The sequence below is a fragment of the Elaeis guineensis genome, chromosome 2 (assembly GCF_000442705.2).
Source record: "Elaeis guineensis isolate ETL-2024a chromosome 2, EG11, whole genome shotgun sequence".
NCBI lineage: Eukaryota > Viridiplantae > Streptophyta > Magnoliopsida > Arecales > Arecaceae > Elaeis > Elaeis guineensis.
The window spans coordinates 126,434,776-126,558,376 of NC_025994.2; the positions used below are offsets into that span (position 1 = coordinate 126,434,776).

Below are 123,601 nucleotides of genomic sequence, written 5' to 3' on the forward strand. Positions count from 1 at the left end.
GAAGCCCGAGCAGATTCGCCGACCGCCCCAATCTCCGCCCGATGGAAGAGGTCGATTCCGAGGGCTAGTCGGTCTTTCACTTTTCTTTACTTCTGTTTACCATACTTGTATTCGGACTTCTGTCCAGTTTTGTAAACTTGACCCGAACTTCAATGAAATCAAAGTCAAAGTCTTTTGGACTTGAACTTTTCTCCTTTGTATGTCTCTCTTCTTTCATGTGTCGTGGAATGCTTTTGAATGCATAAGTCGCTAGCCCAATAGATTAGTTAGGATGTTCGGTAATGCATGCCGCCACGAAGGCAGAGCAAATCCCGACTTTGGATCAGCCCCCCGATGATCGAGGGCTTAAGTCGGACATCCGTCGTCCGGTTGTGAGTCGGGCGTGTTCGTCGAGTCGAAAGCCGACCGACCGCCGGGCAAGACTCGATGGTCGGATCATTTCATAGGGTCCGACAGTCGAATATCTTTCGACGCGTTCAGTCGAATGGCGTCCGGCGCATTTAGTCGGGGAAGCGATGATAGGTCAGACTCCGATACCCTTACGTCGGGTACTCACGTCGCGCCGCGTGATAGACGGTGGTCAGCCGAATATCCTTCGATCGTCGTAGCTCGATCGGTGAGTCATGAACGCGACAGTGGTCGCATCGTGTGATAGATGGTGGTAAACCGAATATCCTTCGACCGATCGTAGCCTGGTCGGTAAGTCACGAACGTGACAGCGGTCGCACCGGCATTTTGCCTTTCTTGGTTGGGGCTGAGTCGGCGAGTTAGCCGATCGTTTGGCCTGAAAGTTCGATCGTAGAAGGAGTGTAACTCCTGTTGTCATGGATATTTCGGCCCTTGTAAGCGTCCGATGCATCATCAGCGATCGGGCCGTCGTTTCTGAGTGGGACGTTAAGTCCGAGTCGGGACGTCGGGACTCGTACTTCTCGACGAGCGCCGATCATTAGTCGAAGAGTTGAGACTCCGAAATTTAGAAACTGAATTTGTATTCCGAATGAACAGGTACAAAGTTCATTGGTGATACAACTTTAGGTTGTCGGCATTCTAGGTCCGAAGAATGGGGTTCCCTTCTAGAGTTTTCAGCCGGTAAGCTCTTGGCCCGTAGGTGTCTGCTACCATGTAGGGCCCTTCCCAATTCGGAGCTAGCTTCCCTTGGTCTAGAGGCTTCGAGACTTCTGCCTTTCTTAGGACTAGGTCCCCAGGCCTAAAAAGCTTTGGCTTGACCTTGGCATTGTAATAGCGGGCTACTTTCTGTCGGTAAGAAGCCATGCGAAGTTGAGCCTCGCTCCGAAGCTCGGGAGGAGGTCTAGGTCGGCTCTCCGACACTCAGAGTTGTTCGGCTCTTGATACTGCTCGACCCTAGTTGATGGTAGCCCGATCTCGAGCGGTATCATTGCCTCCGTCTCATAGGCCAAACTGAAAGGTGACTCCCCGATCGGAACACGGGGGGTTGTCCGGTAAGCCCACAGGACGGAGTTCAACTCCTCGACCCAGAGGCCTTTGGCTTCATTTAGTCGGGTTTTGAGCCCGTGTAGTATGATCCGATTGGTCACCTCGACTTCACCGTTGGACTGTGGGTGCCCGACCGAAGTCAGTCGGTGCGTGATGTGAAACCTCGCGCAGAAGTCTCTGAAGTCCTGGTTGTCGAACTGTCGCCCATTATCGGTGATAATGGTATGCGGCAATCCGAACCTGAAGATGATGGACTTCTGGATGAAGTCCTCCATCTTTCACTCGGTGATCTGTGTCAGGGGCTCGGCCTCCACCCACTTGATGAAGTAGTCGATGGTGACGACTATAAACTTTCTTTGGCCAGATGCCGGAGGGAAGGGACCGAGAATGTCACCCCCACTGGGCGAAGGGCCATGGGGCGACAATAGGAGTGATTTGGCTGGCTAGTTGGTGTTGTACGTTGGCATACTTTGGCATGGTTCACACTTCGGATAAGCTCAGCCGCATCCTTCCTCATGGTGGGCCAGTAGTAACCCTGTCGCAGGACCTTGTAGGCCAAGGATTTGCACCCCAAGTGACTCCCGCAGATCCCTTCGTGCACTTCTCTGAGTGCGTAGTCTGCGTCGATCAGTCCCAAGCACCTGAGCAAGGGAAGGGAGAACGATCTTTTATAGAGTCGGCCATCCATTATCACATATTAGGAGGCCACCATCGGAGCTGCCTGGCCTCCGCGGATCTTCAGGGCTAATCCCGTCAGTCAGGTACCGAACAATCGGATCCATCCAGCTTGGTTTGGCCGTCAATTGTAGCACCTCCTCGACCTTGTCAATGCTCGGTTGCTCGAGATTCTCCACGAACGTTCAGCCCAAAGCGTCGTAGGCTGAAGTCGCCAGCCTGGAGAGTGCGTCGGCCGGGGTTCTCCGACCTGGGGATATGAGAGATCTCGAAATATCCGAGGTGCGCCACAAGATCCTTCACTTTCTGAAGATATTTTGCCATAGCTGGATCTCGCACCTCGAATTCGCCTTGACTGCCCCATGATCAGCTGAGAATCGGAGAATATCCGGAGGCTGTCGATCCCAAGTTCCTTCGCCATCCTCAAGCCGATGAGGAGCGCTTCATACTCGGTTGATTATTGGAGGCTTTGAAGTCGAATCGGAGGGCGTACTCAGTGACTACCCCCTCTGAATTGGTGAGCAGGAACCTGGCCCCGCTCCCCTGAGCGTTTGAAGCTCCGTCGATGTGCAGTACCCAAGTGGACACCGGGTCAGGCTCGGAGACCGCAGCTCCTCCGGGGTTCTCGCCTTCCGATCCTTGGTCGGTCGTCGGGCATTCTGCGATGAAGTCGGCCAGGACTTGGGCCTTTAAGGCAGGTCACAGTCGGTACTGTATGTCGAACTCGCTGAGCTTCATCGCCCACTTCGCCCAGTCGGCGCTCCTCAGGGGCTGGTTGGTGAGGACCACAATGGCATGCGCTTGAAAGTATGGGCGGAGTCGTTGTGCGGAGACGGTCAGGGCGAAAATCATCTTTTCTGTCTCCGAGTATCGAGCTTCAGCGCCGCGGAGCACTTTGCTGGTATAGTATATAGGTTGATGATTCGGCTCTCGTTCTCTCGGACGAGCACCGAACTAACCGCCTCGGGGGAAGTGGCCAAATAGAGATACAGCATCTCCCCGACCTCTGGCTTCAAAGCAACGGGGAGAAGCCAGGTACCTCTTCAGATCCCGAAGGCCCGTCGGCACTCATCCGACCAAGAGAAGCCCTTCACCTGCCTCAGGTCTTGAAGAACGGGAGGCATCTTTCGGCCGACCGAGAGATGAATCGGCTGAGAGCGATGATTTTCCATTCAACTGCTGGACCTCCTTCTTGGTGTTCGGATGTCGCATGTCGATGATTGCCTTTATTTTCTCAAGGTTAGCCTCGATTCCACGCTGAGAAATGAGGAACCCGAGAAACTTCTCCGAGGTCACTCCAAAAGCGTACTTAGTCAGATTCAGCTTCATTCGATGTTGTCGTAGAGTGCGAAAAGCTTCTTCGAGATCTCGAACATGATCTGCAGTCTGCACACTCTTTACCAGCATGTCGTCCACATATACTTTCATATTGCACCCGATCTAATCTTTGAAGACCTTATTGATGAGTCGTTGGTAGGTAGCTCCGGCGTTCTTCAGTCCGAAGGGCATCACTCTGTAGCAGTAGAGGCCCTTGGGGGTCACGAAGGCAGTGTGCTCCTCATCTTCGGGTGCCATCCAGATCTGGTTGTATCTGGCAAAGGCGTCCATGAAGCTGAGCAGTCGATAACCGGACGTCGCATCTACCAGCTGGTCGATCTTCGGAAGTAGAAAGCTGTCCTTCGGACAGGCCCGATTCAAGTCGGTGTAGTCGATGCAAATCCTCCACTTTTCGTTGGCTTTCTTCACCATGACAACATTGGCGAGCCAATCGGGATATGTAGTTTCTCTGATGAAGCCTGCCTCGAGTAGCTTATCCATTTCTTCGTCGATGGCCTTCTGTCTTTCAAGAGCAAAAGACCTTTTCTTCTGTCTCACCAGCCTCATCGTTGGGTCGATGTTGAGTCGGTGCGTTATTATCTCCGGAGGGATGCCCGACATATCTACTGCCGACCAAGCGAATATGTCGGCGTTGGCCTTCAGCAGCTCCGCCAACCGTCGTCGTTCTGGGTCGGGTAGTTGAGACCCGACCCATACCTTTCGATCGAGATTCTCCGCTATCGAGATGGGAACGAGCTGTTCGGCCGGTTTACCCCGTTCTTCCTCCTCTCGTTGGTCTAGCTTGTCGATCGTTAGGGAGCCCTTCAACTCCTCGCTTTGAGCGGAGATCTGGAAGCATCGACGAGCGAGCTGTTGGTCTCCGCACATCTCTCTGACTCTATTTTTGATCGAAAATCGAACCAGGAGATGGTACGTCAAGACAATCGTCTTGAGGGCGTTTAGTCCGGATCTTTCGAGTATGGCGTTGTAGGCCGAGGGCACTTGGACGACCGCAAAAGTCAAATGGACTGTGCTTTGTCATGGTTCGGTACCAACCGTCACGGGCAAAGTAACTTCTCCTTCCATCGTGACAACGTCCCCAGCGAAGCCTATCAAGGGCGTAGAGACCCTCTTGAGTCGGTCGGTCGATAGTCGCATCTGGGAGAAGATCGAGTAAAACAAAATGTTCGTTGAACTTTCATTATCTACAAAGATTCTTTTTACATCATAGTTCGCTATTGTTGCCGAGACAACAACAGCGTCGTCGTGGGGAGTTTGGATACCCCGAACATCTTCTTTCGTAAAAGTAATTACGTTGTCCGGGTGCAGCTTCTTCGTCGGCTCCCCTCCAGCAGACGTTCCCGGGCCCAGTCGTTTGGAAATCATATTGATGACCCCGGCCGTAGGCTGATTAGTCGTCGCTTCTTCAGTCGGCTGGGGTCATCGGTCGGTAACTGGTTGAGTCGGCGGGTTCCTCCAGAATTTACCGAGATATCTCCGGTGGATGAGAGCTTCGATCTCATCCTTAAGCTGGATGCATTGCTCGATATTGTGGCCGTGGCCCCGGTAGAATCGACAGTACTTTCGTCGGTCGAGGCCCTTTGCCTTCAGAGGCGGAGGCCGTCGTAGGTACTCTTCCCCTTCGATCTCCATCAAAATCTGCGCACGAGGAGCAGAGAGAGGAGTGTAGGAGTCATACCTGGGGTGTGTTGGCCTTGGACTCCGCTGTCGAGGCAACCTCTGGTTTCGTCGTGGAGGTGAAACCCGACCGTCGGTCGGGGGCCTGCTGGGCTCGACAGGGCCCCGACCCTTCCTTCGCTTCTCCTTCGGGCCCTTGAACTTGGTCAAGTACTGGTCGGAGGCTCCTTCGTCCGCGCGCATGTACTTGTACGCACGCTCCAATAGTTCGGCATACATCCGGGGGAGGGTCTTGTCCAGGGAGTAAGTGAATCGGGATGCCCTTAGCCCCCGTTTCATGGCCGAGATGGCCATGTCTTCGTTGAGGTCCCGGACCTCAAGCGTGGCCGCGTTGAATCGCATCACGAAGTGTCGGAGCGTCTCGTTTTCTCCCTGTTTGAGGGAAAAATGGCTGTCCGAGGTTCGTGACGGCTTCCGGCTGGTGCTGAAGTGGGCCACGAAAGAGTGCTCGAGCTGTCCGAAGGAGTGGATACTTTTCGATCGAAGATTGGAGTATCAGGCCCTGGCAGCTTTGCAGAGCGTGGCGGGGAAGCCGATGTATAAAAGAGCATCGGTCACCTCCTGGATCGTCATGAGAGCTTTATAGCTCTCCAAGTGGTCGATTGGGTCGGTGGAGCCGTCGTAGGGCTCTACGTGCGGCATCTTGAACCGACTGGGGATCGGTTCGTCGAGGATAAGTCGGGAGAGAGGTTGGACGGTCTGGAAGTCGACGTCGTTCGAAGACTTCTGCCCGTCCACCTGCAGCTGGGCAAGCCGATGGTCGATTTCCTCGAACCTGCGCTCGTAGTCGTTGATCCGTCGGTGCTGGGAGATCCCAGGAGTGGAGTCTCCAGAGGAGTCCGAGAGAGAGGCGAATGGCGTTCGCGATCGCTTCTCCTTCCTTGCCCATTCCAGCTGGGAGAGAGAAGGCCGCCGAGACCGATGGGTGTCGCGCCGCGGCCGCCCCTCCTCCTCTCGGTAGGAGCGCTGTGGCAGGTGCTCCTGCGGAGGCGACGGAGACCGATGCGGGCATCGACGGCTGCTCCTGGAGGGCATCGGACGTGCCGTCGGTTGCTCGACCGGTGAAGGCGGCAGCCGGATCAGTTGTTGCTGAAGGCTTTTGACCGCGTCTGTCAGCACGGTCATCTGTCACACGATCGCCGCGATCTGCACCTCCGTGGTCACCGCAGGGTGCGGAGAGCTAGGTTCCGCCATGGAGGGTGGAGGAGAGGCCTCTTCCCGACGGGAAGAGCACCTTGCCGATCCAGTGACCCTCGACCGCTGAGCTCTTGTCTTTGTCATCTTGAATCCCGTGGGGGTTACAATCCCTGGTGCTGTCAATGAAGCACTAACTTGTCACTCCGTCCCCTACCTGGCGCGCCAATCTGTTGTGGCAAATTCCCTCGTCGCCTGGTTGCCGGAAACGAGCGCCTGCAAAAGAAAGTCCGCACTGACCGGAGGTACCTCCGACGGGGACCCTCCGACGGTCAAGTCAGAGAGGAGACTAGGCAACAGTGAAAAGAAAACAAGGAGCTCAATGAGAGAGAGAGTGAGAGAGAGAGAGGGAGTAAGCCCAAAAGTTTCGATGGGACCTCTAGCACTGTTGCCTTCCCCGATATATATAGTGGAGCATGGTATGGCGCCGTCATTAATGGCGGACAATTGAAGAATTGTCAACTCACTGAGGACTGTCAGAGTCGCCGTAAGAGTGTCAAATCATCGTGGGGCTGTCAAATCGCTAGGGTTGACCCACGTCTTAGGTGGGATAATGCCCCTAGGCGGCAGTGCCGCATGCCGTTGTCAGGACTGACAGTTTCCGACACCCGTACGGCATCCGAAGGAGCCGACCGACTATAGGTCGGTGGCTGGTTGAGGGACGTCGGGTGGAAACTCGGGGCCCCTCCGACAGCCAATCGGGCGCGTTGCCAGAGTCGGGCGTTGGACTTCATAGTGCAGCCGGTCGGGAGAGAGGAGAAGGTCTGCCCGACCGACGTATCCTCAGTCGGTCGGTAACGACAGCCGTCGGTCGGTCGGCAGAGTCGGGCGTTGGTCATATAGGCCCGACGATGAGTCGGCGTGAGTGGGGTCGGTCGGTATTTCCCAACATTTGTCAAGGCGAGCAAAGACTTGTAAGAAAAGTTTCGAGAGTAATCTTATTGTCATCAATTAATTGTGGGATGGAAATTGGTAAAACTCGCGTGGAGACGAGGCCTGGTGAAGGAAAATAAAAACATTAAGGCAAAATTGGAAAATTGAAACTTATATGAAAAAGACTTGGATCAGTGAGATCAAAGGTTCTCCCACTGTCAAAAGCCTGAAGCAAGTGAAAGAGTAGTTGGAAGAAAACCACTCAAATTTGGATAAAAAAGGATTAGAAGACCTACTGATTTGATTGAAACTGAAACGTTTTCAGTATCCGCTAAAATGATTTCCATGATATTCAAGGAAGTAATTGATTTGATCACCAATACCAACTACCAAACATATCCAAATCAAAGTATCAAAATAAGACGAGATCAAGCATCATGATTAAAATGATTAAAAAAATTGATGCACTTTCAAAATATTTATCTTACACTAGTGGCTCTCCTAATCAACACGGCAATGCTCCGTACACCTGCTAATATGTAAGGTGCAAAAGGAAATTAGAACGCTAACCACATGGAGAATATCTTGATTATTTGAACCTGAATGTAATGGATTGGCCTATATTTGGTAACGCTGCAATCCTAATTAATTTTTTTTTAAAAAAATCTAATTTTTTTTTCAAAAGATATTAAGGGTGGCAATTGGATTGGATCAGATCAGAAAACATCAAATCTGAACCCAATCTATTTATTAAATAGATCAGATTTTTAAATCTGAATCCGATCCATTTAATAAACATATCACCCAATCCGACCTGCTTAATCTGTTTAATTTATAATTCAATTAAAAAATTTTATTTGTGAATTATGGTCCGTTTAAAAAAAATAAAAAAATAAAAATCAACTCCTCATCTCTATCTTCGATCTTTGCAGCTCGCTAGTTGTCACGCTCTCGGCCTGACCGCTGCCCACCCCTCCACCCTTGCCGGCTTGCCCCTCCGCCCGACCCCCCTCTGCCCTCGCTTATATTGCCGTGCTCCGGCAAGCCTTTGGCGGCACGAAGAAGAAGGAAAGGGGAGGACCGAGGGGAAGAGAAAAAAAACCCTAGCAGGGCTATGGGATGGGAACATGAAAATCAAAAAGAAATCGATTTAAAAATAAACCCTAAATCCTAAAAAAAATTGAGATGGAAACGTATCTCTTGATCGTCTACTTCTTTACGATGGTGAAACCAGCTGCCAGCTCTCCGATCGCCTCGGCGATGGCCACCGACCTCGTCCTGTCATGGCCCTCAGCCACCTCCGGCCTTCTGCCCTACTGAGATCTCTCAGTCACCTCCAGCTCCTTCGCCTTCGGCAAGTTTCTATGGTCTTGGCCTTCGTGGTCTTCGTCTTTGGCAAGCCTCCGATCGTGTGAAGAAGAAGGAAAGGGGAGGGCCAAGGGGAGGAGAAAAAAAGCCCTGACAGTGCTGCGGGATGGGAACAAAGAAATCAAAGGGTAGCGTGGCGTGTTATTGATGGGATGTCACTGACGTGGCCCAATTCTCTGTGCATGAGCGGGCGAATTCGAGAAAAAGGAGCAAGCTCCACGCGGCAAGTAAAGGCTTTAAACGGATTATATTATACGGATTAAACGGATTATGTTACAATCTGATCCGATCCGATTCAGCTCATTTATTAAATAGATTAAATGGATCAGCTGTCTGAAATATGAATCTGATCAGATTATTAAATAAATTAAATAGATTAATTCGTTTACAATCCGAATTCGTTTAATCCAAACTCAATTATATTTAAGATGGATCGAATACGACTTGAATTGATGGATCGGAATGATTTTTGCCATCTCTAAATATCATCCGAAGGACAAGAATGCATTGAGAAACCCTAGCTCAGGAAGGTTATTTTGGAATTCAATCGCCTAACTAAAACATAAGATCTTGCTGCCATGGAAAATTGGTGCATGAATCAGAATGGTATATGGATTGAAATAATTCGTTTTGTCCATAAAACATTAAATAAGCCAGGAAATAGATAATAACAGGCTGCGGGTATAAGATTTATTCAAAGTTTTAATGCTTGCTTGTTGCCAAAGGCACACGGTGGTAGGTTAGCATCTTTAAATTAAAATATTCATCCAAGTCCAAAATATAACTTTCGTTCTTTAAAAAGGGTGTTGAACGAACAATGCTATTATTTTCCATAACTAAAATCAAGATTCACAAAGTCGGCATTAAAGATCCTATTAGCTAGCTATCAGTTAGCATGGAGTAGAAGAAGGAAGGAGAGAGAGAGGGGGCGGAGAGAAAGAGAGAGAGAGATGGTGCGCAAGGGGGGAAGGCAGAAAGTTGGGGTGGGGGGTGGGGGGGGCGCGGGGGGGGGGGTGTTGGGGGTGGTGTGGGGTGTGTGTGGAGGATACCCCTGATCAACTTTACTGTTAGCATCATTGTTGGTGTGGGCAGCGTGGGTGGTTAGAAAAGCGAGCGACAGGCTTGCGTGATTGAGGAAGAAGTAAGAGGGATTTAAAGATTCCGGCTCAATTCTCAGGCCGAGTCGAATCGCTTGAAAGTAGAAACCCAGCAAAACGGAACAATTTTGTTATTTGGTTCAAAATGATTTAGGATGGCTCATATTGAGTCCCCAACCGAACAACCAAACCAATCTGGTTCTACATATTACTGTTTTATTTTAAAAAAAAAATTTAAATTTTTTTATTCTTTAAATTTTAATTATTTAAAAATATTAAAATTTTATTTTAAACTTAAATGACTCTTTCTGAAGAGATATGATTCTTTGGAAGAGAACGTTGGTTTTCGAAAAAATATTATGTTTCTAAAACATCGTATCTCTTTGAAATCATGATGTCTCTTCGGTAATTCGAATAAAATCTATAAATAATCTCTAGATCGACTATTTGAAAAATAATAAAAACTCTCAAGCTCTTCTTGTATTCTATTTCTCTCTATTTCTTTCTGAGATAAAAACAATCTCTCTCCTTTTTTCACTCTTTTTTTTATTTGGACATCTGAAGAAAATATGTTAGGTCAGCCTCTCCAATAATCATGCTCGTTAAAAGAGGATCGGACTGAGCTAGATCATTGTGCCTTGGGAATGAGATTGCCGAAGACCCATACATAAAGGATAAATTGCATTTTTAAGACGGTATTTCACACGCCTCGATTCAGACAAGGTCTTTTCAATCTTTAATTTTTTTAGTACTCTATTTTTTTCATAAAATTATTTAAGAATCATACAAACAATAATAATAATTTTTAAATATTTTGAATGTATAAATTTCAATATTACACAACTTTGATTTGGCAAGCTTTGTACCGGACAATTAAGTTGGTATAGTAGACAACTAAAATAAATAAGATATCACAGTAGCCATCGTTTCACTCTTCAAGAAATCTTATGGATTGCATTTGGTCACTAGATAATCTTGGAAGATAATGTGGATTGCTTTCAAGATAGATTACCACCATTAAATTATCAATAATGTTGATTATTGTGTTAGGTACACACAAATAATATTATAGTAAAATTATTAAAAATCTTGATTGATATGTTTGGTATGACAATTAGATTACTGATAACACTACAAGAAAAAAGGTTATTAGGGACGGCTATTAGTGATGGCAAAAAAACTGTCGCTGATAGATATTTTTATCGACAGAAAATTACAATGAAAATCATATCTGTTGTTAAAATTGTTAGACTTATTAGCAATGGTGTTTTCGATTATTAGTGACAGAATGCTGTCGCTATAAAATTAAATTATTATTAACGACGGCTTTAGGGACGTAATTTAGCCGTTGCTAATAATGTGCCTAAAATCTCCTAGATCCATGACGGGCTCGATTTTATCAGTCATCGCCTCCCCTCTCCTTTCCCGCCTTCGGTCCTCATTTTTCCCCACCCCACCATCGGGGCCTCTGAACTCCTCCCCCCAGCACCCGCACCGTCGAAGTTACCTCGGATCTAACATCCCCCAATCGGATCACGTGGTCCCGAGCCCGCATCTCTGAGCTCCCCTCTTCTTCCTAGCAGCCTCTTGGAGCTGCCATCCTGCCGCCCCAGCCTCCCCCTTCTTCTCGACCTCCCCCCTTGTTCCCCTACCATCGTGCCCCATCATGCCCCACAGGATCGGCTCTCCCCATCACCGGATCGATCGTGCCCCACCTCCCCCTTCTTCCCCCGCCTCCCACCTTCTTCCCCAATCGCACCATCGGAGCGACGCACTACCGGACTAGGACCGCCTCCCCCCTTCTTCCCCAGCTGCACTGCTGGAGCGCTGCACTGCCAAACCTGCACCCTAATCTCCTGTGCTTGGTAAGCATTAGTGACGGCGATGGAGCCGTCGCCGTCGCCACACCCCATTGCCTTCTCTTTAAATTTTAAATATTTAAAATTAGATTTATCTGATTTATTTAATTTAATAATATTTAAATTTAAATATTATTAATTTAAATATTAATAATATTTAAATTAATGATATTATTAATTTAAATAATATTATTAATAATATTATTTAAATTTTTAATATTATTAATAATATTATTTAAATTAATATTATTCTCGAGAGATGGAACCATTTCGGAAAGCTCTCTGATAAGAGTAGCTCTACTGCCTTCGATGGCAGGAATTTGAGATCGGACCACCACCAGATCGATTTTGGCCTGCTCATCTACTCCAATGACAGCTGAAATAGCTCAGCGATTGGATTCTAGATCCTAGGTCCAGTCCGAAGCTCAAAAAAATTTTCAAATCGGGCTCAAAGAGGAGTGTGGCTTGACCCAGTCTGTTCCGTTTCTAGCCTTATTTGCAATGCTGCTTGATACTTTAGAACTCTAGGATGGAATTTGTCTGAATGCAATACCGATGTGCTCACGCAGCCTAGTCGTCTAGTATGCTCAAAGTCTGCATACACGGGATGCATATCCCGACCATCCCCATCTGTAATGATGCTATGTATTTTAGAACCCACTAATTTAAAAATTTTAAAAATATTACATTGCATATAACCATAGATCTATCTTTTGATTAATGTACATATTCTATAGCATCTATATATTTATATATTTTTATATGGATGAAAAAATTATGTACATTAGTCAATTGATTGCCCATTATGAATAAGTTGAAAAATATAATTAATTCTATAGATCATTACAGTAATCAAACGTTATGGTGAGGATTTGAGAAAAATTTCGGACAGTATTTTTCTTTAGTTTTTCTCACACATCTTATGCTATGTGGGAGAGAACTAAGAGAAGATGCTATCAAAATTTTTTTCAGCTTCTATTACATATCGTTTCATTACTGTACTTGACCTATAAAAGTAATGCAATTCTTAAGCGAGATATGACCTTCTATACCTATTAGTTGATGGTAGGATGCAATTATTACATAAGTCGTTTGAAATGATAAAATAATTATTTAGCTGTTGCTTTGCATTTGTATATGCAGAATGCTTAGGTAGTGCGCTATGGACCGTAGAGTAGTCGATGGGTGATTTCTGCTAAATACAAGGAGGATGTAGAGTATTTCTGTAATTATATTTTTAAAAATATGGCACTCTTACATCAAGGATAGGCTCATTGCCCTTGTAAGAGTGTAGCAATAGAGAAATACTTGATAGGGATACAATGACTATCTATTTATATAGAAGTAAATTTATGTCCAACTACAAGTATTGGTACTTGCATAGAGAGATATGGGAGACAGTTGCAAGGGTTAGAAATGAGCAGGATAGAGACACAGATATAATGATAGATATAGTTATGGATATTGCTAGTCCTGAATTTAACTGAGATATAGAGGACGATCCAGAAGCTGACAGTGATGATTTCTATTGTATGGTGAGAGATGCTGATAAATCACTATGGTCGGGATGTGAAACACATACTATATTATTGGCTGTATCAAAATTATTGAACTTAAAGGTTGAGTTTAATATAATGGTCAATTATTATGATAGGATGGTAATAATCATAAAGAAAATGTTATCGAAGGATGAGAAGCTTGTTGGGAGTTTTTATACTTCAAAGAAAATGATGAAAGGATTAGGCATGGGATACGAGAGGATAGATGCATGCTGTAATGATTGCATGCTTTTTTTATAAGGAAGATCAATTGAAGAGCTCATGTGATGTATGCGGTGAAAGCTGATTTAAGCTGAGGCAAGAGGGTAGGATTCAAAAGGACATATCATATAAAGTTTTTCGATACCTTTCCCTCACTCCTAGGCTTTGGAGACTATACTTGTCTAAAAGTACTGCTAGATAAATGAGATCATACGGAGGCTCTACCTTTCCTGCTGGTTTGATTGTCATTGTCAATTTCTCTCCAAGCATCATCCTTTTCAAAAGCAGCGGGATAGTTTTAGAAAGAATAAAATAAAGAAGGATAAGTCACCCCCATGACTCAGTAGCATGAAAGTATTTCAGAGGATATCTCAAGTGGATGAAGTTAAGTTTGGCATACTATTTGACTAGCAGAACTTCAAAGGTTTGGTAGAATTTATAACTGGATGAAGTGCAGCATCTTTTGAGAATTGCTGTACTGATCCATCAATTTGATCTATCATAACCTTAACGTCATGCACATTGAGAAGAATATGTTTGATAATATTTTCTATACTATTATGGATGCAAGGGCAAGATGAAGAACAATCTCAAGGTCTAAGTAGATATGAAGAACATATGCAAGCATCCTCTATTAGAGCTGATTGAGATATCTCTGAAAAAAATTTTGAAACCGAAAGCAACTTATACCTTAACGAGATAGCAGTTGAAGAACATATGTGGATGGTGCAAAAATCTTAAATTCTCATATAGTTATACAAGTAATCTAACTCGATGTATCAATATCAAAGATTACAGATTGTATGTACTAAAAAATAATGATTATCATGTCTTCATGCAATAATTACTTCCATTGGCTTGGCGTGATCTTCTTCTCAATTTTATATGGAGTTCTTCGACCATGCTTAGTCTTTTCTTCGAAGACCTTTGTGCTACCAAACTATCTGCTGACCACATCTCCAATCTTGAGGCTAACAGTGTAGATACTATATGCAAGTTGGAGAAGATATTCTCTTTTAGTTTTTTCAACTCCATGGAGCTCCTCGTGATTAATTTGATGTATGAAGTTAGGATCAGAGGATTAGTGCAGTACAAGTGGATGTATCCATTTGAAAGATACATGCACAGTCTTAAGAAGAAAGTGAAAAACAAGATCAGAGTCGAAGGTTCTATTGTGGAGGCTTACATAATTGAAAAAATTTTTAATTTCAATCGACACTATTCTAACCTCAGTATACAGATAAAGCTGAATCAAGTGGATCGAAATGATAAAGGTGATGGTAAAGGATCAGAGCCAGAGATCTCAATATTTGCCTATTCTGCTCGTGAATTTGGACATAAAGTTCGTCGGGTATTAACTGATATAGAAATTTGATAGATAGAGACATATGTTTTGCTAAACTGCATGAAGATCGATCCATATATCGAGTAAGTATTCATCACAATCTCAACTCTTTAATCACTTATCATCCGATACTTATCTTATACATGTATAGACAATATGATGAGATACTAAGATGAGACAATCCAATAATAAGTGAGGAAAAAATTTTCACTTAGTGTTCACAAAACTTTACAAATTGATTCCATCAACTGGTAAGTGACCATTGTTATTTTATTCATTTTAATTTCTCTCAATTTATTTTTTTATAATATGCTGGATATGTAAAGGGGTGAATCCATACATAAGAAGCTAAGACCATTAGGTTATAGACCAACAAAGTATATGACATGTTATAATAGCTGTAGTATAAATGGTTTCAAATTTCACACGCGGCAATATCTTTATCATAAGAGTACAATAAATAGTGGTGTGTGTATAAAGGACATCTGATGGGTAGAGGTGGAGAGTGAATACTATGAAATCCTCAGAGAAGTGATCAAGTTGACCTACCTTGGAGGTAATAGTGTCATTCTGTCTAAGTGCCGATGGTTTGATACCGACAATTGTATGAAGGTTGATTCATGGTACAGACTTATTGAAATTAAACATGGATCAAAAGTATATGTCAACGATCTTTTTGTACTAGCTCAACAAGCTATTCAAGTGTATTATACTCTTTTTCCATCAAGAAAAAAAAATAAAAGATTGGTGGGCTGTATGTAAAGTTAAGTCTTGAGTCATTCATTGTGAATTTGAAGAAGAAGAAAAAGAGCTCCATTTACTAGAATACTTTCAGAAGGATGAAATGTTAGGAGTTCATCAGCATTTAATAGATACATAGTTGGATGCTCTAGAAATTCTCCTACATGATGGCCAACATGAGAAGATAGATCATATTGAGTTTGTTTTTAAGGAACATCCTATCCAAGAAGGTGAAGAGGAAGAAGAGCAAAAAGTTGAGGAAGCGGATGAATCGAAAGAAGAATTCGAAGGGTGCCAAACATCTAAAGAGAAAGATAAGTAGTTAATCCCAGGAAGGAAGGAGTCGATCCCAAAGATAAAGGAGTCAACTCTGGCATGCTAAAAAAGACTGGCACGCAGTAGGAGCGGCCCCAGGGTAAATGGAGCCATTTTTGAATAATTTCAATTATTTTATTTGCTTTTCATACTTGCCTTACATTATTTCAATTATTATATTGTTTGTCATATTTGTATAATTAATATATAAATCTATTTATTTTTATTTTCAGAGATTATAGGATAAGTACTCTTAGAGGACAAAGCTGTGCTAGTCGAGGAGAGGCTCTAAAGAATAGAGCTCCGGAGAAGAGAGCTCTCGTGTGGGAAGCTCATATGGTTCTGCAGCACCCGCATCATGAAGTAAAATCTAACACTAGAAATTCTTCATTAGATTATTTTATTTTTTATTATCTGATATAATATTCTTTATGATCTTTTGCTACTCTCAGGTTTGGATGATGTGGGGTCACCATGACCCCACTGTCACATGGAGCAACGGCTAGCTCTATGCCTCAGCACCGTGGTAGAGAATTCACCCAGCTCGCGGTGGTGACCCCACTGTCACATGGAGCAACGGCCAGCTTTATGCCTCAGCGTCGTGGTAGAGGATTCACCCAGCTCGCGGCACCTTGGATCCGATCAGAAGATAGAGAGCTAGTGTATATTCAGAGCCGCACATAAGTACTTGATCCTCGAGCAATATTTTTAAAATATTTTTATCATTTTAGAATCAATATTTTTTTTTCAAAATCAATTTTGTAGAATATTTAGAGAGCCCGAGGTATCTCATATCGTTATTGGGATCGTTCGATAATTGATGTCGAGGTCGATGAACGAGTTCTCCAGTTGGCCGTCGAGGGCTCGTGATGCTGCATGGGAGATATTCCTGATCAGTCAAAGATGTTTAATTTTTAAATTTATAATATATTTATATTCTATTTATTGATACATACCATCTTTTATTTGCAGTCATACTATCGATTTGAGACTCCTCAGGATGAGGAGGCCAGTCGTTGGACCTTCGAGGAGGTCGCCACATGTCAGCTCCATGATGGACTATATCACCTCAGGCAGTCCGTCATTGAGTTCTCCAATTCTAAGTCACCATCAAAATGGAAGTCTTTCACAGATCATTGGATACGTGGGGATGTTTGGGAGGCCCTCTATGACCAGTGGAGTAATGAAGAGTGCTTCGGTAGACGACAAAGAGTCCAATAGAATCGGACCATTCCATAGGATCCAATCAAACACACCGATGGCTCTATTGGCATACATGTCATTGCAGATAGATTGATAAAAATTTTAAACTTATATTAATCTCATATTTAGTTGGTCATATATTAGTTTTTATTAACTTGATTTCTTTATTTATTGTAAATATGGTAGCTGGGTCATGTACCACGGCAACTGCAGTTGTGGGAGGCCATGCACTAGTCTAGAAGGACCGATGATTATTTAGATCTTAGATCCAGACCGATCGTGATAATTTAAAAGATTATTTATTATTTTTTTATATGTAGTGATATGTATTTAATACTAATAAATTTTTAAACTGTATAAATGAATTATGCGGAGTATGTCATAGCGTGGCACGATGAGGATCCATCCTTTCAACCCCTCTTTGATCTCGAGGGTTGGCTCAGAGCCACCAAAGAGGTTACTAGGAGCTGGGTCATAGGGTTCGGACATAGCTTTGACCCTCCAGTGGCTCGTTAGTCATCAACGTCCTTCTCTCAGACCTCGACGATCCAGATATGGAGTGATACACATGTTGAGGAAGTCGTGCAGAGGCTTTTTCATCAATGACCTCTGAGCTTTTGGGATGCCATCCGCGATACGGTGATTAAGATTCTTCGAGATCCACATCTATACGATCAGTTGAGCTCATTGTCACAGCCATCATAGCAGGTAAGTCAAGTAGTATTAATAAATTTATTTATTTATTTTAAATTTTTATATTTAGAAGCTTCACATAGTTAGGCTTGAGTCGAATGAAGGAGATTTAGGGGTCAAAAGTCAGCCTACATATTCGATGGATGGGATAAGGTGTAGATACGTCCATATCATTGAATGGAATGTGTAGGAACAATCTGTTCGAAAATCGAAGGAGTATATCGAAATATACCTTTCTATGTCAGTTTCGGCTTGAGGCGAGAGGGAGGGGTACCCAGGAGTTCAAAATTTAATCTAACGATCTGATGGATAGGTTGAAGATGTCTATATCTCCGTATCATCAAATGAAACATATACGAATAATTTATTCGAGAATTGAAGAAATATATCAAAATATATCCCTCCATGCCGGTTTAAGCTTCAAGCGAGAGGGAGATAGTACTCATTAGATTAAAATTCAACTTAACCATCTGATGGAGTATTGATTGGGGGTGTCTATAGCTCCGTATTATTGAATGGAACGTATAGAAATAATTCGTTCAAAAATCATATTGTTTATATAAATATATCCCTCCGTAAAGTTTTAGACTTAACGCGCATCAATTACTTTAGTTTTATAATTTTAATTAATTAAGTTTTAAAGTTATTAATAATATTTTTTTATCACAGAATGTTAGGATATCCGGCTCTCATGCATCCACCTGTTGCTGTAGAGAATATATGAGAGCAGCAGGAGAGGAAGGAGGAGGATATTCGTTGATTTTTTTCAGCTTTGATGTAATATATTTGATATTTGAGTAGTATTATTTGTATAATTTTATTTTAATATAATATATAATATTAATTTTTTATTTATGATGGTGATAATTAATTGTTAGTTGTTATAATATTCGTAAATATATGTTGCTTGTTAATTAAATTATAACAGATTTTAATATATAAAATTACTAAAAAAAATTTTAAAAAAATTATTAGCGATGGCTGTTGCGACGGCAGCTCCGTCGCTAAAGGTGACGACCTATTAGAGACGAAAACACCATCGCTAATATTTTTAAAATTTTTTAATTAAAATTTAAAAAAATATTATAAGCGATGGAATGTTGTCTCTAAAGTCGTCTCTAATATGCATTATTAGCGACCGCGAGATCACCGTCCCTAATATATAGCTTCAATGTCGTGTTTTTTACTGGGGTTTGTCACTAATACTATTAGCAATGGTGTTTTTATTATTAGCGATGATTTTTACCCATCACTAATAGTCTAATTTCTTGTTGTGCAATGTAAAATCAAAATTTTAAAATATTCCCAGTAATTTTGACCTAATGCTCTTTTTTTCCTATGATGAGAAGCGACGAAAGTGGTGTAGGTGTGATGATGACGTGGAGAAGTGGCAGGTCGAGAAGTATGGGAAACCACAAGCATGGGGGAAGGGGACGGAAGGAGGGGCAGGCATGTGCAGAGAAGCCATTGGGTGGTGGGGACTAGCACAAAGGGGCTGTCGGGGGGGGGCACGCAGAGCTATGGGGGTGGTGGGATGAGTGCAAAGGAGCCGCGGAAGGGGTGGTGGGATACGATGGCAAAGGAGTTATGGGTCGCGGGTGGGGGGGATCGAGATGGAGCAGCTGCGAGCAGGTGGCAAGACAGAGGAGCCATGGGTAGGCGGAGAATGAACGAGCTGTGGGTGGCACCGAGAGAAGGGAGGGTTGAGCAACGAATTTTGTGTGATTTTTTTGAGAAATAATTTTATTCAAAATTTTTATATATAATATTATCAAAGAAATAATAATTTGAATAATCACTCTTCCTCGGGACTATCTAAATTGTCTTATAGGAGGCAATATAGATTATCAAAATAATTTGGATTGCCATCGAAAAATATAATAAATATAGTAATTCAATGAGCCCACTTTAAAGTGCCGAATTGTCAGCTACCAAATGCAACCATGGAAGAATTAGGAGGATAAGGAACAACCATAATCTTGTATAATAGTGAGCAAAAGTTTTCAAGGACTACTTTCCAAAAGCATCACCGGACCTTATTGAAAGCACGACAGCTGATTGATGCAGTCTTAACAACCAGGCGAAAGGTTCTACCGGGAATAAAATACAGCGTCGCACGTATTTCCCTCGGTTGATCTATTCACATTATCATATGATAGACATCGTTTAAGTTTTTCTACCTTCCTTTTAAAGCACCTAAGGCACTACATAGAATTATAACATATCGAACTTCAAATTTAGAACTTCTAACATCTCTATGGTATATGAGGTAATCTAATTGATAACAAGACTCTTGACCTTGATGCATCTTTATCGATTTTGTGGAGCCACATGGCATAGTGTTCTTTTTGTGCGTGCGTGTATGTCCGCATGCGTGCATGAGTGCATGCATGTGTAAGAGAGAGAGTACGTGTGTTAACCGGCCTAATGCAGAAAAAATATACTATAGCATGCCTATAATTATTGTTATTATTTTTAATTATAAGAATAAATATCATTTGCAGAACCGATGCCATTGGGGCTAAAATTGGATCGCATACCAATCAGATGCCAATATATCCATATCCAAATTTGTTTCATTTAAAAAATATAAATATAAATATAGATATTATTCGGATGTAAAAATTTATATCCAAATTTATTTTAAACTGATACGGATAAAATTCAGATACTAGAAATATAGATGTAATTATGGATATAGGTTGGATGGTTAAATTTTATAACTATACAATTAAAAATATTACTAAATAGATAATAAATCTAATTAATAACAGATTTATACGGTTGTATATTTTTTTAAAAAATTAATAAATATTATATAAAATTATATAGATTTATAGATAGATTTAAATATTCAGATATAGATAGGATAGTTATCTATCTATATCTATATCTATTTTTTTATATATATAAAAATATGAATATTAATTGAATTTTTAATTTTTTTGTTTAATATCCAGATTAATTTAGATATGGTAACGAATCTGCATGAATATTATCAATGCCAGTTTCATCCCTAGATGCTATCCTTTTTATCATCTAAATCCAAGGGGGCGGGGTCCGATTGCAGGTGGCATCGGCCTCTCGAGGAAAGGTTAGGTGGGAGCGGGAAAAAAACCGAAGAATAGGCGTCCATGTGCAATTGGACCGCGTCAAATTCCACGGTGGATAAGACGCGACGCTACCCCTTGTGGTTTCATCAATTTCCGATTGCGCGCTATCGACCGTGCTTACGCTCCGGGATTTGCCTTGGTGCATGCCATAATTTCTCGAAGCACAGGGAGGGGACGCGCTAAGAGAGAGGTCCCGTGGCGGATCTGAGCTCCAGCGAGTGGCCGCGCGGCATGGCTCCGCTTTTTGAAGCACGACGACGCCATTGAAACTGTCCACTTGTTTATACTAAAAAAAAAAAAAAAAAAAAGCTGTCCACTTGTGAATTTCCAAGCAAGCATGTGATATTTTATCCAAATAATAATATTTTATGGCATCGTGGATGCAAAAAATTTGATTCCATGAGATTAAAAAGTTGGCGTCATGCGAAGCCATTAATTGAACCTGTTGTACTACCTACCGACCACCCGCAGAGCAGGCGGTCTTTGACCACGCGGCTGCCACCGCTGCCTGGTGGATGATTCTGCGAGGGACAGAGAGAGAGAGATAAATTCAACCGTTGAATATAAACAGAAAATTACTATACTACTGTCTCTAAAAAATTTAAAAAACTGAATTATAAAAAAATAAACTATTAAAAAATTTAGAAAATTGAGAAAAATGTTATCCGGAATAAGATCTATATATGAAAACACGATCCAAAAAATATGATTTATTTTTTATAATGATCCCATCCTTAACTTATAACAATCCGTTTTAAATAATTCTTCTTTAACTAGTGTGTCATGAAAATGCTTGGCCCAAATAGCTTTTTCAAATGGTTAGAAAAAGAATAAAAAATTTAAAAATTAAAAAAAAAAAGAGAGAATTTTAATCTTTTAGTAAGACAGAGAGATAGGGCACTGATAAGAGAAGAAGTTGATTTTTTTATTATTTTAAATATATCTTAAAAAAATTTATTTATAAATTTTATTTAGATGATCAAATAAATATTATATATATTTTAAAAAAAATATAATGTTTTATAAATATTGTTTTTTTGGAAATCAATGACCACTGCGAAAGGATCGTTACTCTTTGGATATATAGGAGAATGTGGCTAGAGGATGTTTAAAAGAATTTAAATTAATTAAAATTAAAAAATTAATTATTTTTAAAAAATTAAATATTTTTTAATTAAAACTCCAACACCAACAATCAAGATACACTAAGAAAAATTTAGAAGGTATTTGGTGTATTATATAGGTAATTGCTATAGTAATGTAATTGCAGAGAGAATGTGATTATCTAATAAAATTATAAAAAATTTTATATTACAGTGTTTGGTATGTACAGTAATATTATTGTAGAATTATAAAAAATCTTACATTGTAGTGTTTAATATACAATTTAAATTACATAGAATATAAATCAATTTTTTCAAAGTATCTCCATCTTTGTTTATTGATTATTGTCTATTTTGTAGAGAGAACTTAATTCCGAGATCAATCATTTTTTGTGACATCACCCATTATATTTTTTTTTATTTTCATCAATTGAAACTATGCATAATTTATTTTGATTTATTTTGACGAAAATATTTTAGTCCTAAAGTTATCTTATTGTAAAATTACAAGATTGTAAGATTATATATAATCACATAGTTATTTTCTCTTAAACAATCAGATTATTTTTTTTTGAGATAATACTGTATTACAAGCAATGTAATGCAGTATTACTCATGAAAATAATAAAATAAATAATATAATTTAATTATTTATTATATAATTATATTTAATTCAATCGGGATTCATACTACGTTTATATGTAATACAGTATTACTCATGAAAATAATAAAATAAATAATATAATTTAATTATTTATTATAAAATTATATTTAATCCAATCAGGATTCATACTACCAAACGCCCCTTTAGCTTCAATTCAACGCGAGACAGACAGACGCAACAACGCACAGAGAGACCGAAGGAAAGAAAGATGGGCTCAGAAACAGCAGCAAGCCAACGCCGACGTCAACCCGGCCAAGCCAGGTACGCGCAGCTGGGATGCAGTCCGAGCTCGCGTGATGCAAGCCATGGAGTCCTATGGTTGCTTTGAGGCCGTCTATCCGCGAGTCTCCTCCGAGCTCCGTGACTCCCTCTTTGGCACTGCCCTGAAGGAGCTTTTCGCCCTCCCTCTTGAGACCAAGCAACAAAACATCTCCGACAAGCCCTTCCACGGTTACGTCGGCCAGATTCCCTACCTCTCTTATGAGAGCCTGGCCATCATGGACGCACCGTTTCCCTACGGTGCCCACAGCTTCACCAGCCTCATGTGGCCCAATGGAAACCCCACCTTTTGGTACAACACTACGCACCCATATATATATATATATACACACACACATATGTTTTTCTTTCCTTTTTCTCAGTTAACTAGTAGACTAGATTTTGATAGACCATCTAAAGGGGATATATATAGCTTAGTTGATTTCCTATCGGTGTCCGTACTTGGCTAGTGAGACGGTGCAGTCGTTCTCGGAGCAAGTGATGGAGTTGGAGGAGACGATCCGGAGGATGGTTTTGGAGAGTCTTGGGGTGGAGAAGTACTGCGCGGCTCAGACGGAGTCCACGAGGTTCTTGTTCAGGGTCTCGGAGTACGGGGCGCCTCAGGGAGAGGAGGAGAAGAAGCTGGGTTTGGTTCCTCACATGGACAAGAACACGCTGGGCATCGTGTGCCATGGCCAGAACCAAGTGGATGGACTTGAGATGGAGACAGAGGATGGGGAATGGATTCCTGTCACTCCCTCGCCGGCATCCTTCATCGTCATCGCCGGAGATGCCTTCAGGGTATGATGCAATTCTTTCTCCGTTTCCAAGAACCAGCCTTTGCCGTTGCTGCTGTTTAAATGAAATGCCTTAATCACCTTGCCTCCAAACACGCAGAAATCCTTATAAATTACTCTTTTAATGTTTCCAAAACATCAAAATAGGATGTGGCAATGTGGATCAGGTCCAGCGCAGAGTTTAACATGGCATGATGCGCTGGAAACATGTCAAGGATTAACCCTCACCGAATCTCAAAGTCCAAATTAAATGCTGCTAACTTAGTTTCTACTTCATAGAGACATTAACCCCAATTGAACAGACCCACATGCATGCATTATTATAAGTTATGCCATGCTTAATCATCTATTATACCATTTCATGAATCCAAGACGATCGAGAGGGAAAGAAACATTAATGATGGTTTTACTAGCAAAAACAATCCCAAGTGTAACAATAACGGGGAATAATCCATTATGGGGATTTTTTTTTTAAAAAAAATGCTTGATTACTGATTGTTGTTGTGGCTGTTAATTTTTGAGCCAGGCGTGGACCAATGGCCGAGTGTATTCACCGTTGCATCGCATTGTGGTGGGTGGAGACAGGACGAGATACTCGGCCATCATGTTCTCAATTCCGAAGGATAACGTGGTTGATCCAGGCGCCGCCCGAGCTGGTGGATGAGGAGCACCCATCTCTCTTCAGGCCCTTGCTCCACAACGAGTATGTGCACTTCTGCTTCTCGGAGGAGGCCATGAAGGCAAAGTATCAGCTGGATGCTTACCGTGGCGTGGCTGCAGAGAATCTTGTGATGCCGGGAGATGAGGCATGAGACTGGGAGCAGTGGGAGCTCCACCACATCTTGGTTCTCTTTTAATAATGAGAGCAAATTAGTGTGCCTCTTAATTTGTTTTCGAACGACTCTGTGGAAAACGTTAAAGATCTACCAAGAGATCTTGAGAGCCATGGTTTCATTTCGTACCAAAAGTTGACGCTTGGGCCTGGCTGGAATATATTTAAACCAGCCTGATTTGCGGAGATAGCTTACATCCATTAATCCATAGTTGGAGGCTATTGAAGAAGCTCTGCAGCACTTGAGTTGGCCCATGTGGAAGGCCTTTTTGGCCCACGATGATCCGAGCGCTAGCAATTTGGAAGTGTTAACGGAATCAGGTCTAATCTTGCTACAATCCACTTGGATTTTCTTTTGCCCGGTAGTGGGATGTGCAATTTAGTTAAATATGTGCTGATCATTTTGCGCATTACATAACCAGTATTTATCATTTCTGAAGAAAAGTTTTTTTTTTTTTTTTTTTTTGGGTAAGATCTGAAGAAAAGTTTAATAACGAGTATTCTTAGCATTTAAATTTTGGTTTTAATGGTGTGACTGGTGAATGATGAATGATCAGCATGATTTGGTCTAATCTTTTCCCTAAAATTATCCTTCCGAGCAAAGAATCAACTGCATGTGCTTTGACTCATTTTTGCCCGCTTTCTGAAAAAATTTTTGGTAGGACGGGGGAACCCACTTTTGCTTATTCTCCACATTTTATCCATGCCCATGACGCAGCGAAGGCTGTAAGAGCTCTGCCAACTGATTCCAGCGGTCATAGAAAGCGGAGAGCTCTCGGGTTTTGCATGGTGTCGCGTGCCATGGGGTCGCCAGGAGAGGCAGAAAGAGAGAAATGCTGCAGTAGAGCGGTTAAAAAGAGAAATGTGATGGATGATGGAACATCATTCCGTCAACAAGTCATTTTCTCACTTCATAGATCTCACATCACGAAAATGAAATCGATTAGGTGTGGCGTCACTCGTTCCTTGCGGGCGAGATGCAGGTGGATTAGGTCGACAATCAGCATCGAGTGGCCCTGCACCACACATTAATCCCACCATCCACTTGGCACAATTTATGGGTTTAATTCAGTCCGAAATTGTAACAGCTTCCAAATTATTCGACCTTTTAATATTCTTGAGAGACTGGAACATGGCACAGGGAAGATAGCGAAGAATCGATAAAAATTTATCCTATTTATATGAGAAAGTAGAAATTAATCGCATCTCACTATTATTTTCAATTGCAAGCATACATACAGAATCTGCAAGATCAGACAGTTAGGATCATAAGAGCATTCCGCTCGATAGTTACAACCAAAGTCATTTTTTATTTCTAAGATAGAGAAATGTCATGATCATGTTAGCTTTGAGTATTCTGTTCCGATCTAATGGTTGCAGTCGAGAAATATTCTATTCTTATCCAATGAACAGCCAAAAATTTTGCGGAACTGATAGCAACAACATCTTGGTGGATGACTTAGTCAATGAGTAATTTTTTATATCATCCCAACCCAGTGACTTGTTCATCAGCATCCCTAAGCCTATTATCATTGAGTGGAAAAATCAATTCAACCATTATGAACTTGGCCACGGCGCTCACAAAGAGCCTGTTTACGTGGAGGACTCCCTGTCTCATACCAGAGGACCATGCTGAAAAGATCGAAAACTATAATCTCCTTGTAATTGGAAGAACTACTGATATCCTTTCCAAAATGAACTCTGATGCAAGCAAATATGGGCAAGTTAGGCACGCGGGCAGACCTTGAAAAACATCCAGATCCACCTGTGGATGGCACGGAAAACTCAGATAATTAACAGACTATTTGGTGCACTTTAGGTTTTGCACCGTAGTTAATATTTTTTTCAGATAATATTAAACTTGCATCTATTCTTTTAGATAAATATTATAAAAAAATTAATCAATTTTTTTATTAATCAATTTATCCATATTCTCATATTTACTTTTTCATGAATAATACTTTTTCATAAAATAAAAAAAAAAAAATCTTATTCACTTAGAAGATGGCTGATTTATTTTTTTATTAATCAGTAAAATAGGTATTTAATTTTATTCTTAAAATATCTCATTTCCGATGCCTTCGTTATTTAATACCCAATAGCTCAGTCATCCATTTTTTTTAAATCTAAAAAGTATAAGAAATATTATAAAAAATATGAATAAATTTTAGTAATTTACTTACGAAATAGTAATGCAAAAGAATATGGGTAACAGATTTCGAAACCATTTTTTCAAAAAATATAGATAAATTATTTTTTTTATCTGAAAATATTTATTTAAAAAAATTAAATTTTTAGATGAATTTTTTACCTACAAATTAAAGAATGAATCCTAAGCTAAGAGGGTCTGGACAGCCGAAGGTCAGAGAACCTCGTACCAAAATTTACTCAAAAAAAGACTTATACCCATGAAAAAAATAATAAAAAAAAACAGAGACGAGAGAACTCACCTGCTGAAGTTTGGGAAAAAAAAAGGCTTCATGTCTTCCAAAACATCCCGCAATGTTTTGCAACTCGGTTTTTCCCGAACAATCAAGAAACGAATTCGGCATTTTGACTCTCTTTCAGCAACCAGATTAAATGTAGGCGTGTCACACCAAAAACCGGGTTTACACACTTTGGGAGGTCCTTTTGGGGGTGGCGTAAATAGCAGCACAGGACCTTCACAATAGACGTGGGAGCAACAAGTGGATCTGTATATATTTACATCAAAAAGACGAGAATTTCTTGGGGAATATAAGCATACCTGGCACCTTTATTGTCTCCTTCTACCATGAATCACCTTCTGTTTTTGGGAAGTAAGACGCTCACCGCAATGAAGGGTCGTGCGGTTTACAGAGAGAGAGAGAGCACATCCCTCTCAAAGCACCCGAGAGGCTTTGAGATCAGATGACGTGGAGCTCTGTAGACTGCACGACTCTTCGTTTCGATGAGACAAGATCCCTTCTTCTCCTCCACAAGGATGGAGGAATTATATCCTACACGCTCATGTGCCACACATGGAGGTAGGTATAAAAAAATAAAAATTTATATCCTACATCATATATACCATATGGCGGTGCACCGCTTGTTTCAATGGATCCATCTTTTGGATGAGTGCTTGATGAATAAGACTCATATGAATGATGGTCTACTATCGATGTGGTGCACCGTTATGCAGTGCACGTGGTGCATGGTATATAATTTCTAATGTTGAAAACCCCAGTAGTGGTGTGGAAAAAGAAAAGAAAACTCTCCAACCAGGAGACACGGCTTTTGTTTTTGTACTCCTGAAAGTGATTTATAACATATAGAACTGACAGGTCCTACAAGATATATTGGTGGTTTTCTCTGGTTCAACCCGAACCGGGGACGGTTGTAACAGGTGCAGCTGGTGCATGGCCGCCCTGAACTTGTCGCCTAGCTAGCGGGAGATACAATATATATAGAGCTTAAAGCATTAAAATAAAATAAAGGCGATGGCCTCCAGAGCGCACGGCTTTGAAGGGGGAAAACCAGACACGCCCGTTTCAGTTTTGAAATTTTTTCGTTTCCCATGCGTGTACGACTGTAAAAGAAAATTTCTTTAAACAAAAAAAATATGAGTACGACATTGTTTTTTTTTAAAGGGTGCAGGCGAGGTCTTAAGCCTTTAAAAAACGCATCTAGCCGTGGTTCCCGGTTACTTCTGCTTTAGGCCATTATAATAATGATTCTAAAGATGGTTATTTCTTTCTAGAATTGTATTTAAGAATTTTCTCCAAAAACAGTCATTAGTACTAGTACGGTGGCTGCTATAATGAAAATGGACAGACAATATAGCAGAAAAATAATGATATTTTTTTTCTAGTCATTTTTCATTGAATTAAAAAGTATTATTCGTTTTGGACCGTGCTATTACTTTTGGAGGAAAGTCTGATAAAAATTTGAATTTTAAAAACAGCATTTTACATAGAAAAAGGTATAAATAAAACGATGGACATTATTTATATTATAACAAACTATTCTGATGCGAAATGATGTGACATAACATTCATCATTTTTCCTTGTTATTATATATAGAAGTGGGAGGGGGCGGAGACACCATCAAGTGGCCGGACATAATCTGTCATTATATGTTTATTAATCTTTAGAACTTCAGTGCACCATTATCCATTGAAGCTAACATGAAAGGCGTTTGCTTTGGATAATGTGTTGTTCGAGGAGCCTGGTTCAGGGGTGGCTCAAAAACTAAATATTAAAATATAATTTTTTATTAAACTCTATGTAAGTATTTTATTGAAATTTTATTTTTTTAATTTTTTGAGATACAAAATTTTTAATTAAATTTTTATAATAAATTTTTTCTAATATTTTTTTTTCAATTTATAATATAGTTGATCTATTTAATTTTTTTTGAGATATTGTTGATCTTAAATAAAATTTTATTAATTTTAATTTTAAATTTTTTTTTCTATCAAAGCAACACTTATTAAAATTATTAATATTATTCTAAAAGTAATATATGCATTTGAAAAAGAGTTGAGTCATTTTATATGATTGAGTATGTCCATTGGACTGTTATTCTTCACTTGTATAATTTTTTTTAAATTTTTAGTTCTGAAAATAAATCTAAATCATCAATATCAGAGTAGTTATTATATTTTAAGAAACATTCAAGATTAAGACAATATTCTTTCAAACTATCATTGTTTAATGACTTTGATTTTTTATCGCTAAATATAAAACTAAATATATTTTCAATATATCTGAAACTGTTCTAATTTTTTTTGGAGTAAAAAAATTGCTTGATTTACTATATATAAGAAATAATTAATTCTAAATATTTCTTCAAGAGATTTTATTATTTTATTGTAAATATTCTCATCAAATTATTTCTTTCTATAAATGATACATTTATCATAAAATTTAGGCTCTATTTTTATTTCAAATATATTTTTTTTTAAAAAAATCATAGTAGATACAAATCTATATTCTCTATATTTTTCAAAAATAGAAAGAAGACATTTTAGTTGTTCTATAGCAACATCAATATGCATATTTTTTGATTGTAAATTTTTACTAACTAAGTTAACAGCAAATAATATATTATACCAAATAGTCATACCCAACAAAAACTCAAAATTTTCAAACTCATATGTTGCTAAGTAATTAGCTTCACTTTTAGTTTTAGAATTTTCACTAATTTCTGCTAATTTCAATAAAACATCTCTTATTTGTGGAGCTTGAAATCTTATTGCTTTAACACTTTCAATACGACTTTTTCAATGTGTTTCTGACAATGATTTAAGAGTTAGATCAGATATATTATTATGTAAAATTTTTTATCATTTAGTAAAAGAAGAAAATAATAAATATATATATTGTACCACTCTAAAAAATGATATAACTTTAGTACAAGAATTAGCCTTCATATATTTCTGTTTGCCCTTCATATTATATCCAATATGAAGCCTTTTTTGTACACGACTATAGGAGTTTATTTAGAAATATATACTATGTACAAAACATCTGAACATAGCCCCAATACAAATATTTGCATTAGTAAATGGAGAGGACTAAGTTCAAAAAGTAAAAAGAAAACAAAAGAAACAATAACTATGAATAATACAGTAGATCCAAAAGGTAAAAAAATCGTTAGAAAAGGAATATTAATCTAAGTAACCCAGCCAAACTTTGAACCTGAACAAAAAGTGTGTAGTATGCTGAAGCAGGGATAAATGGCCTCCATCTATAATAGTAAAGATTTAGCATGATTGTTATAAAAGGTGCTGTTAAAAGTGAAGGGAATCCATAGCACGATTCAAGTTGAACTTTCTTTTTATAAAAAAAAAAATAACAATGCAGCATTATTTCTTTGACCACGCTATTGCCAGTCCCAGTTGCCACATGTGTCGCAACTCAAGAAAGGAAAAAAATAAAAGAAACAAACCGATGCATGGAGACTCTGACCTTCCGTCTTTCTTGCCGTCGCTCAGACGTCGGAAGCCCGAAAACCCCCCGCCGTGGTGCCGCCGAAAGCCTGAAACTCTGCCCCACTAGAGATATCCCTCAACCGTGGTATGTCAGCTGTCGGAGATCAGGAGACGCCTCTCAAGTCAGATCGTTACCGTCGGATGGTGGGATGGGTCCGCATCCTCTCTATCGACGGTGGTACCACCGGTGCTTTTGATGGCCTTTTCATTAGTGTCGCCCTCACTTGCCTCAAGGCCCCTCTCTGCAAGCTCTCCGGTGACCCCACTGTCCGAATTGCCAACTTCTTCGCCCACGGCCCGACGGACAACTGCTCTTCTCTGCCTCGAAGCCTCCTCACCCACTTCTGTCTCGTCGCTCCCGCTCGTCGTCTCCTGTCTCGCCGTCTCCGTCTTTGTCTCCAGTGCTGTTCATCTTCTCGTGTCTGTAGGTGGATGGCTGGATGTGGTGCAAATGGATGGCAGAGGGAGGGGGGCTGGGGGCCTAAAATAAATTGGGGCCTAAAACCCTTGCTTTGGTGGCCTTACCCTTAAGCCGGCACTGGCCTGGTCTCTCTATGATTACGTGAGAAAAAGGGAAGCTATATGCATATTTTCCATCGGAACCATCGTAATTGTGATTGAAAAATTGGTTTGCATTTTCAATGACCTATCAACTCCTTATTTTTCCAAGGATTTTGCATTGTAATTTTGCCTAACGCCGTTGACAGCTCATATGGCCTTCCACACCGAATCTATCTGTTTTCATGACTTAACTGCGGAAGAATTGAGAATTTTGCATTTTGAATCCTCTTATTTTTATGTATGCATCTGTCTTCTTTTGCAAGATTCTTTTTAAATTTTAAATGGTTTCAAAATATAGCTAGTGTATGTTGACAAATGAACTATAGCTCGTGAACGTGCATTACATGCTTGATAAATATATATAGTTTCTGATAGCAAAAAATATGTGCATAGTATCAAAATTTTATACACATTTGTATAAGAAAATGTATGCATTTGCTGTCAAGGATACTCGCTCAGCTTCATCTTAATATATGATTTGGGTGCATCAACTACTCTGGGGGCAAAAGCATCCAAAAGTTTTAAATCTAGCTAATTCTTGAAGAAAAAAAAATTATGTCCAACTGATGACTCAGATAAGTTTCAGCTATAAATCAGTAAGATTGCTTCATTGGCATGGGTGTTCTAGGTTTGAAATATAAAAATTGCCTCTCTGCACTTAAGGGTGAGCTTGTATACATCTGATCCTTCTTAGATTTGCAATGGCAAGAGTCTCATGTGTTGGAACGCCTTCTTTATTTAAGCTAAAACTTTTTGGCTTGAAATTTTTATTCCATGTTAATGCTATGCTTGTAGGCAGAGCACAAACCTGCAAAGCAAAAAGGTAAACTATGAAATTGTCTAATAAAATTACGCAAGGCGCTAGCTTTGCTTCAGTATGAAGACGAGTCATTGATAGCTTTTTTGTGAACTCTACTATCATATTTTGCATTTGCTGTGACTTTGACTGCTAATTGGTGGAATAGAGAGATCACATATTGGTGGAATGACTTTTACATTTACGATCAAGTTTTCATTTCACTAGAATGAGCTAGTGACTTTGATTTTAGCATAATCTACAATATTATCAAGCTCTGTAAAATGAAAATTATTTTAGGTTTTCTTCCAGCATATTCTTTATAATTGTAGAGCATATATGCAGAGCAATTGGTTAGACATCATCATGCAATTTAAATGTCGGTTGCTCAGGAGCCATGCAGGAAGGGGAACCTAAGCATCAGGTAATCAAGTTTGATGTGAAGTTCGCATCAAAATGGACAAGCAGTGCACCACAGGAACAACTCGAGACGAGATGAGGGGGCGGCAATCCGAGATGAGGTCATAATAAAGGGACTCGTAGAAACAAGGTTGATTGGCATGGCGCACCTCACATGGTGATGCAGTTGGTGAAGAGTATAATTTCTCCGAGCATCCAATTCATTTTTGGAAGTTGATAACAGTTGGAAAAATTAACTGTTTACTCGAGGATTGTGGTATAGATTTTTATCCATAAACTCTACATATTCATTTCGTTGTGAGAAAAATTTTTCTTTCTGATAAATAATTTTTCAAAAAATTATTTTTTATAAAATTATTTTTTCAAAATATGATTTTGACATATTTAGTTGATAATAAAAAAATAGCTTATGTTTGGTAAAGCATCTATTTTTCTGAAAAAATCGTATAAAAAACTTAATATCTATATATTTTTGCTCCCAAACTTTATATAAATAATAATAATATATAAATATAAATATTTATTAATATATTATAATATAATATTAATTTATTATATTAGTATAATACTATTATATATTAATATTATATTAATATTTTAACCTAATAAATTTATTGATATAGATATAAATATAATATCCAATATCATATTATATTAATATAAATATTAACATATTAATATTATATTAATATTAATATTATACTAGTATAAATATTAAAATAATATTATAATATTATAATATTAATATTATGTTATATTAATATAAATATTAGGAATATATTACTTTTTAATATTTTATCTTAACTATTCATTAATATTTTATAGAATTTCAATCTTTAATCTCAAAAAAATATTTAAAAAAAATTATCAATTTTTATTTCATGAACAATCTCAAAATCCATCTCTTCTATATATTTTTATTTTTTATGAAATATGAGAAATATGTTTTCATAAGAAGAATTTTTTTTTATGTTTTCATCTCTTAAAACTTCAATCAAAAAAAAAAAAAAAATCAAATTACCTTTTGCTCCCTCAAATTCCGTGAACCAAACCACTCCTATGTAAAATTTCTATTCCAAAATCTCTGGGAATCGAAATCGGGTTATCATATTCGGATCTGGATCTTATAAGATCCGATCCGTCAGAGTCCCACCAACTTGCATCCTCGACGCTGCTTTCTAGGGTTTTTCAATTTTTTTGACTTTTCCGAAGACGCTGCTGCTCTCTTTGGATTGGAGAGCACCACCAATGGCGGAGACGAGGAAGGAACTCTTGGATCAACCTTCGAAGCCTTCTCTCCTTGGTACTCTTCTAATATCTTTCCATTAATTTCGTCTTTTCTTTGAATTTATTGAGCGGACGCCGAAATTTTAAGTAATTTTTCCGTGCTTCAAAACCCTAATTTTTATTCGGCTTCTTCTGAGATTCGCAGAGACCCTTCTCCTAGGTAGCAAAGATCCTTCGCGCAGAAACCCACCCTTCGAGGCCCGAGCCGATGGGGACGCGAAGGGAAGACCTATCACTACCGCAGTTCCTAGGAGCCAAGGTAATGATGAAAATTTTATGGTTTGTTCTTCCCCCTCTAGTTTGAAAGCTTGATATGGCCATAGAGGCGAATTGATTTTTCTATACTTTGCTAAAAATTGTATCTTTATTCGTTCTTCATGCGCGAGAACTTGCCTTGAGCTCTCTTCTTTGTCCCTTCGCTTGCAGTTTCTTTCTTTGTCATCTGGCTTCGTTACTTATTCCTTGCCTGCTTTTTTCTGACGCATTCTCTTATTCTTGCGGGTCTTTGTTCTACTGTCATTCCTAGTTGGATAAAGAGTCATGTAGGTTTTAATGACTTCATAGTCATCTGTAAGGAATAAGGATACATGCTGGTGACTAAAACAAATTGCGATGAGAAGTTGTGGGATGTCGAACTTAAAAAGTACATCCGATGATTAATTGGTTAGGTTGGGACAATCCAAGAGAAAGGAAATGCAAATGTGCTATTTGGTTAGAAGAGAAGAAGAGAGGAACCAATTCTCTCATTCATTTGGTTATAGGAAGGATTGAAAATAAGAGAATTTTAAATTCTCTCATAGCAAATCAGGAGAGAAGAGAAAAGAGAAGCAATTTCTCTTCAGCCCCTTTTTTTAATATATTGAAAATTGGAGAGAAAAGAAAATCTCCTTCATCCCATGTTCTGTTCATTTCTTTTCTCTTCTCTCTCTCTCTCTCTCTCTTTCTCCTTTTCTTTTTTCTCCTGTGTTAATAAGATCCCTTTCATTTTGCCAGTATGTGATGCATCATAATGAATAGATAGCTTTTTTAGCCCTTAAATTAGAACGGATTTGTCTTGGTAACCAATTTTTGAAGCTTACTGAAATTTTTATCCTACCTCATTCTCTTGATTGATTTGCACGTCAGTTCTTGGAAAAGTGAAGGATTTTTTAGGAGTAATGGCCGAAGCAAATGAAAAATTGAAGGTTGATGCCCAGGTAAGCTTTCAATCGTGAGAAAGGCTCTATTGTATTATCTCATGTTTCACTTTTGATCAATCCATTATTTATTATTTGTCTTATTGCAGAGTAATTCTCGTGCAGATTATAATATAGAAGTGGTTAGCGGCAGTGAACAAGAATACATTGAGATGGTAAATAAGCTAATCTGTAAGCTATAAAAATTTCAGGGGCATTCTTGCGGTTATTGATTAATGGTGGATGTAACGTATATGCAGGATTTGCTTCTGGGTGTGACTGACCTTCATACTGCTGAAGCTGTGGCAGCAGCTGAGGCCGCCATGGGTAGCATTCGGCCTGCAATGAACTCTATTAGCAGCAGCTCATCTGACACTGAAGATGATAGTGATGATGGCAGTTGCAGTAATGGTGAGATAGATAGATGTGGTTTGGACAAGAAATCGCGTACAGAGAACAATGAGTCAATGCATAAAAATAAGCCAAATAAGCGGCCAAAGATTGTTGTCCTGAACTAAAAGAGTTGTTACATAGATATCACCATCTGAAAGTATTATGGCCAAAGAAGATGATCCTTGGTCATCAGGAAATCCCTGTTTAACTATGACTTAAGCAATTGCTGTTGGGGTGGCTTCTTTCGAATATATGCTGCTTCTGCATATCAGGAGGGAGTTGGTTCACTACCCGGGTTTTATTAGGGAACAGATAATGTTACCATTTGCCATCCCAGTGATCTTTTATTGACTCCGTGAAGTCTACCTGATTGTTGTATTCCCTTGTTAAAGGGCTAGGACCTCAGCTTTTGACTATAGAGTGGTTTATCAAGTTTCAGAAACAAATCTGTTCTCGGCAACCTGTTTTCCAGAGCATGTAAATTAGTTTTTTGTCAAATGTTTGGTGATTAGACAATCTATTATTAAAGTTTTCGATAGCCAAACTGTCGATCTAATCACATTTAACGAATCATCTTAGTGATTTCATCGCAAGTGGGTTTTCTTTTTAGAGTTCTCAAATTGAAGGTCAATTAAGCATATGAAGCAAAGCATCGTCTCTGGTACGTGAGAAGGCGTCATGCGTGGAATTTATCCATTTGCCATGGTTCAGGCCGGGTGAGATTTATGACAAATCAATTGAAAAGTAATTGCCAACCAGACTTGACCGTCTTAACCAGGGGCATCATCCATCAGTGTTACTCCATGCGGGGCCAAGACGTTGATCTCATGAACAGCCAATATTTTGGTTTTTCTATGAACAGAGATGCTGATCTCATGAACAGCCAATATTTTGGTTTTTCTATGAACAGAGATGCTGATCTCATGAACAGCCAATATTTTGGTTTTTCCTGGTGAAGCAAAAATTATTGCATCAAAAGCTATTGCTTCTACGACAAGGAAAAGATATCGCATCTGAGAACAATTAAATTTTATAGCAAATTCAAAATCGGGTATCATAAGATTATATTTCAGAGTCGAATCAGCTAGCAGCCCTTCTAATGTCAACAAAATACAAACAAACACCTGATCAAAATTATCTTTTATAAAATTATATCTTCAAAATCCCAGTAGATTCATGGCTCATCTATTAGGCGTTGGAGTATTGCAAAAAAGAAATCATGGGATGAGAGTAACATCCAGAGATTTGTAATAGCCACATTTGCTTGGACAAGATCCGCAGTGTCCATCTGTCTTTGATTTGTTATCTTAACTGCTAGAGAGCTCAAAAAAACAATTGTAGTTTAATAACAATTTTCATCTGTTACCATATCCGGAATAAATTTCATAGCGTTTAGTGATGAAAGGCTCCAAGGGCAGCCTACCAACTCCAAGAAAGCTGCTAACCATATTTTTTGCCATCCACAAATGCGATAAAACCCATACTACCGGAAGCATAAAGAATTTTTTTTTGATAAGAAAGCATAAAGAATATCAATGCAATATTGATACCTTACAAGTTACAGGAGACTTGACATTTAGCTCAAAATACCGTTGCCGGCCAAGTTCCAAAATTGAACTACAATCTATCTGTACCCTTTAGACAACACTTCAGGGTGACTAACAGACAGGTCATTAGGGTGAGGAGCATACTAGAATAGCTGTCATAAAGAGGAAACGGAAAAGTATCAGCTCAATGGAGTCCTGCTTGAGCTACGAGGTCTGCATATTCCTCCGAGACAAATGACTTAACCTTCAGCGCTGGGTTACCTGGTGATGCGTACTTCACCCCAATGACTGTTGCCAAGCCTGCAACACAACAAATGTTTAAATCTATAAAAGTTCTTGCTGTATTAAATCTACAGCATACTGAAAAGAATCAGTACTCTGTATGGAGGTTCATAAGAAATTAATTTGCTCCCCCATAATGATTGAGGCTGTAGAAGACTAATATGCTTGTCTATTAACAACACTGGCATCATAGAATAATTGATGCATGCAGTACAAAATAGGATACATTAAACTCCAGCATATGTTAATCATATAAAAACACATCTTTGTGATATATCAAGAATAAATAATATTTATAAATTCACGGAAGGCATTCAGTGAGCATTCTGAAAAATACAAAAGCTACCAGTAACATGAGAAGACAGTCCCAAGTAAGAGGAGAAACATCTAACAACATAGATGAATAAAATTTAATTATAATTCAAACCATTCTTACAAAGATTATAAAAGCATATATTACATCTTTTCAGATGTTTAATAATTGATAATCACAGAAAACAGATGACCTGCACTAGAAAGACTAAATCTTGTAATACTCACTGTCATGTATGCGCCCATATAAGAATCTTTCCCCGAGCCAATACTGCAGAGGCCTTGACCTAATTCTGGTGCTTCGCCTTATGCCAGATTTCCATGCCATCCCAGCATCTGACAATACAAAAAAAGCCACACTGATTATCGCTGCCAGATCAGCAGTAGCTTGAAAAAGATCCCGTAAACAAAAAGTCATAGAAATAAACCATTATAATTTGAACTTCAATTGCGTCATTCTAAATAGTACCTGCAAGGCTTTGTCTTCTTGAAACCAATTTTTTCCTGTTTTGTTTGTGACTTGGTGCTTTTTGCCTCCTTTCTCTGTTCTGAGGTGCTCCAGAAGCTCCCTGAAGACCTTGTCTCTGCGATCCAAAAAATATGGCATAATAATCAACATGGCAAACATATTATCCACTTGACACTTGCTGTAACTTACACAACAGAAGAGAATGTCACAACAGGAGCTGCACACAAAAATGGCATGATGCATTCATGTTCAAGCATGCTCACACAGAGGCATGTCCCCTGCATTATTGGCTTCATAGGTGTTGAAATTTGTAAATGCCCATATATAGATAATCCATATTCATTTCAAAGAATGTGGTCATACTTAGGTACTGAAACTATACCCATCTAGGCGGTAACAAGTTCAACTTCAAGAATGCAATATCCAATATTCAGGAAATGGCATCAGCCACATGACATGGTAAAAATTTGAACATATGTTGGCTAATTATAATACATGTTGGAGGATGATTAAGTGAATTATTTATGCATGTTACTTAAAGGAATCATGGTTGGCCACTTGTAACTCATTTCAGTAGGCTATTGCTGGAGTTAACTAGTTAAAAGAAGTTGTTAAGTCATTTGGATGAGAGGAATATATTTTTGGAGGGAACTACTCACTACTTCAATCCAAGGAAAGTACTTGTTAGACATAACTTTCCCTTTCAATATAAAAAGCAGAAAGAAGACTTCCTTGGGACCCTCTCAACTTATACAATTACAATGGTTTCCACACCACACTAATGGGATGTCTTAGCCTCTTATTCTAGGTTGGGTATCTTCTTTACAAAGGTCCGACCTGCTCTGGAGGGTATCTTAGTTTTTCTCAATCATATGTATTAAATCTATCGAGCCTATCTGAACTTAGATTGAATGAAGGTCAATGTTGTTTCCTTTCTTTTAATCTTCATGTCTTTGGTGCTTCTTTTACTTTCTTTTCATTTTAAACACTCCACAAATGGAGTAAATATTCGTTGCAACGGTGATACCATGTCAAACCTGTAACAAGCCAAACAAAAGTCGAAAATCGGTGGGGCAGTGTGGGGTATCATCACGGGAATCGGTGAAATACACAGCAATCAATGAAATGGAAGCGTTGTCATTGGTTTGTTACAAGTTTGTCGTGGTATCACCGTTGCAATGAATATTTACTCCCACAAATGTGAGTCCTTGCATCAAAGGCAAATTAAGAATGCATCTCTCTCATCAACCTCCCCATCAACCATGGTCAATCATGAGAAAATAAAATGCGCAAACAATGTTATTCTGCCAATTAGTACTTCGCAGAGAGGTAAAGTTGGAACAAAGATTGAGAACAAAGAACAATTTCAAATAATCACATACACTAACTTCATTGAAAAGTACTGAATCATCATGCAAACAATTGGGAGAAATAGAAAAAGGGGCAACAAAAGGAACTACACTTCTAGCACAAAATAAAGAAAATTTAAGCATAGAACTAGCCAACCTCATTATTTTCTTCTGGTAAGACACGTGCATTTTCTGATTGCACATCCATTGGAAGGACCGTTGTCGGAAGATTGGAGTTATCTGTCCATAAAGGGCAGAAATATATTAAACTCGCAACAAAGATCAAGCCCTTCATCATGATTGATGATGCATGGATTGGGTGAATGTGGTGGTCTTTGAGTTATAAAAATTAACTGGTGCATATTCTTGGGAATAGTCAAAATATTTAAAATAACACCAACTTCAACAAGGAGACTGGCCTTATATGCTTTTCTTCCAAATCAACTCTACAAGCTAAATAAGGTTTGCTCCTCCACCCTTACTTGCTATGACAAAACTAATAGAGCTCACAATTCAACAGCAACGGCATATTCTAAGGTGCAGAGACAAGTCATACCTCCTGCAGCTGTTAGAAAATTGAATTACCAGATGTCCTGTTAGACACTAAAAAACTAAAGGATATCGCACATTCTCTCGAGAGATGCAATTTCGCATGCATGAAAGTTTAAGAAGCAACGAGCAACATGGTAAGGATGTAATCCTTTAGTACAGTGCAATAAATGCAAGGACAGAATCTCAGGCAAGTTTGCAGCACCAAAATTATACCTTTAGAAGCCTCCATACCAACTACCACTTCCTGTGCCGGAATGGTTGCCTACAAGTTAGATCAGATATTTAGCACTAAGAATTCTGTTCAGAAACTGTACAGATGAGTACACCAAAAAGAACACTTGCCTCATCTTGCAAAATGTCATCAGGACCATGGAAGTTAGCATCAACATCAATTCCATAACTACTATGATTTTGAGGCATGTCGCTACCCTGTGGACGAGCCAAGCCTTCTCTTCCAATGGGAACCTTACAACCAGAAGTTGGATATTCAACTCCAGTATCTGGCTGATCCGAGATTAAAGCATCCAGCTGCATATCATTGCCCTAAAATATACAACCCAATATCAAAGTTATTAGTATCCAGTCATTCAACAATCAACTGAGCATCAGAAGTACTTGCCTCCTCTTCCATATGGCCATCAAGTCCACCAGATGCATCTTTGTCATTATCAAATTTATTGTTGCTTTGCTCCGTGGCATTTTCAAGCAAGCATGGGGAATATTCTGTTAGCTTTTCTTCTGTTGTGATCTTATTGTCAACAGTTCTATCTTCTCCAGAAACTGGTGTGTTCAATTTATCCACCAAACACAATCTTTTGCCATTTACCATCACTGGCCTGGAAGCATCACCAGCAATTGAATCATTCCTATCATGATGGCCAATATCAGCAGGAGGTGAAAGAGAGTTCTCATCTTCACCTTTACGTCTAGAAGAATCTCTGAAAATTGGTGCATCATTAATAGGAGGCCCTGAGTATGGATCTTCCAATGGATCTTTCGGCGAAATGCGCCTCTGCAAGATTGAAATTGCAGCAAGCGGACTTCTTGCTAGAGTTGATGAATTTTGTGAAAGTTGGCGGCCCTCTAACTCCTTTCTCATCACTCTACCCTCAAGTGTTCTAGTGACATTCTTCTGAACAGTATGCAATTCAGGGAGACACACTTTGCCTACATTAATTGACTTGATATGCAAGCTCTCCCGCAGCAGAGTTGCCCCTTCACCTTCATCCAAATCTTTAAATGAAATCAATAATTTATCTAAAAGATCATTAACATTTTTCTCCTTGTGAGTCACAGAACCTGGTAAAATAAATAACCATTCAGTTAGGAAAAACAGCACTGGTAGTAACAATTGGACAGTAGCAATATATTTAACGTACCTTGTCTTTCTTTAGCATCAAGGAGTTCACTATTTGTTTTCCTGGATTGTGAAGTGACACGTTGGTCAACTGTTCTAGGATGCAAAATATTACTTGACTCTGCAATAATCGAAGTGCTGGATGGGCTAAAAGTTCTTTTATCAGAAATTTCTTGTTGTGATTCCCTGAAGGCCTGGGCAGTATCAACTTTAGCGGGAAAATGATGTTTATAGCTTGCTGTCTTCCTGATACAAAAACAAAAGTCATAAATTGAATTAAAGATCTCATTTAAAAGAACACTCTAGCTTAACAAAATTGGATGATCGTGACAAGCATGGCAGATTTAGTCCTCATTAAAGAATTTAAACCCACGTGCTGTCCTTAATCTGGTAAAAGTTTAAGATTAAACTGCTGTTGTATGTCATACCACATTGGACAATTTTTTTGGGTTTGAAACTTAAGCTGCATGATATAGATTCGCCCACCAAAATTCGAGATCACTAACTATATATGGATTTTCTAAGATTGATCAATCAACCTTGTATACTAGTGTCCCAATTGGTGTACAACTATGTATCATATTGCAACCATTAATACTTGATCCGACTTCAGGATGCAATTTCCTTGGTAGAATGAATTTTGATGTTATGTGCCAATTTAAAGTTGCTAATAGGTCAATCTGGATCTCCACATGTCCCAATATTACTAAGTCATGTACGTTTGATTATTTTGACAATATTGGCCTCTATCAAGAATACAACTGAAACTCAAAAATGTAACTTTTTATATACACAAGAAGAAAAGGTGACAACATATATTATGTTGATGAGTCACTTTTACATCTCACTATGTAATACTGTAATAATAAGCTAGTAACCAGCAATATACCATGCGATATGCTAGATCTCAGCAGACAAACACAAGCACACATCTTAATGCTCTGAATGTTGTTCCTGGCTTGCAAACTCAATTTCAGAGGGAAAAAATCTCTTTTTCTTCCTTCCTTTTTAACTAAGAATGAAAGGTGAGGAGGGTGTGGAGAAGGATGTTTCCATTCTCCTTCATCAAGATGATATGTCTGCATGCAAGTAGAGGAGAAAGAAAGTACAGAAAACAATTATTCTCCAGTGACGATGATCAGTGCAGATGATGGAAATCCATGCATGAAGAAACCAGTTACCAAGCACGCTCATGAAGAAACCAGTTACCAAGCAAGATCAAACATACCCCAAAATTCCAGGACGACGCTTGCGAGCTGTTGGGGACTGGTGATGCTCGAGCAGATCAGTATAAACCTCTCCCCTCAGTTTCTTCAATTCTTTATCAGCATCTACACTCCATACACAAGATAGGACAATAAAATTTCCAAGGTTACTGCAATGTACACTAAAATTATCAGGTGGACAAGAAGTGCAACTTCCAAAGTGGCAAAGGATTACTTTCAAGCTGCTCAAAGGCCAAGAAATACTCTTCTGGGTCTTCAATGTGATCAAAACCAGAATCAAAGTCCATTTTTGGCACAGAATGGCTGTCGACAGACAGAATTGCAAAGCTTAGTGAGTAACTGATTAATTTAAAAAAAAAAAAAAAACAATTACTAAAACACAACATGGTGATACTGCAACAATAAATACACAAAAAAGGAATGCTAATCTTGATATCACAGTCATGCCATGGGACAGGTGGATGGCAGTCTCCTATCCATCCAAGTGAAAATATCGTTCAACCCATTCAGCCCATGGCACCAATATTAGAACTCATCCAAGGATCCAGCGTCTAAAATGAACAAATCTGTTAACATGCAGATCCCCAGTGGATATCATAGGCATAGAATATAGGCTGACCTAAAACCAGCATCCAATACGACAAATTGCTAAAAACTGCTTTACCTTGAGTTAGGCTTTAAAGAAAACTGAGCCCGTTTTCGACCCAATGCTGGTCTTCGTCCTTGGGGACGGTCCTTGACATCTGCAGAAATGGCTTTGTCTCCATACTCAGAATGTGGACTTGGAAAGTTGGAACAACTCTTCTTGATTTGTTGCGCCTGTTCCAGAAACTCCTTCGAGCCCTTCAATGCCTGCTCTAGCATGAAAGATAAAATTTTCATTAGTTCTTCCAATTAAAACAAACAGAAGCACATATACTTGGTTCAAAAGATTTTTTTAATAAAAAAAAGTGTATTGGAAGATGCAATCGCTTTGTTGATTCTACATCCTTAGCCGCAGGTCATAAGAGCTTGATACCGGCCGAAAGTTAGAACCCAAAACTGATACTAACAAGAAGACTTGATGCTTTGAGCCGCTGGTATGCAACAGTCAGGACAACCAACCTCGACTAATCCGGCTATGTACTTCGAAATTTGACAAAGTTGGACTGCATCGCACGTGATGCAACTATATAAGTCCTTATTTCTATCCAGGTAGAAAATACCCTAGCCCAGAAAGAATGTAGTTCCAATGCATCAGAATGTGACTGGGAGAAAAAAAAAAAAAAAAATCCGATAGAAAAAATAGGGATTTCTTTACATAGTTTTAACGCATAAGAAAGAATGCAGTTCCAACGCATAAGAATACCCTAGCCAAGAAAGATGCAATTCCAACCCAATCGAATACCCTAACCGAGAAAGAACGCAGTTCCAACGTATAAGATGAGCAGGAGAAAAAGAATCTGACCGAACCCTATAACTTATCTCTAGTCAGGGTTTTTAGCACCAGGGGAAAAACAAACCACTAAAAGTTTGATAAGATAATCCAGAAACCCTATATTTTGTCAATCAAATCAAAGATCTCGGTCATCTAAAAGACTAGATTTCGGAAAACAAAAAGTCTGTGATATCTGAATTTGGAGTAGGAGACGGTTACCATGGACGTGAAGAGATTTCGGTCGCTTCCTCTTCCTCCGCCTCCGGGGCATGGAGATGAGTTCCAAGGGTTTGAGAGAGGAAAGAGAGGACGGAGCAATCCGCGAAGGGATCTTCGACGTGTGGGCGCTCGAGCTCAGTGGCCATTCATGGCGATTTCGAGTACCGGAAACCCTAGACTGGCGAGGAGACGGGGAATGCACGATGCTTTCAAAATGAGGAGCGGGAGCAGCGTCCGGTGCGGGGCGGCGCGAAGTGACCGTAATGCCCTTCCGACCCGGTTTTGCTCGACCTCGGCGGAGATTCCCTTGGAGTTGGAGAGGAACTGCAGCGGATCGCGTTACTCTGACGGCCTTTTCAAAATTATTTATTTATTTCTTCCGCATTTCGGCAGGTCCCCTCGGAAGAGAAATTATTGATTTTTTTTATAAGAATAAAAAAATTATTGATTAAAACGATCATGGTACGCATATTTGAATCATCCAATAAAAAAATTATTATATTATTTATTATTAAAAATTTAAAAAATTATAAAAATCTATTTAAAATTTAAATTTATTACAGCTCCATCCATTAATTTTCAAAACCTATATTTACACCCTTAAAATATAAAAATATTATTAAAACCATTTCCAAAATATAAAATAATCAATTTATCATCTATTATAAAAAAATATCTGTCCATGTAATTGCCTTCGACTACTATGGCTTCATGTAAAAGCAAAGAGATAGAGAGACAGAAGAAGAGAGAGAAAAAGCCAAAAACGAGCCAGCGAAAGATCCTCTGAAAAGAAAAGCTCAAAGCGACCCACCAGCTTGTAAGAAAGAGAGAGATTTGAAGGGTGGGTACACTCTTCTTCTCTCTTTTCTCCACTACAGTGAGGATATGAGTTTGAAGAGCAAAGAAAAAAGTGAGCAGAAAAATTAAAAAGAGAGAGAACTATGGGCATCCGCTTAAATGCTTCAAGTGGATTGTGAAATTCCAAAGCCCAAATAATTTTTTTCCCTTTTCTTTTTTTTTTGTTTCTTTTGATACATCTCCTCCCTTTTCAAAATGACCCACCCAGTTACGATGCCCGCTTCACTAAGAACCAGATTTTAATGGCTCCACCCTATCCATGGGCCATGCCACCATCACCATCACCTCTTTCAATGCCCACTATTACATCTACGGCATCAGCGACCACTGCTCTGCTAGCTAGAAGTTGGCCATCACCATTGCCCCAAGAAAGGTGTTGCCATTGCTGATGACAGTGAGGTGGAGGAGGTGGCGGAGGAGAGCGCCCATGATGCAGACAGAGAAGAAGTCAATGGTGTGGAAGGAGAGGCAGGGAACGATAAGGTCGCACGCGATGGTGGTGGTCCAGGGCAAGTGGGTGTCGGCGATGACAGCATCAGAGCAGTGGAGACTGATGAGCGATCATGGTTGGGGTGGGTGAGAAGAGAAGCGGCATAGGCTGAAGAGGCATTTGTGGTCGAGACAGCTGAGAAGAGAAGCAGCATCAATTTTGTGGCATTCGAAGGGGGGAGGATGCTGATGTTCTTGACGCCGGGAAGGAGGCCAGAGGCGGTGGGAGGGAAGGGGTAGAGGAGGGTGTGGAGCGGGAGACCGACGGCGGTGGTATGATCCATGATGGGCTGGACGAGGGTGGCATTGGCTGAGGTGAGGGGGATGGTGGAGACAACGCCACAACGCATCGCAAAGAAGGGGATCATGTCGGTATAGATGACATTGGGCCTGCGGTGGTTGGCGGCGAGCTTGTTCCTCATCTTAGAGTAGGTTGGGCCAAGCATAGAGGGAAGAGGAAGGCCTGGTGGCAGCGCTACGAGCGGAAGGGACAGAGGGTGCCGAGGAGACAAAAAAATTTTGGAGAATTTTTTTTACCCCTTTATTTGAGATTATTTTGGTCATTTCAAAAATCTATAATGACATGGCAATGAGGTTTCGGTTAACATTAACGGATTGTTTAATGGTATGGGTTAGACCAGAGACAGATTTATGTATATCCAAGGGGTGTCCCTGGACACCCTTTGGCTTCAGAAAAATACATTTATATGATGTTATGTATGCAAATACTTTTATATATGGGACACATCTTTTTTATGTAAAGGACACTCCTTGTTAACAAGTGAAACTGTAGTCCAGTGGATATATGGATGTCCTTTACATTAAAAAAAAGATATCCTCACTTCTTAGTTCCTAGTTCCCAGATTTGAAACCACCAGCGGCTTCTTCAACTTTTTTTCCCCCAAAGTCAATTTTTTTACCCTCTCTCTCACGAACGGTGAACAGTGAATGCTGACTTTAAAAAAAAAAAAACCTAAAGTGCTTACTAAACTAAACAACCCTCCCGTTATCTCTCTCTCACGAACAACGAACAGACAAACAGCTGCCTTCTCATCTTCGGTGATCAATCTTCTTTCCACCATTGGTCGCCAGTCTCTGTCCAACTGTCGGCCTCCGCCTCCACTCCACTAGCTCTCCCTCTCATCTCTCTCACTCTCCCCCCTCTCTCTCGGCCTTGCTTTTTGCCATCTGTGATTGCCCGTCGCCAACCGACCTCCATGGCTGCCGCCTCCCTCCTTCAAAGTTTGGCCTCTATTGCTCTCTCTCCTTCTGGCTTTGTTCATCATCCTTTTAGTCCTCTAGCCTCTCTCTCTCTCCACACTTGCTCTCTCTAAGTCTCCTTCGTGTGACAGTGAATCAGTCCATCCAGCCCATCGGCAACTGCTGCAGACTGTTGTCTCCATCCTCCGGCCTCTCTCGCTCTCTTGTATACTTGTTGCAGTCCGATAATTTGATTATTCTATTATTTTATACCAATCAAGTACTCTCTCGATTAGTTGATGTTATTTAATATTTATTTATCTGTTTGTCAGAATTTTAATATGATTTTATGAAATTTTCTATTAAAAGTCTGATTTTGTAGTTTAATTGAATAGTTAATTAGTGTTTAATTGAATGTTATTCATTGATATATGTACTAAAAAAAAATATTTAAATAACTATCTTGTGTATTTTAATTTATTATAAAGAAGTTAATAACCATTCAAAATAAAAAAAAAATATACTAATTTTGATATTTTAAAAATAATTATTTAAATAATTAAATTATGAAGAGATACTTCAAAAAAAAAAATTAATATCACAAAGCTCATCTCAATGTCAAGATGGAGCAGGTGGAAGTAGTTCTAATCATAGTCCTCAAACATATTTTGATGAAATTGAAATTAATTTTGAAAATCTTCATGTTGATTCAGTGGAGAGAAAAAAATTTATGATTATCTTCCTAATAAGCGTGATGAAGTTAGAAGGAGATACCTACAAAAAAATCCTTATCAACCTCAAAATCATGCTTTTCCACAAAAATCAATTGGAGAAAAATTATATAGATTTAATCCAGATTGGTTTGATCAGTATTCAAATTGGTTGGAATATAATATTAAAAAAGATATAGTTTTTTGTTTGTATTGCTACTTATTTAAACCTAAAGGAAAAAAAGATGGGGCAGATGTTTTTGTTTTAGATGGATTTTCATATTGGAATAAAAAAGATAGGTTAGATCTTCATATTGATTTATATGACAGTTCTCATAATCAAGCCGCTAAAAAATATGAAGATTTAATGAAAGAGCAGCAATCCATCCAAATGGCTATCTATAAATAATTAGAGCAAGTTAAGAATGAATATCGATGCTTAGATTATATGTTTTAACTACATGTGTAAGATTTTTATTACATCAAGAAATGCCTTTTCATGATGATGATGAATCAGAAGATTCAAATAATAGAAATTTTTTTTTTGAACTTGTGAAACTTGCTGCCAAATTGAATATGGATATAGATGATGTTGTATTAAAAAAATATCCCGAATAATCAACAAATGGCAGCCGATAGTATCCAAAAAGATCTTGCAAATGCAGCTGCAAGAAAGACAATTAATTTAATCATTGAGGATCTTGGAGATAATTTATTTGAAATATTAGTTGATGAATCTAGTGATATATCTGAAAAAAATAAATGGTAGTTGTGATATATTATGTTGATAAAATGAAAATTATCAAGAAATATTTTATTGGCATTGTACATGTTGCTAATACTTGTGCTACGTCCTTAAAAGTAGCAATTGATTCTGTACTCTTGATGCATGGATTGAGTATATCTAGAATACGAAGACAGGATTATGATGGAGCTAGTAATATACAAGATGAATTCAATGATCTTAAATCTCTGATATTGAAAAATAATGAATCAGCATATTTTGTGTATTATTTTACTCATCAGCTTCAATTGACAGTTGTGGCTATCGCAAAGAAACATATTGATGTTATTTAATTTTTTGACTTGGTCTCTCATATAACTAATATAATTAAAGCTCTTATAAGAGAAAAGATGTACTTCGTGAGAGGCATGCCATGAGAATTATAGAGGTAATAAGCAATGATGAAATTGAAACTGGGACAGAGTTAAATCAAGAATTTTCTATTAGAAGAGTAGATGATACACGATGGGGATTCCATTATAAATCACTTTTGAACTTGATTGAATTGTTTTCAGATGCGATTAATGTTCTCGAGTTCATCTTTCTTGATTTTCATAATTCAATGCATTAAAAAAAAGCATGTTCTCTTTTGAGATCATTACGCTCATTTGATTTTATTTTTATTTAATATTTAATATTTGATATTTTGAGGATAACAGATGAGTTATCAAAGGCTTTGCAAAGAGAAGATCAAGATATTATCAATATAATGAAACTTGTGAATGTGTCTAAGTAAAGATTGCAGAAGATGAGAGATGATGAATGGGATATTCTCTTGGAGAAAGTCTATCAGTTTTGTTGTCATCATGATCTTGATATTTCTGATATGAATGGTGTTTATGTATAAGAAGAAAGATCAAACTGTAAAGCTCTACATGTTACTAACACGCATCACTACCATGTAGATATGTTTTATGCGGTGATAGATATACAACTTTATGTGCTAAATAATCACTTCAATGAGGTAAACACCAAATTACTTCATTATGTGGCATACCTAAGTCCCAAGAATTCATTCAGAGTTTTTGATTTCAGAAAATTGATAAAGATAATAGAATTTTATCTTAATAAATTTTCTAGTATTGATATTAGAGCACTTGAGCATCAACTTAAAAATTATATTTTTGATGTGCAATCACATGAAGTATTTGTTGATCTTCAGAGGCTTGGTGATCTTTCAAGAAAGTTAGTGGAGACAGAGAAGTATTTTGTTTATCTTTTGGTATATATGCTTTTGAAGTTTGTATTGATTTTATCAATTGCAATTGCTAGTGTGGAAAAAGCTTTTTCTATAATAAATTATGTCAAAAGCAGATTACGAAATTGAATATGTGATCATTTTTGAATGATTGTCTGGTGACATATATAGAAAAAGATGTATTTGAAAATATTATGAATAAAGCTATCATGTACCATTTTCAAAACATAAGAACTCGTAGAGGAGAATTGTATTGAATGCATATTATTTTAATACTTATTTTGATGTAATTGTAAGACGATTGCTTTGAATGAATTTTATTTTATTAATAATTTTTATTTAATTATAAAAATATACTATTGTCTTGTATGCTTCATTATTTTTAGTATTTTATGAAATAAGTACTCCTCAAAGGGACACTCCTTTGAAAATTTATTAGATCTGTCCCTAGGTTAGACTGTAGGATTGACTAAAATACTGAAGGTGTAATTATAGGTTTTAAAAACTATTGGGTGTACTTATATTTTCAATCTATCCTCAGGGAGATTTTTATAATTTACTCAAAATTTTATTACTATCCTAATTTGGCTAGAAATTTTGAATGTAAAAGAATTAACTATTGACTATAACTAGCTAACTAATAATATTTTGATATTTTGAATGCAAGAAGATTCATTTTTTTTAAATAATATGATGAGTTTTTATTGGATGGTCTAAGATCTATATTTTAATGTGGTGAATTTTTATTGGACGGTCTAAGATCTAACGTGATAAAAGGGTTCTAACCAATAACTTCTCTTCTCGAAAATTCCAATTAAATTTTGGTAGATCGGTGGGGTCTATCGAATTAGGGATTGGATCCTACTATCATATCTTATTGGCTCTTGGTTGATCAATACAAATGCAAAAGATTGGCTTCTAGCCATATTGGTGTTTTTTGGTGAAAGGTTATGTTGATGTTTAGCTTTATAGCATGATGCAAGTTTTTTCTTTCTCCTTTCTCTTCTCAACTGCATGGATGGGCACATCCCCAGGGCATATGTATTGATTTATATAAGTTAGCATGGTCTGCTGTGTGTTGAGCTGAGAAATTATCATTAGCTTTTCTCGAGCAAACTAAGCTCCCCTGCGAGATCCTTTCCTTCATTACATGTGACACGTTACTAATATGGCTATAAGCATGGATGAGGAATATGTTATTAGCCATGTAGTCATCCAAGCATGTTGATGCAGCTATGTGGTTCCTCGGAGGAACGGTGACAAGAACTGCACCATCTATACCATTTTATATAAATCAATGAATTCTACCATGTTATGTAGGTAAATCTATAAATGATATAAGAACGATGCTTCCCAATGCTATCTATTTCCTTGCTTGCAACATTGCCCTTTACTACAATCGGGGATTGGTGCAGTATATGATGACCGTATGGATGATAGGCGAGCCTCATATGTTAGGCCACCAATCATTGTGCATTGGTGCTATAAATGGAGCAGCGAAAAATTTTTCATGATGTAATCCACTCATGTTAATATGTTCTTCTATTGATATGCTTTATTGTAAGGTTATTTCGTTAAGGAATATTTTGCATTAATGACCATTTATATTCTAGTACGCAATAATAAGTGTTTTTGCAAAACATGCTATTAATAATAATAATTATTATTATTTATAAAGTCCCAATTATTATTATTACGGTCAATTTTCTGTCACCTGTCATCAATGAAGAGCACCTGCAAAATAAAGTACTTACAGACCGAAATTATATCCGATGAGAATCTTCCGATACTCAAGTCAGCGGGGAGCGGTGAACAACAGATAAGAGTATTTGGAGTGACAGAGTGTTAGTCTAAAATTATTTTTCTCATGCTGTTCATTTATTTCTCTTTTATAGATGATTCTGATGTAACCGTTGAGTACGTGGTCCTGTTTTTGTTGGCGCTAAATTATCGGACTATAATCATGGAGTTAATGGGTTGTTTATGCTTACTAATGACCGTAACACGTAATCGATAACCGTTTATAATGGTTAGGTACGTTGAGAAGATAGATCGACTATATGTCGGTAATAATGATAAGTCGGTAGTCCTGAAGTTTCGAATGAGTATCGGCCGGTAATTCTGATGTGTCGATGATCGTCGGTCGGAGATTAACCGAATTGTCCATTGTTGGTTGATAATAATCGATTGTCGGTCGATAATTGATTGTTAATCAGAATAATGTGTTCATAAGACTGATATAGAGTCGGAGTCAGGGATCGATTGAATAGTCTCAATAGTTATATAAGGTTAAAAAATTGACATCGAAAATGAATAGTTTTGTGCATAAAATTTTAGATATCCGGTATGTATAAATAATTTATCGTACATTGATATTAGCAAAATGACTCAGTTGACCTGGCTGCTGTTGTTTGTACTTTATTGCAAGGCGTAGATAAGGGAAACTAACAGGTGGGCTGAAAGAAAGCATGGGCAAATTCAGCCACACAGTTGGTTGCTTCGTGGAATTCGCCCTGCCCAACTACAAAGTTAGTCCTAGGAAATGTGCACGAAATCGACTACCGAGTATTTTATGGAATTGACCAGCCCAAACTCACGGTCAACGTTGGATAAACCGTAAAAAGAAAGCCATAAAAAGAACTAACAACTTGTTATCCAGAGAACCCGCCTGGACCTGACTCGGATGATACAGATAAAAGGCATCCCGAATCTAATACCAATACCAATTACCAACCGGATCAGAGACCATTCTTTGGCCGTTGGCCATCTCAATCTGATCCATTCGCCGGCCCCGTCCCTAGCCACTCCCCTACCGTCCGGCTGGTGGCACAATTGCGATTTCAATGCAATTCCTGGTCCTTCACTTCCTACCGGTCCGGGGCGCGGAACATCTTAATCTGAATGTACCACACGATCATCACCACCAGCGTGCGACCCACGCAAGCAAATGGAGGCGCGACCGCAACCATCCGATCATCGATTCACTCAATCAAATTCGTTCTGGGGGGACCAGGTTAGCTGCAGGAACGATCGGAGGCAGCGATGGCTGCGCGTGTAGTGCAAATCATGCGTCCAAGTAATCGTGATGTGCGGCCGATGATACAGGGGAGCATCAAACGGTTCGGGAAATGTCGGACCGAGCCCCTCCCGGTCTCGCGAGCCGCACTGTAAAAGGGGAGTCGACCGGGTTCTCTCTTTTCGTCGGTCAGTCAGCTTGGTTCCGAAGGGTAGTAGGGTTGCAGCCAGCCCATAATGTTATTATTTACCCCTCGCCGCTGTCCAGAGGTCCAGTCTTTCTCCAAACACCTATCGCCTTCTCCCTTCCCTTCTCCACCGTCTCTCTCTCCGCTAGGGTTTCTGCCGCGTTTCCGCCAGCCATGGGGTCCTCTCTACCTCCCAAGGAGGCGAATCTATTCAAAGTCATCGTCGTAAGTTCCAATAACTCCCCTCTTCCCTCTCTCCCGCGCACTCTTTCTCGATTGTTTCTGGTTCGATCCAATCCTCATCGGTTCTTTCTCATCGCAATCGTAAGCTTTCTCTCTTTATAAGGAGTTGCTTCAGTCCAGTGCTTCTGACGGTCTCGATGCTAGGTTAATGCTTTCTTTGATGGAAAATTCGTTTCTTGAAGCTTTCCTGATTCTTGATTGCTGTTGTAGCGTGACAATATTGAATATTGTTTATTGGAATTAGTTTGGGACTGATTTTTTGAGATGATACTGATGCATTACATAAAGTTTATGATTTTTGTAGATTCTTGGCATGGGTAAAACCGTCTGCTAGATTGGTTCTCGATACAGTTCTCGAATTTTTGTTCTTGTCATGGCTCCGTTTTGATTTGGGTACATCTTGAGCTAAGGACTGAGACAGGTCGCTTTATAGCGAGGATCTTGATTTCTTTCAATGTATTTGATAACCGAATCAAAATTAGTCTTTGTCATGACATATTAAGATATATTGTCCGGTTTTGCATTCGAATTTTTTTCAGCAAGGTGCTGTAAGCAATGACAGAATGCCTTCCACTTGGTTGGTGGTTGGACTGTTCATTATGCCTTTGAAATCTTAGTTGGTATTGCATGCCCATCTTTTATTTGACGTACTAGGAGATATAAAAGACAAAAGAAGTGTTCTTGTTGATGGTCAAGATATGGAATTTTCACTATGGGTGTATCACATTTAACTCAAGACCACTCAATGAAAAGCTCAATCTTTATACAGTAGAGAGAATTCAAATACATGGTTAAACTGCTACAGAGAATTTCATGGAGTTGGTGCTGTGCTACCAATCTTGATTATGTATCCTCAGTGAAGGATTCATACACTACCATTTTTCCCACATGCATTCTTTTTTCTCCTGCAATTGATTATTTTTTTTTTAATGCGGTGTTCCCCCACAATTTCTTGTTTTTGTTCCATAAAGCGATTTTGTATATGGCCCAGATGCTACATCCTGGTCTTTCTTGACCCCTAATTTCTTTTCTGTTACTTTGCGAATATATCTCATCTTAGTCATGTCTATTTGTTCCCTTCTTGTTGGAGGTTGTTTTGGCTGTTTGTTCAACTTCCATTTCTTTTCTAAAGCAGCTGGTTGCCTTCACCATGGCTCTGTCTGAAAGCAAGAAAACTTGCATGAACAAGTGATTGGAGACATGTATTTCAATTATTAGTGTTTCTTTATTGACATTTTCAGGTTTCACTACCTAAACAGCACTCAATATAAGATTGAAAAAATTCCTTTTGTAGTTTTTGATTCTAGTCAGCAAGCAAAGCCTACTTAAGGCTGGAATGCTGAAAAAAATTTATGGTAGAATGAGTATGAATGTTGGACAGAAGCCATACTCATGGGTGACTTAATGTTTCTTGTGTTTGTCCATGTCATCAGTTTTTCCTCCTCTCTAGATTAAAGTACTTAACCTACCCACTTAGAGGGAGATGAGGGCAACAAGTGACCTCCGTGAAGGAACAGAATACAGAAGATACAAACATAGATAAGTAAGCCTATCTTAAAAAGATATTGGCAGTAAAATGCCATTTAACACAATGATAGATCATACAAGCTCGCCTGAAGAAGTCCTTTCCACAATATTGGTCCTACTGTCCTAGTATTTGTTGGAGCTTCTGTGGTGAAATAGGCGGGATTATTTGCAGACCACAAGCTATAGGAGTGATTTGCGAAAAGGGCATTAAAATCAATGTCTTATTAGGTTTATAAGGGCATTTGTGTCGCTTCAGCAGATCCCTGGTCCTACTTTCCCCTGGCCTGGTGCATTATGAAGTTTTATTTACTCTTTCAACAGTGAATTGTGCACTTGTGTAATTCCCCTCTGTGGTTATATAAACAACTATAGAGAGTAGTCCATTATAAACAGACTTCGGATCAATAGATTGGAATTCATGAAACTGCTAACTTTGCCTAGCTGCTTATACATAGGCATGCATATGTGTACATATGTTACTTTGTCTTTTTATATATCTATTTCTTCTTCTAATGCAGAAATCATATGAAACCAAACAATACAAGAAGGGGCTGAAGTCTGCGGATGCCATATTGAGAAAGTTTCCTGAACATGGAGGTATGCTTATAATTGGCATATAGAAAAGTTTTATTTTTGCCACTTGTAGTTTCCGTAGAGGTATGTTGGGTGCATATTCATTTTGTATCGGTACTTTGAATGATGTTCTTGATACCTTGTAGTCTGTTTTGGTTTATTTGGTTCAAAAAACTTTTGTTACATTGTTGGAAATTTATAAGTTTCTGGGGGAATTTTATTCTAATGCGATGAAATAGAAACAGAATATTCTGTTATCACATGAATGTGTCCTTATTTTATTGGATTTTCCTGTTGTGTTTTGTAAGTGAACTTGTAAGTTGCTATGTTAAAGATATAAATACATCAATATGTCACACAACCTCCTATGTTATCTCTCCAGAATGTTCTCATCTGTACTTCTTTGTGATTCAATATCTCTTACAGACAAAAGATCAAAAACACATTAAAGATGAAATTCTTTGTTCTAAAGATTGTTTCTTTAGTTTCTATTCCATCAGCTCAAAATTGACTTTGATGTTTTGGAACATGTAAATTTGATGCATAAATGCAGAAGTTTAAGTCCTTTCCACATTTTTTAAGGAGAGGTTCTTCAACAAATGAGGCAAGGAAATGGAAAACGTGCAGCTAGTTCATTCTCAAGTGGAAATCAGATATTGAGGTTAGTAGGGTGGACGTATCTGACATCATTTGAGGGAGAGGCTTCCTATTGGTTGTGGAAGGAGGAATGGATGTGTGCAAAATTTTAAATGGTTAGGGTTGTTTTTTGTGATTTAAGTATTATATGCTTGATTTATTCGTGTTTTAGAAGGTTAAATGCAGGTTTAGGTTTCATTTAAATGGACAAGGGAGATCAATTATTAAGAGATCATGGGGTTCTGTTTTGACATATTATTTATTTGAAGATAGGCTTGTTCATTAAGTTACACTTAGAAGGTGTCCTAGTGTGGCTGGGTGCTCAGGTCTGGTGGCCACTGCATATCATAAGAGGGGAATATATGGGCTGGCCAGACATCTGATGGGAAGGGGAGCTGGTAATTTGGTTTAATTCTGGAAGTGGGAAATTTTAAGGCATCCAAAAGCAACTGGACCAAGTGGATCCTACATGTTGTGCTGAACTGTCTACCGTATCTTTCCTTTTTGTAGGTGAAAATTCACCATACCTTTCCACTTTCACTCTGAGATTCAAATATTAAGAGTTACTTTTTGTTTCTTTCCAGTAAGTAGCAGTCCTCCTAGTCTCTGATTATGAAACAAGAAGCAGAATTTTACAGAATCAGTTGGATGTGCGTAGACTAAGTTTCAGATGTTTGAGTGATCTGAACAAATTCTGAAATGGGTTTCCAGAAATGGTCTGGTTGATTCTTCAGCTGTGAATGGCTTTTTGTAAGGTGGCACTCCTTAATTTGCTAATGGCATTCTGATTCTTTGGAACTACTATGTGATGGCCCTGCAAACTGAAATAGTATGCTAAAGTGCAGCCTCTTCAGTTTTGTGTTTCCTTATTGTTTTAGAAGGGTGCTGGAATAGTCGGGCATTATGAATATCAGGCTACTTGTCTATGGTTTCTGTGCTGCAACTATGTTACTGCTAAAAGTTTCTGAAAGTTGCATGCAAATCTTTGATGGAGGGTTTCAATCAAGCTTGCAGGACCTTGAAACTTAGTTGTCTTGTTTTTTGGTGTCATTCCAATTTGTTTGAATATTCTTGATGTACTTCAAGTGCTTAAACTATCTGCCTTTACACTCTTTGCTCATCCTTTATGCCTCAAACAAAACCATCACATATCATTCTGAGGATTTCATATTATCACCAGTTGTCACCATTTGTGCTAACATTTAGTTGGCAGTTTCTCAGTGCAATTTCTTGGTAAGATATTTTCATGTTTAATGCAATTTCATTGATGCATTTTCTTTTTCTTTTTCTACCACTAGAAACATTATCAATGAAGGGATTGATATTGAACTGCATGGATCGAAAATCTGAAGCATATGAACTTGTTCGCCGTGGCCTCAAGGTTCATTTACTTGCTTGGCTTTCTCAGTACAGAAGTTTCTTTTTTGATGCATTATATTTTCAATGTAACATCTCTAGGGTTACTTTCTTTGCCTCCTTGCAGAATAATATTTTCTATGAAACATCTCTTGGGTTAATTCTTTAACCTATTTGCAGAATGATCTTAAAAGTCATGTATGTTGGCATGTGTATGGTCTGCTTTATCGATCAGACAGAGAATACAGAGAAGCAATAAAATGCTACAGAAATGCTTTGAAGATTGATCCTGACAATATTGAAATTCTACGGGACTTATCACTCTTACAGGTGGGTATGGGAGGACTGACTTTGTTACTGTTGTATGATATATATATTTTTTTTGTTTAGCAATGGGATTTTTCATTTGATCAAATGAACATGATGTTGCTCTTTTGCATTCCATCTTCATTGTGATTCTCCATATTGTAATATATAACTTTAGCAACAAGTCATGGTATTTCATGATATGACTTTAAGAAATCACAAATTTTTTCTGTTTATTGTTTTTGTTGCTTATCAGATCACTATATAGCAGTTATATTTTCTAACTTGTCTTTATCTACAACTAGTAGGTTTAATATTTGTTATCCTCCTCTTTCTCCCTGAATGAAATTTGAGTCACATCTAATTCACTTCATAATTTATTGTATATTATTTTGGCCTGGCTGAGTCTTAATGGTTCAGACCAATTTGTTCAAATATCTATTGCATTTGCTATTGCTGTTAAATGCATCTTTTTTGTTTCTGCAGGCTCAAATGCGAGACCTGACAGGGTTTGTTGAAACCAGACAGCAACTCCTGACATTGAAGCCAAATCATCGAATGAACTGGATTGGATTTGCTGTTTCCCATCATTTGAATTCCAAGTAAGTCGTATTTCCATGCATCATTTTTCTAACTGAAGGGTGGATGTTGTTTTTCTAATTATTGAGCAAAAATCATGGTCATCTATTCTTTAAAGGTTGAGTGAAACATTGATATTTGGCAACTGTAGAATGAGTTTTCCTAAAAAATGGATTAAACTGTCTAACCAGTCTTGGTTTCAGTTATGAATTGAATCACTGTGTATACTTTTCTTTAGTTCTTCTAGTAATTCAGAATCAAGGTTAAGTCATTTTCTTATTCTAGAGGATGTAAAATGATTACAGATAGTAGATTTGAGCCGGAAGGGTACATGAAGAATACCTGTCATTGATCCTCTTTTTACATAATTGAAGAGTCTTGCAGTATTATTAAGCTTATATTCACAAGCAGTGTGATCAAAAGAAAAGGGGGCCAAAAACAAATTGCAGAATAATGAGAAATGTGACCATCAAAACATTAGCCTACCACACCTTAGAAATATATAATTTATTTCCTTGTTAAAAAATTTCCAATTTTAACTTATGGATAGCCAATTGAAAGCGTTACTTTCACATTTCGGTTCATTGGCACTGAATAAAATCTTGAGTAAATTACAAAAAACTCCCTGAAGTTTACATTTATTAGACTTAAACCTAATAGTTTGTAAAACCTACCCTTACACCTAGTTAAATCAATGGCAATTGCGAAATCGCTTACCTCATGTGAAAAGTCAAAAATTGCCCTTAAGTGAGGAGGAGGATACATATATTTTCTTATGTCCTTGGGTGGCTATTATGTCACTTAAGGTTATTTTGATCATTTTGAAATTTTTTTCCAACGTGCTACTTGGGTACCATTTAAGGTTAACGGTTTAACTAACATTTTGTTAAGTTATGAGTTAAAGTGTTGGATAAGAATAAAACTTAGGAGGGTAAGTATAGGGTTTTTAAACTATTGGTTAGTGTAATTTGTACCTAATCTGAGGGTTTTTTTTGTAATTTACTCTAAAATTTTATTATCTTCAAAATTCAAATGTTTCTTTTATCCTTCCATCAAACCATATGTGGGATCAGTTCTGAGCTTTTTGTTTTTTTACTATGACACAATCATACTTTTGTTACTCCATGTTTCATTTGTGCTTATGATTTTGGTTTTCTGTTTGGTCACAAGCTTGCTCCAGGGAGAACTATGGAGCAAATGATAATTGTTAGTAGCAAAAGAAGCACTATATAATTAGCATAAATGGTTATGCATGATTTATTTTTTTAGGTGGATATTTATGGCCCTTGGCAGTAGCTCCTGCTCTCTTACAGTTTTCACATTTCTTCTGTCAAGTATGGTATGATGAATGCCTTGTTTCATTTTTTCCATGTTCTTCACCAGCAACAGCATCATTATGAGTTGTGGAATTGCTTACTGAACTATACTTTTAATTGAGAAAATTGCATCTGATAAAGTATCCTAGATCAAATGATAAACATTGTTCCACTTTTTGAGTCAAAAAGCTTGAATAATTATGTGGTCCTATAATGGTGCATGCAGAAACAAAATTTTACTAGTGTGAATTTGCTGCTGTTTCTATCATCGAAATTCTATTAAAGGCAGCAGAGATTGTTTGGATTTCATCTTTCGATAAGTGAGTCAGTTGTTTTCTGGAGCCATAGTTAAATGTAACTGGCAGAAACAAGTACCTGAGATCATCTAGTTGTCAATTTTGTTTGCCTAGTCTACTTATCTTTTGATGTTATTTGTGGAATTTGATGTAGAGTCGGCAGCAGCCATAAATTCTCACTCCCCAGCAGGAATGAAATTACCTTTTTTTTGTGGATTCTGTAAGACCTAATGTCAATTCATTGGTGATCCCTTGGGCCTTTGTCTTCTCCCTTTTCAATCTTCCTCCATTTTTGCACTTTATATTCGAAAGCTTGCTGAATCTTGCGAGGCTGCTACTTAATGCTGTGTAAAGCTACTGAGAAATCTTCAAAATGCACGGATGACAGGCAGATCAAGTCAATCTATTTTTGGTTTGTTTGATATGGTTAACTTGTTTAAGGATTATTTTTATAAAGAAATCTATGACCAGGCTAAAACTGAGCAAGGTATTCTGAGTTTGGAGCTTGCCTGGTTGGCTGTGATTCTATAAAATTTTGTTGGGCTTTTTGGGGCTTTCATTAATAATACTATATATAAAAAAGAAAACTTGGTGGTGCTTGTGGCAATCAATTTCATTAAAAATGTTTTATTGTTATTCAGTAACACTTCACGATCACTAATCATTGTAAACACGAAAACCATTAAAGGATCCCTTTGTGGAGATAGGAATGTTGTTAAAGGCTGCATTTTCTTGGTGAGCTAACATGTTTGGTCGATTTTGTAGTTCTTAAAAATGTTCCCAAATACTTTTAAATAGCAATAGTAGTGCATACGGTGCTATATATTTTGGCTTCCATATTTCCTGTGTCAGTAAGTTGCTTGGCATTTCTGGCTTCCCTAGCATAATCTACTTGGAGAATCTTAGTTTTCTATGTTTTAATTCTATACTTATCCCATATATGTGGTAGTCTAGCACCCATTTATGAAGGTCATATGAACTTTGATTTTTATTCTTCATCATCACCTTCCTAGCTCGCCTCCCCTCCCCTCTCTCCCCACAATTTTTATTTTCCTGACATCACTAGTACCATTGAGATATAAACTTGGGACCTAGCATCCTCATCTAGTGCTCACACCGTTAACCCTACGCTGATGGTATTCGCACTACTAATGGTAATAGTTGACTTGCATCCTATTACGTTTTACCATCTATATCATGCATGCAAGTAACCTTAGAGGTTAATTTTGATCATTAATTATTGGTGATATCTTTTCTTTCATTGTAGGTTATACTATCATACTAATTATTTATTCTTATTGTGCATATATTTTAGTGGTTCAAAGGCGATAGAAATCTTAGAGGCTTATGAAGGGACACTTGAAGATGATTATCCTCCAGAGAACGAGCGCTATGAACATGGAGAAATGCTCTTGTATAAGGTAAATAATATGTTATTGTGAACCCTTCTGTTTTCAGTATATAACTTCAAGCTTTATTTGTTAAACAAAAGAAAGTAACAGCATAGATAATAATTCTCACATTATTGTAGGCTCACTAGCATTTTGGTACAAGCAAGATTTTAGCTATTAGCACAGTGCACAAGTAGAGGGTCATTGCTTGGGGCAATTATAAACAAGGACTCAAGTTTTGATGGGATGTCCCGCGGGACACTGGAATATGGTACCCTCCCTAGTGTTGGGACATGACAGTCCTGCCATTGTTATAGCACCCTGATCGGCATGCCTTAGGACTTTCCTACCTTAAGTGTTAGGACGGCAGTACATCTCATTCCATAGAAAAATTAAGATAGCCCCGTACCACAAGATTTAAACCTTGATTGTAAAACGCTTGGACTGACAAGCACAATGGCATGGGCTTGAGTTCTAGGGTTGCATTTTGTGCCCAAGAAAAGCCAAAGGTTAGGACCATGGATTGTTATGCCACCTTGAACTGCCTAGTACGGGGCATACCAGACTGTACCGGGTTGGAATTTTTTTAAAAATTATTTTTGGATTGGTATAGGCCCCGTATCGACTTGTATTGATCCATATCTAGGCATACTCGTATCGAACATATTGAGTCGTACCAAAGTGCGCACCAACCTCTATTGAGATAAAAAGTAAGAAAAATGTCAGGAGACCAATTTTGGTACGAGTGTGTATGGTATTGTACTGATCTGTACTATACCATGCTGACCCATACGGGGATTACGGACCTTGGTTAGAAGTGTCCCCAATTCACTCCTTCAAGGACCCCAGATTGCTTGGACTATAACTGGGTAACATTCTTTTTAGCACATTGCACGTGCATGATGCCATGAAAAAGAGGGTGTATCTACATTGTTCTGGTTTTTGGGGCGAATTTGTTTTGTTTTTTTTTTTGGTTTATTGCAAATTGAATTAAAATTTTCATTATTGCACATCAAAATTTGATTTCAAATAGATACAATAGTAAAACCATCTATCAAACCAATTTTATCTCTCTCTGGATCAAGTAGCATGAACCATGGTATCTTGCAGGGAATAATGGTGAATACTAAAGTTGGAAACATTGCTAATGGAAGGTTCATCTTGGAAAAACAAAAAGGAAATTTATTATGTAGATTGTAGCTTGTGGTTGTTTATCTGGTGGGTTAGGCTTGTGAAAAGGTGTGATGAATCTGAAATTAACTTTGAAGATTAGAAGAACTCCATGCTATGGGTAGGTCATATTTCGCACATTCAGAATCACATAGCTTTGGCAATTAATGGTGAAATTCCTGAAAAATAAAAGGACGTTGTCATTTGGTTTATGAGGATCACCTTGAGGAACTTAATAAAAACTCCAACCTTTGGTGAGGTGGGCTGGACATTGTTCAGTCTGTTAGAGTAGGGATTTTTAAGAAGGATTTAGGAAGGCAGACGTGTGAGAGTGGGAAATTGATATGCAATTATTTAATAGTATGAGAGAATTTTGGTTTTGTTAACCAGCTCATTCAATGTGTTAGAATGCTAACATGTTCATGTCAACTTAGAAGAATCAGAGTCAATTTTTGATGCATACCATCTATGTTAATTAAACACTTAAACTAACATACTTAATTATGAAGTTAAAAGTTGAAGATGCTGCAGAACATCCTTCCATGACAACTTGCAGTGATCTTGGATAACCTGAGATGCAAAACTTAACACACATGCCCATTTACAAGATGAGAAGCTTTTCAGAAAGCTTTCTGTTAAATGGAATTAATCTTTAATGAGCAACAAATCTTTTAGTAGATTGTTTCCTGCATTGTCAATACTATTTGTATCTGGGATCTCCCTTTTTTTTTTTCCCTCTTTTTCTTTTTTTGGTTGAGGGGGCGGGGGGGGGGGGGATGGGGGGTTGTTTAGTCTTACATTGGTTTTTATTTCTTCATCACAGTTATCCTGTGGATTTTTTGCTTGTACCTAAAGTAATTTTGTGCAGATATCTTTGTTAGAGGAATGTGGGCGGCTTGACAAAGCGCTTGAGGAGATGCACAAGAAAGAGCCTAAAATTGTAAGTGTGCTCATGATGCTGCTTAAGTTATTGAATGTGTAATGCTAGGTCGAGTGAATATGTTTAACAGAAAAGACAACATTGTTGCATATTAGTCATTTCACTTATAGGAAATAGCAGTTGCCACAGCATCTTTTTGTTATCTGCTTTTTTGTTCATACTTTTTTCTCACAATCCATCAGGTTGATAAATTAGCATTCAAGGAACAAATGGCTTCGATGCTAGCAAATCTTGGTCGCCTAGAGGAAGGAGAAAAAATATATAGGTCTCTGCTCTTTATGAATTCTGACAATTATAGGTAAGCTGTTTGGTTATTTTTTGCTTCAAGTTGATGTGAACTTTTAATTGTTGATTCAACTAATTAAAATTAACTCAACCTGAATGGATGAAATGTTGTTTTTCGATCCTTTTTCATGGAATTGTTGTGTATTATAAGAATGTTCTTACTTTTACTTATCATGCAATAAAATCTACTTTTGCTTTTTTTTTATTTTTTTATTTTATGAAATTTAATCAATTTTGAACTGTTGCTAAGTGCCTTTATCAATTTAGCTATTTTTGGCACTAATTGATCCTGCTGACGGTATTCTTAGTTTTTTTTTTTTAATGTTGTGACCAATCATCATATAGAAGAAGGTGAAATCCTTATGTTTATTTGCAAGAGTTTTCACCATTGCATGCTGCTTCTTTGCCAATCAGAGACTAAATTGTCAATAATACCTCTAATTTCTCTTTCTTATGCCTTTTAATGATTTTAGTTGGGGTATCATGTATGACTGACTTGCCTTGACTATTAATTGGATCTACTAAAAGTCTGGAATGTTATATTTTTTGCCCCTGACATGCTCTTCAAGTATTTACCTAAAATCATCATCAGATGGATTGACCAAATCAAATCATGTAACCAGTTGTGTGAACATAAATCATATATCTGTCATGGCAATTAGATAATGTAGATCCTGTGCACCTTCGGTACTTGTGCAGTTTTTTTTTGCCTTTATTGGTTAAACTTGTGAGTGTAAGGATAAAACTAACTGGTAATTGAGAAATTTGCATATTGGGCACATTAGATTTTCTTTAAGAAAAGATGGATAACACACCCAGCATATTGGCTCCAATAAGACAATAGGGTTGGAAGGACAGTATTCTGTTTGAAAACCAGCATGAACCAGTTATAGTGTCTCTCAGTGCGAGTACTAGTGGAATAGTTGAATTACCTTAAAGGCAAGGTTTTAAATCTTATGGGATAGGTCTGTTCCCGTTTTCTCCATGGAACGGGACGTGCCACAATCTCGCCTCGTCCTGACACTTGGGATAGGGAATGTTCCCAGACATTCCGATCAGGATGTTAGTGGAATAGACCCATCCCAACACATGGGATGGTATCCTATTTCGGTGTCCTGTGGGACATCCCGTTTTATCTAAATCCTTGCTTTAAGGTACTTTAGAACCAAGTGCATAAACAATGCTTTTTGAGAAACATTTTGTGTGCGTGAGTCTAGTCCATGGTTCTCCATATTGGTGCATATTGTCCTATACTTGGCACACCATACTATTCTAGTACTATGCTGATAGGGGGCGCACCGACTACCGAGTGCCAAACCAACTCCCATACCAAGTGTACTGACATTGTACTAGAGTGGTATGGCGAACCTTGGTCCAATCAGTCATCTGCGGTCAATAGTTGGCTTTCTATGACATGATATATATTTCTATGAAGCAGTCATCTCATTCCATGGATGGTTTTTTCATCTTCACTTGTAGAGAAGGGAAACTTGTAACATGGTCTTGTAAAGCTCTTGTCAGCAGTTGGTGCTCAAGCTTGAAATTCTTTTTTCAGTTGTTACTGTTACAGTAGTTCTACTTTAATTGTTATATAAATATGCACAATATTGCTCTATGAAGTGGAACTGTCAAAGGACTGAAGTTGCTAGGTTTAAAGCTACAAAAATAATCAAGCATGCTCTTGGGAAGCAGTAGTATGAAAGTGATAGCTCATAATTTACTGTTTGTTGTTACTTATATTTATTCAGGTATTTTATGGGCCTGCAAAAGTGCCTTGGTTTATATTCTGAAAAAGGTCAATATACATCTGATGAAGTTGAACGGTTAGGTGCGTTGTATAACTCACTTAAGGAGCAATACAGTTGGTCATCTGCGGTTAAGGTAAACTAGTTATTCATTATCTTCAGTCCCGGATCCTGGTCCTATTTTGTGTACTGTTTATGGTATTTTTAATCATACCGGTATTACTTCAGAAGATCTCTTTTGTTTATACTGGAGAGTTCTACCCTATTTATTGTATTCTGACTACGTATCATGGTTGCTGATTGTAAACTATGATTTCAGATCAAAATTTTTGGATCACATATTCAATCAAAGCAACAACCTATTTAAAGCACATTCTTTAGTTGTCAACTTATTTCATTTGAAGTGAGTGAGAGTCACACAGGATATTCTAATCAAAAGGAAAAGCTCAAGGTATTCCTTGTTGAAGTATGTAATAGAATACTACTAGATTAAAAATCTTGATTCAAAGAATGGCTATGTTAACTTTGATCTGTGATATCTTTAGGTAATTGTTTCTAACTTACTAATAGTATAGAAAAATGATAAATTGTACATAGAAAAATTGAATTCAATCTGACAAATGCCCCTCACATTTGGGATGTGTTAGAACATGTAGGAATGTGGTTGTGGTAATTTGATACTTTGTGCATGTTACCACTGTTAGTGTCTTAGTGATATTCTAGAATTTAAATTATAGGCCAATAATTGTGAGTTTTGTAAGCGCAATGTATGCATGAGTATTACAAGCAAAGTAATTAATGCTTAGCATTAGGATAACGAGGTCTTGTTTTCATATTCTGTCATTTTCTGCAGTTTCTTAAACCAGCCAGGTGAGCCCCTCATCTCGAGTAACAGTTGCCTGTTCCTTTAATCTGTACTGCAGTTTTCCATATCATTCCTGTCTTTCAATCTGGGCAATATTCTACTCATGATTACCACAATATGTAGTGAGTCCTCTTTTGTTTTTTTTGTGGCTCAGCGAATACCACTGGATTTTTTAGAAGGTGACGAATTTCGGGAGGCAGCAGACTTCTATATAAGGCCTCTACTAACTAAGGTAGTAGGCATTTTGCTCTCATAAATTTATTTTAATTGCATGCACTAATTTGTACTGGATTATGTTTCTTTTTTATTTGTGTATTTCTCATCAGTTCACTATCTTTCTATTGTGCATATTGTAAACGATTATAGCTGACACAGGCATTTTCTTCTGTACTCATTCAGGGTGTTCCTTCATTATTCTCTGATCTTAGCCCACTATATGACCACCCTGGAAAGGTTTGCTGAGTTGTTTGTCATGCAGCATAAAGTATTGAAAACATTTTTTTTCCAGAATTGTAGATTGTACAAAGGAAAGCTTAGGGTATGATGAAGTTCTTCGTCTCCTTGTCAGGCATGCATTCTTGAACAGTTATTTCTTCAGCTGGAAGATTCAATTAAAAAGACAGGATGCTTTCCTGGAAGGTAATCTTGGGACTGCTGTTATGTCAAGGTGTTATTGAAATCATCGTGAACTTACATTTAAATTAACTTCTGATCTGTGAATTGTTTGGTGGAATTATATCATGTTGATTTGATTTAGTTTGGACCCTTGAAGGTATCATCTTATTCGATCAAAATAGTAACAAATGTTGAGATTGAATGAGCTGTTGACTGTTGAAATCTTTTACTCATAAGTAGTTACCTATACTGTTGTATGATAGGTCTAAGAGATCTGTCTTTCTAACATGCCAAGAGAGTCAGTATGAGTTTGTTGCATGTATTTGAATGTCATCTTTTCCAATGAAAAGATATGCCTTAAAATTTGAGAGGAAGAAACCGCAAAATTTGGTTGAATTTTATAATTGATGAGGCTGTTAATGCAGTCAGATGCGTTGGGATGCAGCTCACAAGTAGTTCAACATCCTTTCAGATTCCATTTATATCACATATTGCAACCTCAGCAATATTGCTTTAAAAATTTGCCCGGAATAATTATAGATTATAGATGTCCATAGATCATTTGTTATGTAACAAATCTAGGAAATGCATGTTAAGATGTGCCAGTAGCAGCATAATTTAGGACTAGCAAAATTTTTGGTTATGTGCAACAAATGATATGGTAGAGCCGACCAATTTACATATGGTAAGTCGTACTTGGTTGGAAGGCTTCAGAAAAAGAGAGGATGGGGACCATGATATTTGCCAAAATGGTGAGAAAAAAAATTAAAAAATTTCCTGATGGATTATTTGTTGTTAACAAAACCTGTTGAGGTGTGGTTGATAAGAGTCATTTGAATGGTTCTGTTGTGATGACATTTATGCCAACCAGTAGTGTAGATACTAAATCAGCATTCTGTGTTCTGTTCTTAAATTGGATTCTAATTGACCATCGAGCCCAAGAAGTTTCTTGATAACTATGGTCCATTTACTATTGTCTTAGAAATCACTGCTTAGTCTCTGCCAATTCTTTTATGTTGCATATGTTTATACTGCAAGATGCTTAAAATTTAAATTGGCAAAAATATTCTAATTAAGACCAGACTTTCTAGAGAAAAAAAAATCTAATTCTTATTCTAATGTTAGGACACAAAAGGAGCCTCCTTCAACACTAATGTGGACTTTGTTTTTGGTTTCTCAGGTTTGGCTTTTGTTACTGTCTTTTAACTATAATTTTACTACAAACTATGTCGTACGTGCTTTTATGCTATGGGCCATTGTGTTGGTGCAGCATTATGACAGGCGGGGCCAACAGGATATTGCACTAGCTAAAATTGACGAGGCTATCGAACACACTCCAACTGTGATTGATTTATATTCTGTTAAGGTCTGTTCTCTCTATTTTTGAGTCATCAATCTTTGTCAAGCTTACCTGTCATTCTTGACCGTCTATTATTTTGCAGTATCTTCTGAATGAACAGTGTATTTATTACAACGAGCAAGTATCTTTATTTAGTTAAATCTATTCCAGTGATTGGTTATATTTCTGTTCTAAATCCTGCACAATGCGTATATCATATTAAAACAATGACTCTATCTATCTGCACTGATAAGAAATTCAAATGTTCCTGTTTGAATAATAATCACTCCTTGGAAGTCTTGCATATCTTCTACATGTTCTGCAGAACTTGATAGGTGGCAATTTCTTTGTCCATGCTTTTACCTTCTCCTTTAGGCAGTTGGTGGTGTTGTTATACTGGCAAAAAACCTTGTATTCACTCCGCATTATTTAAAAATGAGTACTAGTGTTAGATTCCATAAGCATTTGTGATGAATTTTGCCGAAGTTTTGCAGATTTCCTTTTTTTTTTTACCTCTATTAAGAAACTTGCAAGCTATTTTATTCCTTTTTGTTTTGTTATCCAAAATCTCTCTAAATTTGTGATGAATTGGTGGACGTTCGGCAGATTTGTAAATTTTTACCTCTACCAGAACCGTTCTTGAACTGGAATAATGCCATCATGAGAACCTTGCTGAAAGGCCCTATCACTGTTGACCCATCATTGCGGCTTGCACATATATGACTAGGAAGACTGTCTTGCACAAGTGTCGCTGCGAACTGTAGCCTGTGGAGTCCTAATGAGATGTCCCAGCAGTTTGGAGGGCACTGTGTAATCGAGTGCACACCTCTTCATGCTACTGCATGGATCTTGCTTGTATCTCAAATGACCAAGATAATCAATTTATGAAAACCTCTTTCTCTTGTCACAATCATTGCACAAGAGCATTACTGCCTCTGCCAGTGTGATATAAGGTTTCAATAATACTAATAAACGCGAAGTATAAATCCTCAAAAGCAATTACCGTAACAATCATTGTTAATTCTTTTTTACATTAACAAAAATGTGCAGTTTATTTTAAAACAAAATATTTGACAGCTTTAATGGCTATTATTAGTAATTCTACAAAATTAAAAAAAAGATAATGATTCCTTACTATGCCTAATAACTCATAGTGTTGATGATAGCCACATAATTAGCATTTTTTAAATGTCTGATTTGTAAATGAACAGGAGGCGGCAGAAAATGTTGCAATGGTTTTTACTTTAAACTTGTGCATGCTCAAAACATTTTTAATTAGAACAAGAAAGTTTTTTGTTTTATCCTTGCAAACCAGGTTATCACTTTATAACACTGTTCATGAGTTTATTTTTATGTCATAATTGTGTGGTTAATTTTAAAAAGTGTTTTAGATGTACATGAATATATTGGCTGCACATCCTTCTGTTGTGTTGGATATAAATAACTGATGGTGGGGCTAGCATGGAGCAATTAATGATATGGTTGGTGCCTCTTGCTTGTAGGTAGTTATAACTTTCATGGTATAAAGATTCTTATAGTTTGGAGATATCCTGCAATGTTATATGCATATTGAGAATCTAAGAAACAATTTTAGTTTAATTGGTATTTCATCACCATGATCATTACATTATGTGATAGCTAATGATGACCATTGCAATAGCATTTCCCCCCCAAAATCAGTCATATACAATAACAAAATAATATTACAAAATTGTAGAATGTTGATTAGTTATTTAAACTTTGATTGGATTTATATTTTCACATGCTCCTCGACCTGCATGTAAAACATGTCCCAAGCTACTAGTCTGATAAAAACAGGGAGTTCTTGCTGCAGAACTAAATCTTAAGTTCTAATTGATCTCTCTCTCTCTCTTTTTTTTTCTTTTTTTTTTTTTAAAGTTAAAATTCAATTGGCATCTTATACGTTCTCTTTGACATCATAGTTCAGCAGCTTCAGCTCATCTGCATTCATCTGAGCTACTTTATAAGCCTTTCTATGTTTTGATTCTTATTGATCATGGAGTGTTTAATTTCAACAATCTTGAGAAATCAGGATCATGGTTTGGAAGTTTAGCACTCATGATATACTACTAGATGGTAACGTCCTTTGTCATGTGCTTATATAACAAGTATTATGTATCGTCCTCTGTCATGTGCTTATATAAAAAGTAAAATTATGTTATGCTTTTTGCTTTGAAATAGCAAATTGATCATCTTCTACATTAACATACTATCCTTTTGATCACAGGGAAGAATATTAGAACATGCAGGTGATTTAGCTGCTGCTGCTGCTTTGGCAGATGAAGCTAGGTCCATGGATCTTGCTGACCGTTACTTAAACAGTGAATGTGTCATGCGCATGCTTCAAGCTGATCAGGTATGTTGAAAGATCCGAAACCAAAGATCTCCTGCCTACTATGTTGTACGGTTCTTTTCTTTCTTATGTGAAACTAAATTTTCTTGTAAGTCTTTTGTTGATTAAGGTTGGGTTAGCAGAGAAGACAGCTGTGTTATTTACAAAGGATGGAGATCAGCACAATAACCTGCATGACATGCAATGCATGTGGTGCGTTGTTGTTGCTTTATTTGCCAAGTTTTAGTTTTCTTTATGTCATTCTTATGTGATTCATGTATTGCGGGAAGGTATGAACTTGCTTCTGGTGAGAGTTACTTCCGTCAAGGTGATCTTGGGCGCGCTCTGAAAATGTTCTTGGCTGTTGAGAAGCACTATGCAGACATGACTGAGGATCAATTTGATTTCCATTCTTACTGTCTACGTAAAATGACCCTGCGTGCCTATGTGTCAATGCTGAAGTTTCAAGATAAGTTGCATTCACATGAATACTTTCGTAAAGCCGCAGCAGGAGCTATCAGGTGAAGCTGCCATTTAGTATAATTTAGTTATTTATTTAACCAAACTCTTGATACTGCTAAGACGCACGTTCTAATGCCTTAACTTTCCTGTTTGCTGTAATCTTGATTGTTAGCGATGAAATTTTTGGTAATCTGTCTCATTGCCATCTCATTAATCTATAACTGCAATCTGATTTAGTTATGCTATGTGCTGGTATCTTAATTAGTTCTATATGCTTCCTTTTTTCTTTTTAAGAATATGGTGGTTATTCATCACTGCTCCGGTTTGAACCTGAGACCTCTCACTTGCTGAGGAAGGTGCCAACCAGCTGAGCTAACAGTTGCTGGTTATCAGTTCTGCTTGCTTGAAATTAAATTTACTTGTATGTTATTTTTCTCTCTTCATGTCAACTGCCTTTTTTTTTTTTGTTGGTGGGGGGGGCGGGTGGCTTTGTGTGTGTCCTTGTATGTTTTAGCCACATGTTGTCTTGCTACGGCTAATGTCTTTAATGAAGTTTTGGTCGGGTTTCACATTCTTATTTTCTTTCCATTTTGCAAGCATCTAGTCTTATTTCTTATATTTTCCTTCTATAAGGTGTTTTGGTTCTTGGTACGTAGTTTGTTTTCTAAAATGTATGATGTGCTAAAATCTGGATTAAAAATGAATAGGGGGTATGATTTTTCTGTTCAATATATTTAGGAGGTTACTTGAAAATATTCCTAGTTTGTTCTCCATGGAAGCAAATGCTGAATGTAGGAGACATGCTGTTGCTCATTGGAGTCATTAATTATGCTATATGATACTGGAAGCTACTGCTCCTTGCTTATGTTGTAATGTTGTTGTTGTTGTTGTTTTTTCCTTTTTTGTGTGTGTGTGTGTGTGTGTGTGTAGATTTGTCTTTTTATTCAACTTTTAGAAAATGTGATTAATTATATATTACTTATGCAAGTGTAGATGCTACATGAAGTTGCATGATTCTCCAATAAAAGCAACAACAGAAGAGGGTGATGAAATGTCAAAGTTGCCTCCTTCACAAAGGAAGAAACTGAGACAAAAACAAAAAAAAGCTGAAGCTCGTGCAAAGAAAGTAATGTTCCCACTCTTTTTGTCTCAGAAATTTCTTAGAAATCTCAAGATTTAGATGTTTTCCATTATAATATCCTTGATATCTTTCAGGAGGCTGAAGAAAAAACTGAGGAGGAAACGACTTCTGGCTCATCAAAGTCTGGAAAGCGACAACATGCCAGACCTGTTGATTTAGATCCTCATGGGGAAAAGTTATTGCAGGTAACAGTTTAATTTGGATTTTTGGTTAATCTGTGTTCTATGGTTTATTATTCATGATGAAAAGCCTGCTCCTTCCTCTTTGGTGTGGATTTGAAAATATAAACCATCTCTGCCGCATTGAATGTCTTACACCACTGGACCAGTAGCCAGCGAGTGGTTAATTCTGAATTTTGTATATAATTTTTTTTTTTCTTTTACAGTAGGTGAGGCGGTTTGTATTCAAATTATAATGTTAAGAAAATTTCAAGTGGTTGGCACCACACAGTTATCATCTGAATAAGTGTCTTGATACATAATTTTGCAAGGCAGGTTGAGGATCCATTATTGGAAGCTACAAAGTATTTGAAGTTGCTCCAGAGTAACTCTGCAAGCTCATTGGAAACACATATTCTTTCTTTCGAGCTAAACATGAGAAAGCAAAGGATTTTACTTGCTTTTCAGGTAACTCTATATTCAGCAGCAAATGTTGTACTCTCATTCCTTGATACATGTTCTTCAAGATATTTATGTATGCATGAATTCTCATTCCAAATCTCTTTAGACCTTGATATTTATGCATTTTCCAGATGCTTGGAAATGCATTTAGTTGTATTTAGATTGTTTCAGATTTTTCCTTAATGCCTGTTGAAATGAACTAAGAGAAGAACATAAGTATGCCACATCTGTTGTACAATTGATTAATGGTACCTGAGTTATCTATCTACTGAGTCAATTTGATGGAAAGGGCAAAATTCAGATGTCAACAGCTGAGATATCTCGGCTCGGCTGTAATCTTTGATGTTTGCAAATTCTGACCAAGAAATGAGGAAAAACAGAGGCAAACCCTGAATCAGGTTCATTGGTTTATTGAACTTGAGTTCAATCAATCATGTCTCCTGTTGTATCAAACATGCTAAGACTTGCGTGTACTTGTCGTATCTTCTATCAACCGATGCCTTACTTTGTGCTAACATATAACTAAATTTTTTGTCTTAATTTTTGTATATTTTCAGGCTGTCAAGAAGCTGCTTAAGTTGGATGAGAATGATCCTGATTGCCACCGGTGTTTGGTATGTGACCCCAAAAGTTCTAGCATAAGTTTTAGTATGCCTAAAGCTTTTAAAGTTCTCTTATTATTTCCATGACATATCTGGAAATGATTTTTCACAGATAAGATTCTTTCATAAAGTCAGCAGTTTTCCTTCCCCAAGAACTGACACAGAGAAACTAATTTGGAGTGTCTTAGAATCAGAACAACCGGACATAAGGTTACCACTGCATGCCCCTTTGTTGTTGCAAATTTGCATTCTTGTTTGGAGTTTTAGTGAGTGTTCTAGTTCTTTTCTTTTGCAGTCAGTTGCATGGGAAGTCACTTATTGAAGTTAACCGGTCTTTCCTTGAGAAGCACAAAGGTTTTGTTCTTGCACTGTATGTGGTTTCTTAGATTATAATCCCATGGTGGTATTGATCCAATTTATATGGACACAGATTCTTTGATGCATAGAGCTGCAGCTGCAGAAATGCTTCTTGTTCTGGAGCCGGAAAAGAAGCTTGAGGCAATTAAGCTAATTGAAGATTCTACAAACAAACTGGCACCAGTGTAAAGTTCTCCCAAATTGTCAATAATCATACATTCAACAATCAGCATTACATTCTGCAAATTTTGAAGCAAAAATGAAATGATCCTTGAATTCTTGTTAGCAGAGATGGGGTGCTGGGACCAGTCAGGGAATGGATACTTGATGAATGTATTGCAGTCCACAAATTGCTTGAGACAGTATTTATTGATAAAGATGCTGCTTCCAGTGAGTGCCTTGATGCATGAAGTTCATTAAGTATTGTACATTCATGCTGCAATATATTTAGCATTATAGGAGTTTGATTGTGAATACATTTACAAGGTACAGAATATCTATCTATCTTTTGCATTATTATTATTTTTTTCCTGCTGTAGGATGGAAAGCACGATGTGCAGAATATTTTCCATACTCAACATATTTTGGAGGCTGCAGGAGCTCAGCTGTTGCTTATTCTGTAAATGACAATGTACAGAATGCACCAGAAAATGGAGTTCTGGCCTATCAAGAAGCTAAAAACGAAGACTCTCACTCGTTGAATGGGAAATTGCATGCCTTCAAGGACCTGACCATTTAATAGTATAGCATGCTCTCTTTGGCTAACACGTACTGGAATTAGAGGGGCTTGATAGATACACAGCAAGAGTTGCACCGGTGGAATCCTGCTGCGCACAGGGAAGAGAATCACTGGGGAACGGGAATGGTTTTGCAAGAGCGCCACTCAGGGACTTTTGTCGGCACATTGCTGTAGAGTTATGTAGTTGATTTGAGACTAACATCTCGAATAGCTCTTTGTATTACACTCATTAGTCTGTTCGAAAATTGTATTATTATTAATCATTGGGAAAATGATGAAAGGGGGTCTTCACCTTCATCATTCCATCAGCGATTTGGCCATGGTGAGGTACAGTAGCTTGGAGCTTTTTATGACCGCAGGTTCAGCGGTCTGACAGCTCGAAGGATAATATTCTTTAAGCAGTGGGTTGATGGTATTTGTCTGGTTGTACTCAGCACTTCATATGGACGACTATTTTTACGTGACTTGTGTTGCTATTCAATTAAAAATTTTGGCATAAACTCTGTATTATTTAATTTGGTCTTCCAAGATGAAAAAATACGTGATACTCTGAAATCTGATTTCCTTACTCAGGGATAATGCATTCGTCATTACTCTAGGCCATTTTCTTAGGACGTAGTTGTGGCAATGCTTGGATTGAATATATAATTTTTCGGATCACTGGCACCAAAGCTGGTGGGATTGGCCTGTGTATTTCATGGATGAGGTGCATAAGCTATAATTATCAGGCTGCTCGTTGGAGAATTATTCCTACAGGAAAATGAAATTACTGCAGTTTTGCTGCGTTAAGCATGCGGAACTTTTGCCGGCACTCTTCCAAGTGGTGTATTTTATCGCTGACTCTCGCTCTCGCTCCCTCTTTTGCGGAAACATTGACACGAAGAGCAGGGGTGCCACACCAAATTTTCTGTGCATGTATTTATCCTGATAGTTTTGGAAAATCAAAGTAGACTAATGTATCGTCTGTCATAATGCTGAAAAACCATTTATTTAGCTTTTTTAAATTTCTTTTAGCATAGGTACGGTATTTAAATTTTTCCATCAATGTCGATATTTCTGTTGTAGATTATCAATCTTAATGTTTGGTCATTATAACTTGACTACAGAGCAAAGTCTAGGAACTGTCGAGGGGAAAGCAATTGAAGTATCAAGCTAGATCCGTGTGTTCTTGAAGCCCGGTTCGGTTCTGACGAGGCTTAAGAGTGGACGGTTGTCTTGTTTTGGGTCCGAAGTATGCGGATTTATTCTTGATCTACATGCCTTTTCTGGCCGGCTATAGGCCAGATCCAACTAAGTCTAATTTGTGCAAAAGGATCCTTCCACCATGATTGTTGTGATCCTCCATCCAAGCTTGGGGCAAACGTAGACCCATTCAACCATTGTTTTTTCCAATCTTGGTCGATCGGTGCTTGAATCAGACCTCAGGGTGCAGGTTGTTTGAGTAGATACATTTTTGAAAATGCACATGGCTGGGCTTTGATTCATTTCTAAATATATATGGTGTTTTAACCTAGATTCGTTGGTTTTGTGGCATCATTCTATTATATAGTATTGGTATATAGAATGATATGAGATGATAAGATGTATCGAGTGTTAGTATGATATAAAATTTTATTGATTCTGCATGGTATGGTACTGATTGGTGCAGTAAATCTAGATCTTTATTTTCTTAACTCAATTTACATACCAAAATTTAGACAAATTAGAGACTTCGACATCAAAATTAGGCCATGCGGATACCATAAAATTGGACCTGACCAAATCTATGAAAATTAGAGCATAGCAGATGAGTCGAGACTCAAGCTGGGCCTGATCGTTTGTCGTGCGGGCCACCTTCAAACAAATATAACATCCCGTTTTGGTGTTAATCTGCATTAGTTGTCATTATTATTTCTGTTAGAAATCTACCCATCTGATCAATGAACTCTGGAGGGGTCCACCTGTGGATGTCGTCCTTTCCTCGAACCGTGCCGTCCCTAAACCGCGGCGTTAGATATTCCCACCCCCTTTCCTTGACTCCCCTTCCTTCCCACTCGTAGCCCCCGTTTCGCGCGCCGAGGGGATCTGCCTGGATCGAAGGGGGTTGGAATATCAAGAGGCCGGTGGTGGCGATTGCGTCTCCCCGATTCGCCGCCGGAGACTCTTCCCCTACGGTCCCTCCCCTCTCACAAGCCTAAATCTCCACCTCTAACCCTAACCCTAACCGTAACCTTTCATCCCTTCCGTCTCTCACTTTTATGCTCTTTCCGACGTCTCTCTCAGGTATAATCCTGATCCTGACCCTCTGAAATTGATTAGATTATTATCATACCCGATGCTGGTTGAAGGATTGATCTTTAGATGTTCCTTTTCTGTATCCTTTTCATCTAATTTCGTTCTCCAGTTGCTCTCGGAATGTTTTTCTTTTAATGGATTGACTGACCTTATCAAAATTTAGATTTTCTACAAGTTTTCTCCGATAATTATGGAGAATGACATTCATCTGAGGTGAGAGAAAAAGGGAGAAATTTTTTGGTCGATTCAACCGGACTTAGGGTTTTGCTAGTTCCTTTTGCCAGCCAAAAGTGCGATCTGGATAATTGTTCTAATTCGAATTTAGTGCTTCTGGTGTTCGATTCTTCACAAAATTGATGGTTCCTGATGTGCTGGTGATGTTCCATATCCTTCCCGTTTGATGGGTATAGTTTGTGTATATAAACTGAATAACAGCCATATTTTTTTTTTTTTTTTTTTTTGAGTGGAAGGGAGGCAATTTATTGTTGAAAGAAATAATATTTACAGCTAGCTGACCAGCCTTTGTTCAGGGCTGTTCACCATCTAAAGGGTCTCGAGTTAGAATATTACACAAGTCATCATTAGAGTGTGAGCGTAGAACTTGCACCCTCTGTAGTAACAGCGAGAAGAGAATAAAAACAGAGATGTCAGATCGAGAATTTGGACAGCGATTAAAGGCAATTAGAATTTGAATATTAAGAGTATAACTTGTTTGCGCTTCTCATTTTGTCATTAGCATCTGCCAAAAAAAGTCTTGTGAATGTTTATGATGTCTTGATTTTGGAAGCTATAACTTTGTTCCTATTGCACTCGATTCAGCTCCTCCTGCATTGCATTCAAGTTATGTTGTACTGCTTCTTATTCTTCTTCCTTTTTTTATTAATTTTTCCTGGGTTTTAGTGCAACTGCCAGTACGTTAGCTCATTGTTGGGCAGAAAGAATCAAGAATGACCAAAACTTCATCAAGAAACAATGGTTGCCTCACTCAAAGGCGGCAGTGCCCATGTGGGGATGAACAATGTTATATTAGAATTGAGGGAGATGAAGAAGACACATCAGTGGAACCTATGGTGCCTGCGGATCCAAACCTTATCAATGCAGCAGCCCATACTTCTTCTGAGGTTGCTTCAGCTGACACCCCTCCATATGTAGGGCAATCTTTTCGAACTGATGATGAGGCCCAAGAATTTTATACCAACTTTGCACGGAGGAATGGTTTTGCAATACGGCGAGAGCGCTCCAAGGGGAACCCAGCTCATCCATTGGGAGTTTATAAACGGGAGCTTGTGTGTCATCGTGCCGGTGTATCTCTGCCCAGGAAGACAGCCGAACTCAAACGGCAGAGGAATAAGAAATCATCACGTTGCAAATGTGAGGCGCAGATGATTATTAAGAAGAATGTCTCGAAGGGTGTAACTCGGTGGGTTGTTGTTCATTTCAGTAATGTGCATAACCATGAATTGTTGGATAGTGATGAAGTACGACATCTACCTGCTTATCGGAATATTTCATCGGTTGACCGTGAGCGTATCTTATTTTTTGCAAAGGCAGGTTTCACTGTGAATCTTATAATGAGGGCTCTTGAAATGGAGAAGGGACTGAAACCTGGTCAGTTGACATTCACAGAGAGGGATCTGAGAAATTTCCTTCAGGCCTCCAAGAACATCAATCGAGAAAATGAGGGAGCAGAACTTGTTAAAGCTTGCAAGGCTATTAAAGAGAAAAGCCCAGATTTTCGTTATGAATTTACACTGGACATGAATGATAAGCTTGAGCATATTGCTTGGTCATATCCTGACTCTATTCGGGCATATAAGGTGTTTGGAGATGTTGTGGTATTTGACACAACATATCGTTTGTATGCATATGACAGGCCATTTGGAGTGTGGTTTGGTGTTGACAACTATGGAAACACCATATTTTTTGGTTGTGTTCTACTGCAAGACGAAAAGCCAGCATCATTTGCATGGGCATTGCAGGTTTGTCTACTATACTTTATCGATGTAAATTTCAAGTATTCTTTATCCTTCTCCCTCTTTTTTGACCCTGTAGAGAAGTGAAAGAAGTTGACAACCTTAATTCACCAATGTCATGTCGGTTTTTTAATTCAACTGATATTTTTCCTGCTCTTTTCTTATAGGCATTTGTTCATCTTATGGATGAGAAGGTCCCGCAGACAATGGTTACAGATCTAGACATGGGACTTAGAGAAGCTATAATGAACGTGCTGCCAGACACGAAGCAAGCATTCTCTACATGGCATATCATGTCTAAGTTACCAAGCTGGTTTTCTACATTACTTGGTTCTCAATATGAGAGGTTTGTGTCCGAGTTTCATGGAGTATATAATCTGGAGAGCGAGAATGATTTTGTGCACCAGTGGGGTCAGATGATTAATGAGTTTGGACTGGGCTCAGATAGACATATAGCTATACTTTCATATCATCGGGAATATTGGGCATTACCATTTCTCCGAGGCTGGCTTTTTGGGGGATTACTGACCACTGGTTTTTCGTTGTCAATCAAGGCATTCTTTAAAGGGTTTTTGGTCTCACAAACACGTCTTAAGGATTTTGTTGAACAGGTATCCTTTTTCCTGCTGATTTTGAAATTAGCAAACTTCTTTCTCATGTTTTTTTGCCCCTTCTCGAAATATTTTCATTTTCTTTTTTCCTTGTTTCTTTGAAGGTAATGGTTGCAATTGATTTACAAAATCAAGCAGGGGAGGAAGCAACAATGCGACAAAACTATCAAAATGTCCAAATCAAAACATGCATGCCCGTTGAAGAACACGCATCAAGTGTTCTGACACCTTATGCATTTGAAATGTTTCAAAGAGAGCTTGTGTCATCTACACAATTTGCAGTTTACGAAACCCAAAGAGACACTTATCTCGTTCGCCACCACTTGAAGACTGATGGAGGACACCTGGTGAGCTGCATTCCAGCAAACGAAGAGATACACTGCAGCTGCAAAGAGTTCGAGTTTTCTGGAATAATGTGCCGACACTCTCTTCGAGTGCTTTCGTTGAAGAACTGTTTCATGCTTCCAGAAAAATATCTGTTGATTCGATGGCGTCGTGAAAGCTCATTGTTTCCTAAGAGTAGCGGTTATAAGTATCGGTCCCAAGCTCTGCGTTCGCTTGCTTCAATCATAATACAAGAATCATCATTAACAAAAGATCGTTTTGATTATGCACAGTGGCATATGAGCAAGCTTCTTACTCATGTGAGGGACATGCCAACCGTTGATGAAGGTGCTTCAGATTTGGAGCCAGTTTCATCGTTGGATGCAACGGTGGATGTCACCCCTGTACGGTCCAGAGGAAGGCCCAAAAAATTAAAAGCTGCCATTGACATACCAAAGGAGATGCAAGCATTGCAGGAATCACAAGCATTGCCTGAAATGCAAGTATTATCAGAAACACAAGATTTATCAGAGACGCAAGCATTGTCATAGTTGATTGCATGTGAAGAAGTGAAGTCTGCTTCTCTTCATGTAGTCTCTGATTTGACCAAAATGCGAAGCCATGTTTTATACTTTTCCAGTATCATGCCTTTAGCAAGTTTAGATTAATGATTTTGTAGGCCACTTAGAGGCAGAAAGCGCTTCTTGGAAAGTGATATTGCTCAATCCTGATCGGAAGATGATATGACTGTTCATAAATGCAAGCTTTTCAAATCCATTGCTCGTTTTGTTCTGAGCCAAATATCATGGACTTTTAAGCAAATGGTGGATGACTGGACAATGTATCTCGTAGAACAGTACAACGATGTGGGAGTAAAACGCATGACGGTGAACAAATAAAGCAACCAATTGTGCAATTGTTGAGTTTGGGATGCATTAAGCCTCTAAAGGAGAGAGAAAAGTCACACCACTTTGGATGAGGAAGGGAAAACTCCAATGCATTAACGCATATTTATTTGCCAAACAAGTGATACAAGAAGCATTGAGCATCAGTAATTTTAAGATTGCATGGGATTCACGTATAGAAAAGCAGCATGAGAAAAAATCTTACCATGCTGAAGGCAAGATATAAGATGTCGTTAAGTGCTTTCTTCCAAGAAAGTGTTGTCGAGCATTGTATATCTTGCCTTTAGCTGTTCTTACACTAGTGCAAGGAAGAACACAACACAATTCATCGGCAACAGCCATCACTTCGTCTTCTTGATCATCATGAAACTTGAAAATATTGTAGCTCTGGCACTTATCAAATCTAGGAACTTTGAGAACTGGAACATGCCCACTTTTTTTCACGTCAGAGACCGTCCCTATAATCTACAGGGATAAGAGCACTGAAAGTTTCATCATTGTTTTTGGTCCACGGATGCCCTTCAGCATAATGATTAGTGGAGAAGTCTTCAGTTAGTCGTCCACGATGAACCAAAACTGCATACTAACTGAACAAAAACCATCCATCATCCTGGACATCCTCCAACGTTCTTCCTTGTGATTACAGCGAGCTTTACTAATTAATTATAAGAATGCTGCTACCTGTCCAGTAAGGGGTGCAACATCTATAGGGTGGGGTGGGGTACATGAGTGTGTCACACTGGGATTAGGCCAATCAAGAAGCTGAAGCTGGTGTACTCTAGCCTTTTACTAATTATAAAGAGCATCATTTCGTGAACCCAAAACAGTGCATCATTGACAACACATATGTAAGTGTATAATCCCGATCATTTATTTATTTACGTGCATTAGAGTTGAAAGCACCACGTTTTATATCTACTATGTTCCATCATTGGTCATGGATAGATGAAGCGAATCCACCGAGGAAAATTAGCCATAACCTGAAGATAAACTGGGGGCTTTATTTATTCCAAAGGGAAGTACACCATGGATCAAACAAACTCTGAACCAAAGTGGAAAGGAAAAGAAAGAGTACCGAAAGGGTGCTGCTCCTCTAAAATCACATCTTCTAATCATTCCACAGAGATTGGCATCTGAATGGGATTAGCAGTGGAGATGTTGTGGGGCTGTTCATTGTCAAATGGATAGAAAAGAACTTTGCGGTAGCATGTGAACCGTGGCTTGACAGGGCATTCGATGATCGACTTGCCATCCTTGTCGACGCAAATGTAGATCTCGTAGAGCTGGAAGTAGCCCCATGGTCCCTTGCTGCAGCGAAGCACCGGAGTTGCTTTGATCCCCTCTGCGATGGCGCTCTCGATATCGCTGATGTCATATAGCTTCCAGGATGACTGCAGGATACCTGAATCCAGTAATTTAAAACAAATATATACTGTATAAGTCCCAAGATTTTTTTTTTTTTTATTCATTTAAATTGTGTACTAAGAATTCTTGATTACTGGATGAGTGGATAAGGTCCTGTTTTTTGACATCTTAAACTGCTCAGGAATCCTGGCCATTCTATCCTATGAAAATTCCAATTTAAGTCTTGTTTGGATATTCCTATATGGTCAGGTCGGAAATCTTATAGAGCTTATGGATTGGGTCGTCCATTTAAACATGGTCTTGTATCAATCAAATATCACCTAGCTTAACTACTATGGAAATATTAAAAAAAAAATCTTCACAAGTCTTTTTTTCTTCTTTCAGCCCAAAGATTAATATTTAGATTGGGTTTGGACAGGCTCTTAAAAAATGTAAGATAGGTGAGCCAACAGACCCAATACCAGGGAATTCGCAGCCTAATCCTCTAAAAATATCCAAATAGGCTCGAAAGATACAGTTTTGTATTTTGGAACGTTTTGATGAGCCATCATTTGGCTTTAATTGAATTCTTTGACTAGATTTAAGGACTCTAGAGAGGGTGAATAGCTTTTTCTTCTCTTCCTTTTTCCTTCTTTTTCCATACAAAGAGGTCATTGGCAGGCATTTTCCTCTCTAAAGTGGAAAAGAATTCATGTTTGTTTAAAGAGAAATGACTTATAATTTGGAAATGTAATTCTTTTAGAATGCACGCAGATACAAAAAAGAATCATTTTTTTGAAAAAAAAAAAAAGATTTTGAATATGTTGCATAAGAACACCATATCAGCATGCAACATGAATTAAATCGAACTCGTCTGTCACCTTAACACGACTCTTATAGATTAATGTTTCTCGGATCAAATTTGCACTAAAAAATTACCATTCTTGTTTAGGAGGTAGAGTGGGTCCACCCTGGTCCTGAGCTGGAGCGCGGTTTCGAAGTAAGCAGTCTCGTTCATGCCGGAGCACACCCCATACGTCTTCCATGTGCTCTTCCAGTTACCTATTCCATTGTTGCTGGGGCACTTGATATTGCTCCAATACGAATGGAGGTCATCCATCAAACTAGAGAGCTGTTAATTTTCACGTCAAGCATCAATTAATTATTCTTCTCTGCATGACCAACCCTTAAAAAACATTTTGTACGTGCAAAAAAAACAAAAGAAAAAAAAAAAAGCTAAAAAGAGATTTCAAATATTTTGTTTGGACAAACTAAGAAATTTCTGCACCGTTCAGATTATGGGGAAAAGAAGGAAAAAAACTCCGTGTCTTCTCTGGTTCATGTGTCAAAACTTTGAGGAGTGGCATCAACAACTTATGTCCATGATAATTAATACATGATGTTTTATGGTTCATGTTGTGCATACGTGTTAAGATTACGGTATCTTCTCCTCTCCACCGCTCGCAAGGTATTGTCCACTTTTTCCAACGGCGCCGCCCGTACGGGCCGCACGCGATCGACAGGTCACGATTTTGTCCTCTCAACCCCTATGGGCAAAAGGCGCCTCACGGGGCAAGAGGGAGCCCGCACTACTTAAGCACATGCACACACCAGAGTTGTTCGATGTGGGACTATTAAGGGAGGTCCCCCCACAGCCTGCCACAACATGCCCCCCACTCTGGAGGGTGCATGTGTGGACAGGGGGCGGGTGCCCCCTTCCTGGCGCGCCACTGTTGTGCACACGTGTTAAGGTTACGGTACCTTCTCCTCTCCACCGCTCGCAAGGTATTGTCCGCTTTCCCCGACGGCGCCGCCCGTACGGGCCGCACGCGATCGACAGGTCACGGTTTTGTCCTCTCAACCCCTCTGGGCAAAAGGCGCCTCACGGGGCAAGAAGGAGCCCGCACTACTTAAGCACATGCACACATCAGAGTTGTCCGATGTGGGACTATTAAGAGAGGTCTCCCCACAGCCTGCCACAACGTCCTGCAGGTGTCGGATGTCCCGCCGGTGTCAGACGTCCTGTCGGTGTGGACTATTAAGGGAGGTCCCCCTACCTGGCGCGCCAATCTGTTGGGGCCAATCCCCTCGTCGCCTGGTCGTCGGGAACGAGTGCCTGCAAAAAAAAGTCCACACCGACAGGACGTCTGACACCGGTGGGACATCCGACACCTGCAGGTCGTACGACGCTGACATGACACCTGGCGCCGACAGGACGTCTGATTCCGACGGGACGGGACATCTGACACCGACTGGACATCTGACGCCAGCGAATCGCTCGGCATTTATGAGACGCCAGACATCATATCGACCCCCGGTACGGTTGGAACTTGGCACACAGTGAATCCACTCCTTTTCGCCCGGCGTTACTGCCCAAACGAAGACATCGGCCAGCGCACCGTTCGACTAAGGAGTGGAGGGGGGCAACTGTTGGGGATTACCGACCGACCCCGCTCATACCGACTCATAGTCGGGCATACCCGACCGACCGACCAACCGACCGACCGATCGTCGGGCGTCATTACCGACCGATTAACGGCTCTCTACCGACTGCACCAGGGAGTCCGACGGCCGACTCCCGCAACGTGCCCGACTGACTGTCGGAGGGGTCCGAATCTCCACCCGATGCCACTCAGCCGGCCACCGACCTAAGGTCGGTCGACTCCTCCGATCGCCGTACTACTGCCAGAGGCTGTCAGTCCTGACAGCAGCATGCGGCACTGCCACCTAAGGGCACCATCCCGCCTAGGGCATTGTCAACCCTAGTGATTTGACAGCCCCACGGCGATGTGACACCTTCACGGCGACTCTGACATTCTACAGTGAATTGACAATTCTTCAATTGTCCGCGCCATTAATGACGGCGCCATACCGTGCTCCACTATATATATCGAGGAAGGCAACAGTGCTAGGGGCCTTCCAAGAAAACTCTCAGGCTTGCTCCCTTTCTCTCTCTCAATTGGGCTCTCTGTCTTCATTTCACTGTTGCCCAGTCTCCTCTCTGACTTGACCGTCGGAGGGTCCCCGCCGGAGCCGCCTCCGGTCAGTGTGGACTTTCTTTTGCAGGCACTCGTTCCCGACGATCAGGCGATGAGGGGATTGGCCCCAACAGTTCATGTTCCTTCTTTGGTCCTGCCAATTAAATCACTTATTGTCGACTAAAATTCCGTGAATTAATACATATATAGTGACCCACTCCAGTTTCTGCATTGCTCTTCCAATTCGTCACCACTTGACGTGTGGAAGGGCTGGACATGCACGTCTTCCACCTCTGAATGAGGTAAGAAGAGCGAAATTAACTTAGCAGCACTACAGCTAAATGATCCATGATTCTACTTGTGATGCTATACCTGTTTCACATCAAAGGAAGTACCATTGCACTTGGTAACGGCCTCCCCGGTGTCGCTGTTATAGGTCCACAAGCCCCTAACAAAGAAGTCATTCTTCGGTGGTCCTGTTGTTGGCATGCAACAAGTTGATTGAGAACAGTATGCTCCAGGCCACTGCACATGCCCATTATACCCAGCCATAAGTTTTCAGATGGTATTCCAGAGAGAGAGAGAGAGAGAGAGAGAGAGAGAGAGATTTGCTTTTTATTTTCTAAGAAAAAAAGATAAGAAGAGCAATCGTAAATTTGCTCTAGAGGAAATTGAAAAATATGAGTCCCACTGTAGAAATATCATGATGATCGTACTTGGCGTAAAATAAATAACTAGTTTTTGATGCAAAGTTGGAATTATTATTTATTGTCCTCTGGCATGCACACTACAAGAAAGTCAGAGGACGAAAAAATGAGAAACTATATATATATATATATATATATAAAGAATATTACTAAAATTGTGGACTTCAATCAAAAGTGTTACCCATGTTTTTAGTTAGACATCTTTATGTAAGTAATTGATGATGCACTGAAGTAATGAATCATGAATTAGGAAGAACCCCTTGGCCATCTAGTTAGGCTGGATGTTGGCACCTTCATCTCTTAATTATAAGATGCCTAATCCTATATATGGTCAGCTGGATATGCCAACTTCGCCTGTATATATACCATTTGCCGTGCAAGATCTGTAATGACCGTGAAAGGTAGCGCATCAATATTTCAAACAAAATATTGGAATAGAGAAGGCGGTACCATGAGAACTAGGAGGAAGAAATCGAAGCTTTTAGCGTTGATCAAGGGAGAGACAAATAGCACTCCCAAGAGAAATGCTACCACTACGCCAGATACGGTGCTACTTCTCTTCGCTTCCATGGAACACTTGGAAAGAGATGCCAATAATGATGAGATGGCCATCGGTGTGGTCTCTAATTATAGACCCCGGCCGGCCTACCCTACTACGGCAGACATGAGCAAACCATCACGTGCTTAAATCTGTTCATGATAAGACTCGATGCACAATAATTATCTTATATTGCATGGGCCTAAGTATGTTTCAGCTGTGACGCGTGTCCCGCATGCTGGAATCTCGCATAGGTGGTCATCCAAATCCACGAATAAAATTTTAATGATCGAACTACCGTGAAAGAATTTATGATCGAATCATCACCACATCTCCAAAACATGTTACGCACACATAAAATATTAAAAAAATAAAAATAAATAAAATTTAAAAAATTATGTGATGTTTATCAAAACTGTTTAGATATTTTTTTAATTTATTTATTTTTATTTTTTTAATATTTTAATATATACGTTTAAAAAATATGGTAGATGATGATGATCTGATCAAAATTTTTTTATAATCGATCTGATCATAAAAATTTTATTCCAAATTCATCATCTTTGATCTCTTTGCCTGTAAATACATTAATATTCTCAAGACGTCGCATCATTTAGTTTGCAAATCGCAAGACGAAATATGCGGCAACCATGAATGGGATTTCCCTGTATAGCTCCGTGTTAGGTGTGACCCCGCTGGTCTAATAATTTCAGATCTCAGCCGACAGTTCTGCATTGAGAGATCCAATTATTTGTCTTGACCCACCAACCACTGGGGCCTCCTATTAAGCCACGTGAATGTCCGAGTTCCCACCACTGTACCACTTGTCTGACACTGAAATGGATTTAGAGGCTACACCCACCTAAATAATCTTCTATTAAACCACGTGAATGTGGGGAGTTCCCACCACTTGTCTGAGACTGAAACGGATCTTGAGGCTATGCTCAGCTAAATAAACCTATTTAGAAGATCAACTAGTACGCCTATCCAAGAAGATTGGATAATGGCATTATTAGCCCAGCCGATGATTCTTTTTTTTTTTTTTTTTTCTGATTTGAGTTAAAGTAAACCAAATGAGTGACTTGGAGCTGCGATTGCATTTGTTACGACAGTCATCCAGTGACATGATACCGAGGAGAGAGAAAAAAATATCCAGATTTTATCTTTTACGCTTAAGAGCAATGGATATATTTTTTTTATGATACTCATCGTTGGATCACTTTCAGCATAGCTTTCAAAAAATTATAAACTAAATAATTTATCCATCTCCATAGATTTCAAAGTAATCATTATATCATCTACTTGTAAATTCGTATGAAGAAAGATGAATCTCTCTTTCTCACGAAAGATATAACCTCCATCCAGAGAAAAAAAGTTTAGATGGCATCTATCTGACTGCAGATTAAGATTTTCATTAGAAACAAAATGAAAAGAATATTAGCAAAATTAAGATCAGAGTGAACTGAATCTAAATCATTGGTACCAAACATCCGATGCATATCAAGCTTCTGTATGCAAGTGTAGAATATACATGTAATATCATTCAAGTTATGAATGAAAGTTGCTGAAATTAGAGATATTTCAAATTGCAGTAACATGACGCTATTACTGGAGTTCAATATAAGAGAGCTCATGTCAAATACCACCCTTCTTCCCCGCCCCCCAAAAAAAAAATCATGATTTGTGTTTAACATATAAAAGATCCATGCACGAGCTGTGTTGGCTGTTGGAAAAAGCAAATATTAAATATATTTGAAGAAATCCAAAGGTCATTTTGTAAACTTAATTGAAGTGGGAAAAACCAAGAGTCACATGGAAAAACCAAAAGTCACATGGAAAAGCCAAGAGTCACATGGAAAATCCAAGAGTCACATGGGAAGTCTAAATGATAAATTTATTAGGGGAGTCAAAAGGTCATTTCTTATACCTATAAATAGGTGGTTGTTGTAGAATTGACGGTGTGGTGAAGTGGTATCCAGAATAGAAAAAAAAGGAGAAGGGTTTGTGAGAAAAAGTTGTATTCTCCATTGTTTTATATAGTTTCTCATACTATTGTTGTATGTTCCACCACCATTACATATTCTATCAAAGTGGTATCAGAGCTCGGATGTTGGAAATATGTCCAACAGCATGCAATTCCCCATTCCACGACTCACCACCACCAATTATGAGAATTGGAGCATCCAAATGAAGGCATTGCTAGGCTCTCAAGATATTTGGGAGGTTGTTGAAAAGGGATATGAAGAACCCCAAGATGATCGCGCACAAACGGCGGCACAAAGAACGGCGCTTGTCGATCAAAGAAAAAAAGACAAGAAGGCTCTTTATTTCATCTATCAAGGGCTAGATGAAGCCGGATTCGAGAAGGTTGCTTGTGCCACCAACTCAAAACAAGCTTGGGAGATCCTTGAGAACGCTCATAAGGGCGTTGAGAAAGTGAAGAAGGTGCGCCTCCAAATGTTGAGAGGCGAGTTCGAGACTTTGAAGATGAAGGAAGGAGAATCCATCTCGGATTACTTCACAAAGGTTCTTTCTAATGTAAACCAAATGAAAAGAAATGGTGAGAATGTAGAGGACAAGCGTGTGGTGGAGAAGATCCTAAGATCCTTGGATCAGAAGTTTGACTATGTTGTAGCTGCAATTGAAGAGTCTAAAGATGTGGACACTATGACAGTTGATGAACTCATGGGTTCTCTACAAGTCCATGAGCAAAGGATCTTGATGTGGAAAGAAGAATCCTTGGAGCAAGCCTTGAAGTGCAAGCTCACCATCAATGAGAAGAAGGATGGCCCAACTAGTGAAAGCAGTCAAATAAATCGCGGTCATAGTTATACCCGCGGATACGGTCATGGACGAGGCCGTGGACGAGGACGAGGTTCCTTTGGACATGGCAGAGGAAGAGGAGGCACAGGAGTCTTACCTAATGAAGAAAGCACACAAGGTCCCTCTGGCGGAAGAAGGCAACGAGGTTTCTCAAGAGGAGGACGAAGGTATGACAAAAGTAAAATTAAATGTTATACTTGTGGTAAATATGGTCATTACTCCTCAGAATGTTACCATAATGAGAATAACCAAGTGCATGAGAAGGTCAACTATGCAAAGAAGGAGGAAGGAGAAGATGGTATCTTGCTACTAGCAGAGAAGGGAGAAGAAGGTTCCAATGAAAATATTTGGTACTTGGATACCGGTGCAAGCAATCATATGTGCGGGTACAAACACATGTTCAAAGAGTTAGATGAGACAGTGGAAGGCAATGTTTCTTTCGGTGATACCTCAAAAGTTCAAGTGAAGGGGATAGGTAAAATCCTAATTCAACTCAAGAATGGTTCTCAACAGTTCATTTCTAATGTTTACTATGTGCCTAATATGAAAACAAATATCTTAAGTCTTGGTCAATTATTAGAAAAAGAATTTGATGTTGTTATGGAAGGTAGATATCTTTACTTAAGAAAACATGATCAGCTGATTGTAAAAGTACCTATGACCAAGAACCGAATGTTTATATTGAACATCAAGTATGTTATGACAAAGTGCTTGAGTGCATGCATGAAGGATGACACATGGCTATGGCACTTGAGGTTCGGGCATGTGAACTTTGGTTCCTTGAAACTCTTATCTTCGAAGGCAATGGTGAAAGGATTACCTCTCATTGAGGATACCCCTGAAGGAATATGTGAAGGATGTATTATTGGAAAACACTCAAGAGCTAGCTTTCCAAAAGAGTCATTTCATCAAGCCCGAAGGCCTTTGCAACTCATCCATACGGATATTTGTGGTCCCATCACACCGGCCTCATTTGGAGGTCATCATTATTTTCTAACATTTATTGATGATTTTAGCAGAAAAACTTGGGTGTATCTCTTGAAGGAGAAACGTGAGGCCCTGGAGACATTCAAAAGGTTCAAAGCTCTTGTGGAGAACCAAACCGGGTGCAAAATCAAAGCTTTGAGATCAGATCGAGGAGGAGAGTTCACCTCGAAGGCATTTGAGGAGTTCTGCAAATCTCAAGGTATTTGGAGGACTTTGACTGCACCATACTCACCCCAGCAAAACGGCATAGCAGAAAGGAAGAATCGGACCATTCTTGACATGGTGAGAAGCATGTTGAAGACGAAAGAAATGCCAAAAGAGTTTTGGGCGGAAGCTGTGAATTGTGCGGTATACATTCTCAACCGCTGCCCAACAAAGAATCTTGAAGGAAGGACCCCTCAAGAAGCATGGAATGGATATAGGCCAGATGTATCTCATCTGAGAGTATTTGGTTGCATTGCCTATGCACACATCCCAGATCAAAGGAGAAGCAAGCTTGATGACAAGAGTTATCCTTGCATCTTTATAGGATATGATCAGAGATCCAAGGCATACAAACTTTATGATCCAAAGGCGAAGAAGATCCTCATAAGCCGTGATGTGAAATTCAATGAAGAAGGAATCTGGAATTGGGGCACCAACATGATAGAGGTGCAAGAAGAAGAAGAACAAGTGAAGGCTCAAGTTGAAGATCCCATATCACCTTCATCACCTAGCACGAGATCTCCATCTTCAAATGAAGAATCCAGAAAGACAAGAAGCATTCAAGATCTCTATGAGGTGACGAGTCCCCTTAATCTCATTTGTTTATATGCTAATGAGGATGTAATCTCTTTTGAAGAAGCAGTGAAGAATGAAAACTGGAGGATGGCCATGAATGAAGAGATGAAGGCAATCCAGAAGAATAACACATGGAAACTTATTACTCTTCCAGAAGGTCATGAACCCATTGGAGTGAAATGGGTATATAAGGTAAAGAAGAATGCAGAAGGAAAGGTGGAGAAATATAAGGCTCGATTAGTAGCTAAAGGCTACAAGCAGCAAGCCGGAATTGACTATGAGGAGGTATTTGCTCCCGTAGCACGCATGGAGACCATTCGTCTGGTGATTTCTTTGGCTGCACAGAGTAATTGGAACATCTACCAGTTAGATGTGAAGTCGGCATTTCTAAATGGCTTTCTAGAAGAAGAAGTATATGTTGAACAACCCAAAGGGTATGTGAAGAAGGGACATGAAGAGAAGGTTTTAAAGCTAAGGAAGGCACTTTATGGTTTAAAACAAGCTCCAAGAGCATGGAACTCAAGAATTGATGGCTACTTCAAAGCAAATGGCTTCAAGCAATGTCCCTATGAGCATGCTGTGTATGTAAAGGAGAAAAATTCTAACATTCTACTTGTGTGTTTGTATGTGGATGATCTTATTTTTACAGGTAATAATCTACAAATGTTTGAGGAGTTCAAGCATGCCATGATGAAGGAGTTTGAGATGACAGACATGGGGTTAATGACATATTTTCTGGGTTTGGAGGTCAAACAATATCAAAAAGGAATTTTCTTATCTCAAGAAGGTTATGCCAAAGAAATCTTGAAGAAATTCAAGATGAAAGATTGTAACCCTATAAGCACCCCCGTTGATTGTGGAGCAAAGCTGTCAAAAGAAGATGAAGGAGAGATTGTGGACCCTACTCTCTTTAGAAGCTTGGTAGGATGTCTGAGGTACATGACATGTACTAGGCCGGATATTCTATATGCAGTCGGCCTAGTCAGCAGATTCATGGAGGAGCCCAAATTAATGCACTGGAAGGCAGCAAAGAGAATTCTTCGTTATATCCAAGGTACTATTACTGATGGACTATTTTATTCTCATCATAGTAACTTGGAACTTGTGGGCTATTCGGATAGTGATTGGGCTGGAGACATGGATGATCGGAAGAGTACTTCCGGATTTGTATTTTCTATGGGAGATGCAGCTTTTTCATGGATGTCAAAGAAGCAACCTATTGTTACTCTTTCTACATGTGAAGCCGAATATGTTGCTGCATCCGCATGTGTATCACATGCTATATGGCTAAGAAGCTTGCTGAAGGAAGTTCATTTTGAGCAAAAGGAACCTACCAAGATAAGCATTGACAGCAAGTCGGCTATTGCACTAGGAAAGAACCCGGTGTATCATCAAAGAAGCAAGCATATTGATGTGCGTTTTCATTCAATCCGGGAACATGTGAAGAACAAAGAAGTAGAGCTACTGTATGTGAAGACACAAGATCAAGTTGCCGACATATTCACTAAACCATTAGGAGCAGAGCTCTTCACCAAGTTTAAAAGTTCTCTTGGCATGATGAAGAAAGAACAATTAAGTTTAAGGGGGGGTGTTGGAAAAAGCAAATATTAAATATATTTGAAGAAATCCAAAGGTCATTTTGTAAACTTAATTGAAGTGGGAAAAACCAAGAGTCACATGGAAAAACCAAAAGTCACATGGAAAAGCCAAGAGTCACATGGAAAATCCAAGAGTCACATGGGAAGTCTAAATGATAAATTTATTAGGGGAGTCAAAAGGTCATTTCTTATACCTATAAATAGGTGGTTGTTGTAGAATTGACGGTGTGGTGAAGTGGTATCCAGAATAGAAAAAAAAGGAGAAGGGTTTGTGAGAAAAAGTTGTATTCTCCATTGTTTTATATAGTTTCTCATACTATTGTTGTATGTTCCACCACCATTACATATTCTATCATTGGCTAGGGGGATGCAAATTTTCTACGATACTCATGGTACACCACACGCGCCATTCTTCTCGCTGACAACTATACACGATCATATATGATGTGTATCTACATTCAAAAATGATTATATGCGGTACACTATGCCATATGATATACCAAGAAGATCCGCACTCAAGCCAAGATCCCAAATGGTGTCATTTCTTCGAAGAATTATTTTCCTTTTACAGAGAAAAACAGAACGCATGACCATGCACTAAGGACGACTTACCAAAATTTACCAAACAAAAGAGGACTCATCAAAAAAAGAAAAAAAAAAAAAAAAAAAAAAGAAGACGACTTGTCTTTTATCAAAAAAAAAAAAAAGATGACTTGTCAGACGGGGGGAACCAGGGTGGATGAGGGGTAAGATCTGACATTTCGAGGAAGTCCATATGGCTGCTCAGTATTGCACATCTGATTACCCCTATGAGGAAGTTTAAATTTGTACATCTTGGGCTCATTCACTTCTTTTGACGAAGACTGGTGCGGCACAACTAACGAAAAGGAAGGAAAGATTCCCACAAAGAAAACGTGGTCACATAAGAAATTTACACCAAAAATTTACACCGAAAGATGATCTCGACGGAGAAGACGGTGTAGATGAGAACGAACGTGCGGATGATCTCTACACGGCGGTACTTTATTATTTTCGTTTCTTACTTCTCTTCCCACGATTCCTCCGCCTCCTTCTGTCCACGGCTTCTCCGCGCTCACCACCCCCTCCGACGCTATCCGTGGTTTCTCTGTCCGGCCACCACTCCTTTGTACCCCTCGACCCCTGCCAGCCTCATTCGGCCCCCCACCCGTGTCCTCCGCCCACCCCCCCGCCCTCGAAGCCACCCGTAGCTCCTCCGTTCGTGGCTTCTCCATCTCCCTCCATCTGTGGCTTCTCCACACTCCGCCCCCTCTCGCAGCGTCCAGGCCACCGCCGTCCACACCGGCACCATAGACCTCCCCTCTACGGCCAACCCCACCTGTCCCAACGAGTCTCCCGCCCTCGGGAAAAAGCCGATGAAATCGTGGATCCAAACCGCCATGTTACTAAAATCATGGCTTGGACCTCATTTGTGCCACATCATCAAGTTGAGATTGCCGTCCACAAAATAATTTCACGCATGACACCCACTGAACGGTAAATCGGAAAAAAAGTTCCGCTTCACCGTATTTTGAAAAAATAATTTTCAAAAATATTATTTTTTGGGTAAGGAAAAAAAAACATTAATTTTGTTTTAAAAAAAAATCCCTGTTTCTGTTCCCGTTCTAATCCAAGTTGTGAATTGGTAGGACGGATGGTACGCAGTCCCCGCACAAAAGATTTTTTTAAAATAATATATTTTTAATAAAATATTTTTAAAATATCATGGTTTACAAATTATCTTCAAAACTATCATTAAGATGACACGTCGGACAAATTCATGGGTTCAACATACAAATTTGAGCCTAGGTGGATAAATTCGTAGGTTGAACCCACGAATTCTGAGTCCACATGAATTTTTACACAAATTTTGATATTTAAATTTATGGATTGGAGCCATGAATTAATCCAAATGGATTCGTGAATTCAACCCATGAATTCAAGAATTCGTGGGTTTAGCTCACGGAACCGTCAACGACTTTTTTCAAATTTGAATAGAAAATTCATGGATTGAAGTCACATATTATTGAATTCGTGGGTTGAACTCACGATTTCTGTTTGAAATTTTTTACCATTGTGACCGTTGCGAAAATTCGTGAGTTCAACCCACGAATTCAAAAAATCATGGATTGAACTCATGATTTCATTCTCTTTAAATCCACCCCAAGCCCTTTCTACTCCCTATTGAGATTTTTTCAGAAATTTTTTTTTATTGATGCATTTAGTCCACAAATTTTGATCCCCCAATCGATAATGGCTTCAAAAAAAGTAAAGTTTTATCAAAAGAAAAGAGAGCTCGAATAGAGAAAAAAAAGCAACCATCTTGTAGATATGAAGAGATATTTTTTCTAAATAGTGAGTGTAGCGAAAAATTTTAATTAAATTTTTCTGAAAGAAAAGTCGTAGGAGATAAAATAGTTGATTTAAATAGTTTTAGTGATTTTTATATTAGATTTTTGTTTAAAAGGATGGGTTGGCTATCTATGATTATGCTTAACAAGCCAACATATCCCACTCTAGTTCATTATTTTTATAGTAATTTTAGTTTTAATAGTAAGTCTTATTCTATTTCATCGTATGTTAAAGGATAAGTGATCGAATTTGACTGTGAAATTTTAGATCAAATTTTGGGTATTTTATTAGATGATGATAGATTTTTCAGTAGTAGTACTATTTAGAATCATCCAGTATGAGACTATGCTTCCTGTGTTAGAACTATTTTTGAGGACAATATAAATACGACCGCTAAACCTGATGCAAATCTATTATCATTTGAAACCAGATTAATCCATCATATTTTTATGTTTAATTTTCTGCCCAGAGGATGTTATAGAGAACATGTATCATATTTAGAAGTTTATCTCAGAATGATTCTTTCAGGTGATAGGGTTAATTTGCCTTATTTAATGATGTTTTATATGAATGAATATTTTCATAGTTCAAAAAACCATCTTGCCATATGGAGCTGTTCTGACTGTTATATCTGAGGCATTTGATGTCCATATCACGGTTGATGATGAAGTTATCAAGGTTAAACGTAGTGATATTTACAATCATGCACCTCTAAGGTATATGGGGTATACATTTCATGATGGGATATTGATGCATACGTCTACAGTAGATGAAGAAGAATATGACGGTTAAGGAGGTGGTTAGCCTACCGATAGAGAGCAGCTTATACATGCTACACAGTCCAATCAATAGTCATCCGATCAGCATGTATTGTCTGGTCGCATAGATGCATTGGAGATATCTGTTAGCGAGAGATTTGCACATATGGATGCTCGATTGGATGAGAGATTTGCACAGATGGGTGTTCGATTGGATAAGGGATTTGGACGATTTGATCAGTTCATACAGCATTTTTATCGTCAATTTCCTCCACCACCCTAGGATCCTGCTCCGGATGATTAAACTTCAGTGATTGGTGGCAGTATGTGAGGCTTCACATGAAGATTTATCATCTTTTTCATTTATTTTTAGACAAATATATTTTGGTTTGATATAAGCATATGTAGCTTTCTTTTGTTGCTGTCATTTCAGATGAGAAATCTTGTATTCTAATCAAAATTATGTGAAATTTAAGATATAATTTTGGCAGCAAAGTGGTTAATCAATAATTTGTATCCAAGAACACCCTAAACCAAGAATGCATTAGTGTCCAATCAATAATTATAAAAAAATTGAGTAAAAAATTTTATAATTTGAAAAATATATTGAAAATTGATCAGGCCGATCGACCACCGAAAAAAATCTGTCGATCGAGGCCCACCGAGCCGATCGATCGAGCTTGGAACCTCAGGCCGGTAGACCATTATGGCATGCAAGCCATGCAATTGCGATCGATCGTTTGAGAATTTTGGTTGATTGTCACCCATCGAGCCCACCGATCGAGCCAGGTAGCTCAGGATGGTCGACCAGGAGTGTAATTTTTCATTGCATGCGGTCGATCGTCTGATGATTTTGATCAACCACTGTACACTGAGCCGACCGATCCAGCTAGCTCGGCTTGTATGGTCGACCACTGTGGCACACAAATTGTGCCAATGCGGTCAGTTGCAGGATCTAGCTGATTGACCGTTGCATCAGTTCAAGTAAAATTTTTTTAATTTTTTTGTTAAATTATTAGGACCATAATTTTTTTGTTAAATTTTTTTTGCTTAAATAATCTGCTTTGGCATGCCAAAATGCATTAAGTAAAATATATGTGACACTATAAATTCATAAATCCATACGTCTTACAAATATGAAAAAATATAAATATATATATATTATGTGCTACAAGGCAGTCTTCGCTTCTTCCTTGTAGGTTGCACTCGACGACACATAGGTGGAGCATCACTCGATCCCTCCTCAGTACGATGCTCGTCCGGACCCTCAGTTAGACCATCGTGTGACTCGATACGATGCTCTATTAGACCCTCACTCAATCCCTCATACTCGACCGCTGCATACTCAAAATATGCTGTAGTTTCCTCTATGGACTAAAATTGGATCATATCATCATGCATATACATGGGCGAGAGCATATATAAATTGAATGATGGAAGGATTGGGATCGAAAACGATGATGAGCAATATCGTCTAGTACCTCCTCTATGCAGTGCAGGTGCTCCTGATGATGATGGATGCAAGAAAGGTGAAGGAGTAGACTCTACAATGCCACAGCCATAATCATGGATATCAATGGAGATACGAGCATGCTGTCGGACGGCGTGGAGGTCTGAAGTATAAATATCCTAGATGAGTTGTCCGGATATGGATAACGAGTCTGGACGAGTCAAACAATGAATTCTCGCCAGACTGTCACCCTGACATAAATAAAAGATGAGCAATAGGTAAATAAACCTGTGTTAATCATAGAAAATAAAAAGTAAAATATGAAACCTTACCAAATAGTCAATCATCGCTCCACCACGATAAATGAATTGACGTGTAATGTGACGATACCACTTCATGTAGTCATTATAATAGTCTATCATACCGTCAGTCACTGGACCATCTACAATATAATCCTGCCGACTCTGCCAAAGTACAATCCACTGCTGATAAATTTTATTCCAGTCATGATCGACTAGCCCCCGAAGGTTGATACGATGAAGTCTAAAATCCATATCACAAACCTCTAGAATAGTCTGTCGTAATCTGAACTGACATATCACTCTATCTGGATAGCGCCACTTGACGATAAAAAAGCATAGAAGTATCACCCGACACCGTCATATATGTGTCCACTAAAACAATAATCTGGTAGACCTGCTAGAATCAAAGGAGTATATGGCTGTCATACAACCTTTTCATCCACAGGGTTAAGTATAAGTAATATGAACATAGTCATTCCAAGAGATTATCCAAATAATGTAAATCAGTTATATTGATATCTGTTCAAATCTGAGACGATCAAGATGATACCAATAACTCATTAAAATATGGGTAGAAACCTCCATCACCTCAAAAGCATCTCTCCACCTGCATAATGAAATTGTTTAAGTTACAACTGTACTTTAAATATAAAAACTTAGAGTTTGAATATTATAATGGTACATATAAGTACATACCTCATGATTAGAGGATCAGCTGGTAATGTACCTCTACCTACCAAATTCATAATGGGATCTATAGGAGGCTGAAGTAATCTACGAGGAGCTATAGATAGAAACCCATTTCAGGCCCACATCTGAAGTAAAATCAAAGGTCCCATAATATCATGTGCATTTATCCTACTTGCCTTACAAAGCTCTCTATACAACCATGCTAGGCCCGCACTACCCCAGCTATAGTATCCTGCGGTCTCAAAAATCAACAAGTAGTGGCAAAAATATTATATGCATCATGTTATTTGATTTATCTACATATAAATACCCCTTCATCAGCTGCAGAATATATGCCTTGGCATAACGCTGTATAGTTATAATGTCTGCATCTAGTAGTAGCTCGAAAAACTACTGTCCTAATCATGTAAGATTCAATTGGCAATCTTTGAGTTTATTAGCAGGTCGGACAACACCTAACAAGTCAAAACAGACCTAATGCCAATCCTAATGTGTGCTATCTATCACTGGAAGACCATCAACTGGTAAACCTAACTGAATGTTGATGTCCTCCAGAGTGACAGTGCACTCACCAGGTGGTAGGTGAAATGTATGAGTTTTTGGACACCATCGCTCTACGAACGCGGTGATTAAATGCCAATCTAGCAAGATGAATCCCATACGGCTAAGTCCATAAAAATTCACTTGCTGCAAAAGTGAAACTATCCGTATATCCAGTGGGGTCGAGCGAGTAAAGGCTAGCTCTCATTATCGACATCGAAGAAAGAAACACTCCTATAAACATGAAAAGAAGATAACTCAAATCGCTGAGTCTTTAAACACATGTAATATAAATGCATATCTGTCCATCTTAAATGGTAGAAGACCGATGAGATGCCTGAGTATATAACACTGTCTGATCTACCAGCCCTGGCTCGATGTGCACAATACTGTAGAAGATATTTGTAAAAATAAATTTTTGATACTGAATCAAATAAACACATATTTGATATTCCATCAAAGAAACACATATTTGAAATAAGTCGGAACAAAAATAGTATCACATTACAACTGATAATAATACAAAGTTTATTTTCTGATAATAATACAAGTCAGAATAAAAAAGATTCATTCTCTGATTTTCGGACACGTCCGTTTACTATATCCTACTTTACCATAATTTTGACATATAATTCTGTTTCCAATTTTCGTCCAATCCATTTCATTTCTGAGTCCAGAGAATTGTGGCCTTCTTTTTTATCGCAATCATTCTTTCTATGGCATAATGGTGATGTCACTTATTTGTTGCGCCCAATAATTTGCATGCGGAATGGATTGAAATTGATAACTATAGCTATGATGATACTCCTTTAGTGTGTAACACCGATCAACATATTGTCAAAAATCAATTGACGCATATGCACAGACAGCCATTATATGAGAACACGATAAATGATAACACTGTCATTTCTGATACATACATGTATGCTCAGATAACCATAGATCTACATGCATATTAGCTTATTAGATCGAAAAGCTACTTTTTGTTTGTAATATGTAATAACTTAAATGTATTGATTCGACTAAAATCTACCATCACCTGAGTATTGTTGCTTTTATTGTTATACGGCCCACGAAATGCTGTTTGGACTTGAAATACTCCACTTGCTTTATCAAACTTTGTGACATTATGAGATGTTGCTTTTGATTGATTAGTAATCACACAAGTTGTAGCAAATAGAACAAATCTTTTATCTTTAGTTAATGCTTTATCTGCTTGGGCACGTCGACCATCAAAATATGATACAAGTCGAAAAAATGTCAGTTACAACAATAAAGTTACCGACAGAAAGCATGCATTTTTCAATCTACCATTAAAATATTCAAAAAAATTAATTATCATCATTCCAAATCTTCGACCACCATCATGTGTACGAGACCATTTCTCCACAGGAATTTCATTCAACCAATGAATAGCTTCCGAATTCATCTTTTTAATTTTCATCATACATTTATTGAACTTCCTAAATTGTGTTTGCATTCCGGTTATTTTCATCAAATCTCTGAGTCTGGAGTTCCGGAACCAAGTATTGAAGTTACTCATTATGTGGCGCAAGCAATAAACATGATGTGCATCTGGTGGTTGCTAGCCAAGATGTTCATTCTGTAAAGCCGACAATATACCCGAATGCTGATATGAAATGAGACATATACCATGACGTGATGTAATACAACATCTAAGATAAACCAAGAATCAGCCCCATGTATCAGTAGACTCCTCATCTACTATAGCAAAGGCAAGTGAAAATATTTGGTTGTTTCCATCAATAATTATTGCAATCATCAGCTTCTTCTGATATTTTTTATACATAAATATAGTATCGATACTGATAATCGATTTACAGTGTTTGAAGCCTTCAATTGATGGTGCAAATGCTCATAAAGCACGATCAAATGCAACCAATGGAGGCTAATCGATGGAAGTGCTGATGAACTTCACCCAAGAGTCAGGATTAAATTTCTGTACAGCACGCAATCATTTCAGCAATAAGTCATAAGATTTATCTCAGTCTCCATATATCAATGACATTGCTTTTTGCTTTGCCTCCCACAACTATCTATAACTGTCCGTGTAGTTGAATCTATTTTTAATAATTACACTGATGCCGACAATCGAAATTATGGACATTTCTTTTACAATATTCTGAATTTTATTGACAATAAAGTTTGAATCAAGACCAGAATGATCCTGAAAAAATATAGCCGAAACACATGTATGTGGATTGATATACCTTGTGATTAAAGTAATCGTATCGCTTAATGGCTTGGAGCATCCAATTGCATCCTGACTCTCTATTTTTGTATTTTACCACCCAAAGCTTTGGCTTCGACTTGACAACTTTAAATTTATGATGCCTCTCAATATGATACTATTTTATTGCAGTTTGCAGTTCCACCTTATCTACAAAATGAAGCCCTTTTGATAATTCGGCACCTCTTTTTCATGTGGTACACCGTGCCTCTAATCTAGAAGACATTGATACATTAGCTACCGTCCAATCAATTGATCTAAATATTTCAGAAAGGACTTCAAATACCCCTAAATATGGATACTCTTCCACAGGTAGGCACCCTATTAATAGATTTACCAGCATGCTGAGGATGGAAGTCCATCTCATCTCCACTTCGTATGTTATTTTTCTCAAATAGCTGATTATCTATGTGCACCATATCATCGACAGGTGTATAAATTGATAATTGTCTGATAGTGATATCTGCCACATCAAAATCCACTATAGGGAATTGGTCCTCTGCATGTCTGAAACTTTGAGTCTTTGGTACATGGTCAGTGCTCTGAGTTATTCTAGATATACCGATCTGTTCAGTATCCTGAGTTGTTCTTATATCCCTATCAGCTACTTCATATTCATCCTGTTCAACTTCAATAGACTGTATTTCTAGATACAACTCTATATCCAATAAACATGAGTGCGAACTAACCATTAAAAAGATTATTTCAATATCTTCATTTTCACTAACTAGAATCGGTTCATACTTTAATAATGTCGGCTGCACAATCTGTGGATATCTATATATTATCGAGAGTCTGTTCTTGCTTCTGTCTATATGAAAGACTGCATAATTTATTCTCCAACTCCTCAACTTTAATTTCAAGTTTAATTCTAATTGTCCTTTGAGGACATCCAATATATTCAATGCCATTTGGCCCATAAGCTATAGAACCATTTATGTAGCATAAGACCGTGATATTTCCTTCCATCACTATATATATAACAAATACAGCAATTTTAGCATGCTCTACATAAAATCATCAATTAAATGCAAAATAGAGTAAACTACATGGCTTAAGATCAGAAATTAAAATAAAATCTTCTAATAACAATTCACTTGAACAAATTATGTGACTCAACAATTTTTTATAATATTATAAAGTTTTACATATTTAGAAAAAAATTTATAATTATTAATTTTATTTTTTTACATTTGTAACAATTAAAAAAAAAAAGATAATAATATTAAAAAATTTTCCAGAGGGGAAATGATGGGAATACTAATGATCGGATTGACGAAAGGCAGTCAGATCTGGGATCCAATAGAGGAAGCAGCCGAAGATGGAGAGCGGCTTGGTGATCGGAAGATGACCAGAGAGATGGGAAAGCGGGGGTGTGGGGGAGGAGGTGAGGGGGACCCCATGGTAGGAGAGAAGGGGAGCAGCGTGGGGATCGATCGGGGTCGAGGGGGAGGGGGGTGGTGGGGGGTCGAGGACCGCGATCCGAGTGTCAGAAAGAAGGGAAGGGGAGGGGGTGGGGCCCAGGGGCATGATCCGATGGTTTGAGAGAAGGGGAGCAGAGGGGGGACCGTGGAGGGGGCAGGAGGAGGGGGGTCCGAGGGACGCGATCCGAGGGTGACGGCACAAAGGCAACCGAGGGGGGGAGGACCGTGGATGGGGGTGGGGCTCAGGGGGTGTGATCGTTGTCGGAGGGGAGGGGAGCAGGGGCGGGGGGAGGGGGGGTCCAGGGGGCGCGACCCGAGGGTGACGACATAAAGGCAGCAGGGAGGGGGAGAGAGACCGTGGAGGGGGGCGGGGCCCAGGGGGTGCAAATGTTGTCGGAGGGGAGGGGAGTAGTGCGGGACAATGTGGGGGAGGGGGGATTGGACAGTCGGAAGAGAAGCCCTAGGGGAGAAAACGTGACTTGGGGCTATGAATTAAAAAATTAATTCATGGGCTCAAGCCACGAATTCTTGAATTCGTAGGTTGAAGTCATGAATTAATCATTTAATTCATGTCTCCAACTCATGAATTCAAATATCAAAATTCGCGCTAACATCCACATGGACTAAAAATTCGTGGGTTCAACTCATGAATTTATCCCACGTGGAATATAAGTTTGTGGGTTGAATTTACGATTTTATTCTGTTTGACCTCCGAACGGTTGTTTCAGAAATAATTTATAGATCATGATATTTTAAAAATATTTTATTAAAATAATATTATTTTTAAAAAAATCCCGCATGAAATGTCCTGTACAATTTCCTACCGTCACGAAGGGCCGGTACTTTCACAGAAAAAAAAGATGCGATGGACTGGTACTCTCAGCAGAAATAAATAATTTCTGCTTTGATCTGTGACCAATTGATCCATAACCCAATAATTAATAAAAAAAAATATTTTATTTTATTATATTTTTATGAAGATTGAGGAATTTTTTCCTCCATCCGCAATATATTGTTGTTACTTCCGTTTTGGACCATCTGGCCAACATCCAACCGGTTGGGTGGTTTCTCTCCCCCTCTCATAAAGATAAATAAATAGAAATATTCATCAAGCTCTTATGGGTACTTCTGATGCTGCAATAACAGCAATGACTCACATTCATCACGTGCTGATGCCAGATCTCATTCCATTTTAGAGGATCATTTGCAAATATCGGGCACTTTGCTCTCTTTTTAAGCATCGCATGTCTACATAATAGCAAATAGTATAACTAATTAGTTAGCAGCTTATATGTCCAACCATATTGAAGCTACATTATGAAACTCTACTTCAAAACTTTATGCTTGATTTTTTCACTTTACCCCCAAAAAAAGACTCGCAATTCAACTTTACCTAAGACCAGCCGTATGACTTTCATCCACAAATATCAAGAGTAGGAAATGTTGAGCTGCAAGCGAGTAAAATGGGTGGGATCACCGGACATCTTTTCAGTCTTACTTCAGAGGTAATCTTGGTCTATTTAATTCTTTCTTTTTAGAGAGTTCTGATGTATAATGTCTACAGTTTGACAATTAGTGTATCTGAGTACCTGATAAAGATAGTGAGATAGCCTCAACTATATCGAACAAATGCAGCATACAATTCTAGGCACAAATGCGGCATAGGCTGACCTCCAAACTTGCCGTTGTTTGCTCCGTCAGAGGCTATCACAAGGCAAGGATCCAAACCATGTCCGCACATCCTGACCTCTTTCTCCTTATCGTTCCCCCCAAGCTCGAGCATGCATGCCAACTCTAGGATTCAATGAGATGAAGTTCCCAAAAACAAGCAGCGAAGCATGCACGCTACTTTGGGATGAGAGGCAGAGGCAGACTAGGACGACATTCCCTCGGAGAGCTCAGCAGGAATTTCTTCATGAGAGCCGAAGATTTCTTGCCCCGCCCCGCCTCGCCTTTTGGCGGAACAATTCCCAGGCTTCCAACCTTCGCCTGGGCGTCACACACCCCACTCCATGTTGCATCACCACCTTGTGCTGGGGATTGTCGGGCTATGGAATCCCAACTGCTGCAAGATCAAGCAGCTGAATACAGATCATGACCACAGCTCGACGGTCACATCTTCCGCTGTCACCAGGTGCTGCCCGAGCACCATCCTCTTCCGCGAATGCACTGCAGCAGCGTCAATGATCTGAAGCCACCACCCGACATGATGGGTGCAAGTTGAGCTGCTGAACTCAAGGCATTGGCTATGGAGTGGATGATTCGTCAGGACTTAAAACAGACTGCCTTGCTACTTGAAGATAAGGTCTAAAATGCGGGCAAAGACGACAACAATGGATCTCAATGGTTCCATGACACACACAAACAGAGAGATCACAAATTGTATCTTTGTACACAAAGTCAGGCTATGCTGGAGTACGAACTTCTAAATATAAGCCAATGTTCGGTCACTACAATCAAATGCTCCAGGACCTAAAGTTAGTTCAAGCGGCCGGTGCTTGCCAGTAAAACAAATCAATGCCCATGCAACGGCTTCTCTTTCAACCGCAAGATCCCTCTTATCAGAAAAAGTCAAAGTCTTCGTTGGTTTGTTGATGACAAAAGGATCCTCATTATTGATAATATGAAGAAAAGAAATTGGACTGATCCTTCCTCATCTTTATTAATTATGTGGAAACGAAGAAGAAATAGTGGATCATTTATTCTTGAAACACTCCTGCTCCTGCCTCGTATAGGGACAAAATAAATAGGGCATTATCAATCCAGTCTACACCAACCTTAGTAGAAGAAATGGGGACAAAATGGAGGAAATCAATCGTGAATAAGAAATTGACGAGAACATGCGACTACTTGATCCTGATGATTATATGGAGCATATGGAAAGACAGAAATAACCGAGCTTTTAGATTTGAGGCCAAGTCGGTAATGAAATTGCTAGAACGCTCTCTACAATTATCAAACAGCCAGATGGTCTGTTTACAGAAAAAGATTCAAGACCCTCTACAGGAGCTGATGTGCAGGGTGCTTGAGGAACTCAAGTCATCAACGAAAGCATGATGAGGAGCAGCACAAAAGGTGAGGTTTTTAAAGCCAACTGTTACTGATTCGTAGCCGAAAACAGAAATGAAGTGGCTGCTGCTACTCTAACCGAAAATAACGAAAAAACATACTCCTCTATCCTTTTCTTTCTCGTGCTCAGGCCTAAGCCAACTCAGCTTATGATCAAAACAGTCAATATGTACAACAATCCTCTTGTACATTAACTATTTTCAATAAACTGGGTGGGAAACCTCCCATTTCATCAAAAAAAGAGGAAAGAAGATAGGACTTCGAGAGCAGATGAAACGCTTTGAAAGTCATAAATGTTCTCAATGAATGAAAGCAGACCTGGAGAACTTTCATATTGTAAGTTTTATTGTTAATCTAAATTAAAAGCGTTATTGTTAATCATATAAAATAAAAGCTCTCAAATTAAATGCTCACTGGCCTGCAGAAACTTCTATGAGGGTCAAATATACCTGCTAGTCCATTTCTTCCACCCAGAAACAACCATTCAGCAGCGCGCAACCTTATAAAGCTGTCAACAGGCGATGCACCAAACACTGTAACACGATGAACCCCTCAAGCTGCACGCGTCAAGTACCCTGTTGTGTTATAAAGCCAGATGCCTCCATGACCTAATCCATCTATAGAAGTCACAATACATGTGCCACGATCCACTGTGTGGGGAACTGCTAGAAATCAAATCCTCTGTTTACTTCTTCAATCAGAGTGAAGCAATCGCATATCACCAAGAGCCATCAATCTCCAATCAGGCTTAATGCGTTGGCACGATCTTGCCATCTTACAACCAAAGGACCTCAAGAAATTTGTCCTGATCTTCCAAAATATTTGCATTACCTTTCCATCTACTCGTAGTCAACTGATCATCACCATATACTTTAATAGCCAATGTTTTCAAGCCTAAACTGTCATGTCCTTAACCTATGGCATCCACCGGTAATATCTTAGCTGCAAAGAGACAGAACAGCATATCTAACAGAGGAACAGGAACCTTGAAGCATATTACCGTAAGAACATCTTCAGACTATAAAACCATCCATTTTCCCCTAAAGAAGGCAGTGGATCCATGCTTGGCTACTCCTGTGCAAATATATATATATATATATATATATATAAACAGAAGGCTAGCAACCTCAATCCTGATCAACCAACCAAAAGTTGGGGATCTATCAATAAAATTTTTACCCATCTATATTGCAGATGTTGTGGCATCTGTACCCCTCCGCACCCTCCTGTCCGTGTGGCGCCAGCCAAAGTGTGCACCAAAGATTGAACGTGCTGTGTCCCCTACCTCAGACTTGCAAAGGGGACAAAGGGCATTGATTTTGAGCCATTTATCCACACACACCATGTGGAAGAAGTGAGAGCAAGGGAGCTCACGGAGCTCATCATTGTCTGCATAATTTGCAAGGCATATACAGCAAACCTGCAGCAACACACACCAAATAAATTATGATTTAACAGTAAGTTTCAATGTTATGAGAAATCAAAAGTGAACACATGACAGAAAAACAGTTTAGATATTATCTTGCACAGAATCCTGATTATAAGATGTGCCCGTTGAAGGACCACAAGTGCACCATCAAGCAAAGGACTTGCTAGATGTGAAATAACACAAAGCAAAAGTAAAGAAAATGTAATAAAATGATTCAAGTAACACATATAGAATTGCATACATGTAACTGCAGATGCCATGTGAAAATTTGAGAATTATTTACATAATTATTGATTTCCCAACATACCACTTCAGTACATCTGTTATATCCTATCAGCATCATCCCTAAATTAAACCAATGCTTCCACTAACACGTCATATTTTTTACTTGATTGCATGTGCCTTGTACACGATCACCCAGATCAAACTATTAAAGACATAAAGGAGAGGTCTAGGACTCCTTAAAAATGTTAAAATGATCAACAAGCTTCAATTTTATTCAAGAAAAATATTTAGCTACTGATGGAGGAGATGAAGACTAAACATATCAAAACCATCTAACAAAGGGGAAAATGAAAAACAACACGACATGAGAATATGGAGGAGAAAGAAGGCTAATGCTTTTCCTGTTCCATGTACATAAGAAGATGTCATGATACCAACCATGCAATAAGAAAACCATCCACATTCCACATCGCGAGCAAATACAGAAAATGTCAAGGCCATCATCCATCTCCCCAGAACTCACTTTTTTCCTGGCAATGTTTTGCTATGTATAACACGTCAATAAAAAAGTACCACCTCATTAACAACTAGACTTGTATCAGCTGGTTGGCATCCTTTTCCACCTGGTAGAGGTCCTGGGTCCAAACCTGGGTGGTAGGATTCCCACAGTATTTCTTTAAATGTGTGAGAGAGAGAGAGAGAGAGCTCCTTAAATTGCCAGTTCAGTTGGACACAATGTTGAATCTTCATCTTGATACTGAAATAGCTACTAGACATGCATCTAATGCCATTATTCCAGCATTCCACCTATATAATCTAAAAAAGGAACTATGAATTTCAACCAGAGCAATGCCATGGGAAAGAAAAAGTGATGTAGGACAATTTTTAATATTGTCTACAACAGGTGTGAGGGCCCCAAAGTAGGGCTGAATTAAGGCTGCTAACACTTCTATTACTTGCTGCCCAGAATCTGAAAACAGGACAGCAAACAACAGAATTTGAAATTAGGGGTGATGAATGTTCAAGAAAATCTTCTTTAGGGTTCCTTACACATGGAAGGATTAGCTGAAGCAAACCTAGGATTTCTAAGTCTTAATTGAATAATCCAACGTAAACCTACAACCAGATTTGATCAAATAATGCACACAGATCTTTATAGACAGTGCCTGATCTACTTGCAGCAGAGAAGAAGAGAAACAATAGAAGAAGAAGAAGCAGCGGATTAAGACAGATAAGAGAGGAATAAGTAGTAGGGAATAAAGAAAAGAAAGAACAGATCACGAGAATGATAATGAAGAAGAAGAAAACGAACAAGGAGAGAGGGCCGAACCTGGCCAACAAAAACAGCCCATATTTATAGACTCTGAAACCGTGAAAAATTATGCTTGCTGCCCAAAACGGACTCTTTGAATTGTCTAACAAGATCCTAGGACTCTTTGCACATGGATTGATTCCATAAGGACACCTAATCAATCTAGAATTCTGCTATATCTAATCTTTCCAAATAACAATTAAAAATTAAATCTAGTAACTTCTAACTCATCCAACCCAATATACAATTAGGACTCTTGCACACCAATCTTGCTCAAAACAAGACTTTAAAACCAACTCGAAAAAAATACCGAAGCAAAATGTCCAAAAATGCAATAATAAAATTATTGTAATCACCCAGGACCTCACTCAAAAAGACTAGCCGGAATATATTATTTGGGTTCCTTGTCCTGTATAAGCACTCAAGATCTTTCCAGCAAATAACCGATGTGGGACTAAATACACGCCTACACAGATCCTTACATACTCTTCCGGTTTAAGCCATGGCGTCCTCATCAAGCTAAGAATCCAAATCTATGTTTCCATTCATAAATACCATGATTGGCCCGTGGTCAGTCCCAATGAACCCGTACTATAGTATCCCCTAGTCTACATAGGCTATGAGTTGAATCTTCTCCGATACCATTTGTAATAATCTAGGATCTCACCCAGAAAAGCTAGCCGAAGGATATTATTTCGGTTCCTTGACTCTGTATAAGTATCCAAGATCTTCCCCACAAATAACTGATATGAGATTAAATATACATCCATACAGATCCTCATAATTATTGTCTTCCATAAAAAAAGAAAAATAATAAATCCAAATCTCAATCAAGTAAGGCTAATGGAAAAATACATGATGCACCATTTTGCAATTTTGCAAAGACAAGGAGAATCCACAAGTGAAATGAATTGTATCAGTGATCGGTTGTAAGAATCTCCATCCTTAGCATGAGTAAATAATAGAACTTTTAGCAATATTGATGTTGCCCTGATAAAGGAAGAACTAAAAGCTTTGCACTTTACTTAAACAAGAATGCTTCAGCTAAACTAAATGCCATACACTTCTAACAGAATCTGCTATATATTTTACTACTAGAAATAAGAAGCTATCGGAAGCTCTAGATATTCTTGCATCCTTAAACCCCATTAGCTTTTACAACGTCTAAGACAGCAAACCATCTTATAACACTTGGAAAACCAGCAGCGACTTAAATGCTACTTTGTGTATGCAATTTTTTATAATGTAACATGTGGAGTAATGGCTTAAACATTAATGTTGACACATTGCTTCTGAACCCAAGAACAAGCAATTGAACACCAGTTATTAACTTATCTTTGCCTCTACCAAGCTCCCTCTGAAGTGGGCACTAACTATAACAAAAAGTTATGTTCATCCACCTCCCCACACTTCCAGTATCATTTCGTAATAATATCGAATCTGCTAATTTTGATCTCCTAGTCCAAAATAATATACCTCATTAGGAAAGCAACTACTTCAAATTAACTCAAGACATAACATGCCACATCATTACTATTCTTTCAAAAAAATAACAAGAATTCTCCAGGTAACAACGACGGTAACTTTTATAAGAAGAAAGCTTGCACCAAAAATAAACTTCTTACATGATGCCAACCTATCGTACACCTCAATAATCAGATGTATGCATCTTTTCAGTTTCAAAAGAAACAAAGACAACCAAAATTAATTTCCCCTAAATTCTGTGCTTAACACCATGCCCAAGCAGTTGCTTTCCATTTTCTCATGAAAAACAACTGCTACAACAACCCAGATTAGAATTAAAGGTCAATGATTTTGTATAGTAACTATAATTAATGATGAAATATAAAAACTCACAGCATCCTCAGGAGAAATAATTCGCTCCCTGTCAGTACCAGAAGCAACTGTCCCACCATTACATATGTTCTCTGAGTTAGTTTCAGCTCCTCTGATTCGGCTTCTCTCTGCCCTAAACTTATAGGTTGGCAGTGTATTAATCGCCTCAGTGGTAGCTCCTCCAGTCTGTCCCAAATCCTCTTGAAAGCCCAGAATAGATATTATGCAAGGCAAACAGCAGCAGATCATGGCACAAAGGATAAATGGCATTGCATACCCAATACAGCTGAATGTGAGGAAAGCTATACATAACCTAGAGAGAGCAAGGAGTATATCAGGGTGCATCACGATGTGAATGAAGTGGGAAAAAAATTAAAGCAATTATGGATATACCAGTACAAGATGGGAGAACCAGATGAAGATGAGTGCCCACCAAATATCCAGACATTGCCAACAACAAACCACACAGCAAAAAAACAATCCAAAGCCATCTTATAATGGTCAACCAGTGCACTGAGCCTGTTAAGCACACGATATTTTAAAACAAAATATGTACTTATAAGTTTCAATATGCTTGAAAGTTTATCTAGTAACTTCATATTTGTTTCAATGTCATCAAAATCATAGATGGCAACACAAGAAATTCTATTTGAAGATTACTATAAATTCTTTCTTTCAACTGTAATTTGCATACCTTTACAATCACAAATTTAAAACATGTCAAAAAAATTATGAAGCCTGCACTGAATTTCTAAGCCATCAGAGAACATTTGTCCTGTCAGGAAAGTCCTTCTACTCTTTTTCTTTTTTTTAAAAAAAACTTCCCCGATCATCGGCAATATGTTAATTTAGAAAATACTAATAAACTGCAGTACATCCCCAAATTTAAGGGGTAATTTTTTTTTTTTTATGTATGTCTTAATGCCAAAAAACCAAGCACATGATCCAACTTGATGGTTCAGAGTGTTCATTTTGGGCTAAACTTTTTTAAAGACAAAAAGAAGGAAAACAAAAATAAATCTAATGGGTACTTCTTAAAGTGGTCATAAAATGGGAGTAAATTACACGAACTCCCATCAAAAGATAGCATGTGGTTTATAGTATTGAAGTAAATGAAATGAAATTTATTCCTCAGGTGTTTTAGGATGTGTACATCATGATAACCAAATTAGACAATTGACTTGGATGGCAAACAGACGTTTCAGCTCATGCACCTGCACATACCCAAGCCAATTGGCAACTTTCCAGGTCTACCAAATTCTTTGAAAAGGAAAAAAATCTAACATCCAACAAGTCCAACTAAAGCCTTTCTAATATGACAATTTATTCCCCAAAATGTATAAGCCTTAATCCAGCTAGCTTACACTAATAAGAAGAAGAACATAGCTTCAATGAAAGCCAAAAAAGGCAATATAGTTGGGGCATTGGACAGAAAAGAAAGGGAAAGAAAAAACAAAAAATCATATAGAGTTTTGCTTCATATTTTATTCTAGGCTTGTGAGTTGCATGTGATAAAGTCGAGAGGAAGGAGCATTTGATTGATGGATGTCATCCCATCAAAAATATTGCCATGGCTGGTCCCAAGCCCGGATGGGAAAGGTTGAGGTTTAGTGTCAAATTATGAAATGGATCGATCACGAATAGTTGGTAAAGGCTGGATGGTAAGGTTATGGGAAGACTTGATAAATATACTTATTTAAGTATATGCACTTCTTTATCTTTTTCAGATATTTACTATAAAGTAAAGATGGAGGGGCATATTAGCCAAGAGAAGAGTGTTTTATGCAAGGATAATGAGAAACACAAACCTCAAGCACAAATGTCCCATCATGCTGAGCATTTGGCTCATATATATAGCACAGATAAAACCCATTTGCAATAGCATCCACTCAAATCTCACTGAAAGCAGTGTGTATTCAGCAAAAATCAACTTTTACATCTGTTTTCCATGTTCTTGCAAAATGCATCCATCCCTCTTGCCCAAAGAGACATAACTATTTAGACAATTCCAAAAATCCTTAAGAGACCCAATGTTATCATAAATACTCGATACTACTGTATGCTGTTCATAGACATTTTGCACAAATCATGGTAGCCACAAGAATTTCAAATGATCATATAGCCTGATCCAGCAATAAAATCATATTTAGCAGTATTGGCATTGCATGCATATAACCGAAGTTACAACATGAGTAAATATATTAAACAGAGTTAATTCATAAAGGTTTACCTAAAAGAATAAGCTCTATACTAGTAATGATAAAAAGAACAAAGAAAATGATTTCAAGAATCAGCTTGTTATAATAATTGCATGATGAATGATACCTTGGGCTAGAAGTTATCCAGTTTTGTGCAAATCGCAAGACTGCTCCAGCACTATGGTGGTTTTCTCCTTCCAAGGCTTGATTAAAAGAAATGGTAGTGTATGAAGTTGACCCAGGAAGGTTATTTTGAGAAGAACTCTGATGTGAATGTTCCGTTTCTTGCTCAGAGCCTTGATTGTTACAATGAGTGTAGCGCCAATAAAGATGAGGTAGAGTAGCAATACATCCTGCAGTATAGCCCATAATCCATGCAAACAATGGAGCTTGAGGATGCTCATGCCTTGACAAGGAAAGAACAACGACAGCTGCTATAATTTGGCTCACATTCACAATAAACTCAATTGAAATCCATAAACCAGAATTTAATGGGCTTCTGTGCCGGCGACCATGATGATCACCCCTTCTGATTAAAGAAACATTCCTAGAATTTGATACAGTGGGTAAAGATGAAGATGATCTAGAAGTTGGAGCTTGTGATCTCGTTGGAGGTCCATCTTCATAATGCAATTCACCCGAGTCATTGTGATCACCATCATGAGAGACTGATGTGGAAGCAACATCACCCCTTGTTATACTAATGGCATGTTCGTGTGCATTACTGCTGGCGGGCCGCTCCATCAGCAAAGGATGTCTATCGGTTTGAACAACTTCACTTTGTGGTTCAAGAAAAGGAAGAGCCATAAAACTCAACTAACAGACTTGAGTTGGGAAGTAGCATAGGAAGATAGCAAGATGCCCGCTTGCCAGTGCTTTGCCAGCCATTCTTTGTGACAGCTACAGGATCTTCTTTCTGATAACACCGCTTAAACTCCAAAAGATAAGGGGAAAAGCCACTTTCATTTTACAGAAAAATGGAGATAATTTTCAGTATTGGGAATCAAATCTCAACGAATTGTATCAAGTGAACCATGAACCCAAAATGGATATATTCTTCTTTTTTCTCTTCTAAAAATCGAAACATATCAAGAGTAACCCATCCTGCAAAATAAATTCATAAAGCGTTAAGCAGCTTAGAAATGAAGAAATTAAATGCATCAAATGAGTAATTATTTGAAGCTTCAAATGGTTCAGATGATGATCTCTCCTCACTCATTGTGTCGCAGACATATGAAAGAAACAAAGTACAGGAAGGGGGCTGACATGATAGTCAAATTAATGCATTAATGAAGAACATAATATCCAGCAATGAGAATGCATTATCAATGGCCCACCTCCCGAATGCTTGATAGCCCTAAAAGTGCACTAAAAGCAGAATGACAAGTTTCATACAATGCATGCAGACTTTCTTCAAGTATTTTTTTTTTTTATTATTGGTATGTAGATCTTTCAGTTAAAATATACTCTTAAAAAGCATCCACCCAAATGCCCACAAAATTAAGAAAGGGATCAATGCACGAGTTATAATAAGGCTTTCTTGTTGCTATAGAATAAACATTGCAGGGTTCCCATGCTAGGGCGAATGATAGAAGCATCAAATTATCAATTAAAACAGGTAGTGCACTAAACTACTATTCTTCCTGATGCTGCTATAAGTTTGCGACAGTAACAACTCAACGTGATGTAAATTAGCACCTCAGAGCACTGAAACAAGTACCCAATTTAGTGTTTTTTAGTGCCAAATCATCTGAATGGGGAAATGTACTGCTTTGCTAACTAGTCATCACCAAATTGTCCAATATTTGAACTAGTATATGCAGTAGAGAACCCAACTCATAAATCAGATAGTAAGAAATAATCCATAGACACAAAAGAATAATACCTAAACATTAGTGGCAGCAAAATTTCTCTCGAGCTAGCAGTAGAAGCATTTGTCAAATGCTCAAAAACTACTGCAATCCAACTAGATTGAACAAGAAGAACTAAACTTCCACACATGAACTAGTAAAAGACAATCAAAACTCCAGACAGCCCAAAATACAGCAATTAAATCCAAAAGGAGATGGTATATTAATCGAAACCCAGGTCTAATCCACGTTTTGATACATGAAATTAGACACCAGTCATCAAAATAACAAATACTACTACAAGAAAATCCCGAAAATGTCTCATCAATCCAAGAATAGATGCTACCACCAAACCATACAGTCCTGAAAAGAAAGCAAAATCTCGACAAGAATTCATCCCCGAGACAAAAATACTAAACATAGAGAGGTTCTCATCAATCTAAACACAGAAAGTAAAAAACTAGAGAGAGAGAGAGAGAGAGAGAGAGAGAGAGAGATCGGGGATCGGGGATCGGAGATCGGGCTCACCATAATAATCAAGAAACTCGGCCATTTAACGCCAATTCGCGGGAGGAATCCGATCAATTTCTTTCACTCGTTTCCTCCTCTATTTTACTTTTTTTTAAAAAAAATATATATTCGGGGTTTCTTCCTCTGATTTCCGAATATTTCATCAGCTTTCGACCTCCATGGAACACATACATTTAATAGCCAGGAAGCGATTAAAAGAACTTCTCCTCTTCTTGTTCATAGCTCAGCAAGAAAACTGATATTCTTGCCCTCATATTTCATATTTTTATACTGCTGACGGCTATTGTTATGACTAAACGAAATTAAAACAACGAACCCAACGTAACAGTATCAGCGTTAGACAGGCAGAACTTTTGAGATCCACCGTCTGATCTGTGTCTCCATTTCGAAGTCAACAGAGGAAATTGGGAATTCGGATCGTTTGTCCCCTGATTGAACGGTGATGATATTCGGTTTGTCTGGATTTTCTTTCGCGAAGTCGTTCGGTGTATCGCGTGCACACAGCGCTGAAGCACTCCAAACTCGTTCATCAGCCTGCACAGATCGCGGCGAAAGATACAACCCCCACCATTTTTGGACCCGGAAGTGGGGTCCACATGTCGGAGGGCCTCTTTTTTTTGTTTTCTAAATGGAAATAGTACGGATTTCGTGGAAGATGTCAATCCCTCGCCTTAACGCGCGGAGCGCGGACTGGTGTCGCGCTCTGCCATAGGAAAGGGGCATTTTGGTAATTTGGCCGATACCAAACGTATTTGTCCGAGCGGTTCGATGTACGGCGTCGCGCCACGTTTCCGGATATCTTCTAAGAACACTGAGATCTGGCCACGAGTCGGACATAATAAATCAGGACCGTCTGGTTCTCGTGGTGCACCACTGGTGGCTATTTGTGGGACTCGCTCTTCTGATCCGACGTTGTCAAAGAAGAACACATCACGAACTCGAAACTTTCACAGGAAAATCAGGACCTTGGGTTCCCAAGTGGACGGGGACGATTATGGTGATCGGAAGGGGTCCACTGGTGGTAGACGTTTGACCGCGGGGGAACATTTCGGGGTTGTGGTGGCAGGAGTCCATCATCTCGAGGTGGAGAAGAGCAATCACGAGATGGATGAATTGAAATGTAGTCCTCAATCGAAAACGATTTGGGCAATTAAACCCCCACTCTCATCTTACTACGTGCCAGTACACTTTTAAGCGAGGGTAAATAGTAGCGACTAATTCTTTTCTATCTGTACCCTCCTAACTTTGGGGTTGACATCAACCAAATCGAGACCCTTTATGGAGTATATTATGTTTAATACAATTAAGTTTTTTTTTTTGTTTTTTTTGCACAAGTAAATTAAGATCTTTTCTTGATCATAATATATTTGTTTTATAAATGCTCACAAGGGATTACATATAAAGTGGCACATAAATCTAGGGCTAGATATACAATTTTGCATTGACATAAATAAAATAACCGAAAAAAAAAATAATAGAAAGCAATGGATGAGAAATTAGTATTTTTCTCCCATAGTCATGGGTCTCGAGTCTTACCGGCAAAACAGTGTCTCCAACCCCCAAGCAACTCCACCTCTCTTTCCACCTCCAATATTATATATGCTCCTTCTATATAATAAAATTTGAGGACCATTATTATCTAGAAAACCAACTTTTCGCTTCACCCTAAGGTTGTGTCTGGATCTTCGATAGCTAATGGGAGGTGGTCAAAGAAGGCCATCCATGGCCACCACTGAAAGATTGGATAAAATGCTATTTGATTGGTATTCGGTTAACCAAAACATATAGTTTGAGATTTTTTTGCATGCATGGATCCAAATGCCTTTATGTAACGACTATATTTGGATGAAAGTGGCTAAGGATTTCCACAATTATATGAACTATGCATTAATCACCCAATATATCCTTGCTTACCATATTATATTAAGCTCAATTTAATTAAATATTAATTTCAAACTAGTTGGAGTCAATTACATGACTTTTTTTCCTTCATTTTGCTTGGTTTAAGACTATACATTTTGAAAAATATTGGGACATCAAGATCTTCTTTACAATTTATTCAATATAATTTTCAATTTATCTCTATCCCTCTTAATCCATTTATATATGTCAAATCACTATTTCATGCTAGAGCATCTTTCGACCTCCACTTTGTATATATCCAAATTATAAATTGTTATCCCAATTTATCTTTAATTGGTGCTACCTCAATATTTTTATGAATGACTTTAGTTTTTTTTTTTTATATATTTTACTATACATCCACATTAATATTCTAATTTTCATCATAAATATTTTGTGTATATGTTGTTCTATAACTGTCCAATATTTTATATCATAAAATATAACTGATCATATACATGAGGTAAGATAGTCTATAAAAGTAATATTAAAATAACTTGGATGGCTTATTTGTTTAATAAAATTTTAAATGCTAAGGAGAGGCCTGATAAATAAGGAAGAGCACTATGATATTAACATCCTTTTCATAACATCAGATCGAACACATGAATAGGTACTTAGCCAATCTAGGCCTACCTTTAGCTAACCCCTCATCGGAGTCCTCCCACCATGGTGGCGGCGGCCCCCTCCGGCAACTCCGTACCATCCCCTCTATCAGTCTTGCTGGCTCCTGCTTCCACTTCATTGGTTGCTTCTCCAATCCATCTAGTGATCGCGTTATTGGTAGTGATGGTGACAATAACGGCGGCATGATTGTACTCCTTCCTTCCATTATTGCTTCCCACCTCCATGGACGCTGGCCTGCACCATCATCTTCACCAGTCCCAAGCTTGGTTTGTACACCACCAACTTGAGGAGGATACAATCTCCGTAAAGGAGGGAGCCAGCTAGCAAGGGAGAGAAGGCAGAAGGCAAAGCCAAGGCTGCTGGACGCCATGGAGCTCGTACAGGAACTAGCGGCAGTGGTTGCAAGGGCCTAAAGAGATGCATGCGAACTGTCATGCATGGTGACATCAATGACTAGGAACTGCTTAATATGGATTGAGTGGTGGAATGGCAGCCTCGAGATCGAACTCCATGTTCGCTTAGATAGACATAGATTTGGCTGCTCAACCCTGTTTTGATGGCCTTGGCAGCTTCTGGTCAATGATTGAAAGGGTGGGATTGAGGCAAAAGGTGGAAGAGTTTAGGATAGGACTTAGGAGAGAGGGTGGTGGTCCCACCCCTGAGAGGATAAAATTTCACCCGAAGGGTATTTTGGCTATAGAATATACAAGGATGTCTCTAATGTCGACACTAATGATTTTATCAAGGTCTATATATTGATGGAGCCTTACTAAGGTTCGTGTTGCAGTGCACAAACATTATTTGGATCCGCCACGATATCAATGTCGAGATCGGGGCTCCGAGCGACGGCTGTTTTTCGCAGAGGTGCGAAGAGCGGTTCCCATCCTGTTATTCCCAACAAGCAAAGCTTCTCCGCCTCCGCTCACCACGGCGATGCCTGTTTGTTTCCCCGATCCCGATCTCTTTCTTCTTCTTCTTCTTTTATTCTTCTGCTTCTCGATTATAGCTAGTATTAAGGTCTAGATTTGGGTTGTTTGATATCATGGCTTTTTGTTCCATTTCTTCAGATGAGATCGTGAAATGGGAGAAGATTACATACGCTGGAATTGTAACCTGCACCATTCTGTCCATCTATAACCTCTCTAAGGGCTGGCGAGATTGGGGCTCCGAGCGGCAGCCACCGCCGCCTTTCGTGGAGGTGCGAAGAGCGGCTCCTGTCCCATTATTCCCAACAAGTAGAGCTTCTCCGCTACGATATCAATGTCGAGATCGGGGCTCCGAGCGACGGCTGTCTTTCACAGAGGTGCGAAGAGCGGTTCCCATCCTGTTATTCCCAACAAGCAAAGCTTCTCCGCCTCCGCTCACCATGGCGATGCCTGTTTGTTTCTCCGATCCCGATCTCTTTCTTCTTCTTCTTCTTTTATTCTCCTGCTTCTGGATTATAGTATTAAGGCTTAGGTTTGGGTTGTTTGATATCATGGTTTTTTGTTCCATTTCTTCAGATGAGACTGTGAAACGGGAGAAGATTACATACGCTGGAATTGTAACCTGCACCATTCTGTCCATCTATAACCTCTCCGAGGGCCATTCTCACCATTCTAACCCCCCAATAGTGGTTTTTCTGATCATTTTTATCCTAATTTATTCTGCTATGTGAAAGTTTTTCTTTTCTTTTTTTTTTTTTTTGCTGTAATTTGTATGAATATCTGCATATAATTCTAATATTTTTTGTATAAATATGTAAATTTTTAAGACGAAGGAGAAGAAGCCGTTCGGCAAAAAAAAAAAAAAAAAATCGCCCTCCTCTGTTCGGAGAGGTGCGGAGAGGAAGAGAAGGAAGAGCGAAGTCAGATGAGTCGTCTCCTTCCGAGTCCCGATCTCTATCCCAGAGATCGGAATGATGGCATCGCGCACCTCGAGGCTCTTGGCATGGAGCGGGGCGACGGTCTCGAGGACGGAGGCACCACTGGTGATGAGATCCTCAACGATGAAGCGTCCTATCTGGAGGTGAAGGCACCGCGCGGCCGGTGCCAGCGATGGGGCACAGCAATGGAGGAGAACTGGATCGTGGGGGCGACGAAGATAGGGGCAGCGGCAGGGAGGATAATGGGGAAAGGGGAGGAGGCGGAGGGGATGTGTGGGAGGGCTAGGGAGTACGAGGAGATGAGAGCTTTGGGGAAAGTTGGAGGGAGCCGCAAGTGAGCGGATCGCGTGACTCGATTTGGAGAGAGCAGGTTGGACCCCACTCCATCTATGAGTGAATTTTTTTATTTTTTTAACTAAATGAGGGGGTACGTGAGGAGAGGATTGAAGAAGAAAAAGAGATGAAAAGATTTAAAAATAATAAAAAAAATAAGAAATAATAAATTTATGAAGCGGTTTTATAACGTATTCTCTCTTTTCCCTCTTCTTTTCTCTATTATTTTTTTTTTGCTTTTTTTTCTCTTGCTTTTTTTCCTGCTTTTGCTTTATCATGAAGTGGGGCAGAAGAGATGGTGGCAGTGCATTTAAACTTATTTATTGAGAATTTTGATTGAATGTATTTATAAATTATTTATTAAAATTTTGATTGAAGTTTTATAATAATACTGTATTAATTTCAAACTCGCGGTTCATATTATAGTGCAAATATTTGATAATATATATGATAGATCCAGTTGAGGTTTATATTATTATAGTGCAAATGTTATTCATTAAAGAAGGTTTATATTGTTGCAATGTTTGATTATATATGCGATTGATTCAGTTGATGAAGTGCTAACTTCGGTCCATGAAAAGAAGTTGACTTTGAAATTTCATGCATCGTATGGGATTCTAAGCTAGTTAAAAGTAAAGACTGGGATATAATTTTTTTTTATGTTGCGTTTGATAGCTGGCAATCTATTCAGATCGCTGGCAATTTAAAGGAGCCTCACCAGATTACTACATTTGATACATTCTTTGGATGGCAATCTGGATTGCCTTGGCAATCCAGATTACCTCTCAGAAGATAATCTGGATTATCTAAGGGAAGAATGGCTCTCCAAATTATCAAATATTTGATAATCTAATAATGAAATATTTGGATGGAATTGTCCTCATCAAAAAAAAAAAAAATCCCTCTTTTCCTGGATGGAAAGGAGCACGTCGCCACCATTACCCATGCCATATCCTCCGACACCTACGACGCACGCTTGTCATCATAAATCACCATCGGCACCACGATCGCGCACCCCCGCCCCCTCCCCCCATCCTCTCCATCACCCCGGCCAGAGCCGGCGCCGCCAGCGCATGCCCTCGCACCTCCGCCACCCCCTTTGCCATTGTGCACAACAGCTCCAGGGCCGCCAGCACTCGCTTCGTAGTTGCCTCAGATGGCCCAAACATCACCACCACCTCCACCATTGCCACTGCCGCCCCGGCCTCCACCACTGCCTGTCGATTCACCTCCACCAGTAGCAGCATTAGAAGCACCTTCACGGTCGATCGAGCCGAAGTTGGATCACGCAATGACTCCACCACGCCGGCCATCACCACCGGAGGGCAGAAGACATCGAGCTGGGAGGGGTCAAGGGCAAGGGAGCACTTGAGGAGGCAGAGTGCGGGGAGACGGACATCGGAGGTGAAGTGGATCTTGGCAGTGTGGAAGGCCTCGGCGAGGTCATCCACAAAGTTAGGTCGGAGGCCCAAGGTGGTGGGACCTGAGGAGAAGGATGCGGAGGAGAAGCGGAGGGTGGCGAAGGGGGTGAAGGCGAGGGAAGGAAGGTAGTGGCAAAGGGGGGAGGGGCGGTGGGGCTGAGGGCGACTTGGATGTAGTTGCGAAAAATCCCACGAGAGAGAGAGAGAGAGGAGCAATGGAGAACAATGAAGACAGATGATGAATTTTTAATAAATTTGATTTAAAAATATTTTGAAAATTTGATGTTACATTACTAGTATTCTGATTGTCATACCAAATATGTCAGTTAAGATTTTTAATAATTTCACTGCAACATTACTTGCGTATACCAAATACAGTAATCAACATTATTAATAATTTAATAATAATATTCTATTCTGTAGGTAATTCAGATTATTTTTTAAAATTATCTGACGATGTGTCAAACACAACCTCAGTGTTGGCCAATGATTTACTCTCTCTGCAATCTTAAAATTAATTATCTTGGGAAGTTTAACCAGCAAAACTTAATATGGCAAGTAAAGTTAACAGCTAAGGCATACTTTTCCTCGAGTTGCCTACCATCTGGAAATCTATATATCTGCGTACCAACATTATTTATAAAAAATTAACTACATGCCCTTATTTTTGAATATATCGAATTTCAAATTTTCGATTATATTTTGTGTTACAGTCAACTCCTATGTTGCATATTAGTTTCAAGGCCCAGCAATATTTTGTTTTAGTATAAAACATATGTTTAAAGTTACAAGTCAATGTATTATTATAACATTGGCAATTTTGTATTTCTAGGTTTTCAGAAAGAGGTCCATGATTAAATATTATATAGCACAAGTAGTCCTCTCTCGATACAATGAAACCTTTTCAATTCTAAATTTCTAATTAATGAGATTTAAATTGGAAGCTTTGTCATAACTATTAATGCTTTACCAATAACATAAGCGGACACGTAGAGTAACATTATCAGTTGAACGAAAAAAATAGATATTTTTATTTTATATAATATATATATATATAGACGCACATGCGCGCGCGCAAACACACTAAAATAGGGGCTCTGACCCAAATGCCAGAGCTCCCCACAGGCTATATATATATAGCACCCATATTAATGATATCATTAATAAAATTTTTATTTTAATATCATATTAAATAAGAAGTTTATTAATATCTTAATAAGAAGTTTATCAGCTTATTAAATCATATTAAACAGAGAACCTTTCATTAGTACTATCACTATATCAATATTGAAATTAATAATATTATTAATAATCATATTCGCTTATTGTATGCTGATATCAGTGAAGATATTTTTTATTCATATTATACCCTACCTGTATCCCGTATGATTCATTATATTACACTAATATTTTATTTATTTTTATTACTTTTGTATGATCATATTCTTGTTTAAAAGAGAAAGTACAATCACTAGCAATCTTGCTATATTGTATTTAAATATCCTCTATATACAATACATTTCTATTTCTTGCTTATACACAAGTTGGATCATAATCTTATTATTTTATAATAATATATTATCATACTCTATTAATAACCCACGTATATTATTAGAATTTTGTATATTAATAGTATATCATTATATTAATATCAAAAAATATTTTAGAAAATAATCAGGCATTTATGTCTGTTATATTATATTCTACTTCAGTTATCTATTTTATAATATTTATTTTATATTATATTTTATGAATAATTATAAAAAGAAGAAAAAATTGTATCCCATACATCTCATGGATTATAAGCTAGTTTCATACTATTCCCCGGTATGAATGGCCCACAAATGGTGGTTGCATACAACAAAAACACGGCGAGAAAAGTGAACTTAATTAGATAGCTTACCACGTCATAACAGCCAACGAGAGAATATCAAACCATATGTGTTACCGACCTAAAGGTTTCCATGGCGTGGCTACCATAATACAATCACAAACTCACATGTTATAACGAAGATTATATTATTAAATAATTGAAACAATATGCCATGCACGTAGAAACAAATCGCATATAGCATCGACAAGCTAAATGGTGGCATGCTTATTTGCAATTAGCTCGGAAATCCAAGTCCTGATGGACCTGACCTTAAGAAAAGCTCCACCTTCTCGATATTCCTGTGCATGCACCATAAAGAGACAATACTCCCGTTTCTTTATGTGGCCTAACATGGCTTAACTTTAACAGACACTAATTTATTTCCCCAAATACAGAATCCAGTATGCATCTTCACAGGGACAAGCGAGATGAACTATATGCCTTGCATTTGCGTTTGGGCAGTGACAACCTTAGGTTGACCAATCATCAGGGTGGTATCTGCATTCCATTTTAGTTAGTTTAAGATTTACTAGTAATTGAACCACAACGTGAAACATTTATATCTTATTACAAAAGTGTCATTTCCAAAATCCTACAAAACACAGTATTGCTCGTGGACAAATAAATCTTGCTCTAGATTTTATTACAACGAAATAGGATATTAGCGGCGAAAAAAATTTATCGCTAATAATCTATTTTTATCGCTAATAGTTATTAGCAATAAAAATTTCATCGCTAATATTTAGTCGCTAATAATATCGTCATTGATAATTTTTACGATGAAAAAAAATTTTGTCGCAAATAATAAATATTACCGACGAAAAATTTTCATCGTTAAAAAATTATTTTTTCGAAAACTATTTACGATAAAAAATTTTAGTCATAAAAAAAGATAATTTACGATGAAATTAATTATTTACGATGAATTTTATTTATCGCTATTAATTTAGTTAAAATTTTTATGAAAATCAAATTTAAAAAATATTAGCAATGTAAACTTTTTATCGCAAATATAGTAATTTTCGATGAAAATTTTTATTACTAATAAATATTAAATTAATAACGATAAAAATATATTCTTGCTATTAATTTAAATAAAAATTTTTATGAAAATTAAATTAAAAAAAATAGTGACGTAAACTTTTTATCGTAAATAAGATTGTTTGTGATGAAAATATTTTTATTACTATTAATTTAATTAAAATTTTTTATAAAAATTAAATTTAAAAAAATATTAGCGACGTAAATTTTTCATCACAAATATAATTATTTGTGAAGAAAATATTTTCATCGTTATTAATTTAATTATAAATTTTTATGAAAATAAAATTTAAAAAAATATTAGCGATATAAATTTTACATCACAAATATTTCAAATTTTGACGTATATTTTTATCGCTATTAATTTAATATAAAATTTTAATATTTTTAAATTTATTAAAAAAATTTATTTATGATCAATTTTTCATCACTAATATGTTTTTTGGCAACTAATATTTCATCGAAAATAATTCCATCGCTAATAATTTATAGATTTTTTTAAAAAATAATTTATGAGTATATATATTTAATTTATATTTATAATATTTTTTTATAAATTAAAAAATAAAAATAAAAATAAAAAATTTATATAAAAAATTTATAAATAAATTTTATCATTTTATTATATTAAATTAAAATTACAAAAGTTCTAAAATAAAAATAAAAAGCTACACAAATAGGCCGTCAAATATCGGCATCTGCAAAAGAGGAACGGTCTGGGGAAAGGGAGCACTCGGATGAGCTCAGACCGGCTTGCTGCTGCTCCATCTGCGCCATCCGCTCCATCATCTGGATCTAGAGTCGCTGATACTCGTCGATGCGTGTAGTCAACTCATCAGCTCGCTGCTCAGCATGCCTCTGCACCTCCGTCAGTCGAGCATTGCAGGCA

The 123,601-nt window shown here is 38.5% G+C and overlaps 8 protein-coding genes, 1 long non-coding RNA gene and 1 pseudogene across 10 annotated transcripts; 5 read left to right on the forward strand and 5 right to left on the reverse strand.

Annotated features, from left to right (window-relative positions):
- The first annotated feature begins 22,681 nt into the window (after positions 1 to 22,681).
- LOC105038156 (probable 2-oxoglutarate-dependent dioxygenase AOP1) lies at positions 22,682 to 24,495 on the forward strand. The gene is given in 5 exon segments (XM_010913903.4): positions 22,682 to 22,710; positions 22,712 to 23,044; positions 23,202 to 23,532; positions 24,055 to 24,162; positions 24,164 to 24,495. Coding segments are annotated over 5 exon segments (978 nt in total). The 3' UTR covers positions 24,341 to 24,495.
- Positions 24,496 to 25,550: 1,055 nt separating this feature from the next.
- LOC105038243 (uncharacterized) lies at positions 25,551 to 27,606 on the reverse strand. The gene is made up of 2 exons (XR_830690.3): positions 26,811 to 27,606; positions 25,551 to 26,125 (listed from the first exon to the last, which is right to left on the reverse strand). It is a non-coding gene; the product is annotated as an uncharacterized lncRNA (long non-coding RNA).
- Positions 27,607 to 33,262: 5,656 nt separating this feature from the next.
- Positions 33,263 to 35,444, forward strand: LOC105038296 (uncharacterized). The gene is made up of 5 exons (XM_010914093.3): positions 33,263 to 33,394; positions 33,524 to 33,637; positions 34,504 to 34,574; positions 34,664 to 34,729; positions 34,814 to 35,444. The coding sequence occupies exons 1-5, from the start codon at positions 33,340 to 33,342 to the stop codon at positions 35,069 to 35,071; spliced, it is 564 nt and encodes a 187-aa protein (XP_010912395.1). The 5' UTR covers positions 33,263 to 33,339; the 3' UTR covers positions 35,072 to 35,444.
- A 983-nt stretch (positions 35,445 to 36,427) lies between these two features.
- On the reverse strand, positions 36,428 to 44,037 carry LOC105038377 (centromere protein C-like). Its single transcript, XM_019849038.3, is given in 13 exon segments — positions 36,428 to 36,793; positions 37,316 to 37,423; positions 37,557 to 37,671; positions 39,063 to 39,145; positions 39,671 to 39,719; positions 39,800 to 40,000; positions 40,077 to 40,756; positions 40,837 to 41,060; positions 42,043 to 42,145; positions 42,255 to 42,343; positions 42,705 to 42,892; positions 43,677 to 43,699; positions 43,702 to 44,037. Coding segments are annotated over 13 exon segments (2,100 nt in total). The 5' UTR covers positions 43,823 to 44,037; the 3' UTR covers positions 36,428 to 36,677.
- An 8,141-nt stretch (positions 44,038 to 52,178) lies between these two features.
- LOC105038463 (N-terminal acetyltransferase A complex auxiliary subunit NAA15) lies at positions 52,179 to 74,074 on the forward strand. Its single transcript, XM_010914305.4, has 26 exons — positions 52,179 to 52,343; positions 54,407 to 54,485; positions 56,396 to 56,478; positions 56,634 to 56,783; positions 57,246 to 57,361; positions 60,266 to 60,371; positions 62,380 to 62,451; positions 62,634 to 62,749; positions 64,485 to 64,617; positions 65,501 to 65,578; positions 65,746 to 65,799; positions 65,915 to 65,985; positions 67,087 to 67,141; positions 67,232 to 67,327; positions 69,549 to 69,677; positions 69,784 to 69,866; positions 69,944 to 70,174; positions 71,109 to 71,241; positions 71,331 to 71,441; positions 71,751 to 71,882; positions 72,434 to 72,490; positions 72,591 to 72,688; positions 72,774 to 72,832; positions 72,909 to 73,020; positions 73,125 to 73,225; positions 73,375 to 74,074. The coding sequence occupies exons 1-26, from the start codon at positions 52,293 to 52,295 to the stop codon at positions 73,572 to 73,574; spliced, it is 2,706 nt and encodes a 901-aa protein (XP_010912607.1). The 5' UTR covers positions 52,179 to 52,292; the 3' UTR covers positions 73,575 to 74,074.
- Positions 74,075 to 75,551: 1,477 nt separating this feature from the next.
- On the forward strand, positions 75,552 to 79,557 carry LOC105038571 (protein FAR1-RELATED SEQUENCE 11). The gene is made up of 4 exons (XM_010914457.4): positions 75,552 to 75,836; positions 76,749 to 77,827; positions 77,989 to 78,432; positions 78,537 to 79,557. The coding sequence occupies exons 2-4, from the start codon at positions 76,796 to 76,798 to the stop codon at positions 79,305 to 79,307; spliced, it is 2,247 nt and encodes a 748-aa protein (XP_010912759.1). The 5' UTR covers positions 75,552 to 75,836; positions 76,749 to 76,795; the 3' UTR covers positions 79,308 to 79,557.
- Positions 79,558 to 80,642: 1,085 nt separating this feature from the next.
- On the reverse strand, positions 80,643 to 85,316 carry LOC105038719 (ribonuclease 3). Its single transcript, XM_010914617.3, has 4 exons — positions 85,141 to 85,316; positions 84,356 to 84,508; positions 81,945 to 82,137; positions 80,643 to 81,063 (listed from the first exon to the last, which is right to left on the reverse strand). Exons 1-4 carry the CDS (start codon positions 85,300 to 85,302, stop codon positions 80,774 to 80,776), a joined length of 798 nt encoding a protein of 265 aa, XP_010912919.2. The 5' UTR covers positions 85,303 to 85,316; the 3' UTR covers positions 80,643 to 80,773.
- Positions 85,317 to 104,566: 19,250 nt separating this feature from the next.
- Positions 104,567 to 113,921, reverse strand: LOC105038794 (E3 ubiquitin-protein ligase At1g63170). Of its 2 annotated transcripts, XM_010914732.2 has the most exons (5): positions 113,649 to 113,918; positions 111,398 to 112,374; positions 109,466 to 109,591; positions 109,094 to 109,385; positions 104,567 to 105,690 (listed from the first exon to the last, which is right to left on the reverse strand). In XM_010914732.2, the coding sequence occupies exons 2-5, from the start codon at positions 112,075 to 112,077 to the stop codon at positions 105,454 to 105,456; spliced, it is 1,335 nt and encodes a 444-aa protein (XP_010913034.1). In that variant the 5' UTR covers positions 112,078 to 112,374; positions 113,649 to 113,918; the 3' UTR covers positions 104,567 to 105,453. The 2 variants fall into 2 exon arrangements, with proteins under 2 accessions (XP_010913034.1, XP_010913106.1); XM_010914804.2 differs by lacking the exon at positions 109,466 to 109,591 and having other exon boundaries at positions 113,649 to 113,921.
- A 3,060-nt stretch (positions 113,922 to 116,981) lies between these two features.
- Positions 116,982 to 117,821, forward strand: LOC105038934 (cytochrome c oxidase subunit 6a, mitochondrial-like). The gene is made up of 3 exons (XM_010914905.3): positions 116,982 to 117,119; positions 117,248 to 117,558; positions 117,683 to 117,821. Exons 1-3 carry the CDS (start codon positions 117,002 to 117,004, stop codon positions 117,692 to 117,694), a joined length of 441 nt encoding a protein of 146 aa, XP_010913207.1. The 5' UTR covers positions 116,982 to 117,001; the 3' UTR covers positions 117,695 to 117,821.
- Positions 117,822 to 119,340: 1,519 nt separating this feature from the next.
- Positions 119,341 to 119,983, reverse strand: LOC105046649 (uncharacterized; annotated as a pseudogene).
- Positions 119,984 to 123,601: the final 3,618 nt, after the last annotated feature.

Excerpts from the sequence above, each read along its gene's own strand:
- LOC105038571 (XM_010914457.4), top strand. The coding sequence starts at position 76,796 with ATGACCAAAACTTCATCAAGAAACAATGGTTGCCTCACTCAAAGGCGG. Across the intron at positions 77,828-77,988 it reads CATTTGCATGGGCATTGCAG|GCATTTGTTCATCTTATGGA; the intron begins GTTTGTCTACTA and ends CTTTTCTTATAG. Across the intron at positions 78,433-78,536 it reads TTAAGGATTTTGTTGAACAG|GTAATGGTTGCAATTGATTT; the intron begins GTATCCTTTTTC and ends GTTTCTTTGAAG.
- LOC105038719 (XM_010914617.3), bottom strand. The coding sequence starts at position 85,302 with ATGGCCATCTCATCATTATTGGCATCTCTTTCCAAGTGTTCCATGGAA. Across the intron at positions 82,138-84,355 it reads CTTCCTTTGATGTGAAACAG|CTCTCTAGTTTGATGGATGA; the intron begins GTATAGCATCAC and ends GAAAATTAACAG. Across the intron at positions 81,064-81,944 it reads CTACCTCCTAAACAAGAATG|GTATCCTGCAGTCATCCTGG; the intron begins GTAATTTTTTAG and ends TACTGGATTCAG.
- LOC105038463 (XM_010914305.4), top strand. The coding sequence starts at position 52,293 with ATGGGGTCCTCTCTACCTCCCAAGGAGGCGAATCTATTCAAAGTCATC. Across the intron at positions 65,800-65,914 it reads TATATGACCACCCTGGAAAG|GCATGCATTCTTGAACAGTT; the intron begins GTTTGCTGAGTT and ends TCTCCTTGTCAG. Across the intron at positions 67,328-69,548 it reads TTGATTTATATTCTGTTAAG|GGAAGAATATTAGAACATGC; the intron begins GTCTGTTCTCTC and ends TTTTGATCACAG.
- LOC105038934 (XM_010914905.3), top strand. The coding sequence starts at position 117,002 with ATGTCGAGATCGGGGCTCCGAGCGACGGCTGTTTTTCGCAGAGGTGCG. Across the intron at positions 117,120-117,247 it reads CGCTCACCACGGCGATGCCT|ATGAGATCGTGAAATGGGAG; the intron begins GTTTGTTTCCCC and ends CCATTTCTTCAG.
- LOC105038794 (XM_010914732.2), bottom strand. The coding sequence starts at position 112,077 with ATGGCTCTTCCTTTTCTTGAACCACAAAGTGAAGTTGTTCAAACCGAT. Across the intron at positions 109,592-111,397 it reads TGGATAACTTCTAGCCCAAG|GCTCAGTGCACTGGTTGACC; the intron begins GTATCATTCATC and ends TGTGCTTAACAG. Across the intron at positions 105,691-109,093 it reads TTATTTCTCCTGAGGATGCT|GTTTGCTGTATATGCCTTGC; the intron begins GTGAGTTTTTAT and ends GTGTTGCTGCAG.
- LOC105038296 (XM_010914093.3), top strand. The coding sequence starts at position 33,340 with ATGGCGGAGACGAGGAAGGAACTCTTGGATCAACCTTCGAAGCCTTCT. Across the intron at positions 34,575-34,663 it reads AATTGAAGGTTGATGCCCAG|AGTAATTCTCGTGCAGATTA; the intron begins GTAAGCTTTCAA and ends GTCTTATTGCAG. Across the intron at positions 34,730-34,813 it reads AACAAGAATACATTGAGATG|GATTTGCTTCTGGGTGTGAC; the intron begins GTAAATAAGCTA and ends ACGTATATGCAG.